At 45.7% G+C, this 144,179-nt stretch overlaps 1 protein-coding gene across 1 annotated transcript; it reads right to left on the bottom strand.

Annotated features, from left to right (window-relative positions):
* Positions 1 to 1,400: 1,400 nt before the first annotated feature.
* Positions 1,401 to 79,454, bottom strand: robo4 (roundabout, axon guidance receptor, homolog 4 (Drosophila); the record flags this gene model as incomplete). The annotated part of the gene is made up of 14 exons (XM_080182263.1): positions 79,103 to 79,454; positions 61,425 to 61,751; positions 39,714 to 39,871; positions 37,358 to 37,478; positions 35,971 to 36,109; positions 34,637 to 34,764; positions 28,425 to 28,546; positions 26,568 to 26,793; positions 23,919 to 24,040; positions 17,486 to 17,657; positions 7,364 to 7,555; positions 4,005 to 4,047; positions 3,785 to 3,915; positions 1,401 to 1,715 (listed from the first exon to the last, which is right to left on the bottom strand). Coding segments are annotated over exons 1-14 (2,266 nt in total), but the record flags the coding sequence as incomplete, so codon positions are not given.
* Positions 79,455 to 144,179: the final 64,725 nt, after the last annotated feature.

Consider the following 144,179-nt stretch of genomic DNA (forward strand, 5'->3'; position numbering starts at 1 on the left):
AGAGAGAGAGAGAGAAAGGGGGAGAGAGAGAGAGAAAGGGGGAGAGAGAGGGAGAGAGAAAGGGGAGAGAGAGAGAGAAAGGGGGAGAGAGAGAGAGAGAGAGAGAGAAAAAGGGGGAGAGAGAGAGAGAGAAAAAGGGGGAGAGAGAGAGAGAGAAAGGGGGAGAGAGAGAGAGAGAGAAGGGGAGAGAGAGAGAAAGGGGGAGAGAGAGAGAGAGAAAGGGGAGAGAGAGAGAGAGAGAGAGAAAGGGGGAGAGAGAGAGAGAGAAAGGGGGAGAGAGAGAGAGAGAGAGAAAGGGGGAGAGAGAGAGAGAGAGAAAGGGGGAGAGAGAGAGAGAGAGAAAGGGGGAGAGAGAGAGAAAGGGGAGAGAGAGAGAGAGAGAAAGGGGGAGAGAGAGAGAGAGAGAGAAAGGGGGAGGAGAGAGAGAAAGGGGGAGAGAGAGAGAGAGAGAAAAAGGGGGAGAGAGAGAGAGAAAGGGGAGAGAGAGAGAGAGAGAGAGAGAAAGGGGGAGAGAGAGAGAGAGAAAGGGGGAGAGAGAGAGAGAAAGGGGGAAGAGAGAGAGAGAGAAAAAGGGGGAGAGAGAGAGAGAAAGGGGGAGAGAGAGAGAGAGAGAGAGAGAAAGGGGGAGAGAGAGAGAGAAAGGGGGAGAGAGAGAGAGAGAGAAAGGGGAGAGAGAGAGAGAAAGGGGGAGAGAGAGAGAGAGAAAGGGGGAGAGAGAGAGAGAGAAAGGGGAGAGAGAGAGAAGGGAAGGGGGGGAGAGAGAGAGAGAGAAAGGGGGAGAGAGAGGGTAGACAAGGGGGGAAGAGAGAGGATAGACAAGGGGGGGAGAGAGAGAGGGAGACAAGGGGGCGAGAGAGAGGGAGACAAGGGGGGAGAGAGGGAGACAAGGGGGGGAGAGAGGGAGACAACGAGGTAGACAACTAGAATGTGGCCATGAGGAGATTTTCACAGTAACTCCTTTGCAGTGTTAGTGTAAGCCCGCTGGTGACTAATAAATAAACTCTTATTTTAATCAGAGGAGAGAAGAAGATGACAGCATGGGGAAAATGGGGAGGGAGAGAGGACGATGCAGGGGGTTGGGGGAGGAGAGTGCAGAGGGTGTCAAGGGTGAGGAAGGGAGAAGAGGGGGGAGGCAGAAATCAGCCAAATTTCCTGCTTTGCATCTGTAAATTAACCTTTGCGATTGCTGAGAGGCTGGAGGAAAATGTGAGGTCTCCCTGAGTTGAACAACCTGCTGACAAACGCCAGCAAGACTCAAAACATGTGAACTGGGTAAAGTACCAGAAGACAAATGATCACACATGGAACAATTGCACTGTGACGGTGCCAACACTATCAAACAAAGGAAGCATTCTTGAGATTTCTCTAAAAAAGAGCTAATGGGTGATTCAAATTCTCACCATTATTGCAGTTTTTGTCCCACAAGTCTGGGTTTGGCTGTAGGTAGGGTGTTGGTTTCCATGGTAACTTTACAACCTGACCAAGGCTGTTGATGTTGTTTTTATTCATGTTATTTTTCAGCAGTGGCAGCGGACTTTGGTCTGGAGTCAGCTGAACGTTGTAGTTGGAGATGGCAGACCTCTGCGAGAGCGGGGTACTAAACGTCTTCAAGTCTTTTCCTTTAATGTCAACGCTGAATGTCCCATACAGGCTGTTATCGGGCACTATGAAGGGGTTTTGGTGTTTCAAAGCCTGGACCTTCTCAATCGATGGACCTACAAAGGAAAAAGGAAGGTTCAGAGGGGCCTAGACTTCTTGTTCAGAGAGGCAATGGCTTAGTGGCATTATCATTAGACTATTAATCCAGAAACTCGGGGGTCCTGGGTTCAAATCCCACCATAGCAGATGGATACTTGAAATCAATTTTAAAAATCTGGAATTAAGAGTCTACTGATAATGTGAATGAAAACCATTGTCGATTGTTGGAAAAATCTATCTGGTTCACTAATGTCTTTTAGGGAAGGAAATCTGCCATCCTTACCTGGTGTGGCCTATTTGTGACTCCAGATCCACAGCAATGTGGTTGACTCAGTTCAAGGGCAACTAGGGGTGGGCAATAAATGTTGGCCAGCCAATGACACCCATGTCCCATCAATGAATAAAGCAAAAAAGAAAAATCATCAAAGTGGTATAAGTGAGAGGAATTTGACAATTTTGGGCCAATATGATGATGATAGCTTGGTGACGCTGTTTTTGATGGAATTAAAACTAACGGTGCGCTGTCGAATCGTGAGTAAAATCAATGTCAAAGGCTACTGCCTCTACTTCATCTGGAAGATTTTTACTGTCTAATCAATGAGGAAATAATCTAATTGGAGCTAAAATATAGAGAGCTCTGATGAATCATTGCAGCATCCTTCATGAAGAGCTTAATTTCACATCTTAAATAAATCTGTTCAGGCCTCTATCAAGAAATGAAATAATTACACATTTGTGAGTTATGTTGGTTTGTTGTGTGATTCTGAGATTTACTGAATGCTTAGGAAGATAATAAAAGGAGTAGGCCATTCAGCCCATCGAACCTGCTCTTCCATTCAATTAGATCACGACTGATTATCTATCTGAAAGCCACTTTCCCACGCTCTTGCCACATCCCTTGATGTTATTCATCTCTAGAAATATATTATTTCTGTCTTGAATGTCGTTTTCAACATCCGGGAAAGATCTGTGGAATTCATTGCCACAGAAGGCATGGAGGCCAGGTCATTAAGTGTATTTAAGACTGAGATAGATAGGTTCTTGATTGGTAAGGGGATCAAAGGTTATGGGGAAAAGGCAGGAGAACAGGGTTGAAAACATGTCAGCCATAATTGAATGGCAGAGCAGACTCGAGGGGCTGAGTGATCTAATTCTGTTCCCATATCTTCTGGTCTTCACAAGTCCAATTGACACGGGGTACACCAGATAGAGTTCACCATTGATTTTTTATTTGGTTGAGAGATCAACCTGTAACTAATTCAAAGCTCGGAGATGAGAGATGAGTGGGACCACCATCTAAAACATGAACTCTAACTCTTCGATATGGTCTGGATTCCACCAACTCCATTGTGGGAACTTCATCACCACAGGGACACAAATGGTGCATAGAATCACCAGTAGAGGAAGAGGCCATTCAGTCCATCACACAGGTACAATCTCTTTGAGAAAGCTATCCAGTCAGCCTCACCTCCTTATTCTTTCCCTGTGGCACTCCAGGTATTTTTATTTAAGTCCAAAGCCTCCTTACATATCGAATCTGCTTCCACCAGCCCTTCAGTCTCTGGATCATGATAACTTGCGATGCCAAAAAATATCCTATTGCCCATAATAGCATAAGACAATAGGAGCAGAAGCAGATCATTCAGCTCTGAGTCTACTCTGCCATTCGATGAGATGACCACTCTGCTCTTTTTACTAATCAAGCTAAGTCTGTGCGCACCAGTTACTGACCCTCCCACTGGTGGAAACAGTTGCCAGGATTCTCTGGCACCCCCACGGCATTTTGGTCGCACTGCTGTCAAAGGTATTTCCCATTGATTCCATCCATGCCACCGGGAAACACACGGCAAGCTGCCTCATTGGTGAGAGCAGAAGGTCCCACTGGAGTGAAGAGACAAAACGTTGCGTCCATTTTCTCCCTAATCCAGTCTATCAAAACCCTTCATTATTATGGACACATCCATCAAATTTTCCCCTCTCTTCTGTAAGGAAAACAAGAGAAAACCCAATCCCAACACCTCTTAGTCAACCAAATAATAAACGCAGCCTTGTTTGTCAGTCATGAGCTCTGTCATTCCCACTTCACCTGTTTTCCAGTATGTCATTCCGTCCTGGCCATGGAGCCAGAGGGGCTGCCCATTCCCGGGGTTAAAGCTCTTGGAGCAGCTGCTGGATTTCCAGGAATTTGAGAGCCAGGGAGAATCGGTCAGGTTCATCCTGGAACAGAGCACAAAAAAAAAGGTCGTCAGCCCCGTTGCCCTGTGAAGAACCAGGGCAAACGCTCACTCCATCGCACCTCAGCTTACCTGTGCTTGATAATGACATCTTCGTTGGCCAGTCTGTACAAGCCTGCAGTACGTAAAATAACATGAATTAATGAGACAGAACTGAGGACTCAGCGCTCTGAAGTGTCTCAGGCACTCGCGTGATTTATGTGGCTCGGTCATGTTGGCACATGTTTCAGCTGAAGATACGGTGAATTGTAGATATGACAAGAAAAGGTCAGAAGAATTGCACAGCGATCCATTCCGGATGCAAAGCCTCGCAAGTGTGGGTAGAAATCAGCCAGTTGCGGAAAGAATTTGGGAATCGGAGTTCCCAGCATTTCACAGCTGCATACCAGGAGCAGGAAAATCTAAATTTACCTTGTTGCCCCACCTTGGATCGGTAGAGCAATTCTTTTGCTTCTGATGTATAAAATACAGGTGAAACATGGTGCGTGGCTGAAAAGCAAAAGCTACATCCTCCTACTAAAGCCAACATTCTTGATTCCTTATTTCATGTAAACATGACTAATATTGCTCCCCATGGGCCAACTAATATGTAGAACAGATTCCTAACAAAGGCACTTAATGCTGGGATAATTAATCCCTTTAAAAGCAGTTTGATGCCTATCTGGTTAGGATCAGTAATGAGGCTCATAGGGCTAGACATGATTCAGTGGGTCTCAGAGATTCTTGGGTCAAATCTCGCAAAAATTCATTCAGCTTCTTCTGCTCCATTAGCGATGGTGTTCAGAAAATTCAATTCTCTTCACCTCTCTTCCTTTCCCCATCTTTCAATTCTGCCCATCTCCCTCACCTTCAGTAAGAATGTACAAACAGCTAGACTATTGCATATAGTCCTGGCCCCTGTATTGTGGGAAAGACGTGAGTCACATTGGAGATGCTACAAGGTGAGATATACATGGATGTTTCTGGGAATGGGGAATTCTAATAATGGAAAAAGATTGGAGGGGCTGGGGTTGCTTTCTTTGAAAAAGAGATTTAATTGAAATGTGTAAAATTATGTCAGATACGTAGGACCTATTTCCTTTAGCACAGAGTCCTCACCATGGTACAGTGGTTAGTGTTGCTGCCTCACAGCACCAGGCACCCGAGTTCAATTCCCAGCTTGGGTCACTGCCTGTGCGAACTTTGCATGTTCTCCCTGTGTCTGCGTGGGCTTTCTCTGGGTGATCCTGTTTTCTCCAACAGTCTGAAAGATGTGCTGGTCAGGTGCATTGGCCATGCTAAATTCTCCCTCAGTGTACCTGAAAGGGCACCGGAGCGTGGCAACTAGGGGATTTTTCACTTCATTGCAGTGTTAATGTAAGCCTACTTGTGACACTAATAAATAAGTAAACTTAAAAAAAAACACAGGATATAGATTTAAAATAACTGGCGGAAGGAATTAGAATCTTGTGGAGGAGGTCAAAGAAAACCTTTGGTGGGGATCTGTAACTCGCTGATTTAAGCCTGGTAGAGGCAGAAAATCATCATATTTAAAACTAATTTGGCTAAGCACTTGGCCATGGATTTAAGAGTGGCAGTAAACTGTTTAGACAGTAGGGGGCGAGTCCTCATCTGCTTGTCCAGGAAGCCACGACTATTTAACGTGGTTCAGGCAATTAGTTGCCTGGGGTCGTGGCTTCTGCTCCCACTCCTCACTGACGTATGATTTCCCACTTCCAAGAGCTGCCAGCAGTGGCACTGGGAGCAGTGGTCACTTTTGGGACTGCAACAAAAGCATCGCTGGAGGCCTGGAAGAGAGGGCAGTGAGGCAACTCCCAGTGATTGGGGGGTGTTGCTATTTTATAATAACGTAAATGCACCAATCACTCTTAAAGGATCAGATAAATACATGTTGTTTAAAACTAGGCGTGAAAGGACAGATATACACGGAGAGAAAGATTGAAGATATCAGCAGCAGGGCTGTGTGTGTCTGTTCTGCTCAAAAGCAAAGATGAAAACCAAAACATGACGACTTCCCTTCTGGTGATGTCATGCGGCTATACCTTAAAGGCATATTATACTGGTTGAGGGGAGGGGGTAGGGAGTTGGTGGGTATTTGAAAGGCCTGGGTGGCCTTGAAGCAGGAGCTGTTCTTGCCACTTGGCAGGTTCTCCATGGGTTACAGGATATCCAATAAGGAAAGATGCCCTTCCCCCAAGCCAGGCTGCCAGAGTATACTAGCAGTTTCAGTATTTGGTACACCTCTTATAGCCCCACTCCACCCCCACCGATAACATTTTCATGGTGGCATGATGAAGCCCTTAAGTTGGGGGAATGGGGTAATGGTCTAGCCTTGAAGAACCCTAGACTAAGCTGGATTCAGCTGGATAGCCATTTTTCAGCTGCACCGACAGGATGGGCTGAAGGGCCTCATTGTGTGCAATGTGTTTTTCAAGCTTCCAGTACTATCTCCCTCCCTTGCCTTCTATTCCTACCTTGTTCTGTTCTGCTGCTCCCTCACCTCCATTACTATCTCTCTCTCCTTCCTCCACTATTCCATTTGTCGTCCACTTCCTTCAGTTTAATCTCTCCCCCAAACTATTGCGTACCCTGTCCTACTTTTCAGTTCGTACTGCCGTGTGACCAATGGAAAATGAGAGTAAGTGATTATGTAATTCCCAACACTGGCCTTTCTTTGCAGCCATTCAGGTGGTTTGCGAGGAAAGGTTGGAGAGGTTGGGCTAGTCTCTGCTGAGCTCGGAGGAACAAGGGGCAACTTGACTGAAATGTAAAAGATCCTGAGGGGTCTTGTCGGGGTGGATGTGTAAAGGATGTTTTCTCCTGTGGGAGAATCAGTGCTCGGGACCACTAGGGGTCACCCTTTTAAGATGAAGAGAATTTTTTTTTTCTCTCAAAGGGTTGGAGCTCACTTCATTAAAAGGTGCTGGGAGCAAAACCTTTGAATATCTTTAAGGCAGAGCTAGATAAATTTTTGATTAACAAGGAGGTGAAAGGTTATCGGGGATAGAATGCAGAGTTGGAGTTACAATGAGATCAACCATTACCTTATTGAATGGTGGAACAGAGTCGAAGAACATAAATAATAATTTGTATGCATGTCCTCAACCAAGGATTCTTTATGGGCAGATTTTGTGCCCCATGAACACTTGGAATGTCATAACATTTAAAGCTATGGGCTGCTCAATGGGATTAGGTGCAAGGTCAGCTGTTTCCTGCATGTCGGTGCAGATCCAATGGGCCTCTTCTGCACTGTATGATTCTATGATCTACTTAAATAGGGCATGTGCCAAACATGGGGTCCCCTTCAAAAAGTGGCCCCCTGAGTGTGAATCAACATACTTGCCCTCACCTCCCTGTTACAACTTTGGCAAGATTCCAACCCTCTTAAAGGGCCCTGTGCTTTTGATAACTTGCCAACAGGTCTCTCTCACCTTTGCTGAGTCTGTGTTTCTTTTGAATATTACAGCGCTTTGTACGACGGCGACAATACAAACACACGCTGAGCACCATGAGGATGGCCCAGATCAAACTCCCAGCGCTCGCAATGAAAATTGGCTGCCTCACAAACTCCAGCACCAGTCCGAGGATTGAGGATTCCGTTGACTCCTCTTGAGCAGAAGGATCTGAAATTTAAAGGTTCACAGCAAATAAATACATAACACCTCAAACAGTTCAAATACAAGTCCCGGTATGGAGCAGAGACCCCAGCTTGTCACTTAAAGAAACAACACGTAAACAGATGAAAATGATGGGCCGGAAAAGGTTTATGGATCCATCCAGTTTTACAGTCGGTACAGCACAGAAGGAGCCCACCCAGGGAATGTCAGTTCACTTGTACATCATTCCCACCCACTAGAGCCATGGATTTACCAGATGAGGGCGAAAAATGGGTTCCTCATTAAGAATCAATCCACAGAAGCTGTTGCTGAACCTGATGGCGAGATTTTCAGGCAAGTGACTTACTGGTCACTGAGTAATAGGAGCCTGTTCAACCATTCGTATATTGATCCCGTTTGATTCAGTGAGAGAGTGAAAAGTGAGAGGGGTGAGGTTGGGGGGGGGTGGTGAGAGAGAGTGTGAAAGTGAGGGGTATGTGTGTGTGTGTGTGTGTGTGTGTGTGTGTGTGTGTGTGTGTGTGTGTGTGTGTGTGAGGGTGGAGGCAACTAGTGTTGGAAATCAGGTGTAAAAAGTTACAGGAAAACTGAAGAGGATAGGGCCATTAAAAGGTGTAAGTGGCTACATCTGTTGGGGTTAAAATGCTCATAACAGTGCAAAAAATGACTATTATTTTCACCACGTATTTCAACTTCTGCAAAGTTTCTCTGGGTATCAAGGATCATCAGATCCCAATGGTGCTTCTGATAAATGCAGAGAGCAGCACTTTAGTTTCCTTGGTGCAAATGGCTCAGAGCAAGGTAACATGAAGTGTGTCTGTACGATCCTGAACAGAAAGCAGTGCAGCATTCCCAGAGAGCGAGAGAGAGGACTTGAGGTCACAGGAGATGGTTACCGGCAGTTCGAGCATTTTGCTGCTTTTTTAGTGCCAGATATTCTTCAAGCAGATGGTACAGTTCTGTAACCGAGCCTGAGGATGTCTGGCTAGTTTTATGCTGGTACTGGACAGGTACGTATATATCAGAGTTTAGCTCAGTTGGCTGCACAGCTGGTTCATGACACAGAACGATGGCAACAGCGCAGGTTCAATTCCCATACTGGCTAAGGTTATTCATGAAGGCTCAACTTTGCCCCTCACCTGAACTGTGGTGATCCTCAGGTTAAATCACCACCAGTCAGTGTTTGGCCATCTGGGACTATGCCAGAGTGTGTTCCCGATGATGCCACTTTCCAAAGTTGTGCTTCTAATATAGAGGTTTACAGCCTGGAAACAGGCCCTTTGGCCCAACTTGTCCATGCCACCCTTTTTTTAAACACCTAAGCTATTCCCAATTGCCCACATTTGGCCCATATCCCTTGATACCCATCTTACCCATGTAACTGTCTAAATGTTTTTTAAAAGACAAAATTGTACCCACCTCTACTATTACCTCTGGCAGTTTGTTCCAGATACTCACCATCCTCTGTGTGAAAAAATTGCCATCTGGACACTTCTATATCTCTCCCCACGCACCTTAAACTTTTCCCCTCTGGTTTTAGACTCCCCTACCTTTGGGAAAAGATATTGGCTATCTAGCTAATCTATGACCCTCATTATCTTATAGATGTCTATAAGATAATCCCTCAGCCTTCTACGCCCCAGAGAAAAAAATCCCAGTCTATCAAGTCTCTCCTTATAACTCAAACCATCAAGTCCCGGTAGAATCCTCGTAAATCTCTTCTGCACTCTTTCTAGTTTAATATGTGCACCTTCTTCCTAAACTGTGGTTTCACACCTATAGTCATTGACAGGGCCCTCAACGACATGCAGTCCATCTCCCGTGCCATGGCCCTCACCCACTCCCCTCCTCCCACTACAAGGATAGAGGCCGCCTTGTTCTCACATTTTACCCTGCCAGCCTCCACTTGCGAAGCATAGTCCTCTGCCATTTTTGCCAACTCCAGCTTAATGCCACCACTAAACACATCTTCTCCTCACTCCCTCTGGCAGCACTCTGCAAAGACTATTCCTTCTAGGATAACCTAGTCCACTCCTCCACTATATCTCTCCCATGCCCATGTCACCTTCCCTTGCAATCGCAAAAGGTGTAACATCTATCCCTTTATCTCTTCCATGCTCACCATCCAAGGTCAAAAACATTCATTCCAGGTTAAGCAGTGTTTAACTTGCACCTCTTTCAATTTGGTCTATTGAATTTGCTGCTCCCAATGTGGTCTCCTCTATATCGGAGAGACCAAGCGTAGACTGGGTGATCACTTTGCTGAGTACCTTTGGTCTGTGCACAGTCAGGACCCTGGCCTTCCGGTTGCTTGCCATTTTAACACACGATCCTGCTCCCACGCCCACATGCCTGTCCTTGGCTTGCTGCAATGTTCCAGTGAAGCTCAACACTAACTGGAGAAAAAGCATCTCATCTTCCGGCTAAGGCATGTTACAGCCTTCCAGTCTCAGTAAGGGAAACCCTTAGTCATCTTACAAGTACAGTAAGGGTAAAAGGATAAATGGTGAAAGAGTAGGGTCCAATAAGAACCTCAGTGGTAATGTGTGTGTGGAGCCAGAGGATGTAGGTAGGCTTCTAAATGAATACTTTATGTCGGTTTTCATTAGTGAGAGAGATGACGTGGGTATAGAACAAAGAACAAAGAACAGTACAGCACAGGAAACAGGCCCTTCGGCCCTCCAAGCCTGTGCCACGCATTGGTCCAACTAGACCATTCGTTTGTATCCCTCCATTCCCAGGCTGCTCATGTGACTATGCAGGTAATTCTTAAACGATGCCAGCGTGTCTGCCTCCACCACCCTACTTGGCAGTGCAATCCAGGCCCCCACCACCCCCTACGTAAAAAACATCCCTCTGATGTCGGAGTTATACCTCGCCCCTCTCACCCTGAGCCTGTGACCCCTCATGATTGTCACCTCCGACCTGGGAATAAGCTTCCCACTGTTCACCCTATCTACACCCTTCATAATTTTGTACACCTCTATTAGGTCTCTCCTCATTCTCTGTCTTTCCAGGGAGAACAACCCCAGTCTACCCAATCTCTCCTCATAGCTAAGACATATAGACGGAGGACAGTGATACAATTAAAGAAATAAACGCAGACAGACTGGAGGTTGTGAGTGGTCAGGCAGGCTTTAAAGTAGATAAACCTCCAGAGCCGGATGGAATGTATCCCAGGCTGCTGAGTGAGGCAAGGAGAAAATAGCAGAGGCACTGACAATTCCTCTCTGGCCACAGGAGAGTTGGTTAGGGGCTAGACAGCAGCCAATGTGGTATTATTATTCAGGAAGGGAAGAAAGGATAGACCAGGAATCTACAGGCCAGTCAGCCTCAGTGGTGGAGAAACTATTAGAAGCAATTCTGAGAAACAGAATTCGAAAGGCAGGGATTAATCAAGAACAGTCAGTGTGGGTTTGTTAAGGGGAGGTCATGTCTGACCAACTTGATTGAATTTTTCGAAGAGCTGTGTAGGTGAGGGCAGTCTACTTGGACTTCAGCAAGGATTTCAATAAGATCCCACATGAGATCCCCATAAGAGACCATGGGATCCAAGAACATTTATCAAATTGGATCCAGAGTGGCAGGAAGCAGAGGGTGATGGTTTAGACATGACCATAGGAAGGATGATCAGTAAGTTCATGGAAATTAGTGGGGTGGGAAATAATGAGGAGGATAGCCTTAGATTATAGGAGGATATAGATGAGCTGGTCGGATGGGCTGATCAGTGGCAAATGGATTTCAATCTGGATAGGTGTGAGGTGATGCACAGGATAAAGGCGGCAGGACAAAGGCGGCAAAGGAATGCATGATGAGTGGCAGGACCCTGAGAAGCATCGAGGATCAGAGGGACCTTGGTGTGCATGTATACCGGTCCCCCTGATCCACAATAAAATTTAAACTCTATGCCTTGGCTATATGCATTAAGAGCAGGAGGTTACGCTGGAATTGTGTAAACTGCTGGATAGGTCTCAACTAGAATATTGTGTTGCAGTTCTGAGCTCCACATTACAGAAGGGATGTGACAGAATCGGAAAGGTGCAGAGGAGATGTACCAGGATGTAGCTGGGCTGGAGAGTTTTAGTTATGAAGAGAGATTGAATAGACTGGGGTTGATTTCCTTGGAGCAGAGGAGGAACATAATTGAGATGTATAAAATTATGGCGGGGTTAAACAGGAAGAATTTTCCCCCTGTGGGAGAGGTCAATAACCAGGGGGCATTGATACAAGTTCAGGGGCAGGAGTATTAGAGGGGATGAGGGGAAAAAACTTCTTCACCCAAAAGGTCATGGGAGTCTGGAGCTCACTGTCTGAAAGGGTGGTGGAGGAGGCAGAGACCCTCATAACATTTAAGAAGTATTTATATATGCACTTGCGATGCCAAGGCATACAAGGGTCAAGTACTGGATATTGGCACTGGAATTGTGAGGTGGTTTGTTTTTGACTGGGACAGACTTGTTGGGCTAAAGGGTCCTTTTCTGTGCTGTATACCCCATGACTCAATGACTCTGACTTATAGAATAGTGAAGCAGGCTTGAGACGCTTACTCCTGCTCCTAGCTTGTATGCTTGTATTACTGTTTGTGGAAGTTTACTGTGTGAAAATTGGATGCTTGTTTCCTACAATTACAACAGTACTTCAAAAGTATTTAATTGGGTGTAAACTGCCTTGAGATGTCTGGAGGTTGAAATAGGTGCCTTAACCTTGCAATATTTTTTTGAAGCAGCCCAGACTTTAACTGGAAAAGCGATTTGGCACTCTGCTAAAGTACCATATATTTTTTCCCTGACCGGTTTCATGAAATGATTTTATTGCTCTCAACTCTATAAAAATCTCCCATCTCTGAAATTAATCTGTCCTTCTGTTGTTTTGTTTTTACTGTGGCATGTTTGTAACTGGGCTGTGTGTGTCAAAGGGGGGGGGGGGGGGTCGGAGTCTAGCGGCCTGTGATCCGGGGGTGATTGATGCGGATGAATGTGGGAGCTGAGCGTGTAATGTACGCAATTCCTGTTTCCCCGTTTCCAATCAAGTACCCGACATGATGTGAAATAACTCTGTCCCAATTCTGCAGCACAGGGCGAATGATAGATGATTGTTTTCTGTTCAACTCATTACAACACCAGCACAGAAAGAATCCACAATGGATAAATGAATAGATTTTTCATTATTAAAAAAAAATGAGATTGTTGTATTTCATAATCACCCAAGATGACCTTTGGGTGACTCGCACAGGGCTACAATCTATCCTACACGAGATCAAAATTACTTACTTAGGATGTTTCAAGCCTGTTGTGCAGATAGTGTCTAATGCCCAGGGCAAGAAACAGATCTGATATCAAGAAAGGCTACAGCATCTTGCTGAATATCTTCACAACGCCTCCAGGTATTTTACGTGCAATGAATTGCTTTGCTGTTACGTAGGCAAGGATGGCATCTGTTCCAGTACACAACAAGACCCCAAAAATAGTCATCAGTGAGCAATTCTTTGGTTTCTGTGCTATTTGCCCAGGGAAGGAGTGTTGGTTGAGAGCGGGATTGTGGAATGAGGGAGGAGGCGGTTATGGTTGAATGGGGTTTAAGCAAGTCCAGGGGCTAGGCTAAAGGAGATGGGTGCACTGGCCACTGGAGAGAGGAGGGGGAATGGGCCGAGGGGGCATGGGCCAAGGGAGGAGGATGCAGTTGTTGTTTCGAACATTCAGATAATGGACTGTTGATCTTCCACTACTGCCATGGAATCTGTAGCACCTACATAGGTCACTGAAACAGGTGGGCAGGACCTAGAGAGCAGCATCCTAGTATTCAGTCAAAACATTAGCCTGGTCTATATTCTCAAGCTCCTGGTTTGGGGCTTTACTTCACAACTCTCTGATTGACCTCTGAAAAGGGACCCAACAGAGACAAGTGGGGAACAATTCAGGCAACTGAATAATTAGAATGCCAAAGGAAATGAAAAGTCGCACACAAAACCTCAGCCAATTGGTCTCTTTCTGGAGCTTACCTCTGTGTATTCCAATTCTGACACAGCATTGGGTTCATGAGCAGGCATTTTTCTCTCCTCAGTTTTCCTTTCGTCATTCTTCCCCTTTTATCTTTGGCAGCAAGGCCATTCAACCAAAGAAGGTTGGCAAGCTGTAACTAGTAGAGTACCACAAGGGCCAGTGCTCCACAAGTTGCAATCTATATTAATGATACTTGGATAAAGGGACCAGACGAATGGTAACCAGATTTGCTGAAGACTCAAATATATCTCACTTACAGGACAGTAAGTTGCAGGAGGACAGAGTCTACAGAAGGATTTAGGTAAATTAAGCGCATGGGCAAAAATTTAGCAGATGGAATATAATGTGGGAAAATATAATTTATCCATGTTGGCGTGAAAAGGAGAAAAACAGTATATTGTTTAAATGGAGAGAGACTGCAGTTAGCTGCGGTCGTTTTGTCGTCATTCATGGGCATCGCTGGCTGGCCAGCATTTATTGCCCATCCCTAGTTGCCCCTTGAGAAAGCAGTGGTGAACTGCCTTCTTGAAAAGCTGCAATACATATGCTGTAGGTTGACCCACAATGCCGTTAGGGAGGGAAAAGTACAGAAGGATTGTAAAAGCAATCAAGCATAAAAGTAGGGAGGTGTTGCTACAGTTGTATAGGGCAGCACAGTGGCACAGAGATTGGCACTGCAGTGTCATAGCATCAGGCATCAGGATTCAATTCCGGCCTTGGATCTCTGTCTGTGTGGAGTTTGCATGTTCTTCCGGTGTCTGCATGGGCTTCCTCCGGGTGCTCCGCTTTCCTCCCACAGTCCAAAGATATGCAGGTTCGGTTGGTTGGTCGTGCTAAATTGCCCACGAGTATCCTGGGATGCGTACATTCACAGGATTAGCGGGTTGAATATGTGGGATAATGGGGAAAGGGCCTGGGTGGGATTGTTGTCGGTGCAGACTCCATCGGCCGAATGGCCTCCTTCTGCACTGTAGGGATTCTATGAACCATGATATTGTACAATGGGGGAGCAGGCTTGAGGGGCTGAGTGGCCTACGCTTGCTCCTAGTTCTTGTGTTCTTCTGTTTTTATCGTCACTGAACCTGATCCTGTCCTTACCCAATGTAAGCACTCCCCAGGACTGATCACAGGATAACAACCAGCCTTAGGAACGCTGGTTAATTCATTCCTCCTCACTTTCCTAGCGCTGGACCCCAACCAGAACCAGCCAACCCAGCAAAACCTGCCCTGCATTTCTCCACTGTGTGCTCCTTAGGCAACATCATCATTCAGAAAATGTACTAGGGTAAGGGGGGGTGGGGGGGCTTTGGCCCTGTTACTTTACAACATTGGAAAGATTGGTAATGTTATATAATAGTAACCCAACGAGTAATTCCGTCGCCCAAGTCCAGGGAGTTGATCACACAACCAAAACTAATTCCAGTGCAGTGCAGTACTGAAGGAGTGTCGTATTGTCAGAGGTAGAATCTTCGAGACGAAATGCTAAACGGAGACCCTTCTACCAGACAAGGTATCAAAGAAACACATTTGTTTGTCCATTCTAAATGTCTCCTTTAACAGCTGATTCAATATCTTACACATTCAGCACAATCGTGCCAATGGATAAACCATCACCTTGTTCTCGAGGGCTCATTGCTTCACTAAAATCACCCTCCTCCTTCACAGAATTGGCAAATGGAGAAAACACAGCAGGGACAATTGACATTCAAGTTCAATTCCAGTCTTGGGTGACCATCTGTGTGGAGTTTGCATGTTCTGCCCATGTCTGCGTGGGTTTCCTCCAAGTGGTTTGGTTTCCTCCCACCCTCCAAAGAAATGCAGGTTAGGTGAATTGGCCATGCTAAATTGCTCATTAGTGTCCTAAGACGTGTATGTTAGATGGATTAGCTATGGGATAGGGTGGAGTGGTGTGCCTGGGTATAATACTCTGTCAGAGAGTCAGTGCAGATTCAAAGGGCCAAACAACCTCCTTCTGTAAATAGGGATTCGATGAAAAGGATTCTATTCTATTCTCACTTTGTGAAGTGTGGAGCAGATTCTATATATTACCAATCTCTTTCAGGAAGCAGAGGAACTGAAAGCCATCACAAGGGCCTTTATTATCTCAATTACAGACTGTTCAACATCAATACCATATGGGCCTGGCTGGGAGAAGTTACAGACCTCCAGATAACCATTCATGGAGATGCAGTGGCTGAGTTTCCACTGAGCAATACTTTAATGCACTTACATATTCCAGGTTCGCTGTTTTAATGAGGTCATTAATCTGTTAACTTTCATTTAAACAGCGCAGGGAGGAAATTGTAGACAAAACCATTAACCACAACAATAAAGGTGGCAATTGGTAGAATTTTAACCACAGACTGTTGGCTGGGAGGAGTTACTGAGTTTACAGTGTGAGGGAGCTGGATTAACATCACAGAATCATAGAGGTTTACAGCATGGAAACAGGTCCTTTGGCCCAAACTGTCCATGACGCTCTTTTTTTAAACCCGAAGCTGGTCCCAATTGCCCACGTTTATAGAGTTATAGAGGTTTACAGTAGAGATACAGTCAGTGACGTGCGGGAATTTTCACCTTCATTGGGGGTGGACAGATGTGAAAGTTTACACCGGGGCGTGGGGTGGGGTGGTGGTGCTGCTGATATGCTAGTTTCCATCCCACCCCCGAGCCAGGTTCCTTGAGGCAGAGCTACCTGCCCACATAGTGGCTGGTAGTCAACCAAGCAGGATAAACGGTTTATCCAAGGCCTACATCCCAAGGCCAACTGGAATTTTCTAGTTAGCCAGTGGGCCCCTTAAGGCAATGGAAGACTAGGTTGGCAGACTGAAGACATCTCCCGGTGCAAGACCAGGAGGCCAGCGCTCCAGGCAGGCTAAGAGGCCTATCCCGGTTTCCTCTTCAGCTGTGGTCATAGGCCTCAAAATGGAGGTGCCATACCTCTGCATTACTGGAACTGCAGGTTCATGCCTTTCTGAGCACCACTCAGCTTTGGGAGCCTACACATCATCATCATCTTTAATTGGATGGCCCTCTGGTCACTAATTGGCCAATTCAAGGAAACTCACTGCCAGGCGATGGTTGCCCACAAGGTGCAGGGTTGTGACTCTCATTTGACCCCAATGTCGGGGATCCTGACCCAAACCCAAAATCCTGCAGGGGGTGGGGTGTGGGCTGGGAGGGCTTACTGAGACTAAGGGTAGGATTTACTGGCTCTGCTCGCCCCAAAGCTGAAAATCCTGCCCAAGGTCAACAGTCCTTAGCATGGTCCGCCCTCTGCCTGCTACGATTCCTGCGGTGAGCGGGACCAGAATATTCCAGACTCAAGGTGGGGAGGAACTGGATTAGCAGCAGAAATACAGCTTGTGGTAAGGGTGGATTTTCTGTGGGTCTGTAACTCCCCCACCCCCCTCCCCCGCCCCCACTCCCCATGGCTCGCTGACACACCTCGGTCTGACCTAAACTTGACTTAGCAGGATTGAGGGTTATAGGTAAGCCTAGTCGGGTGGAGATATGATCGGCGCAACTTGTGGGCCGAAGGGCCTGTTTGTGCTGTAGTTTTTCCACGTTCTAAACAAGTCTCAACACTGAAGAGGTTTCTGAGAATCCACAGAAAATGGGAAATAGAATTGGGTGCAGCACAAACATGCAAATTAGCAGCAGGAGTCAGCCCCTGGCCACTCGAGCCCAGTCCCCCATTAAATGGGATCACGGCAAAATCGATGATCGTTCCACCAATAGCTGGGACGAGCTTTCAATTTCATATCTTTTAAAAAGGGAATTAAAAGCCACCAGCTGCCGTGGTGAGATTTGAACCCATGCTCCCAGAACTTTAGCCTAGGCCTCTGGATTCCAAACTCAGCGACATTACAATTACACCTCAATCATCCCACAGCCTGCGGTCTTCCCTTTCCCTCAGTTCTGAAGTCTCCTTACTGACCTAGATAGATGGACTGTGGTTTGGTGTGTACCCCTACTCCAGCACCATTGATTGCGGCAATCTGTACACGGTATTCGATGCCGGAGTTCAGTGCGGGTATCTCCAGCTGATGTGTGCTCCCATCCACTGTCCAGTTTCTGTGATGTTGTGTCTCATTTCCGTAACACCAAACCTGTCATTTCAAAAAAGGAGACAAAACACTCTGTCATTTTAATGTGTATAGTGACCCAGAAGGGGGCCAATAATGTGACATCACTAGACAGACAGTCACTGCGTTGTTGGCTACTGAGGTCTGCAACTAGATCGAGGCAGGGATCTTATCTGCTCAAGGGTTGCTTCTGATTGTCTCCACTAGTTTCCCCTTATTCTCTGTAACCCCCAACCTCAATTGCTTTTACCTCTTACCAGAAAGCCTACAAGTTGCTCCAAGGGGTCGTGGTGGTATTGGTATTGTCACTGGACAAGTAATCTGGGGACCTGGGTTCAAGTCCCATCATGGTAGATGGTGAAAATAAAATTAAGTAAAAAAAGAACTGGAATTAAAACTCTAATGATTGTTGTAAAAACCCATCTGATTCACTAATGTCCTCAAAGGGCTGCACAGCAGTTAGCACCATTGTCTCACAGTGCCAGGAACCCAGATTTGGTTCTGGCCTTGGATCACTGTCTGTGTGGAGTTTGCACATTCTCCCTGTATTTGCATCAGCTTCCTCCAGATGTTCCAGTTTCCTCCCACACTCCAAAGATGTGCAGATTAGGTTGACTGGTTGTGATAAATTGTCCCTTAGTGTCATGGAGATTAGCAGGGTAAATATCTGGAGTTGTAGGGATAGATCATAGAGATTTACTGCCTGGAAACAGGCTCTTCAGCCCAACTTGTCCATGCTGCCCATTTTTTTAAATTACTAAGCTTGTCCCAATTGCCCAAAGATAACAATCCCACCCAGACCCTATTCCCGTAACCCCACATATTTACCCTGCTAAGCCTGCTGACACTAGGCTCAATGTAGCTTGGCCAATCAACCTGGCCAGCATGCCTTTCGGGTGGAAACCCGGAGGAAACCCACACAGAGAATGTGTAAACTCCATACAGACAGTCAGCTGAGGCTGGAATTGAACCCGGGAGCCTGGCGCTGTGAGGCAGCAGTGCCCACCACCGTGCCACCTCATGAAGCACATGTTGGGAATGAAGATAGCCAATCAGAGAATGAGCCAATTAGCTTATGAAGAGAGATTGAATAGACTGGGTCTGTACTCGTTGGAGTTTAGAAGGATGAGGGGGGATCTTATAGAGATGTATAAGATAATGAAGGGGATGGATAGGATAGAGGCAGAGAGATTCTTCCCGCTCAGAAAGGACAGCAGGACTAGAGGGCACAGCCTCAAGATAAGGGGCAGGGTGGGGTGGGGGAGGGGGGGGGTGGAAGCGGGGCAGTTTAGAACGGAGTTGAGGAGGAACTTCTTCACTCAAAGGGTGGAGAATCTCTGGAATTCTCTGCCCGTTGAAGTGGTGGAGGCTGCCTCGCTGAATATATTTAAGTCACGGGTAGATAGGTTTCTGATAGACAACGGAATTAAGGGTTATGGGGAGAAAGCGGGAAAGTGGAACTGATCCACTTCAGATCAGCCATGATCTTATTGAATGGCGGGGCAGGCTCGAGGGGCAAGATGGCCTACTCCTGCTCCTATTTCTTATGCTCTTATGTAGACCTAGCCACAATTTTACCACGGTTGTACCTGGATGGAATGTGGCTGAGCTTGTGAAAAGCACGGCTGGACGATAGGATTCCTTGCCCAAACAAACGGCTCACAGGCCAGGAGTCGGACAGACTCCCTGATCTGCAACCATAACTTTACCCAAAGTAAGAAGTCTCACAACACCAGGTTAAAGTCCAACAGGTTTATTTGGTAGCACGAGCTTTCGGAGCGCGGCTCCTTCATCAGGTGAGTGAAGGAGCGGTGCTCCAAAAGCTCGTGCTACCAAATAGACCTGTTGGACATTAACCTGGTGTTGACTGTGACTGTGTCCATCCCAGTCCAGCACCAGCAACTTCACATCATGTTTACTCAAAGTGAGACACAAGGCTTTAGTTCTTTGCCTAAATTCCCGGGGGCAGTGGGAACTTGGACATTGTGCCCCAGTCAGGGCATGCCCCTGGATTGTGTGAAGGCTCCTCCCATTCCATCTCCACACCCCCCCTAACCGATGTGCGTTGGGGGAGGGAAGGGTTACAGGCGGGGGGGGGGCTGATTAAATCTATAAAGGGCCTATTAAGGCCCACTGGGATTGTCTGCACCCCTCTGGGTTCCTGGAGATGGCAGTGGCTGCCTGGAAGTGGCTTCCCAATCGCAAACCGGGGACTTCAAACCTCCTGGCAGACTTAGGCCATCTCCGCCTGACTGGGGGGGCAGGAGGAGACTTGGGCTGTCCTGTAGAATGGTTCCCCTCACCCCCACCATCCTAGCACTGGTAGTCCTGCTGCTGAATAATTCTTTATTTAACTTGTGAAAAGGTTGGAGAGAGTGGGCGCCCCTCCCCCTCACTGACCCGACATGATAATCCTGCCATTGCTTCCAAGCAGGGAGAGCCCTGATTGGCCTTTCAACTTTACAAGCCAAACCGTTGTGTTTATTGAACCGTGAGCTGATATTTGAGTGACCGTTCCCCACACAGCGAGGGTTTCTGATCACTTCCCTCAGTTCAGTTAATTTAGTTTAATTGTTGGACTCAGAGTGTGGGTTTCTGATCATCATTGCACCCTGATAGTAAAACCTATGGGGAAAATCCAGCCCTGTATCTCCCACTGCCCTGTCAGTGAGCAGACAATATTGCCCCTAACGGGTGAGTACTCAGATGCTGGGGGCCTTAAATTGTGACTGAAGAAGGAATAAATTTCTAGGTTTTACTATTGATGGAGCTGACCGTATGGATCGGAGCTCCAAGCCCATGAGTCTCTATTCAATGAGTGGACAGAAGTCCAGGGACTCTGTGCCCATAAACAGGCAACTGGCAAAGGAAATTGCCCCAATGAGTTCCTTCACATTGGTGAAATTACTGCCTAAAAACACAAAAGCTGAGATCTGAAATTGAAGCACAAACTACAATGAGCTCAGGCAACCTGGGAGAAGGTGGCATCAGCTTTAAGAGGAGCCCATGATCATTGACTTTAATGAAGACCTTAGAGAGGTTGGCCTGTCTCTTTCTCTCCCTCTCTCTGACTTGTTGCAGTGGCTTTGAGTCAGTTCATCCAATGATTTAGGTTTTTTATTCATTCATGGGGGTGTAGGGGTCACCAGCTGGGCCAGCATTTATTGCCCATCCCTAACTGCCCTTGTGAAATTCAGCGGTGGAAACTGTCAGACGATCGGAAAGTCCCAGTCTGTGCTGGGTAGGAAAGTGGAGCTACAATTGGACTTGGTACACCTCGAAAATCAGACAGGGTTCCTGATGACTGTACAGTAATGCTCGAACCAATGCTGGGCCCCCATCTTTTTCACTGCTGACAAGTGGCACAGTGGTTAGCACTGCTGCCTCACAGCGCCAGGGACCCAGGTTTGATTCCCGGATCACTGTCTGTGCAGAGTTTGCACATTCTCCCAGTGTCTGTATGGGTTTCCTTTGGGTGCTCCGGTTTCTTCCCACAGTCTGAAAGACGCGCTGGTTAGGTGCATTGGCCCAAACAGGTGCCAAATTAGAGAGTAGTGACTAGGGGATTTTCACAGTAACTTCATTGCAGTGTTAATGTAAGCCTACTTGTGACACTAATAAATAAACTTTAACTATTGAACCAGACTGTGATTCCAGTATTTTCTATTAACTCAAATACCAATATTCAGTTCTTAACATCATTGTGTATTCAGCTGCTGAGGTATATCCCAAGAACTAACTCCACGGGCACATCTCACTCGTTCCACTCTCCAACTCCTACTGTCTCCCAGGGAGATCCCCAGCAGATACAAAGATATCCAGAGTCACATGACCCAGCCCCTTAAAGGGGCTATGCCCAACATTCATAACAAACCTCTTGGGCGTGATCTTATAAAAAAAATGCTAAGTCCAGAACCAGCTTGAAAATGGGAGAATTTCTGATCCAATTCTTGGGTGAATCAAAATCTGCGATCTAGTGCATGAAAAAAAACATCAAAAACTGTTTCTCACCTATAGGGAGGGGGGTAGGGATTAAATCACCCAATTGCTGTCTGAGAGCAGCAGAGGGCACCATTGCACATGCGCATGTCCCTCTGTTCTGAGAGACAATAATATCCCAACTCACTAATCACTTGGAAATTAAATGTTAACTTAGTTTAAATAACACCAGAAATGGGCGCGAGGCTGACCTTGCCGGATATCCGGTACTGGTAAGATTGCGAGAGGCAAGAAATCGGGCGCACTCCTGATTTCTCGGCTCCCACCGAATCTTACTGGCAGCCCCAACAAACAGCCAGCGGGGTACGATGGTCAGATCGTGCACCCCCTCCCCCCACAATGTACAAATTAAAATATGTACTGTATCAATCTCCCTCACTCCCCGACCCCAAACCCCAATGAGTTCTGGAAAAGTTTATCAAAAATTAAATCATTGAAAGATCTGCATATTAGGCATGATGGCATATTACCACAACTACCTGGCATGGAACCAGTTTGGGATTGGCAGACGCTTGCTATGGAAGACAGTTCTGTTCACTGTCAATCACTATTCCACCCCTGTGCTGAAATCAAGATTCATGGCAATAGGTTTTATTCCACTTCATTTATTCACAGGATCTTGGGACATTGGATTAATTAACACATCTCCCTTTCTTCCTGCACTGACTGGATTTCACTCATTTCTCATTAATCACATTACTGCATCTTCTTCATTCTGTTTTTCAGTCTCAGGGTAGTTTTGAAAGGCCTTAGCCCTCAGTTATATTATTGGCCCACATAATTATGTTATTGTTCTCATTTTGGTTTCCTGGAATGTTGGCTTCCAAGGATAGCTGCCAACATTCAATGAGGTTCGCAACAAGACATCAACCATGCTGTTCCTACAGCTCTGACAGCATTGCCACAGATACTGAACAGAGTTTAAATGAGGTGGCAAATGTTCAGCATTGCGGCGTGCTCAAGTTCAAAGATGATAACATTCCAGCACTTGGGACCATATGGGAATCTTTCACAAACAACTTATACTTCATATGTTACTGGTGAGGTGGGGTGGATTTTGGATGTGATGCGCATTGCGTGCGATAGGCTAGAGGGGCCAATCTGCTACTCTCATGACCATATGTTGACTCTACATATCATTTTGCTCCTGATAATAAAATCAAAATGTTGAGAGTGCTGGAATCTGAAAAAAAAACCCTGGAAAATCTCAGCAGGTCCTGGCAGCATATTTGGAGACAGGAACAGAGTTAATATTTCATAGAATCCTACAGTGCAAAGGGAGGCCATTCGGCCCATCGGGTCTGCACCAACCACAATCCCACCCAGGGCCCTATACCCATAACCCCACGCATTTACACTAATTAGTTCTTCCTAACATTAAGAGGCAATTTAACATGGCCAATCCACCTAACCAGTGCAGCTGTGGACTGTGGGAGGAAACCCACGCAGACACAGGGAGAATGTGCAAACTCCATGCAAACAGTGACCCAAGCTAGGAATCAAACCGGGTGCTGTGAGGCAGCAGTGCCAACCAGTGTGCCACCGTGCTGCCCCAGAGTCATCCAGACTCAAAACGTTGGCTCTATTCTCTCTCCATTGATGCTGTCAGACCTGCTGAGATATTTCAGCATTTTTGAACAGGAAGGCAGTTGTTTGGGAGAAATTATACTCAATAAATTTATAACTCCAATGGTGCCCCAAAGTCTGAATTCAAGGCTGTTTTTGCTTTGAAAGAATAGTTAACAATATTGAACTTAGGAATCTTATGCTTAAAGAAAAACGTGCATTGTTTTAATTGATTTATTCCAGAGAAATCCTTTATTCTCTTCTATTAAAATAGGAAATGATCTTACCTCTTTATTTTACTAGATTTGGGTAACATATGTTGACAAGACAATGTGACTTTTTATATGACTGTTCGTTATGAAAAGGAAAGGTACAAGTTGTGTTTAATAGAACGTAAACGTCTGGGATCTGAGGACGTAACTGGTAGGGACACGTCTCAGTTTCTAACCCATAAAGCAGGGGTGACAGAAGTGGAGTGACCAGAGATGATTTGCATCCTATAACCAATGGAAGAGGTGGATTTAAACCATTCCCAAAAAGGGAAGGGCTGAATGGTTGTCCTTGTTGGCACAGTCATGTCTCCAGATCAATACTCAAGGTTTTTGGATTACTGGCCCAGTTATGTAGCCATTGTGGTACCGTACCTTATTGGAGTTGCATTCCCAGGTTTCCATGACCATTCACTACACACATTTCATTCTTATCTGTTAGTAGTCGTACCTTGTAACCTTTAATGATGCCATTGTGGGACTCGGGAGGAGGGGGTTCCCAGCTGATTACAATGCTGTCATTCCTACTTTCTCTCCTTGCAACCATCACACTGTGAGGGGCTGCGTTCGGCACTAAACAAGAAGGCATAAAAGAGGGCAGATTAAGAGCAGACACCAAGCACTCACATCAAAGCTATTCTGCATGAAAATTCTCACAACCTTCATGTCCACAAAATCTCATAACCTTTAAGGAAAGGAAGTCCATTTGATAACATTCCAGTCCAGGACTTCTAAACATAAGCTGGAGTGTTGAAGAATCTTCCCGAGGACACAGCTGGTCAAGAAATGCCCACCACGCCAGAAAATTATTTCTAAAAATGCAATGCACCTGGCTCTCTCCTAGGAAGATTCCAGACCCCAATGTTGAGTGGGTGCCAGTGCCCACAGTTCACCACACGCTGAGCTCCTAATACCAGTTACTGAGCAAGTGCCAACAACCCACCCAGAGAAAAAGGTGACAAACCATCTCAAACCGACATTAAAAAATTCTTTCAGAGGCAAGATCAGCATTTGCTGCTCATCCCTAATGACCCTCGAGAATGTGCTACTGAGCCGCCCTTCTTGAACTAATGCGGTGTTAGTGCTGTTTGGAAGGGAGTTCCCAGGATTTTGACCCAGCAACAGTGAAGGAACGGTGATCTAGTTTTAAGTCGAGATGGTGTGTGGCTTGGAGGGTAACTTGGAGTTGGTAAGCGTTCCCATGAATATGCTGCCTTGTCCTCTGTGTAGCGGTCATAGATTTGGAAGGTGCTGTCGAAAGAAGCTCGCAGAGTTGCATCTTGTACATGCTGCTACTGTGCATCAGTGATGGAGGAAGTGAATGTTGAAAATGGTGGATGGGTTACAAATCCAGTGAGCTGTTTTATTCTGCACAGTGTCGAGCTACTCGAACGTTGTTGGAGCTGCACCTATCCAGGCAAGTAGGGAGTATTCTATCACATTCCTGACTTGTGAATGGTGGGAGGCAGGAGGTAAGTTACTCACTGCAGATTTCCCAGTCTTTACCTACTTAAGTTATAAATCCTATACCTTCGATCTTCATCATTGAATCCAACACTGCAGAAGGAGGCCATTCGGCCCATCGAGGCTGCACTTACCACAGGTCCTCACCCCACGCATTTCTCCTAGCTAGTCTCCCTGACACTAGGTGGCAATTTAGCATGGCCAATCCACCTAACGCTCACATCTTTGGACTGTAGGAAGAAACCCACGCAGACAGGGGGAAAATGTACAAACTCCACACAGACAGTGACCCAAGCCGAGAATCGAACCCAGATCCCTGGCGCTGTGAGGCAGCAGTGCGAACCACTGTGCCGCCCCTTCATTTATTCTCTAGATATTTATACAACACCCCCCTCTCGAACAGAACTCTTTCATTTTCTCTCATGAGATTGAGAGGGTGGTAACATGAGCTGCGGTGAATGATAATCCTAGTGACGTCCCATAAAAATGGAGGGAAAACCAGACAGACGGAGAGAAAGAATTTACAGCAATTCACAAAGAGAAAATTCAAGTGTGATGTGACGATGATCAGATCATCTGTTCTTGTGCAGTCAGTTGAGGGAGAATTATTACATTTTACTTTGCATACTGCAAAGGGTTCTTTTAAAAGTAAGTGGCCAGGTTGATAACGCAGTTGACCCACAGGTATGGACCGGAATGTTCCGGTCATTTTGTGTCAGGAGGATCTTCTGGTCCCGCTGCAGTGATTGGAGATTTGGCTGAGCGCCAAATTCTCCGTCCCCGCTTGCAGCGTCGGCAGGGCGGGGAATGCCGGAAAATTCCAGCCTTGGGTTTGGTCCCACTCTAGGTCTTAGGCTTAAAACTAGGCAAACACTCTTGTGCAGCGCCGAGGGAGTGCTGCATTGCAAGAGGTGCTGTCTTTCCGCTGAGGCATTAAACCAAAGCCCCAGTGGTCCGCCTTTTAAAAATCCTGTCGCGGGACGTGGGCATCGCCGGTAAGGGCAGCATTTATTCTACCCATCCCTATTTGCCCTCAAGAAGATGGTGGTGAACTTGGATGAATGTACCAGGCCCCATGGTGCTGTCTGGGAGAAAAGCAGATGGGTTCGTCCAGTGTCTCGGTCAATATCTATCCCTATCACAAACACAAAACCCACAGAACGTCCGTTACAATCACATTGCTGATGGTGGGGTTTGGGGAATGCAAATTACATTACAATGGAGCCCAAAAAGTGCTTCATGGGCCATAAAATGCTTTGAGATGTCCAATGCTCGTGAAAAGCTAACTCCAAGACTTTTTCTCTTGAAGTCGACCCAAGATGGGTAACACGGCAACAGTTCAACTTCTCGTCTGAAAAAGGCGCCTCTGACAGTGCAGTACTCCCACACTGCTGCTTTGAAGAGTTAGTCTAAAGTATCGGGAGACGGGATTTGAATACATCACCTTCTGACTCAGAGCCAAGATTGGCACCAATCGAGCAACCTTAAAGCAGCAGAATCTATAAAGGACAACACAAAATCATCTTGGCCTATATCACAAGTACCACTGTTCTAGCCCTGACCCGGCCTAGTCGATCCCTCCCTTTCCAACAGGTGAAACCCTTCCAGGGCGCAATCTACTGTCTCCATCTCTCACCTTCCTCGGGAACCCTTCCATGCTTTGTGTTGCTGTCCGGACTGTAGAACTCTCCACTGTACGCCTGAACTTTGAACTCATACTTGTAGCCCCTTCTCAGCGTGGTCAGCACTGTGTTCCGCTCGAGGGGGTGTGTAACCTGCTGCTTCCTCCACACTGCACTCGGGGGCAGCAAGGAACGAAAGAAGACGTGATATCCCTCAATGTATGGAGTCGGCGGAGTAACCTGCAGAGGCCGAGGGGGAGAGGAAACTGAATGAGTTGTGTGTGGATGAGTGAGCTCCACTTTGACCACTGGCTTATTATTTCAAATGGGAAAATTCAATGGAATGACTGGGATTAGCAAAACTGAGTTGACCTTGCTAAAGGCAGCATGGTAAAGCCTGCTATAGTTCTCCTCAATATCCTACAATTTCCAAGAACTAATCCTGCCACTCCTTTCATGTATGAATGTCTTCTGATGTTAGAGTCGAGATAGTCTAATGGAATTGAATGTTACACCGTGGTCAGTCTAAGCAAATTCAAGCCTCAGTATTATAGAATCATAAAATCCTACCGTGCAGGAGGAGGTCATTTGGCCCATCGAGTCTGCACTGACCACAATCCCACCCAGTCCCTATTCCCATAGCTCCACGTATTTCACCCACTTGTCCCTTTAACCTATGCATCCCAGGACGCTAAGGGGCAATTTAGCATGGCCAATCAACCTGACCCGCACATCTTTGGATTGTGGGAGGAAACCAGAGCACTTGGAGGAAACCCACGTAGACACAGGGAAAATGTGCAAACTTTACACAGACCCAATGCCAAAATTGAACTCAGGTCCCTGGCGCTATGAGGCAGTAGTGCTAACCACTGTGCCACCATGCCACCCACAAAAAAAAGTATTTGAAGCTGCTTGAGAGGGATGTGGCTGTTCTGAGTGACTGTCAGCAGAACACAGGAACTTTCAAAAGATCATGCAACTTATTCTCAGGGCAGTGGCTGCTGTTATTGGGCATCAGTTTCTTGCCTGTTGGCATTGAGGGGTGACTATTACAAATGGGCTCCTGGTGCAGATGGCAGTTTCTTGACTTCGAATATTAAGAATTTGTGAACCCGTCTCCAGGCACAGAAACACGGTGACACTGTAGTTAGCACTGCTGTCTCGAAGCACCAGGGACCTGGGTTTGATTCCTGCCTCGGGTGTGTGTGTGAAGTTTGCACATTTTCCCTGTGTCTGTGTGGGTTTCCTCCAGGTGCTCCAGTTTCCTCCTACACTCTGAAGATTAGGTTGGTTAACCATGCTAATTTGTCCCTTAGTGTCAAGTAAATCACTGGCATTCCAGGGATAGGGCTTTGGTGGGATTGTTGTCAGTCCAGGATCAATGGGCTGAGTGGCCTCCTTCTGCACTGTAGAGATTCTATCATTCTTTGCAATCCCAAGCACAATGTGAGATTCCATGCTGGATATATAATTAATAATGTCAATGTTGAACATCAAGTTTGATTAAATACGCTCCTAAATTAACTACAGTATGAACTAAATATAGGGTTAAGGTCAGATACGCTGTCATAATGACTTGCCTTATAATTAAAAATAGAATAATCTCTCTTTTATCAATTCCCCCAAACACTCACCACGTTTATCTTACGCTGTCATTGAATCATTCTCATTTATCTAACGTCTTGAGGGAGTTGATGAACTATAGATATAATCTTCTCATTTAGAAAAAAAATGTTCAACAATTTCCAAATAATTAAGGATTCATTTCAAGAAATCAGCAGAGCATTATACAAAGCAAGTACATGGTGGCAATCATGTCTACAGTAAATTAGTAATTGCTTGAAAGTTATGGAAAAAGTGCAAAGAACTACCTTCCAGTGGAGGTAAACGTGTGACGATGATGGAAGGACAGTAACGTTATCGAGGTAAACCCTGACATCCAACAGTTCCTGGTGAGTGTCCTGCCCGTCTCCTTGGCCAGTGTAAAGAGCATCTGATGGTAATAAAAATAAATCAAGTAAAACAGTGGCATCCATTGCAGACACAATTCTCCATCTGTATTTTATATACAAACGTATGACCATAATAGGAATTGAAGGTGGCCATTTGGCCCCTTGAACCTGCCCCACCTTTTAATAAGATCATGGCTCATCTGTTTGCGTCGAGTTCTCCATTCCCATCTACCCCAGATAACCTTTTGAATCCCTTGCTCACTAAGAATCTATCTACCCATGCCTTAAAAATATTCAGTCACACAATCCTCCAGGAAAGAATGTTGAAGAGTGAGGGGTGACATGGGGGAAGTATATAAGATCCTGAATAGTATTGACCATGTGGATGTGAAAAGGATGTTTACTCTCTCAGAGATAAAGATCTCCTCTGTCTGTCCTTATAGGACAGCACATAATTTTAAAACAGTTCTGGACTCACCCACCAGGAGAAACATTCTCTTCATGTTCACCTTGTCAGAACCATTCCTGACCTTAGATTCTTCAATCAGTTACCCCTTGCTCTCCTAAACTCCAACAGAAACAACCCATCTTTCAAACATATTCTTATAAGACAACCAGCTCATTCCAGGTATCAGTCTAGTAAACTTCCCGTGAACTGTCTGAACATTTATATCCTTCTTTAAACAAGGAGACCAAACTGTACACAGTGCTCACGACTCTGAATGTGTAATATCTTTACTTTTATGTTCAATTCTTCTTGTAATAATGGACAGCATTCCATTAGCCTTCTTGTTTACATGCTGTACCTGCATTGTGATTCATGCACAAGGGCACATAAGTCCCTCCACACCTCTACACTGCCCAATTATTTCCACTTAAGTAATACTCTCCTTTTTTATTCTTCCTGCCAAACTTAACAATTTCACATTCTCCCACATTATACTCCATCTGCCTGATTTTTGCCCACTCCCTCAACCCATCTATATCCATCTACAAACTCCACAGGTTGGATTTTATGGCCACGATCACTTAAGCCCAGAAAATGCCATCCAAGGTCAATAGATCCTTGTGTGGTCCATGTCCCGCCCACTACAATTCCCATAACAGACGGGACGGGAGAATTCCATCCCATATGTCGTCTTTATGACATACTTTCTAATTATTTTTGTGAAATTTTAGCTGCTATGCCTTCGCTCCCCATGCAGATCAGTGCATCCTGCTAATCAGACAAAGACCCATTTATGCATACTCTGTTTTCTGCCAACCAGCCAATCTTCAATCCAGGCGAATATGTTACCCCCTACACAAAAAGCATTTATTTTTTGCAATAACTTTTTGTAATGACCTCAACCAGAACCATGAGGTTGGCCACTTGGAGTACGAGCTCCCTGATTGAGGTAATAATTACCTGCCTAATCGGTGATTCTCACCTGTGTATGAAATGAGGAATGTCAGGTTTACGGGCACTCCAAATTCTGACTGTACCTGAAGCACTCTTAAGAGCGGAGATAAGTTTGTAAATAAAGGGAATCCACTGAAGGAGCACCAGCCTCTGAGGAGCCTTTGATATGGCACTTTATCAAATGATTTCTGGAAATTCAAGGACAGTGCATCTACAGGCTCCCCTCTATCTATAGCACATGTTACACGAAATGCAGACCAAATATAGTTATCTCTGTTTCACATTCCTTTACTACCCATTGGATGAGGGGTCATCCATTTTAAACAGTCAAAATGGAAGACAAGAAAATACTAATTGTTCCATCAAGGCTGTCTCATTATGCCACAGTACCATTAGCAACTATAGATGGGTATTAAATGCTGATGTAGCCAGCGGCATCCATATCCCATAAATTAATTTTTTAAACGTTCACTTGGTTTTTCTCTCTCTGCAGATGATGCTGGACCTACAGAGTTTTTCCAGCACTCTCTCTTTTTATTTCAGATTTCCAAAAGCTGCTGAGATGCTGCAGCAGGTCCACAACAGACGCCATCTTGCTGGCCCTGCACTCAACCCTGGAACAGCTAGACAACAAAGACACCTGTGTCAGACTCCTGTTTATTGACTACAGCTCAACCTCCAACACTGTTATTCCTCTGAAACTCATCTCCAAACTCTTCCCTCTGCGATTGGACCCTGAACTTCCTAACCCCACAATCAGTAAGGATAGGCAACAACACCTCCTCCACGATCATCCTCAACACCGGTGCCCCACAAGGCTGTGCTCTCAGCCCCCGACTACACTCCTTATACACCAATGATTGTAGGTCCGATTTTACCATTTTGATTCTAAGTGCTGAATCTGAGAGTGTTTCAGATCTGACTTTTAGCCCTGTTCTCAGGCGCCCCCATATACACACTGCCTGAAAAATAAAAGCAGTGATTCGGAATCTCGCTGCAGAAGCCTGTGGGTAGGGTTATCACATCTGAAACTCTGCACTTCTGACTGAAGCCTCTAACTGCACATGCGCAGTTTAAAAAAAATAGAAATCATTCCCCTGCCACATCACTTCCGGACTGGATAATGCCTCCCCCCGAACCCCACAGACATTGCCCCACCCTCACAACATTACTGACCCCCTTATCCCCCCATTACCCAGTCCAGTCATTGCCGCCTGCCTGCCATCTCCCCCCCCCACCGGTTGCATGCAGCATAGCAGCAGACCCCCTTCCCCCACCCATCCCCCCACCGATTAAATACAGAGTGGCAGCGGATCCCTCACCAGAGAACCATCTGATTCGCCTCCCTCTTCCCCACCAGAGTGTCGTCTGAGCTGTCTCCCTCCCCCATCACCAGACAGCTATCAGAGCCACTGCCTTCCCCTCCCCACCCGTCTCCCCCACCACTGATCTGCATTAGAGAGCCGTTGGAAGCTCTGAACTTACTCCTCAGAAGCTGGAGCGCCCAAATCAGACCATGTCTGTTTCATGCCAAATCTGGATGGGCAAATATGGTGGTAAAGGGGGGAAATGCCAGTAAGATTGGGCATCCAGCCAATTAAGTCAATTTAAATGCACGCAAATACGCTGTTTCAGGCCCCGGGTAAAGGGAGAACAGGCGTGGAGACGGTCGCAGATCACGCTACTCACCTCAGACCCAACTTTACCAAGTTTTCACGCCTGAAAATTGGTGCAACTTGATGGTAAAATTGGACTCTGTGTGGCCAAATTCCCCTCCAACTCGATTTTCAAGTTTGCTGACGACGCCACTGCAGTGGGTCGGATCTCAAACAATGACGAGACAGAGTACAGGAATGACAGTAATCTCTCCCTCAATGTCAGCAAAATGAAGGAGATTCTCATCGACTTCAGGAAGCATGAACGAAAATATGCCCCTGTCTACATCAGCAGGGGCAAAGTAGAAATGGTCAAAAGCTTCAGGTTTTTAGATGTCCAGATCACCAACCAACCTGCCCTGGTCCTCCCATGCTGACACTATTGTTAAGAAAGCTCACCAACACCTCTACTTTCTCAGAAGACTAAGGAAATTTGGCATGTCAGCTACGACTCTCATCAACTTTTACAGCTGCACCATAGAAAGCATTCTTTCTGGTTGTATCACAGGTTGGAATGGCTCCTGCTCTGCCCAAGACTATAAGAAACTACAAAAGGTTGTGAACGTAGCCCAATCCATCATGCAAAGCAGCCTCCTCCCATCCACTGAGTGTCTATACTTGCTGCTGCCTCGGCAAAGCAGCCAGCACAATTAAGGATCCCATGCACCCCAGACATTCTCTCTTCCACCCTCTTCCACCGGGAAACAGATACAAGAGTCTGGGGTCACATACCAACTGACTCAAGGAAACTTCTTCCCTTCCCAGACTTTTGTTTGGACCTATCTCACATTAAGTTGATCTTTCTCTACACCTTAGTTATGACTGTAACACTACAGTCTGCACTCTCTCTTTTCCTTCTCTATGAACAGGATGTATTGTATAGCGTGCAAGAAAGAATACTTTTCACTGTACACTAATAAATGTGACAATAATAAATCAAATCAGAATGTTAAATAGGCCCTAGCCTGCTTTCTAAAGTGGATGTAAAAGATCCTATGACACTACTTTGAAGAAGCTGGTTAACCTCTATGGTTTTATTTGTTTGCTTCGCATCTGTGCAATGTTTTAGCTCAATAAAATCAATTCTATATTTGAGGAACATAGGGTAAAAACATGCTACCACTGGCTCTTGGAAGCCATTCAATGCACACTTAAGTGTTGATTGGCAGTGGGCAAGATGCCAACCTTGCACAGCTATCAACCAATCAAATTTGTTGTCAGCTCTCCAGTGTCCAGGAACACTGCTGCAGTGGTCAGAAGAGGTACTGCAGTTCTCTGCCTGGAACTAAGTCTTGAGACTATTCTCAAGGTAAGTTCCGATGGTCCCGAGGTGGAAGGGTAGTTGAAGTCCTGGGGCAGGGTGGGGTGGGGCGGAGGGGGGGGTTGCTCGTGAGAGAGGTGATTGCAGCATTGCGGGTGGGATGGGGGATAGATTATACCATGGTGGGAGGAAGAGCCTGAGCTCCAAGGTCCCAAAGGCAGGGAACACCAAATCTGAAGGGGTCTTCAGGTTGAAGGGATCCCCTCTCCTTCCCTCCTGCCCGAGATGGAGAAAAACATTTTTCTCTGTTTTCCACCCTATTCACTCACTTGCTCCCATCAAGCTGGGCAGGATAAGGTCCTTAAGTGGCTACTAAATAGGTGAAAGGGCAGTTTCCCCACCTGAGGCCCTGCTCACCCGACTATGAAATTATGCCTGGGTCGGGACAGCTGAAATCCTGGAGGGAATTCTTTCCTTGCAATTTTACACTCCCTCCCCACGTCTGCCCAGAGAAGCAGGAGTGCCACTCAGCCATCCAAACCTGCTCCACCATTCAAAGAAAAAAAACAACAGTACAGCACAGGAATAGATCATTCAGCCCACCAAGCCTATGCTGACACATGGTATCTTCCTAAGCCATTTGCCTCTACGCAGTCCATATCCCTCTATCCCCTGACTATTCACGTGTCTGTCAAGATGCCTCTTAAACATTGCTACTGTATCAGCTTCTACCACCTCCATCCCAGGCACTCTCCACCCTGTGAAAAACCTGCCTCTCATATCTCCTCTAAACTTTCCTCTTTTTATCTTAAATCTGTCTCCCCAAGTAATAAGCATTTCTATCCTGGGAATTCAATAAGATCATGGCTAATTTGGCTGTGGTATCTGCTCTACTTTCCTGCTTTGCCCCTCGATAACCCTCGACTCCCTTCCCTAAGCTTGAATAGTATGATTAGACAGCATGGTTAAGTTAGCACCTTGCAAAGCAAACAGGAGAACGTGATGGATATGCTACATAATCTCCAGTGCATCGTTACTGAGATAGAAGGATCATCATTTTTCTAGAGTAGGATACCCCATTCGTATCGTGTAACAGAAAGCAAGCTTCCGTTAATAGATATCGTAGAATCCCTAAAGAAGGAGGCCATTTGGTCCATCAAATCTGCGCCAACCAAAATTCCACCCTGTAACCCCACATACTTATCTTGTTAATCCCCTGACACTAGGGTCAATTTAGCATGGCCAATCAACCTAACCTGCACATCCTTGGACTGTGGGAGGAAACCAGAGCACCAAGAGAAAACTCATGCAGGCACGGGGAGAATGTGCAAATCAGTCTTGTTATATGTTTGTAATTGTAAATACACCTCTAATTCTATCTTTTACTTGTGTTCTATGCTTTTCTATGGCCGTAACACTACATTCTGCACCCTCTCCTTTCCTTCTCTACGTATGATATGCTGTGCCTGTATAACGCACAAGAAACAATACTTTTCATTGTATACTAATAGATGTGGCAATAATAAATCAAATCAAAAATCAAGATCAAAGATCCAGAAATTACTGTCACCAATGCAACGCAAAGCACCAAATCTCTCTCTACTGCTATCTTAATAAATATCACCAACATCCACTTTCACCCTCATTAGTTAGATCATTATTTTTTAGTATTTTGAACCTATAAATGATTTATGCCACCTTTCCATCACTATCTCTGGTTGAATGTGGTTTCAGGTAACCCAACTCTTGGATTTTTCCATTTAACCGAACGTTCCTGTTGTCCTGAACCAAATACTTCAAACTCGAAACTAACCTCGTACAATGAGGGAGACAGAGGCAGCGATCGAACCCACCAAGTTCTCTGCCAGGCAGGTGTAGCGGCCTGCGTCACTGGGCGTTGCGTAGTGAATCATTATCGTGTTATCAGAGTTCACCTCGTACCTGTTGAATCGAAGCAATGGTCAGAGAACAAAAAGAGCAAGTTCAATTTTCATCCCCTTCTGACTGATCAGCAACAATTCATGCCTGACCTTGGAACCCAGTTTGTGAAATAAAATAGAATTTATCAGATAAATGAAGGAATCCATATACTTGAAAGTCCGATATTAAGAGTAATGTTTTCTATTTCAGTGTAGCTACTGAGGGAGGGCTACATTAAGTCCCATCTACCTTCCCAAGGGAGCATAAACTATTCCATGGATGGTTTGGAAAAGGAGCAGGGAAGTTCTTCCTGGTGTCATGAACAATATTAATCCCTTGGTAATTTGACCTGCATTGTTTCCAACATTGCAACTGTGACCAGACTTCAAAAATACTTCATTCATTAGCTGTACCCCAGCTGAGACAGCACATTGGTCAGCACTGCTGCCTCACACTGCCAGGGACCCAGGTTCGATTCCCGGCTTGGCTCACTGTTTGTGCGGAGTCTGCACTTCCTCCCCGTGTCTGTGAGAGTTTCCTCCAGGTGCTCCGGTTTCCTCCCAAAGTCTGAAAGATGTGCTGGTTAGAGTGCATCGGCCATGCTAAATTCTCCCTCATTGTACCCGAACAGGCACCGGTGTGTGGTGGCTAGGGGATTTTCACAGTAACTTCATTGCAGTGTAAATTTAAGCCTACCTGGGACACTGATAAATAAACTTAAAAAATTATTAAATTTAAACAACATTTTGGGGTGTCCAGAGGATGGGAAAGATGATATGGTGTGGCACAGTAGTTAGCATTGCTCTCTCACAGCGCCAGGGACCCGGGTTCGATTCCTGGATTGGGTCACTGTCTGTGTGGAGCTTGCACATTCTCCCCATGTCTACATGGGTTTCCTCCAGGTGCTCCAATTTCCTCCCACAGTCCAAAGATGGAAGGGTTAGGTGGATTGGCCATGATAAATTGCCCTTTAGTGTCAGGGAGACCGATGGGTTAATGCATGGGGTTATGGGAATGGGGCCTGTGAGGAATTATAGGTGGTACAGACTCGATGGGCAGAATGGCCTCTTTCTGCACTGTGGGATTCTATGATCCATAAGTGCCACTTACTTCCTTGTTTCTTTTCAAAATACTTCCTCGGGAGGAACAGAGAGAATGTTTTAGTTCTAGGATAATGTTGCAGCTGGTGAATTGCATGGATTATTCAGCTGTCGTCTTCTTACTCACCGGCCTGTGGGAAGGTCTCCGTTTTCCTTTCTCCAGTGCACGCGTGGCATTGGATCACCATGGACCTCACAGGAAAGCTTCACCGTCTCCCCGGCTGTTACCGTTGTATCGCTCGGCCCCCGGACAAAGGTCGGCTTTTCTGGAATAAGACAGAAGCAGCTGGAGCCACATCATCGCCAGAAGAGCCGGTTCACACTCTATGGGCTGAATGGCCTCCTTTTACACTGCAGGGATTGTGTGTGGATTCGAAGAAGGAAGCGTATCCACGTTGGGAGTGGCACCATGTGACATTCCCCCGTTTCATGACCCCAGACTGAACGAAAGATGGCTGACCAGGGGTGTAGTTCAAATTTCAGAAGGCTGAGCTATGGCAGGACTGATGTGCCAATAACACGTTCAGACACTCCATGAATTGGAAGGTGCACAGAAATCTTACCTACATTCATGAGAGCAGGACATGGGTTTGGCTGATTTGTTTGCAGTGCACCACTCAAAGGATAGTAACGAGGCAATGTCACATTGCTCAAATGGATATTTATAGAATCATGGAGATTTACAGCATGGAACAGACACTTTGGCCCAACTTGTCCATGCTGTCCCTTTTACTTCTAAACCACTAACCTAATCCCATTTGCCCACATTCGGCCCATTTCCCTCTATACACATGTAGCTGCCTAAGTGCTTTTCAAAGGCCAGTATTCTACCCACCTCTACTACCACCACCGGCAGCTTGTTCCAGACACTCACCACCCTAAGTGTGAAACAATTGCCCCTCTGGACCCTTTTGTATCTCTCCCCTCTCACCTTAAACCTATGCCCTCTAGTTTTAGACTCTCCTACCTTTGGGAAAAGATGTTGAATACTAGCTGATCTGTGCCCCTTGTTATTTTAACGGAGTATTTTTGCAGAATTGTTACAATACAATTCTCCTGACTTCTCCCCACCCTTGTGCCTTGTCATGTTTTAAATAATCATTTGAAAAAATACAATGGATCTCGCCGCATTACTGAAACTTGAGCACGGAATTCCCCTGGCCAACACTCCATCGAGCCATCAAAAAAAAAACAGACTAACTAGTCATCCGCCTCACTTTTCATGGAATATACGATCAACACAGGATGGAATTTTCCATCCCCCACGATGTGTTTTGTAGCAGTGGAGGTGGTCTGCCCTGGGCTGGTGGTGGAATCTATTGGTCTCACAGCTGTTAATGGGATTCCTATTGCTCGTGACCTTTGCCGCAGGGAACACACAGTAGGGGGAAGAACCCGCTGGCAGGACCAGCCAGAATACCCCACCCACGGACTCTACACGTTCTTGTAATCTCCAATTCTGTTCTCAGTCTTTAGTGAGGGAGGTTTAGGAATAATAGTAAGGTTTCTCTCACCCAGTATAGACATACGGGCAGCCTTGCTCTCTCGCCGACCCACTTTATTCTCTGCCACACAGATGTACACGCCCGAGTCACTCCAGTGAGTGTGGGAAATGATGAGTTTGCCAACAGTGATCTGCAGGAATAGAGAAGACACGGTTCTGAAACAAAATCCGCATGGACAAAGGCTTTGTCAATTATGTTCCCTTGTTAAACAGATGGAGTGCAAGATGTGTTAAAATATAGACAGTGTTTCATTATATAACACTTACACAATAGTGGAACAGCAATCCAAGGCACTTTTGCTGGGACTCCCAGAACGCGATACAGGATGTCACATTTCATTGCTTGAAGCCTACTTGTCTACTTGGTATTTTTGAAGAGATGAAGTTTGCAGTAGGGAACTTTGTAATACTTTGAGAATGGTAAAAAAGCATTGTACAACTTGTTTTCATCTATCTCAGTTAGATGCAAGATTTGTTTTTGTGTGCCCCAGACAGGGAGACTGCAGCTGTCCCTGCTGTTGTACACAGGTTTATGATAGTCCATTCAGAAATGTATCTGACTGTGCCTGCACAGATGCCCACTTGGCTGAGGCCTGGAAACAGCCGCAATCCGATTTGTGCCTGAAACGGGTGCAACGGCGATTTAAATGCATTTGCATGCATTTAAATTGAATTAATGAACAGCCCGCCCAGCTTTACCAGTGCTTTCCCCTTTACCATCGCGTTCGCGCATCCAGATTCGGCACAAAACAGACATCCTCGGCAAATGGTTGCTCCAGCTTCTAAAGAGATAACTTCAGAGCTTCCAACAGCTCTCTGACTCAGATCGGGCAGGCGTGGGGGCAGTGGGGTGGGAGGAAGGGAAGGCGGGTCAGATCATTCTCTGGTGAGGAGTGGGGGGGTGGAGGAGGAGACGGGTCAGATGTAGCTCTGGTGGAAGAGGGAGGACAGATCGCTCTCTGGTGGGGTTTGGAGGGCAGAGGGAGGCCAGATTGACATCTGAGGGGGCGGGGGGGGTGGGTTAGATCATTCTCTGGTGGCGGGGAGGGTGGGGCAGGAGAATGGAGACCCGATCATTTTCTGGTGGTGGGGAAGGAGGATCAGATGTATCTCTGGTTCAGGGGGCAGTGGGGAGGCCAGATTGTTGCCTGGTGGAGGGGGAGGAGGGAGGAGGGAGACCAGATTGTCGTCTGGCGCAGGAGAGGGAGGAGGAGGAGGTGGGTCAGATGTATCTCTGGTGGACGGGTGGGGGAGAGGAGAAACGAGGCCCGATCATTCTCTAGTGGGGGCCGAGACCAGATGGATCTCTGGTGAGTGAGGGGTGGGGTGGTGGAGGGTGGAGGGCAGGGAGGGACCCCTGTCACTCTGCGGGCAATTGCTGGGAGGGACAGGGGGCAGAGGGTCACAATCGGTCTGGGTAGGGATGGGGGCGGAGGGTTGAATAAGAGGGAAAGTTATGTTGTCGGGGTGGAGTGGTGTTTTGGGGGGCATTGCTCCCGGGCCACTTTATCCACTTTTTGCCCAGGGGCGATGTGACAGCGGCGCAATTTTCAATTTTTTCTTCCTCACTGCGCATACGCAGTTCCATCTCCGATCATTTCGGATGCGCTAAGCCCCACCCACAGCACGACTCAGATCCACATTATTTTCAGGCTAAGTGCTCATGGGGATGCCTGACAGCAGATTTCCAAGTCGGATCTGAACTGTGCCCAGATTCAGCACTTAGAATGAAAATGGTAAAATCGTTGTTTTGAGTCCTGCAAGCACAGGCTGTTTGTTGGGGTCTGTGCTCTGTAAATTCCTCTGGTTTAGATAAGAATGCCATTCCATGCAGAGAGTTGCACCCCATCTCAGTCAAAGGAAACTCTCTCAACTGGCCTCATCAGTCCGTTAGTTTGGAAAATCTTAAGCATCATAATGAATTCCCAAACATGTCAGGTGACCAATTAACCAGTAATTCTTATCAGAAAGGCAGTGGCGCAATGGTGCAATGGTGTTGTCACTGGGTAATCCAGAGAGGATCTCGGGACCTGGGTTCGAATCCCACCATGGCAGAAGGTGAAATTTGAATGCAAGAAAAATAATTTGGAATTAAAAGTCTAACGATGACCATGAAACCAACTGTTGTAAAAACTCATCTGGTTTTTCCTATTAGAGAAAGAAATCTGCCATCCTTACCTGGTTTGGCCTACATGTGATTCCAGATCGATAGTAATGTGGTTGACTCTCAAATGCCTCCCAAAATGGAAGGCAGTTAGGGACAGGCAATAAATGTTAGACCCAGCCAGCAACACCCACATCCCATCAAAACCTAACAGTTGCTGCCAGCTGGAATGGGTCAGGTATGAAACAAGTGGTGGACTCACTCTGTAACGCTCGTCCTTTTCATTTAGTGGAGCCCCATTCTTCTTCCACGTGACAGTCGGCTCCGGATAGCCTCGAGGTGGCAAGCATTCCATTTCTGCCTGTTCTCCCAATGCCACCACCACATTGCTCGGATGCTGTCTGAACTCCTCCCTCAGGGCTGGAAGGAAACAAGATCATGAGCGTAATCGACTTAAATCTCCAGGCGCACCTGGTGAAATGCTTCTGAGGAGTGAGACAACGCACAACACAGGCTAAACAATGATACCTAGCGACCGTCAGCTTTCTAATGACAGAAGGTCAGGGAGGTACAGTGGCAAGCATTGCTGCCTCACAGTGCCAGGGACTCAACTCCGGCCTTGGGTGACTGTCTGTTGTGGAGTTTGCACATTTTCCTCCAGGTGCTCCGGTCTCCTCCCACAGTCCAAAGCTGTGCTGGATAGGATGACCAGCCATGCTAAATTGCCTCTTAGTTTCCCAAGACGTGTAGGTTAGGGGGATTAGCAGGGTAAATATGTGGGGTCACAAGGATAGGGGCTGAGTGGGATTGTTGTCGGTGCTGGCTCAAAGAGCCAAATGGCCTCCTTCTGCACTGTCGGGATTCTATGATCTGAACTAACCATTCGAATATTTGCTTAGGTCACAGCCAGGACGAGACCAGTTACATTTTTCAGTGCTTGCTCAGCACAGCACATTCATGGAGGTATAACTGCAATCAACGCGCCCCACTCACTGAGACTCTGCCACAGGCTTCATCCCCCCCCCACTGCTCCTTAACCAATCCCCCACTCACCACAAAACAACTGTGGGTGACTCCCCACATCCACCACTCTCTGATTTTCAACTCTCATTCACCCAGAGAATCATGATTCAGGTGGAAGTTAACATCCTGACACGTAAGTAAGGCCCAAAGGCCTTTAAAAGGCCAGGCCACAGACTGAATTATGCACAGGGGAATTCCCACCCTCCCTGTACAGCCTGGATGAGACCTGGCTTAAAATTGGAGCTCTAAAACTTCCCTCCAGGAGAGTATGTGCAGCCTACATGGGCCAAATGGCCTTTTTCTGTACTATAGGGATTCTATGATTTGGGCTTGAGATCAAGATTGCCTCTCCAAGGCTGTATGGGAAGGGTGGTTGTCGAAGATCCCAAACTACTATTTCGAAGAAGTGCTGAACCATGGATAGGGGACTGCCATGTGTCATCACTAGAAGAACTCCCATTGACCCTGTAGCCCATCCACCATCCTTAACTGGATAGCAAGTGTCCCCTCAGGCCATTAATTGATCAATCGTACAAAGATCGTTTGCGGGGAACAATTCCCAATGTCTTCGGGACGGCACGGCGACACAGTGGTTAGCACTGCTGCCTCACAGTGCCAGGGGCCCCGGGTTCAATTCCAGCCTCGGGTCACCGTCTGTGTGGAGTTTGCATGTTCTCCCTGTGTGTGCGTGGGTTTCCTCCAGGTGTTCCGGTTTTCTCCCACACTCCAAAGGTGTGCAGGTTAGATGGATTGGCCATACTAAATGGCCCTTTAATGTCTCAGTATGATAAGTTAGGAGGATTAGCGGAGTAAATACGTGGAGTTATAGGATAGGGTCTGGGTAAGATGGTCTAACGGAGAGCGTCAATGCAGACCCGATGGCCTGCATCTGCACTATGAAGACAGAGCTGTAATCTGCTTTTGATCCCGACATCAGGTTCCTGACCCCAAACAATAAATCCTGCTCAGAGTCAAGATTTCACCAACATTCGAGCGATATTTATTCTGGAACCTTCCTGAGGACTTCACCTTACAAAAAAAAAGTAACAGCGGTGTTACTCTAATCTCCAGGAGCCAAAAGGAGAAAGATCGCTTGATCATGAGCACCTTGCTGGGTGTCCCCTAGGGTCTGGATGAAGGATGGTGGGCGCGGAGGGCTGTAGGTCGATTCAGGCCAGGCAGGGCAGTAACAGCGGGTGGGAGGAACAGAAAGACAAGGCAACAGCTACAGGACACAGCTCCTCCCCAGGGTCTGCTGTAACGCAGTGAGAAGATCTGCCCCCTCTCTCTTCAATGCCTGAGCCATCCTGCAATGGGCCGCTCCATGCCAGTCAGAGCTTCAGTGGAAATGGGTGCAAAGATCAATGAAAATAGCACCTAATCAGCCTCGTTGCTAAAAGCTATGGGTTTCTGATTCAGTACCTTCAGGCAAAATCAAATACTTTTCACTGTATACTGATACATTGAATCCTTACAGTGCAGAAGGAGGCCATTCAGCCCATCGAGCCTGCACCGACTACAATCCCACCCATACTTATCCCCAAAACCCCATGCATTTAACCCGGGCTAGTCTCCCTGACACTAAGGGGCAATTTAGCATGGCCAATCCGCCTAACTTGCGCAGCTTTGGACTGTGGGAGGAAACCCACACAGACACAGGGAGAACATGCAGACTCCACACAGACCATGACCCAAGCTGGGAATCGAACCCGGGTCCCTGGTGCTATGAGGCAGCAGTGCTAACCGACCACTGTGCTACTGTGCTGCCCCAATGTAACACGTGACAATAATAAAATCTAATCAAATTATGGCCATCAGCAATTAGGAGCAAAAATGTGCTCAATCCAGTCTTTAAAAAATGACAGTATATTCTTATTTTCACACTTCAGCCAAAATAAACGCCTTTTCCTTCCCTTTCTGAGTTAAGGTGCAATGAGTACCAGGAGCCAGCAGAGGGATTCTCAGTCCTGATAAATGGTGACAAATCCTAAGACTTGAAAACCCATTTCAATCGCTAACTTCCCCAGAACAGATGATATCTCACAGGCAGTTTTGATGCAAGGTAAATACTTCCACTGCAACTGACCGGAAATTGTGTCCCTATTTATCTTTTCAAACAGCAAGTCACTTTGTGATATGATCCAGGGTTTCCAGGGTCCGTACAGTAGGTCAGGTTTGAAGGTTGTAACTAATCGGTAAACAACTGCAGTGTAAGGCCAATGGCAGCCCGCGGTGAGATGTGAAAAAAAGCACGGTTATTTCCGTGTGCCCTCAGCCAGCAGTCCTCCCTCAACCAACCCCATCGCTTACTGAGATTAAAGCAAAATGCCACAGATACTGGAACCTGAAACAAAAACAGTAACAAAGGCTGGAAAACCTCAGCAGCTCTTCTCCACAGACGCCGTCAGACCTGCAGAGATTTTCCAGCACCTTCTGCTTTTGTCCCACCATTTACTGTCTGTGGGGCCTCACTCTGTCCAAATTGACCACGGGTTCCTGTCCAGAACAGTTGACCGAGTCTCCCCTTTCCCTCTCCACCACACCCCACAACTGCTGGAATCGCAGAGGAGGGGACCGGAAATTTGGTGGGACCGTTTAAAAATCCATTCAGCTTGGGTGAGAATTTCCAGTCTTGGGGCACACACACACACACACAAACGCGCACACACACACACACACACACACACACACACACACACACACACACACACACACACACACAAACGCGCACACACACAACCAGATAACCCCACCCTGCCTTTCAAAAGTAACTCACTGGGTGGAACTGAAGGCCCTCTCCTGTGGCGGAGTGATGGCAGAGATCCATTTAATCAGGTGGGGTTGGGGGAGAGGGGTCAATACAGGGTGGGGGCTCCTCCACCTTCCCATTTCTACCCTGATTAAGTCCCTGGCTGGAAGGTTGTTGGACAATTTCTGCCCCTCCACCAGTTCATTCATTCAACTTTTAACGTATCAAGGAGTTGCACATTTGGCTTAGCCTGAAGCCCACATCCCAGTTACTTGCCCACAGTCCCATTCATATTTGGATTCAATAAACTTGAATATTACTTAAATGGAGAAAGACTGCAGAAAGCTGCAGCACAGTGGGTGGGAGGGGTCATAGAACATAGAATCCCTACAGTGCAGGAGGAGGCCATTCAGCCCATTGAGTCTGCACCGACCACAATCCCACTCAGGCCCTATTCCCGTAACCCCACATATTTACCTTGCCAACCCCCTGACACTAGAGCCAATTTAGCATGGCCATCAGCCTGACCTGCACATCTTTGGACTGTGGGAGGAAACTGGAGCACCCGGAGGAAACCCACGCAGACATGAGAAGAATGTGCAAACTCCACATAGACACTGACCCGAGGCCAGAATTGAACCTGGGTCCATGACGCTGTGAGATAACACTGCTTACCACAATGCCACCGTGCTTCCCTAATCAGTTGATCTGGGATAGGGAGGGATATTCTTACGAGGAGAGGTTGAGTAGATTGGGCCCGTACTCATTGGAGTTTAGGAGAATGAGAGGTGACCTTGTTGAGCCATTTAAGATTCTCAGGGGGCTTGACAGGGTAGAAGCTGAGAGGCAGGGAAGCAGAGTTGAGGATTTTCCGATCAGATCAGTCATGATCTCATTGAATGGCAGAGTAGGCTAGATGAGCCAAATGGCCTACTTCTGCTCTGAAGTCTTATGGTCCTATAGTCTGCCTTATCTGCAGCCACAAGGAGAGAGGAGGCTCAGGTAGTGAAAACAATCTCTATTAACAACAAGGTTGGTGATCAAATAAATAGAACCATGAGACAGAGGGAGAGAAAGTTTCAACAAATGTATCAGTGCTATTGCTTCTTCAACCATGCTGAATCAAATTTTATCAGTGTCACAAGTAGGCTTACATTAACACTGCAATTAAGTTACTGTGAAATTCCCCTGGTTGCCACATTCTGGTGCCCATTCAGTTACACTGAGGGAGAATTTAGCGCAGCCAATGTACCTAACCAGCATGTCTTTCGGGCTGTGGTAGGAAACCACAGCACCTGAAGAAAACCCACTCAGACATGGGGAAAATGTGCAAACTCCACACAGACAATGACCCAAAGCTGGAATCAAATCCGGATTGCCCGACATTGTGAGGAAGCAGTGCTAACCACTGTGCCACCCCCAGTAACTGGGGCAAGGCTGGAATGGGCACAAATGATGCCAACATGACCAAGCACTCCTGTGACAGTTTCACAGGCTGACCATGTAGTTACAGAGTGAGCTGGCCAGTAGTGGGTCCCTTTCTGGATTCTGCTGCCAGGAGGTGAACCATCTCAGTCTCACTAGTCTGAGTGTACAGCAAGCAAAATGTGCAAGGCCTGGCTGGTAGCCTAAGTGATTGATGTGCATAGAATCCCTACTGAGCAGAGTAGGCCATCCAGCCCATCATATTTTTAATAACACTCCAGCAGAGCAGCATAACCAGGCCCAGCCCCTGCCTTATCCCCATAAATCCACACGTTGTACCACCAATTCCCCGAACCTACACATCTTGCCAGACTACACTGCTGGCACCTCCAAATCAATCCAGTCGCAACATGCCAATGTGACCTCGGTGGTGGATGCTGGATGTTATAACTGTGCTCAAATGATGCTCTTTAATACTGTGTATGGCAGAATGGAACAGTGGTTGGCATTGCTGCCTCAGAGCATCAGGGGCCTGGGTTCAATTTGGGCCTTGGGTCACTGTCTGTGTGGAGTTTTCACATTCTCTCTATGTCTGTGTGGGTTTCCTCCGAATGCTCCGATTTCCTCCCACATTCCAAAAATGTGCAAACTTGGTGAATTAGAGGCTAACTTGCTAGAGTGTCCCAAGACGTGTAAGTTAGTGGGATTAACGGGGTGAATATATGGGGATACGATCTGGGTAGAATTCTCTGTTGGAGGTTCGGTGGACTCGTAATGGGTCAAAGGCTTCCTCCTGCACTGTAGGGATTCTATGATTCATCGCAAATTGTTTAACAGCCTCCACATGCATTTGCTCTCTTGACAAACACAGATAGGTAAACCCCTGTCTAAGGATGCGGGCGTGGGTGTACCAGGGGTTGTAGCGTGCCTGGTATCTGCATTTTCTACCAAGCTGCGAGGGTAGAAGAGCAGCAACCCAAAGTGATTCTACTGGAAGTGGGCAGCACGGTGGCACAGTTGTCGGCACTGCAGGACTGGAGCCTGGGTGGAATTGTGATCGGTTCAGATTCAATGGGCCAAATGGCCTCTTTCTGTTCTGTAGGGATTCTATGATTCAATGTAAAAGCTTTCTAAAAGCGCAGTGAAAAAAAAGAAAAGAATCCAACAAAAATAGAATTACTTACAAAGTAATCATCTTTTTACTGAGCTCTTTAGACTTAATCCTGTACACATTGCAGCATATAGCAACACTGAAAGCCCAGTTTATATAATTAAGAATTGAAAGGGGATTTGCATTGCTAAGCCAGAAATTACGGTGAGCATATTACATTAGTGCACACTGTTAGCTTTATTTGCATGCATCCACCCAAAAACTCAGACGTGTGATAGACTTGGCTCAAAGTGGGTACAGGTCCCACCCAATTGCATTCAAAGTTATCAAACTTATACCTATACTCAGTCTACCCTGCTGCATATTAGGATCTATTAGCATGGGCCACCGGTTGTGAGATGTCCCTGGAGTCAAGTGAGGGCAGGAGATGGGGAAGGGACAAGATACACGGACTAACAGAGAGGAGAAAATTTTGTAATGAAAAACACTAGTTGAGCAGTTTTCTCAGTACAGATTTGGATCCCTGCGGATGTGCACTCTGCTGATCCAACTCCCATTCCGTTGTGTCCAGGTAATTTAGTATATCTAAATGGACAATCTCCCTCATAGACTTCCACTGGTCTAAGCTAGCTCATCACCATCTTATTTTACAAGAATACAACTGAAACTGTAAAGGTTTCTGCATGTCCACTTAAGCCATTGACGTTCATAACCCCCTCCATCTTCACTGAGATCTCCCACCATGTGTAATTGTTTTAAAATTATTTGAATTGCTCCCTGGTGCAACATTACATAGAATTCAGAGCACAGAAGCATCTCACTCAGCTGGTGTTTGAGCTCATTCCACTCTATTTACTTCACTGCAGCATTCTGGTCCATCCTTTCATTCCTTTCTTCCTCGTGTATTTATCTAGTTTCCCCTGAAAAACATCTGCGCTGTTCACCTCAAACAATCTATGGTAGCCATCTCCACATATTCAACCTCATATCCTGACTAAGTTTATCAGTGATGTGGCGATGCCAGCATTTGACTTGGGTGGGCACAGTAAGAAGCCTCACCACACCAGGTTAAAATCCAACAGGTTTATTTGGAATCATGAGCTTTCGGAGAGCTGCTCCTTCACCAGGTGAATTTATCAGTGACTATCTTAGATTTATTGGCTTTAATTTTGAACCCCCGAAAAGTAAACACACCTTCTTTAGAATTTAGAAATCCTCCAGTGCAGGAGGCCATTTGGCCCATTGACTCTGCACCAACTGCAATCCCACCCAGTCCCTATCCCTGTAACCCCATGCATTTACCCCAGCAGGTCCCCATGACACAAAGGGTTAATTTAGCATGGCCAATCCACCTAACCCGCAGATCTTTTGGACAGTGGGAGGAAACCGGAGCACCTGGAGGAAACCCACGCGGACACTGGGAGAACGTGCAAACTCCACATAGAAAGTGACCCAAGCCGGGAATCGAACCCGTGTCTGTGGTGCTGAGAGGCATGATATGGAGATGCTGGCGTTGGACTGGGGTAAACACAGTACAAAGTCTCACAACACCAGGTTAAAGTCATGTGACGAAGGGGCGGACCCTGAAAGCTAGTGGGTTTACTATCAAATAAACTTGTCGGACTTTAACCTGGTGTTGCGGGAGTTCTTACTGTGCTATGTGGCAGCAGTGCTAATTGCTGTGCCATCGACCCGTCTATTCTCTATGTCAACCCTAATGAACCCCTTCACAATTATGAACAGAAAGGACCCAGAGCTATTCAATCTTTGAACAGTTGCAGATCAGTGAATATTTAAAGGTAAACTTTTTTCCAGGTGCAGTTTAACCTCTCCAAAGACAGCCAGATTGAAGTATGAAGTGCCTGATTCGCAGTCCAATACCTTGGATGGTGTCTGTCAGTTCAGGCCTTTGCAGTGACTCTCACCTCCCAGCCTCTCAGTGGGATGGCAGCAGCTCCTCCGTATTTAATTAAAGTCCTGACTGATTGTTGCACCTTCCAGGACTCCTGTCCCGCACTCTCAAATGTCACCGTGGTACGATTTGCCGCCCCAGTTAACAGAGAGGGCCTCTCGCTGTCCCACAATTCTTCAGGACAATCGGCCTGACACACTAAATGACTAACAAGGCCTCTGGGAAGCTGTAATGTTAATGAGGGCCTTGTAACCTCTTCAGAGCTGCGATCGCTAACATATTGTTCATTTGAAGGCCTGTTCATGCATACCGGATGCTATTTAATTGCAACACAGTTTAAGTGTAAATTATTTTTCTTAATGAGCACTGTTGGCAGCAACACTCTGTCACCCTGTACCTCAGGGAAACGAAAATGCGAGCACAGAGTGTCCTGAAGATGGTGAGCAGACAATACCAGTCGGGCAGTAAATTTTCAGTGCTAAGGACACTTGAAAAGCAGCTAAATTAGGGCCTTGAAAGAAACATGGCTATAAATATCACTAACATCATCCTCACTCTCCAGAGTTGTACTGCTCTTGGCAAATATGGTTTTTCCAGGATATTGCTCTATGTAAACCTGAAGAAGAATCATCGAGATGTTTTAAAAAAAAAGGCACTTTTTATTTTGTCATTTTCCTTTAGCAGATATAAACATTTTGAAAATGGCAGAAAAAAAGTGGGTTGGGCCAGTAGTCAAGCGTCATCCAATTGGGTAACAAGCTTTTGTTTTCTAATTGGCGTAGGGAGGGAGTATATCACGAGGATAGATGTGTTTCCAGACTAATGGCTGAAGTGTGGAGGCAAGTCGTGTGCTGAAACCTCCAGGAATAGATTTAATCACGGTTGGCAACCCCACGGTGGTCACTGTGGTCCATGAACCCCATAAGGTTCTCACTTCATACAAGTGCACAACTCTTTGGTAATTTAAGAATTGAACCTCAGAAAGGGGCCTTTGGGATGATAAACACTGGTGGTGATATACTTCTGCTGTCCGTAGTATTTCAGTAAAAGTTCATGGAAGTGGCTATCCCAGGACACTGCGCTGCTTCGGAATACTCAAATGGAGGCTGTGTAACGGGCCTGCCGTTGGGCGCCATGGCCACCGTGAGTCTGGGGAAGCCGGGTTTCTGGCGTTGTCAGGTCCGTGCCAGAAATCGGCGTAGAGCTGCACAAGTTATTTAATCGAACGTTTAAATACAATTCAAATATCGTCAGCAAGCTTGGGGGTGCAACGTCTGGGCTCACTAGCCTCCCCCCTCCACTCCAGCAGGGTTTATAGTAGCTCCCCACTTGCGGTGGTGACCTGATCCCGCTGGAGTGAAGGGGAGGCCACTGAGGCCCCCCAGAAGGTCCAGGGTTGATTTGAAGGTGCCCCCAGATGTTGCCACCTTGGCAGGCCCCAAGGGGCAAGGTGCCAATGTCCAGGGGCACATTGGCACTGCCCACCCGGCATCGGGCAGTATCAAAGCGGCTGGGCCTAAAGGGTCAGGGATTCTGGGGGAGATCGGTGAGGGTGGGTAAGTGGGGGGGGGGGGGTGGGATCCTGCTGGCACAAGCAGAGGGAGGGAGGCAAACAATCAGGGCTTGCCATCGGGGTGAGAGGTGAGGGGGATCGGCCTGGTTTTTGTTTGGGAGGGGGGGACATTGAGGCTGGGCCAGAATTGTAAGGGGGGGTCAGTGATCGAGGGCCAGCAGTGCAGGACTACTGCACATGCACCAATTTCAACTATGCTGCCAGCTTCTCCTGCGGGAAAAGGCTCCAATCACTAATTTTTCGTGAGATTTACACGACTGCACACTGCAGTGCCCAGAGTGTAGGAGATTCATTTTGAAAATCCCGCTGAAAATCCAGTGTAATTTACTCCAGTTTTTACGCAAATTCAACATCTAAATTTTTGTGGGGGGAGAATCACCACCCCCTCCCTCATGTTTGGTACAATTTTTTTCTACTGTGTCCATTGAAACTGTGGCAAACACTAACGGCACAGTTAGACATTTCTCCTGCAGAGTAATCATCTCCGTGGGGAGCTTTCTAAACAATTAGTCAAAAGGTGAATTATTTTCATCTGTAATGTGGGTGAGTTGACCTGATGAACTCAGCCCTTATCCCCATGGCACGTTTCTCCATTGTGGATGCGGCAAACCATTGGCCACCAGCGGGACCTTCTGGTCTGCCAAAGTCTACAAGTTTTTGCATGGATTGCTATTAAAGTTTTTTTTAAATCGTGTCACAAATAGGCTTACATTAACACTGCAGTGAAGTTGCTGTGAAAATCCCCTAGTCGCCACACTCTGGGGTTCACTGAGGGAGAATTTAGCTTGGCCGATGCATCTAACCAGCATGTCTTTCAGACACCATGCCACCCTTTACTCAGTTCTTCTTAACTTGGCCAAAACAGTGGTCAAAAGCACCAACGTGGCTGCATTGTGGCTCTGGTACTTTTCAAGTAGTTCTTCCCAACCAGGAAGAAGATAGGAGCTGCAGGACTAAGGTCCAAAGCACAGATAAGAGCGGCACAGCACTCCCCGTGTCTGTGTGGGTTTCCTCTGGCTGCTCCGGTGTCCTCCCACTGTCAGAAAGACGTGCTGGTTAGGTGCACTGGCCATGCCAAATTCTCCCTCAGTGTACCCGAACAGGGGCCGGAGTGTGGCGGCTAGGGGATTTGCACAGCAACTTCATTGCACTGTTAATATAAACCTACTTGTGACTGATAAATAACTCTTGTGGGAGGAAACCGGAGCACCCGGAGGAAACCCACGCAGACATGGGGAAAACGTGCAAACTCCACACAGACAGTGACCCGAGGCCGGAATCGAACCTGGGACCCTGGCACTGTCCTGTCGTAGCTGCTCCGAGAATGGAGGGAGGGTCTCGGGGAGTCAAAACGCTTCACTGGCAAACGTGAAAACGGAAAATAAAAAGCACAGCCTGGGCCGCAGACAAAGTACGCAGGCGGCCAAGGGAAAGTCGATTTCATTCTAGAACATTCCACCGAGGGTGCCGCGCACACAGGATTGTGGGATCGAATCAGTCAGCATGACCTGCATGAACCAGCAGTTGCTTGGCAGAGATTAATGGGCACTACCTGGACACTCCGTGAAAGGACAATGATTTGCTTCATCAGGAAACCCTAAACAATGAAACACGAAAGAGATTAGAATCGAATCCGGAAAGGCGGGGGGGCGGGTGGAGAGAAGAAAATCTTTTGATGTGATTAATCAAGCGCTTAACACACGGAGAACAAACATTGGGCCCGTGTAAAAACTAAAGCAGATCAAAAGATTTATTAACTGCTTCCAGCTGCCGCTGATCAGATTTCCTGACAGCTTGCGTTGTCGTTTGTGAATTTTAATCAAACGCTGGTCCGCGCTTTGATTTTCTTTCACTAAATGAGAAATCCCGGCAGTTTTGAGCTGGTGGGATATTTGCGATCGGGCACCTGGACAGCCTGTATCCATCAATTCCGTGATGTGGAGATGCCGGCGTTGGACTGGGGTAAACACAGTAAGAAGTCTCACAACACCAGGTTAAAGTCCAACAGGTTTATTTGGTAGCAAACGCCACTAGCTTTCGGGGCTCTGCCCCTTCGTCAGGTGAGTGGAGAGTTCATCAGGTGAGTAGAGAACTCACCTGATGAAGGGGCAGAGCCCCAAAAGCGAGTGGCGTTTGCTACCAAATAAACCTGTTGGACTTTAACCTGGTGTTGTGAGACTTTTTACTCCATCAATTCCAATCAGATCCTAATTGACAGCACAAGGCAGGCCATTCTGCCCCTCACTGTGTTTAAGCTCCACACCAGCCTATTCACAAGATATTTGACAAGTGACTCGGAGGAATTAGCTATTATCTTTACTAAATGGGGCTAACAATTTGTCTTGTTTCCCCCGGGTGCTGAGGTGGGCTTTGTGGTTGGAAAATGTTCGCTCGCTTTATCATAGAATCTCTATGGAGCAGAAAGAGGCCATTCTGCCCATCGAGCCTGTACCAACAACAATCCCACCCATGCCCTATATCTGTAACCTCATATATTCACCTGCTAATCCCCCTGACACTGAAGGGCAATTTAGCACGGCCCATCAGCCTGACCTGCACATCTTTGGAGTGTGGAAGGAAACCAGAGCACCTGGAGGAAACCCATGCAGACATGGGGAGAATGGACAAACTCCACACAGACAGTCACCCAAGCCAGGAATTGAACTCGGGTCCCTGGTGCTTTGAGGCAGCAGTGCTAACCATTGTACCACTGTGTCACCCAAATGCAACAATGCACATAGTGTGACTTCAGAAATGTGTGTGTGAGGGTACTTTAAAAATCCAAATGCAAAGCAGAATGCAAATGTGCATCAGCAACAGTTACTATACGTGCTGGTAGCCACCACCCAAATTCAAGACAGTGCAAGGCAGAGCCTCAACACTTTTAAGTATTGTTACAATTACGAGGTTTATAAGATTATTATTTTTTGGCACTGTGTCTTTAATTTAAGGGAAAATTAAAGAGGGTCAACTGATTTGTTCTGGAGCCCAACAGCAAGCCAAGGTTGATTTGATTGTTCGAGATTAAAGGGGGCCCAGGTTGTTTTATTGAGAAGAAGGTGCAAGGTATTTACAACAAAAACAGAAAATCTCAGCACGTTTGACAGCATCTGTGGGAAGACAACAGAGCTCACATTCAGCATGTGGAAAGCAGAGGTATAATCAGACAGAGTCAGCATGGATTTACATGGGAAAATCAAGCTTGATGAATCTATTGGAATTTTTTTGAGGATGTAATTAGTAGAGTTGATCGAGGAGAACCAGTGGATGTGGCTTATTTTAACTTTCAAAAGGCTTTCACCAAGGTCTCATATAACAGACTATTATGTAAAGTTAAAGCACATGGGATTGTAGGTAATGTCTTGAGATGGATAGAAAGCTGGTTAGCAGATAGCAAGCAAAGAGTCAGCACAAATGGGTCTTTTTTGGATTAGCAGCCAGTGACGAGTGGGGTTCCACAGGGAATTGTGCTTGGTCTTGAACTGTTCACATTATACATTAATGATTTGGAAGCGGGAACTGAATGTATTATCTCCAAATTTGCTGATGATACAAAGTTGGGTGGGAGGGTGAGCTGTGAGGAGGATGCAGAGATGCTTCCTTGGACAGGCTGAGTGTGTGGGCATATGCATGGCAGATGCAGTATAATGAGGATAAATGTGTGGTAATCCACTCTGGTAGCAATAATAGGAAGACAGATTATTACTTGAGCGGGTGTAAATTGAGAGAGGTGGATATTCAGCGTGACCTTGGTATCTGCATGTATCAGACACTGAAAATAAGTACGCAAGTACAGCAGGCAGCATGGAAGGCAAATGGTATGTTGGCCTTCATAGTGAGAGGATTTGAGTATAGGGATAGGGATGTTTTGCTGCAATTTTATAGGGTGTTGGTGAGGCCACATCTGGAATATAATGCGCAGTTTTGGTGTCCTTGTCTGACAAAGGATGTCCCTGCTATAGAGGGTGTGCAGCGAAGGTTTACCAGACTGATTCTTGGGATGGCAGGTCTGTCATAAAAGAAGAGACTACATCGGTAAGGATTATATTCACTGGAGTTTAGGAGAGCGAGGGGGATCACATGGAAACTTATAAAATTCTAACAGGGTTAGACAGGGCGGATTCAGAAAGAATGTTCCCGATGATGGGGGAGTACAGAACTAGGGGTCATAGTTTGAGGATAAGGAGTAAACCTTTTAGAACTGAAGTGATGAGAAATTTCTTCACCCAGAAGGTGGTGAATGTGTGGAATTCACGACCACAGAAATTAGTTGAAACATCTGATTTCAAGATGAAATTAGATATAACTCTTGGGGCTAAAGGAGTACAAAAGAAGGGGGAATCAGGGTATCAAATTTGATGATCAGCCATTATCAAAATGAATGGTGGAGCAAGCTCAAAGGGCCGAATGGACTATTCCTGCTTCTAATTTCTCTGTTTTTATGTTTCAAGTCTGGATGACTCTTCGACAGAGCTGAAGACACCAGAAAATAGGATGAGATTTATACTGTTGTGATGATGGTGGAGGTGGCCAGGTGAGAAAGCTGTAGAGCTGGATAGAGAGTGGTTGGTGGAGATGGGAGAGATTGACAAGGATGTCACAGACAAAAAAACAAAGGAAATGCAAATGATAGTGATCATGGCAAGGAAGGGTGCTGATCGCGGCCATTGAGATCAGGATGTGTAAATGGCACACAGATAACAAATGATCCTAGTGGGATGGGGATGGGAGAGAGACAGTGGTAAATGGCAGAAATGAAAATAAATTTAATAAAAAAATTAAAATAAAAAAGAACAGATTGATGGCGATGGGGTGAAGGCGGAGGAGAGAGTTTGTGGTCTAAAGATGCTGAACTCAATGATAAGTCCCGAAGGTTATTAAATGCCTAATCAGAAAGTGTTGTTCCTCCAGTTTGGCTTCACTGGAACATTGCAACAGACCCGCAGACAGACATGTGGACATGACAGCAGGATGGTGTGTTAAAATGGCAAGTGACAGGAAGATTTGGGTCATGCTTCCTGACAAACCAAAAGTTCTCTGCAAAACAGTCACTCAACCTGCATTTAGTCTCTCCAATGTAGAGTAGACCACATTGGGAGCAGTGAATGGCAATCGATCAAATCAAAGAAGGCCACGTGAAGCATTTACTGTGGAGGATATATTTCCACTTATGGGGTACCTAAAGCTAGGGTCAGCATAAAATAGCTATTACTAAATAGGCTAGAACTATTCAAGCAGCAGCTCACCACCGTCTTCTCAAGGGCAATTCGGAATGGGCAATAAATGCTGGCGTAGTCAGTGACGCCATACTTTCTAAACAATTTTTAAAAAGTAGGGAATTCAACAGAAACTTGTTTATCCAGTGTCTGGTTACAATGTGGAGCTCACTATCACAAAAATTAGTTGAGGTGGATAGGATTTCAACTCAGGGAAGCTAGATACACAGGTTAATGGAGTGTTACCTCTTATAACTAGATGGATAGGAATATTAAGGAGTAAGTTTTGCCACAGCTGTCTTGGTTAGACCACAGCTGGAGTATTGTATACCATTCTGGGCATCACAACTTAGAAAGGATATGGGTTTGGAAGAGATTCCCCAAAATGTTACCAATATTCTAATGGTCTGATTGGAAGGAGAAATTATATAAACTCAGTTTGGGCTCCCTGGAAAGTAGAGATTAGGGGTGGGGGAATGGTGAGTTGATGGAGTTTATTTCGAATTATGAAGGAATTGATAAGCTTGAGAGGAACTTTGTTAGCTGGTCAACGAATCCAGAAGAAGCCCTCAAAACGGAGTGTGGCCATTCAGAAGAGTTAAGGAATTGTGGAATCACTCCCAACATGTTTTTAATCATTTCACCAAATGGGAATGTCATTGGCCAGGCCAACATTTATCCCTATCCCTTACTGACTTTGGAAAGGTGGTGGTGAGCTATCTTCTGGAACTGCTGCAGTCCATGAGGTGTAGGTACACCCACTGTGCTGTTAGGATGGGAACTCCAGGATTTTGACCCAGCGACAGTGAAGGAACGGTGATATATTTCCACGTCAGGATGGTGAGTGGCTTGGAGGGGAACTTCCAGGTGGTGGTGGTCCCAGTATCTGCTGCCCTTGTGTTTCTAGGTAGAAGTGGTTTGGAAAGTGCTACCTAAGGAATCTTGGTGACTTCCTGCATGTGGCAGTTTGTGTCAGCTCAGTTAATAAATCCGAGATTAACAGATGTTGATTGATGAAGAATATTACAGGATATTGAGTCAAGGTAGGTAGTTGGAATTAATTACAGATCAGCCATGATTTCATTGATTGGTTAAATAGGTTCAAGGGTCCAGTAAATGCAATGATTGGCAAGCACCAGTTAGCTAAAAAACAATGACAAGTTTATTCCTATTTACAGTTATGTTCAGGGTGCTGCAGTCAATGCTCTCATTCCAAGCTCTCGGATCAGTCTAACTGCAAAAACCCACGCTTTGCCCCGAGATCCCCACTTTCCCCATTGGCCATTCAGGTCACATGACCCTTCTGATGCACACCCCTTCAAAGGGCCAAAGGAGGCGAATGGCCTTCTCTTGTTCCTGTATTGCGGGCCATCAGGAGTAGCTGAATTGTACTCAACCACAATTTGTAACCTCACGCCTGGCATATCCCCCACTCTACCATTACCATCAAGCCAGGGGTCAACTTTGGTTCAGTCAGCAATGCTCCAACCTTATCTTTTGCACTGATGTGCTGGGCTCCCCCATCACTGAGGATGGGGATATTTGTGGATCCTCCTCCTCCAATGAGTCATTGAATTATCCATCACCATTCATGACTGAATGTGGCAGAACTGCAGAGCTTAGATCTGATCCATTGGCTGTGGAATCGCTTAGCCCTGTCTATCACTTGACATGATGTGGAGATGCTGGCATTGGACATGTAGTGTGGCATGAACCTAAGATCCTGGTTGAGGCTGTCCTCATGCTTGTGGAACTTGGCTTTCAGTTTCTGATCTCTGGGTAAGCATCCTCCAAGGCGGCCTCCAAGACACACGACAACACAGAATCACCGAGCAGAAACTGATAGCCAAGTTTCATCCACATGAGGGCATCTTCAACTGGCATATCCGCCACTCTACCATTACCATCAAGCCAGGGGTCAACTTTTGTTCAGTCAGCAACGCGGGAAGACTTGCCAGTCGCAGCACTAAGCGTACCTAAAGATGAGGTGTGAATCTACAATACGGGATTAGTTATGTGCCAAACAGCATAAATGGTAAGTGATTCAGTAAGAAGTATCACAATACCAGGTTAATGTCCAACAGATTTATTTGGAATCATGAGCTTTTGGAGCGCTGCTCCTTCATCAGGTGAGTGGAGAGGTAGGTTTCACAAACACGGCATATATAGACAAAGATACAATTGCAAGATAATGGTTGGAATGAGAATCAGGTAATCAAGTCTTTACAGGTACAGACAGTGTGAGTGGAGAGAGGTTACAGAGGTGCGAATCGTCTCAAGCCAGAACAGTTAGTAGGATTTTTGCAAGTCCAGGCCAAACAGTGAAGGTTACAGATAATGTGACATGAACCCAAGACCCCAGTTGAAGCCATCCGCATATGGGTGGAACTTGGCTGTCAGTCTCTGCTCGGCGATTCTGTGTTGTCGTGTGTCTTGAAGGCCGCCTTGGAGGACATTTACCCAAAGATCGGAAACTGAAAGCCAAGTTCCACAAGCATGAGGACAGCCTCAACCAGGATCTTAGGTTCATGCCACACTATATGTCCAATGCCAGCATCTCCACATCATGCCAAGTGATAGACAGGGCTAAGCGATTCCACAGCCAATGGATCAGATCTAAGCTCTACAATCCTGCCACAATCAATCGTGAACAGTGGTGAATAATTCAATGACTCACTGGAAGAAGCAGCTCCACAAATATCCCCATCATCAGTGATGGGGGAGCCTAACACATCAGTGCAAAAGGTAAGGCTGGAGCATTCACAACAATCTTCAGCCACAAGTGCTGAGCAGGTGATTCATCTGGGATTCTCCAATGCTTCCCAGCGTCACATATGACAATCTTCAACTAATTTGATTCACGTTACATGATATCAAGAAATGGCTGAAGGCACCCCTGAGGTGCCTTCAGCCATGAACCCTGACAATATTCCAGTCAGGGACTTGTACTCCAGAACCTGTTGTGGCCCCAGCCAAGCTGTTCCAGGGCAGCTACAACACTAGCGTCTATCTGGCAACATGGAAAATGCCCAGGTTTATCCTGTATACACAAAACAGGACAAATCCAACCTAGCCAATTACTGATCCAATGGTGACATGATGGAAGGGGTGATCGACAGTGCTATCAAGTGGCAGGGTGCTTACAATTCTTTCATAGAATGTGGGCTTCACTGGATGGGCCAGCATTTGATGCCCAAATCTGTTAATCACCTTTAACAGACTGGCTAGCTAGGCCATTTCAAAGGGCATTTAGGTGTCAACCATAATGCTGTCACATGACTGGATAAGGGCAGCAGATATTCTTCCCTAAAAGACATTGGTGAATTGCATGGGTTTTTATGATAATCAACATTAACATTTTAATTCCAGGTATTTATTGGATTCAAATTCCACTATCAGCCAATGGTAGGATTTGAATGCAGGTTCTCAGGAATTAGCCTGGGTCTTTCAATTACTAGTCCAGTGATAATACTTGACCAATGAGACCAGGTAATAAAAAGGCCAGAGCAAGTTCCTGAGCTTTGTCTGATTGGAGATGGTCACTAATTGCACACATTCCCTTTCTCTGGAATGTGCTCTCTCACACTCTCCAGTAGAAGCTATTGAACAACATTGTGCATAGTAGCCCTGGCTTTTTTTTTAACCATTCCTGCCCTGGATAGTGAGTGTATCCCATCCCATTGCTGCATCAGTAGACTCAGTATAAGCTAATGCTTCAGGCTGGAACTTCCCTGGCCTCTGTTTTAAGCACCTTGCAGAACAGAAGGTGACCATTCAGCCCATCATAATAATGTTGCTGCTTTGCAAGTATTATCCAATTGATTCCACTCATATGCTTCTTCCTGATAGTCTGCCAATATTTTCCTTTTCATAAGAACATAAGAAATAGGAGCAGGAGTAGGCCATCTCGCCCTTCGAGCCTGCCCCACCATTCAATAAGATCATGGCTGATCTGTCGTGGCTCAGTTCCACATTCCCGCCCTCTCCCCATAACCCTTAATCCCCTCGCTTATCAAAAACCCATCAACCCGCATCTTAAAAATATTTAGCGAGGCAGCCTCCACCACCTCAACGGGCAGAGAATTCCAGAGATTCACCACCCTCTGAGTGAAGAAGTTCCTCCTCAACTCTGTTCTAAACCGCCCCCCCCTTTATCTTGAGGCTGTGCCCCCTAGTCCTACTGTCCTTTCTGAGCGGGAAGAGTCTCTCCACCTCTATCCTATCCATCCCATTCATCATCTTATACGTCTCAATGAGATCTCCCCTCAGTCTTCTAAACTCTAACAAGTACAAGCCTAGTTTATTCAGCCTCTCCTCATAGCTCAACCCCCTCAACTCCGGTATCAGCCTAGTAAACCTCCTCTGCACTCCCTCCAAGGTCAAAATATCCTTGCGTAAGTGCGGCGACCAAAACTGCACACAGTACTCCAGCTGCGGCCTCACCAATGCCCTATACAGCCGCAGCAAGACCTCCCTACTTTTATATTCAGTCCCCCTCACTATGAAGGCCAGCATCCCATTAGCCTTCCTGACCACCTGCTGCACCTGAAGGCTGGGTTTTTGCGACTTATGCACAAGGACCCCGAGGTCCCTCTGCACCGTCGCCTGCTGCAGTTTTTCGCCACGTAAGTAATAGTCCTTCCTACCATTATTCCTACCAAAGTGGACCACCTCGCACTTGCCAACATTAAATTCCATTTGCCATTTCCTGGCCCATTCGCCCAGCCTATCTAGATCCTTCTGCAGACTCTCCACACCCTCCGCGCAATTTGCCGTTCCACCAATCTTGGCGTCATCAGCAAATTTCGACACCGTACACTCGGTTCCCTCCTCCAGATCATCTATATAAATGGTAAATAGCTGAGGCCCCAGCACCAACCCCTGGGGCACTCCACTAGTCACCAACCGCCAATCCGAATAGTACCCATTAACCCCCATTCTCTGCCTCCTATTTGACAACGAATCCTCTATCCACGCTAACACCCTACCCCCAACTCCATGCCCCCTTACCTTCTGCAATAACTTCTTGTGAGGTACCTTGTCAAACACCTTCTGAAAATCAAGAAACACCACATCCACCGGCTCTCCTCTATCCACCGCCCGAGACACATCCTCATAGAATTCCAATAAATTCGTCAGACACGACTTCCCAAGATGAAGGTTATCTAAGACTACAACAGGATTTTGATCAACTGGGCCAGTGGGCCGAGGTATGACAGATAGAGTTTAATTCAGATAAACGTGAGGAGTTACACCTTGGTAAGACAAATGAGGGCAGGATATATACAGTTAATGGTAGGACCCTGGGGAGTGTTGTCGAACACAGAGACTGAGAGGTGCAGGTATATAGTTCCTTGAAAGTGTCATCACAGGCAAACAGGGTGCTGTACAAAGCATTTGGCACACTTGCCTTACTTGGTCAGAGTATTGAGTACAGGAGTTGGGACATTGTGTTACAACTGTACAGGAAATTGGTACGGTCACATTTAGAGTGCTACATACAATTTTGATCACCCTGCTATAGGAAGGATGTTATTAAACTGGAAAAGGTGCAAAAAAGATTTACAAGGATGTTACTGGGACCAGAAAATTTGAGTTATAAGGAAAGGCTGGATAGGCTGCGGCTTTTTTCCCTGGAGCGCAGGAGGATGAGGAGTGACCTTATAGAGGTTTATAAAATCATAAGGGGCATAGATAAGGGAAATAGCCGAGGTCTTATCTTCCAGGTGGGGGAGTCCAAAACCGGAGGATATAGGTTTAATGTGAGAGGGGAAGATTTAAAAGGGACTTGAGGGCAACTTTTCCACACAGAGGGTGGTGCGTATGTGGAATGGGCTGCCTGAGGTGGTGCTAGAGGTGGGTACAATTACAATATTTTAATGTTCAGCTGGATAGATACATGGATGGGAAAGGTTTAGAGGGATATGGGCCAAATGCAGGCAAATGGGACTAGTTCAATCGAGGAAACCTTGTCAGCACGGAGAGGTTGGGGTGAAGGGCCTGTTTCCATGCTGCATATCCCTCTGACTCAAAGGGGCGAATTCTAGCGTTCTGCGCACCCCGGGAATCGGAGCGGGTGAGGAGCGGACCATGGAAAGGTCCGCTGACCTCGGGTGGGATTTTCCGGTTACAGGGTGAACACGGCCAGAAAATCCCACCCTCCGACTCTATGGCCGGAATCTTATCACCAATCTATTCGCCAGCCAGCAGGATTTTCCCATCCCGCTGCAGTGAATGGAGATTTGGCTGGCTGGCTGCCAAATTCTCTGACCTCAGTGTAGCGGGACTGTGGCATGAATGGCCGGTGAGATTGTGCCCTTTGACTCTATTAATCCAAATTACTTTTGAACATTACTAATCAATCTGCTCCTACTACCCTATCTGACAGAGCGTTTCATGCCATACTATCTTACTGTATAAAAGGCTTTCCTCCTACCACAAAAATGATTAATGTGATACATGAATATCAGAGCCAGTGTGATGCCAAGTATGTAGGCCACGCACCTGGTTGTTCACAGAGTGGTGGGTACCTGGGGGAGGTGATGGAAGTAGACACATTAGCAACATCTAAATGGATACAAGAATAGGGAAGGAATAGAGAGATATGGACTGAGTAAGGGCAGAAGGTTTTTTTATTTAGTTAGGGCATCATAAACCAGCACGGGCTTGGAGGGCTGAAGGGCCTGTTCCTGTTCCCTGCCCCAGCCACCTGACGAAGGGACAGGCTGTCCCGAAAGCTTGCGGCGTTTGCTACAAATAAACCTGTTTGGGCTTTAAAACTGGTGTTGTGGGATTTCTTTGTGTTTTGCCCTGCTTTGATTCACAGATTTATGGGTGGGAACTGCTAGCTTTCACTGTTCCCATTTAAAAACGTACCGTTTACTCCACCTTCCTCAGTATCGCAGTGGGAACGACTTCTACCAACGGAGAATCGTAAAGTGGTCAGAAGGAGCAGATTACTCACATGCCACATAAAGCGATGCGTTCCTGCTTACGACGTAGCCCAGGTGGTTACGTGCCACACACGTGTATACACCCTCGTCGGACTTCCCTTTGCGCCCCTGGTTCAGATGGTAGAAGAACAGCGAGCCATGTGGCAGAAGCGTGCGCTGGGACTGAGGATCATCCTTGCTGGTCTCCACGCGCTCACCATTCCTGTACCACTCGATGACCGGCGGGGGCTTCCCCTCCGCTCGACAATTCAGGGTAGCCGGTTCTCCCCTGCACACAGCCAGGTCCGTCGGATGTTCCACTATCAAAGGGGGGGATTCGTCCAACCGTGGCCTGGAGCCTGAATAATAAATTATAAGGGCAAATTATTAAAAACCAACAGCACGGCTGAGATATAATCACCTCAAACCCAAGTTATTTTCATCAACTGAATTTTAAAATTGCAGAAGAGCTAAGAACCATAGAATCCCTACAGTGCAGGAGGTCTTTCAGCCCATCATGCCTTCACTGACTCTCCAACGGAGCATCTTATCCAGCCACACTCCCCTATCCCCATAACCCTGTGCATTTACCATGGCCAACCTACCTAACTTGCACATCTTAGGAGGCTAAGGGGCAATTAAACCTGGTCCAATCCACCTAACCTATATATCTTAGGACACTAAAGGGCAATTTAACATGGCCAATCCATCTAACCTGCACATCTCTGGAGTGTGGGAGGAAACCGGAGCACCCGGAGGAAACCCACGCGGACACGAGGAGAACGTGCAGACTCCGCTCAGACAGTCACCCAAGGCCGGAATTGAACCCACGTCTCTGGAGCAGCGAGGCAGCAGTGCTAACTATTGTGCACCCAGGTTTGGTGGTGTAATGGTTGTTACTGGACTGATAGTAATCTGGATGTTCAAATTCCACCTGTCAGTTTCAAGAAATCAAAAAATTTGAACTCAATTTCTAAAAATCTCTGGAAATAAAATGCTGGTGTCAGTTCAAGTGCCCACAAAGCTGTGGGGGAAACTCAACTGGTTTATTAATGTTCTTCAGGGAAGGAAATTTAGCCTAGTAGCTACTACAGCCTCTCACCAAATGGGTTCACTGCAAATGGCCCAGCGTCTAGAGGAGGATAGTCGATACGAGCTCTCTGAGCAAGAGTTCCACAAATTCTTTAAGAAACCTGTTGTCATTCAATTTAAGAGCCTCTCGATTCTCCAGTGGTGCAACCAATCAATGCTTCAGTTTCACTTCTGCTAAGGTGTCAAAAATGCCATTCCCTTTCTTTGATTTTGTTAAGAAATAATTGCTTTTGTCCCTAATTTGCATCGAACTTGCACTCTACTCGACAGAGATTAACCTGATGTAACAATGAAAGGAAGTTTCCTTTTCCACTTACCTGTGCCACACCTGTTTTGGAGAGCCGAATAGTGATTGACTTCATTTGCATTTGATTAGAAGTATGTATGAATTAGTTGTCAAAAGCATAACGCATTGCACTTATTGTTGTCCCTTATCTAAATAAGCAGAAAATTTCACGCTTTTTTTTTAATTCATTCATGAGACATGAGCCTCACTGGCTGACCAGCGTTTATTGCCCATCCTCATTCACCCTTGGGGGGCAGTTGAGAGACAACCACATTGCTGTGGCTCTGGAGTCTCATGTAGGCCAGACCAGGTAAGGGCAGGAGATTTCCTGAACCATCATCAGCTACAGACAGGCTGAAAGTGGCCATGGAGAGGTTTGGGAAATCTGGATATCTGGGAGATCAGAATTGAATTCCTTATCCCGATCTCCAAATCCTTCCACGGCCACTGTCGGCCTGCCCGCAGTCGATGATGGTCCAAATGCAGAAACGAAACGGCTTTGGGAAAATGGCTAATTGGCTGTTGCCTCGTGCCCTCTGAGCACACAAGTGAGTATGATCCGTAAGCGTGTGAGTGTGACCATGAGCTGGCAAATGAAAGTGTGTGGCCTCTTGAGCATTGAGTGAGTGTGGGGGATGTGAGAGTGTGTGGCCTGTGAGCAGGTAAGTGTGGCTGTGAGTACGTGAGTAAGCGGAGCGCGGGCGTGCCAGCGAGCGTGGGCGTGCCAGCGAGCGCAGAGCGCGGGCGTGCCAGCGAGCGCAGAGCGCGGGCGTGCCAGAGAGAACGCGGAGCGCGGGCGTGCCAGAGAGAACGCGGAGCGCGGGCGTGCCAGAGAGAACGCGGAGCGCGGGCGTGCCAGAGAGAACGCGGAGCGCGGGCGTGCCAGAGAGAACGCGGAGCGCGGGCGTGCCAGAGAGAACGCGGAGCGCGGGCGTGCCAGAGAGAACGCGGAGCGCGGGCGTGCCAGAGAGAACGCGGAGCGCGGGCGTGCCAGAGAGAACGCGGAGCGCGGGCGTGCCAGAGAGAACGCGGAGCGCGGGCATGCCAGAGAGAACGCGGAGCGCGGGCGTGCCAGAGAGAACGCGGAGCGCGGGCATGCCAGAGAGAACGCGGAGCGTGGGCGTGCCAGAGAGAGCGCGGGCATGCCAGAGAGAACGCGGAGCGTGGGCGTGCCAGAGAGAGCGCGGGCGTGCCAAAGAGAGTGCAGTGTGTATGTGAGTGAGTGCACGAGTGAGCGCGCTGGTTCAGGCACTGAGCTGTTTCATAACAAGTTTCCTGTGTAAGGCTGCGCTCAGACAGAAAGGATGAGAAACATCCCAACTGCTTCCCTCGCAGAGCTAACAAAACAGGAAACCTTTTCAAAAAGTACATCTCATACACACAAAACATGTTGTGCCAATCACCTTTGGCCCAAACACAGACATTGTGCTAGATGGTGCAGAGTTCTATTGTATGACTCACTATAATGCCATGCAGGAAAGGAAGTTTTTGTAGTCTTGATATCAATAAATGTTTTAATACTTTGTTCTACAGGAGGAGTTTATTTTAAACTGGGAGATAAGAACTGATGCCAAGTTTCGATATCATCCATCAGTTTTGCACCAGTTTGAAAGGAAATCAGATGATTCGAGGAAGTGTTGATTCCTCAGCCAGGGTAGTTAATTGTCAACGTCTTAGAATTTGTATAGTTAACTGTGAAAGCTGCGATATAATCACCAGTACTGTCTTCATAGGTGACGCTTCTCAATGCCCCGTTGAGAGTGGTGCCTGGGTAATCAAGCTACAGAATGTGTACACCACACTTAACATATGGTTCAGATGGAACCTGCCACTTTCAAAACACACTCAGGCACAACACTATGAGGGCAACACCGTGTGGACGAGACCTCAAAAACACAGTGACACATAAGAAAGTTAACCTGAATCTCACCTTTCACCTCAGGACATCACAAAAGAGTTTAGATTTTTAAACTGTGTTGTCCCAGGGCACTACTGCAATATCCACACTTGGGCTGACAAGTGGCAAGTAACATTCACGCCACACAAGTGCCAGGCATCTCCAACAAGGGAGATTCCCATTGACCAGAATCTGAATTGGACTAGCCATATAAATACTACAAATAGAAAAGCAAGTCAGAGGCTAGGGGTCCAAAAGCAAAAAGGCTGGAAAATCTCAGCAGGTCTGGCAGCATCTGTAAGGAGAGAAAAGAGCTGCCATTTCGAGTCCGGATAGAGATGTTGTGGTAACTCATCTCTGGACTCCCCAAAACCAGTCCACAACGTGTAAGACTTAAGTCAGGAGAGCAATGGAATACAAGAAGCTCAACACCATCCAGAACAAAGCAACCCCTCTTGATTGGCATCCCTTCCACATACATTCATTCACTCACCCACCCACCCACCAACACACAGGGGCAGCAGTGTGTACCATCTACAGGAAGAACTGTAGGAATTCACCAAAGATCCATAGACAGCACCTTCCAAACCCAATTACTACCAACCAGAAGGACAAGGACAGCAGTTGCATGGGAATACTGCACCTGCAGGTTCCCCTCCACTTCACACACCATCCTGACTTGGAATCATATCAATGTTCCTTCACTATCACTGGATCAAAATCCTGGAATTCCCTCCCTAACAGAACTATGGTCATATCTATACCATACGGACCACAACAGTTCAAGAAGGCAAGACACTGCCAATCTTCTCAAAGGCAAGCATGGATGGGTAATAAACGATGGCCTAGACAGAGGCACCAACATCCTTTGAATGGTTTTTTAAAATTTGTGCTGTGTGACTGATTATCAGAGTGGGGTATCTGTCAGTTCACAGTTTGACAGCTCCTAATGATTATGAAGACCTTGATATGGGGCTATGAATACAATATTTGTTTTTATAAGAGATTAAGCACTTGCATGAAACATTTGTTTTTATAAGGGATTACCTCTTGAAGAAATGTAAATGTAGCGAATGTGCTTTATGAATGAAAATATTTTTATAAAGAATAAAGTCTGTTGTTGACTTAATTTCAGTATGGATCCTGAGGTCTGCCCATGGTGGATAGAGTGGGACGGAGGATATAAGGGCAAAGGCCGGTGAGTGGGGAGGTGGTATGGCATGCCATAAATTGGCAAAAGGGCTATAAATGGCCATGGGGTGGGTAGAGGGGCATAGATTGGTACAGAGGATGGGGGGCATGGGTTGGGGGCAGCATGGAGAGTGTGTAGAAAGGAGAGAATTGCAAAGCTATCTTTTTTTTTTAAACAGCTGAAATAAAGTTCAGAAGAATTGAGGCAGGCTTTACACACAGCCTGCCTCTGCACCTGGCAACTCCTATCTTTGCACTGTTTCTGGGGACAGTGGGTCCAACATCTCCCTGCTCCCTCCCGCATTGCCCGAAAACAAAAACCTGACTGTTCAGGGTGCTCTCTCCTGAGCCAGCTTTGTGGAACTGGAAACTTTTCCATCTGTGCTTTGGGAACGGAAATACAGGCCTAAATCTTTCTTGGGCTGTGAGATTGAGCGTCTCCTATTAGCTTCACCAATGAGAGGCTGCTGACTATCGGGAAATTGAGGAGTGGACAAAACATGTTCCATTCTATTCACTCAGAAATACCAGTTTGGTTGGAATTTCCTGTAGTGACACAATCCCAGCCTCGGACATCCTGCGTAAGGGTATCAGTTCCGCCACTTCCCTTTTCATGAACAATTCCAATTGGAAAGCTGCTTCCATGTTCAGTCGCTGCAGCGCAACGAGGTGGGAAGTCAGTCAATATAAACATGGGGCTATTCCTAACACAGACAGGAAGTCAGAGGGTTCGGCCTTGGAGACAGTGGCTGGCTCTGGAAGCCATGACAGGCCATTCTAAACAACAACTCAGACTTGGTGGCAGGGCGTCTGTCTTTTTATTCTACACGGCCTCTGAAACAGCAATGTTTGTGTGAGGCTATTGTCAATGGTGCTTTTGTGTCTGAGGCTACGAGGATCATTTAATCTGGTTTATTGATGTAAGATTGTGCTTATATGCAGCATCTGGACCTGGAATCTTGGAATCTCCACAGTGCAGAAGTCAGCCATTTGGCCCATTGAGCCTGCATCGTCGACAACCCCATCCAGGCCCTACCCATTAACCCCAGGTATTTACCCTTCTAGTCTCCCTAACACTAAGCAGCAAATTAGCATGGTCAATTAACTTAATGTGCAAATCTTTGTATGGGGGGTGGGGGGGCACCGGATCACCCGGAGGAAACTTATACAGACACAGGGAGAATGTGCAAGCTCCACACAGAGAGTGACCAGAAGCCGGAATTGAACCCAGGTCCCTGGCGATGTGAGGCAGCAATGCTGTCCCACTGTTCTACTATGCTGTCTCACTGTGCCACCCCTTTAGGTGAAGAGATATTTGAAAAATATACTTGCCAGATTATCAAGAAAAGGCCTCATTAGTGAATCAGAATCACTACAGTGCAGAAGGAGGCCATTCAGCCCATCGAGCCTGCACTGGCTCTCTGACAGAGCATCTTACCCAGGCCTCATCCCTATAACTGCACCTATTTACAATGCTAATTCTCCAAACTTATACACTTTTTGGACACTAAGGGACAACCTACAATGTTTAATCCACCCAACCTGCACATCTTTGGAGTGTGGGATGAAACAGGAGTACCCAAAGAAAACGCACGCAGACACGGGGAGAATGTGCATGCACAGTCATCCAAGGCTGGAATCGAACTTGGCACTGAGAGGCAGCAACGCTAATCACTGGGCCACCATGCCAAAGTTGCAGACTAGTGAACAATAGAAAAGTTACAGCACAGCAAGAGGCCATTCAGTCCATCATGTCCGCACTGGCTGAAAAAAGACTAACCACCCATTCGAATGCCAGCTTCCAGCACCCAATCCATAATCTTGCTGGTTTTGTAACCTGTCGCAGTGTCAATATTTCCTTGTGTGTCACATTCTCATGAACAGTGTCAGCAACAAGTGGATTGCTGTTCTTGCTGTTGGAGTGGTGGGCAGTGTTTATTTCCCCTTCCTAGTTGTCCTGACGGAACCAATGGACAGGCCAGGTAGAGGTAGCAGTTTCTTTTCCTTGAAGGGTAATAGTGAACCAGCTGGATTTTCACAACAATCCACAGTAGCTCAACTGGACCGGTTACAATTTCCATTGGAATTGGATCTGTTGATAACTGATCTGTTTTTTCCCCCTGGGGTCACTGCTGCTGGTATTCACCATTCCTGGCACCCATTCATAAGCTACCAGATCAGTGTACTCCGTTCCACAGCTTATGGTGAGATGTGAGTGAGTTGCCATCATTGCCATCCAGCTAGCTCTTCTCCAGTTTGTTTGGTTCAATTAATACAGCCTTTGCGACGAGATGAATTCCTGTCCTGATTAGATGCCCATCCCAACTTTCCAACTTAGCAACATGGATAGCAGGAAAACAATCAAGAGCGGGAATCTTGGCTGGCATTACCCTCCCAACACAGGGCACCAAAATCAACTGGACTGTAGGCACCTTGGCTGGGATCAGACATCACAGCTCAGACTAAGTAGCTTTAGTTGGATTAAATTGTGTTTCTCTGGTCGCTCATACACACACTGGTTCCTTTTGTTCGGTTCTATATTCCCGTTTGTTTATTTTTACATATTTTCAATCCCACAAATAGGCCTTAGATTACTTCTTCGCGCTAGCTTTGTTGTCTCATGATGATCAAAGTGGACAAAGAATAAAAGCAAATTACTGCAGAAGCTGGAATCTGAAACCAAGAGAGAAAATGCGGGAAAATCTCAGCAGGTCTGGCAGCATCTGTAAGGAGAGGAAAGAGCTGGCGTTTCGAGGCCAGATGATCCTTTGTCAAAGTGTGAAAATGTCAGCTCTTTTCTCTCCTTACAGATGCTGCCAGACCTGCTAAGAATAAATCCATCCAGCCTCTCGAGCCCATTCAACTTGACTGTGGCTGCACCATCTCCATTTACCCATCTTGGGGAGCAACCTTCAGGACTTCATAAGAAACAAGGAAAGGCTGATTAGAACTCAAAGATTGTACCTTGAAGACATGGAGAGACGGGCGCTATGAAGTTTCATTTGGTCGACTTTAGGTTGTGTTTTTTTTTAAGTAACTTAGTTTCTCATATGGCTCATTTAATTATTCTGATGATGATTGGTGAATGGGGCAGGACTCTGGGGATTAAGGCAAAAGCCAATGTGGATTGAGGTGCAAAGCATGAGAAGCCAGCTCCAGGACATTGCCATACCCAAATCATTTGTGAATAATTTAACACTCCAATTTAGCAGAGGGTTCCTTCAGCTGCTAAAGCTCCAAGCACTGGCATTCCCACCATAAACCTTTACACCTCTCTTTCCCTTTTTACGATGCTTTGGGAAATCTACCTTATTTGATCACCTAACGCAATATACACAGTAGCTCAGTATCAATTTTTTTCATAATGCTCCCGTAATGTGCCTTTTTATTCATTTACAGGATGCAGGCGCCACTGGCTGGCCAGCATTTATTGCCCATCCCTAATTGCCCTCGAGAAGACGGTGGTGAGCTGCCTTCTTGAACCGCTGCAATCCCTGAGGTGTAGGTATACCCACTGTGCTGTTAGGGAGGCAGTTCCAGGAATTTAGCCCAGCGACAGCGAATAATTTTCCAAGTCAGGATGGTGAGTCGTTTGGAGGGGAACTTGCAGGCGGTGGTATTTCCATGCATCTGCTGCCCTTGTCCTTCTCTGTGGCAGCAGAATGTGTTTGGAAGGTTCTGCTTAAGGAGTCTTGGAGAGTTGCTGCAGTGCACCTTGTAGATGGTACACCATGCTGGCACTGGTCTTTGGTCACGGAGGGAGTGAATGTTTGCAGAAGGAGTGCCAATCATGCAGCTGCTTTGTCCTGGATGGCGCCAGCATTCTTGAGTGTTGTTGGAGCTGCACCCATCCAGGCAAGTGGAGAGTATTCCATCACACTCCTGATGATGAACAAACCTTGGGGAGTCAGGAGGTGAGTAACATGCCACAGAATTCCTAGCTTCTGACCAGCTCTTAAATTCAAATTATTGTTAAGAGTAGCAGAGGCCCCAGTGAACGAAAGTAGCAGCAGAGGGGAACAGGCCACAATTCCAGCAACAAGGCCACAACTTTACCGTAAATTACTTTGTCAAAGCTACTGCTTCCCAATTCGTGAGCATGGATTGCAATTATGTGTTGACCAAGTTTAATTGTGTGTATTCCAGTGGACATCACTGACTTAGCCTATCAGCCAAGGTTGAAGTCCGAACGAATTCTTGTCTTTCTAGTGCGCCCAAGTCACCAAAGCCATTGATTGGCTGTCCAAGTAACCACGTGCCAAGGGGAAACAAGAATTTGTCCATAAGAACCGTTGGGACTCCAGTATCACATGGGGGTGATGATCAGGTTTGGTCGCCCTCGATGATGGAGGGCAAGTATCCTTTATCCATGCATCTGAGAACTGAACAGATCCCTATGTTCATCCAAAAAGAACTCTTCAAATGTAGACAGTAAAAATATAACAAAAATCTTACTCCAACTTATAAATCAAAGAAAAGGTTTAATAAAGGAACTTCATTACTCCAAACTTGAGGCCTTGCCCTGGGCCACTCCAAACTCCCCTCAGTTCCCAACACGTTCTAATTTATACTGAGTCAGCTGATCATCACATCATTGATTCCATGGCTTACTGAATGCTGAGCCTTACTGCTTGTTACCATTACAACAGATCCAATGTTATCACCGGTTACATTCTAACACCAAAAACCAAACAGTGTGTGTCGGAAGTCCTGAGCCAACAAGAACCACACCAACCAGACCCAGCCTTCAGCATGGGAAGTCTAGTTACTTGCCTTCCCTTGAGCCCAGTTGCTGTGAGAATCTTTTGTTTCTGACTCGAACCCTATCTAAGTTTGATCAAAAAAATGGCAAATAATGATATCTGATCCAAATGGAGTCAGCAAGACTTTGGAAACAGAAGTATGAGTGCCAAATCCCGTCTGCTAGCAGCTGATTTCCCTTCTTTCACAAACTGTTTAACATCCCACTGAGAAACTCAAAACCTTTTCTCCGACCTTTCATTACTGGCTCCCACAAGTCAATTTTTACTTGCTCCAACTGTACCCAATATTGGAGGCACATCACAACTGAAAAACCAAAAACTTCCGAATGCCGAAATGCCAACAGCCCCGGGGGGGTCGGCTAAGGATACAAAACCTGGAATTTAATTTCCTTTTCTTCCAAGGCCAGACATTCCCTCACCAAGCTGTGCTGCTGGGTCCAATGGCTGAAACTATCTCAGGGACAGGACCCAAACCTGGCACTTCCCTGGACTATACCACTTGACCACACACCAGCTCATCATATATTTAGATTTTTTAAAAATGTTATCTGTCGGCACGGCGGTTAGCGTTGTTGCCTCATAGCAACAATGTAGCAACCCCAGGGACACAGGTTCAACATTTGCACATTCTCTCCGTATCTGCCTGGGTTTTCTCCAGGTGCTCCAGTTTCCTCCCACAGTCCAAAGATGTTCCGGTTAGGTTGACTGGCCATGCTAAATTGCCCCTTGTTGTCAGGGGGATTAGTGGAGTAAATAAGTGGGGTTATGGTGATAAGGCCTGGGTGGGATTGTTGTCAGTGCAGGCTTGATGGTCCAAATGGCCTACTTCTGCACTGTAGGGAATTCCATCTTGGGCATACAAAGAACCAGCTTCTTGGAAATGAGAGGGTACAATTCCTGAACCGTGTCACAATTGTACCCTTACCGTTGGGGCAGCACGGTGACACAGTGGTTAGCACTGCTGCCTCACAGCGCCAGGGACTCGGGTTCGATTCCCAGTTTGGGACTGTCTGTGCGGAGTCTGCACATTCTCCCCGCGTCTGCGTGGGTTTTCTCCAGGTGCTCCGGTTTCCTCCCACAGTCTGAAAGACGTGCTGGATAGGTGCATTGGCCGTGCTAAATTCTCCCTCAGGGTACCCCAAACAGGCACAGGAATGTGGCGACTAGGGGATTTTCATAGTAACTTCATTGCAGTGTTAATGTAAACCTATTTGTGACACTAATAAATAGACTTTAAATCCTTCCCCGTTGGCACTGCAGGATGAGTGATGTTCCTCAGTGATGCCATTGTGCCAGTCGTCATAAAACACAGGGCTGAGTAATGCATAAAACCTCCGGTGCTGAATGATAGGGGACTCAGTGGTGCCAAAGCATTTGTTCCCGCAAGATCGCACTGGCACCTATAAGCAGGTGGGCACTCAGCGGAAAGTAAACTTTATAGTGGTGCTAAGCTGAGCAAAACTGACCTTACTTCAGGCGGGGGACTTATTAACATGACTATTGCACTCGTGACTCACGCACTGCATCCAATGCAGGGAAGGAAGTTCAATTCTTCCCATAGGACAGCTAAAGTAATCACTGTGTAAAATGCCTGAGACCATTAAAACCGGTTTTGTTTTAACAACATCCAGGGTGTAAATTTAGCTCCTGGCTCTGGGTCCCATGGGACGGGCGTGCTGGTCAGAGCATCTGTAATGATACTGGAGGCCTACCTCTTCATTTCAAGTTTCCGACTCAGCGCTGTGCCCGGAAAAATGATATGCGTAACCTTGGATCCGTGGCTAATATGTAAATTTCCCAAATATTTGCCAGAACAATGTGACAGCTGTAAACACAAGCACCATTTTCAGGAGGAGAAAAAGCAGAGATTCTGCAGGGATTTTGGCAGGGCCAAGAACCGGCTCACTTGATTTAATAATGGCATCCTGTTCCGCACTTCACTTCACTCACATAACCTCACCATTTTTCTACTCATTCCATTTTCTCAACCCTTGCTGACAATTCATACCAAGATACAGTTCACCTGTGGCTCAGTCTTGCCTCTGAGTTCGAAGGTCAGGATTGAAATCCCCCGCCAAAGTCTTTGGAACAAGCTAATCTTTCAGTGCAGCACTGGAGAGGTCTCCAAATAGATGAGTCTGAAGCCCTGATTCTTCTGTCAGGTGGACGTGATGCACTCCACGCCACTATTCGGAAGACCATTAGAGGAATGGCACTAAGCCATTTGGAGAACCAGTTCAATCGTGATGGGCCAAATAGCCATTTTCTGCACCGCAACAATTCTGAGATCTCAGAAGCCGAGATTCTCCAACCATTCACACCCCGCCAGGAAGGATGGAGAATCTGGCGCCCAGCCAAATCTCCATTCACTGCAGCGGGAACAGAGAATCTCGTAGAATCCAGGAGGTAGTCATTCAGCCCATTGAGTCTGCACTGACCACAATCCCACCCAGGCTCTATCCCCATAACCCCATGCATTTACTCTAGCTAGTCCCCCTGACACTAAGGGGCAACTTAACATGGCCAATCCACCGTTCATCTTTTGGAGTGTGGAAGGGAGCCAAAGCACCCAGAGGAAACCCATGCAGACACGGGGAGAATGTACAAACTCCACACAGTGACCACCCGCCCCCCCAGCCAGGAATTGGATGTGGGTGCCTGGCACTGAGAGGCAGCAGGGCACTGTGCCACCCAGAGCCAATATTTATCACACCAACCAACACTAAATCGCAGATTAACTGGTCATCATCACATTGCTCTTTATGGGAGCTTGCCTTGCACACATTGGCTACCATGTTTCCTGCATTGCAACTGAGACTGTTACCATTGGTCAGCTCTGATGAAGGGTCATCCTGACTCGAAACATTGGCTCTATTCTCTCCCCACAGATACCGTCAGATCTGCTGAGATTCAGATTCCAGCATCCACGGTATTTAGCCTTTATTGGCTGTGAAGTCCTTTGGTACATCCTGAAAGGTGGCAGCATGAAAACTCTTTAGAACATAGAACATTACAGCGCAGTACAGGCCCTTCGGCCCTCGATGTTGTGCCAACCAGTGGAACCAATCTAATGACCCTCTGACCCAAACTATTCCAATATTATCCATACGCCTATCCACTGATCATTTGAATGCCCTTAAAGTTGGCAAGTCCACAACTGCTGCAGGCAGGGCATTCCACGTCCTTACGACCCTCTGAGTACAGAACCTACCTCTGACATCCATCCTATAATAATCACCCCTCAATTTAAAGCTATGTCCCTTCTTCCACCTTTCTTCAACCTTCAGCACTCCACCCAAACACGAGGCCCAGACAGCAACCATCACTGGGGCTGTTTGAGTGGTTCGAGTGTCACAACCGTGGTCACTCAGTAGCAATTATGGGCAGGCCCCTTTCCATCCACTCTGATATCAGCCAACAAAGCACAGCCCCAGAGGCTGAGCTGGGGATCTCCCTCTGCCTCCATTCCCCACGTGGCGGCGCATTTATCCACCAAGCTATCAGGGGTTGCTTTTTCATCTTAGCTCGATTCTTTGCCTGGCTCGCTCAGTAATAACTGTTTACTGGCTCCGGAGACAGATTGCTCCCCAGCTATATACAGGATCGCTGCATTCCAAAACAGAACAGAATGCACAAGACAGTATTAAAATAACAATTACGATCAAACTGAGAGGGATGCAATCACAGTAAATGTTTGATAGCAATTCTGGAACGTGTGGTTAATATTGGATCTTGGAGGGGAGAAGTGGGTATAAGGAGATAGATTTGAGAGACTGAAATCTCACATCAGAACAGCATTAAAAGCATGTCAGGCTCTATATTGGGTTCATGACCGTCTCCTGGATGACTACGCAAGATGGAGATTTGCCTACTTGAATATATCATGAAAAGGGTTAATATGGATTTTAGGATTTTGGTTTCTGATGAATGCAGCTGACGTATTGCTAGGGTGGCACAGTGGTTAGCATCGCTGCCTCAGAATGCAAGAGACCCAGGTCCAAATCCTGGCTTGGGTCACTGTCTGTGCAGAGTCAGCACATTCTCCCCGTGTCTGCACGGGTTTCCTCCAAGTGCTCCCACAGTGCAACAGACGTGCTGGTTAGATGCTTTGGCCCTCACTGTACTCAAACAGATGCCAGACTGTGGCGACTTGGGGGTTTCACAGTAACTTCATTGCAGTGTTAACATAAGCCTACTTCTGACACTAATAAATAAACTCAACTAATTACTTAAAATGGAAGCTTGCCCCTTGGATATACTATGAAGGGGGTTGATGTAGACTTTAGGATTTTGGTTTCTGACGAATGCAGCTGGCATCGCGCTGCAATTGGATAAGCCAATGTCTCTGCTGCCTAATCAATCGTCCTTAAATTATAGTCAGAATTGTTCTCAGTTTGGAAAATCTTGTCTAGACTGAAACGTTCAGAAAAGGAATTCCTTTTTGAACTACACTCTGTACACTATCTGTGTGTGCACATCCTGTTCTCTGAACTGTTGCTTTACAACATCCCTTCATTATCATCTACTGGAATATTTGAGCATCAGGGTCTATCTTTCAAGTCTGAACACTTGGTAAACAGATGATTAGCCGGCTCTTTGCTGCTTGTGGTGTCAATGAGGTGTTAATTAATCCTTGCTGGCAGCCGTTCCATGACTCCGTGAGAAAAATACTTTTCCAAATTCCCATCTCCATACAGATTCCTACCTTTACATTTGCACCTCTAGTTCTGCAATCACACAGCTCATTTGATGCGCAATATGAGTACCAGGACCGCACTCCTTCAGTGACTCCGTTGTTCAGAGCAATATAGGCCCAAAGGCTTAAGGCCCCCAGTCCGGACTGAGTCTCAGCCCAAGTTGCAGCAACTGCCAATGTGAGTTCCAGTACCATTAGTACCACAGACTATGGGACAGGGTACAAAATGAACTAAGTGTCCCATACTTGATTATTACTCATTGATCCCTCCATTCAGTATACATATCAAGCATGGATAGCTATTCCTGAGTAAGAAGTCTCACAACACCAGGTTAAAGTCCAACAGGTTTATTTGGTAGGAAACTACTAGTTTTCAGAGTGCTGCTCCTTCATCAGCTGAGCGGTGAGAACTCCCCACTCAAAAGAACTTAAGAAATAGGAGCAGGAGTAGGCCATCTAGCCCTTCGAGCCTGCCCCGCCATTCAATAAGATCATGGTTGATCGGTCATGGCTCAGTTCCACTTTCCTGCTTTCTCCCCATAATCCTTAATCCCCTTGCCTACCAAAAATCTATCTGCCCGTGACTTAAATATATTTAGCGAGGTAGCCTCCACCACTTCAACAGGCAGAGAATTCCAGAGATTCACCACCCTTTGAGTGAAGAAGTTCCTCCTCAACTCCGTTCTAAACTGTGCCCCCCTTATCTTGAGGCTGTGCCCTCTAGTCCTGTTGTCCTTTCTGAGCGGGAAGAATCTCTCTACCTCTACCCTATCCATCCCCTTCATTATCTTATACGTCTCTATAAGATCCCCCCTCATCCTTCTAAACTCCAACGAGCACAGACCCAGTCTATTTAGTCTCTCTTCATAGTCCAACCCCCTCATCTCCGGTATCAGCCTAGTGAACCTCCTCTGCACTCCCTCCAAGGCCAAAATATCCTTGCGCAAATGCGGCGACCAAAACTGCACACAGTACTCCAGCTGCGGCCTCACCAGTGCCCTGTGCAGTTGCAGCAAGACCTCCCTGCTTTTATATTCTATCAGGAAGGTCTTGCTGCAACTGTAGAGGGTGTCTCTCACCTGATGAAGGAGCAGCGCTCTGAAAGCTAGTGACGTTTGCTACCAAATAAACCCTTTGGACTTTAACCTGGTGTTGTGAGACTCCTTACTGTGTTTACCCCGGTCCAACACCGGCATCTCACAGCATAGCTATTCCTGAGGCAGCCATTACCAATTCTAGCCCATGGCTTGCATCAGCAATCAAATAAGTAATGACACTCTAACAAGAAGCAAGACCATTCTCTGATGAAAAAATTATTTTTCTGAAATATGTCAGGGATCACTACACCCATGGTGTGATTAATAACCTCTGCAAAGCATCTACAGTCCCTTCTCTCTCCTTCCCCTTTGTTTCTTTCTCTCCTTATTATAACGTGCTCAGAGCTGTCCTTCTGCAGGCGAGAATTGCAAATTATTATTCCCTCTCTGAATGAAGCCCACCCCCCCTCCCCCCGCGAGTGCACGTGACCCACGGCCCACTCCACATTCCCTACTTTTCATTGTTCCACCATTGGCAGCCATGTTGTCAACTCCCAAGGTCCATAGGCTCTGGAATTCTCTTTCTTTTGATTACACCTTCCTTAAAAAGTTACCTCTTTGACCAAGTTATTCTTAATACTAATATCTCCTTCCGTAACTCACTGTCAACATTTGACTGAAGGCAATCATAGCATCCTTACAGTGCAGAAAGAAGCCATTTGGCTCGTTGAGTGTGCACTAACGATAATCCCACACAGGCCCTATCTCTGTAACCCCCTGTACTTATGCTGTTAATCCCTCTGACACTAAGGGGCAATTTAGCATGGCCAATCCACCTAACTTTCGGACTGTGGGAGGAAACCAGAGCACCCAGAGGAAATCCATGCAGACATGGAAAATTTACAAACTCCCTACAGACGGGCACCCAAGGTTGGAATTGAACCCAGGTCCCTGGCGCTGTGAGGCAGCAGTGCTAATCACTGTGCCACCATGCTGCCTGACATGCCGCCAATCCTATGAAGGATGCTTTACTGTGTCACAGGGCGCCATATAAATGCAAGTCTTGCTATTCAGCATAGGAGCAGCAGTGCCCCTGAGCATCATAGAATCCGACAGTGCAGAAGGAGGCCATTCAGTCCATCGAGTCTGCACCAACCACAATCCCACTCATGCCCTATTCCCATACATTTACCATAGAATCATAGAACTCTACAGTGCAGAAAGAGGCCCTTCGGCCCATCGAGTCTGCACCGAACACAATCCCACCCAGGCCCCCTACCCCCATATCTCTACATATTTTACCCACTAATCCCTCTAACCTATGCATCTCAGGACACTAAGGGACAACTTAGCATGGCCAATCCACCGAACCCACACATCTTTGGAGTGTGGGAGGAAACCAGAGCACACCCAGCGAAAATTCATGCAAACACAGGGAGAATGTGCAAACTCCAGACGGACAGTGACCCAAGCCGGGAATTGGACCCGGGTCCCTGGCGCTGTGAAGCAGCAGTGCTAACCAATGTGCCACCCTAGCAGAACCCAACAAGAGTGGGGAACCTGGCTGATCTCTCCTCCTTCCAGTGGGCACTGTGGCTAATTCTAGCCACCCACTACCAACTTCATCAGAGATCAGCACACACTGAGGACCGGACCCTGAAGCCCCTCTGCGTTTATACACTGGACCACTGGAAGCGGGTAACTACAAAGCACCAATATTAAAATACATTACACAGACCAGAGGGGAAATCAACATGCTGCCAAGAAATAGCATTGGGAGGATAAAGAAGGGACTGTAATTAAATTCTGACGAAATGTGTAACTTGTTTCCATAAAGTGCAAAGGCAATCAAACAAAATAACATGTTGCTTTTAAAATGTAAATTGATTTAATTACAGGTCTGTTTGGGCTCCTGAGGGAGCCGGTATTTGTGCGGAATTTTGTTGTGTCGGGGTGGGCACGCTCAACAGGAGGCATTTCAACCGGTCCTGTTGTAGTTGGCCATGCCTTTTTTTTTATATAAAGAAGTTCTGTGGCTAGACGCTATTATAATTTACGAATCAAAGCCACACAATACCTGCTTCTTAAACTATCCCACCCTCATCACAAAGATGTGCAGCTTTGAACCAAAGAACACACAGAGAAGGTTCAACCCAGCGGCATCAAAGCAATGTTTACGGAACCGGAGATTTGTTGACACCAGTTCGGAGGTTCTCTTTTGTTGCCTTTCAACACAGCCCACCAACAAACTATTAAAAAGAGGCTGCGAAGCCGGAGTCGGGATGTACAGCAGGCATCAGATTATTTACAGGATAGATTCTTCTATGAACAAATGCAGTCAGTTAGCTTCGTAAATCCATACATTGAGACTAAAGAACTTCATTTTTTCCCCCTATTCCCAGCAAAACGGGGGGGGAATTTGGAACACGAAATTAATAATTAAACTAACATTAAAATAACACAAACCTGACCCGGAGAGAGGGCGAATTTCTACAATCCCTTTAATAAACTATACTTTGTGAATAATTAAATTCATCTGATAATTGACCCAAACAGCAAGTTAGATTCTAAAATGCAGAGTCCTAAAATCAATTTTTTTCTATATAATTTAAATATCAATGTTTTTTCCCCCAGAAATTATGTATTCTTTAACTGCACTTAAAGTTTTAAACAGGTCTGAAATAGTAACAGACATGGCACTTGGGAGAAACAAAACTTTAGACTAAAGTTTTCAAACTTTCTGCTTACCTTCCAAGGATTGGAAAAGATTCCAAAGAATCAGGACTCTGAACAACAGCAGCTCTGCTCTGGGTTCCATTGGGTTTTTTCATTAAGAGTCCGAGAGAGAGAAAGGAAAGCCCCTTCGCTTGTCCCGCTTTCAGCAAAGGAAAAGCCCCAAGAAATTTTCGCAAACTCCCAGGAAACTTTTCTAAGCTCTCGGTAAACTTTTGCAAACGCTCAGCAAAATTGTCAGTGCAGTTTCCACTCTTGCAGTCTCCAGTATCCTCGAAGAGTCAGCCCGTGTAAATGCCGGTTCCTGCTTTGCTGTGGTTTATTTGAAGTTTTGGTTCAGCCCTGTGCTCTTGCCTTTCCACCTCCCCCTTTTTTTTGTTTGGAGAATTACATTTCTTTGAACCGCCTGTTGCCATTTCACCCCGGCCGCAGGTGCTGGGACCCGCATCCACAGACCCCTATCACACTACTGCCTCACCTCCATCGCCCCCAACCCCTTGGCACTTAACCCTTTCAAGGCAGAACTTGTCTACTGCAACATGTCTATCCCATGGATGCAGTCAGCACTTCCACAGTGAGGGAGTCTAGGTTCCAGTGCTGAATAAATATGGTCAGTAAAGAGGAAGAATGGAAAAAAACTGTTTAAAGTTTATTCATTTCTGCTACAAGTAACACTGCAATGAAGGTAATGTGGAAAAACCCCTGGTTACCACACTCTGGCACCTATCCGGGTACACTGGGGGAAAATTTAGCATGGCCATGCACCTAACCAGCATGTCTCTCAAACTGTGGGACAAAACCAGAGCACCTGGAGAAAACCCACACAGACATGGGGAGAATGTGCAAACGCCACACAGATAGTGATCCAATTCAGGAGTTGAATCCATGTCCTTGGCGCTGAGAGGCAACAATGCCAACCACTGTGCCATCGTGCTTCCATGTGTAACTGGCAGCTAACATGGAAAAGAATCTAAACTCTTCTCTAGCCAAAGGTATCAAATGAACCTTTGGGCTTAACCTCAAGTCCAAGATCAGGTGTAATGACTGTTTCTGTCAGTTTGAATCTAGAATGTTTCTTTTGTGAGGACCGTGAATTGGATTCAATTGAAATTTGAATTGGTTTTTGGAGCAAGCAAGGAGATGGGTTGCACTGGCTTTGTAACTCTGAGCTAGGAATAATTTTTTTAATTAAATGGATATTTAAAATCTGACAGGACAAAGTATCCCACTTGATTGGCACTACATCCACAAACATTCAATCCCTCCTCCACCGATGCTCAGTAGCAGCAGTGTGTACTATCTACAAGATTCACTGCAACATTTCAAAGATCCTTAGACAGCACCTTTCAAACCCATGACCACTTCCAGCTAGAAGAACGAGGGCAGCAGATACACGCGAATAACACCACCTGCAAGTTCCCCTCCAAGCCACTCACCGTCCTGACTTGGAAATGTATCACCGTTTCTTCATAGTCGCTGGGTCAAAATCCTGGAATTCCCTCCCTAACAGCATTGTGGGTCAATCTACAGAACATGGACTGCAGCGATTCATGAAGGCAGCTCACCACCACCTTCTCAAGGGCAACTAGGGATGGGCAATAAATGCTGGCCTAGCCAGTGACACCCATGTCTCACGAATGAATATAAAAAAGATAAGGCCAGTAACTACAGCCGAGTCAGTTTAACTATAATGATGAGGGAGGTTCTGGGAGCAATAGTTCAAGACAAAATTAATAGCCATGTGGACAAATACAAGTTAATTAAGGCAAGTCAGAATGGACTTGCTAAGAAAAAAATTGTGTTTAGCTAACTTGCTGGAGCTTTTTTGAAGAGGTAACTGACAGGGTTGATGCGGATAATGTTGTTGGTGTGGTGTACATGGACTTCCAAACATCATTTGGTAGAGTGCTGCTGAACACTCGTGCGAGCAAAATGATAGTTCATGGAATAGGAACACAGTAACAACACAGATATGAAATTGACTGACAGGAGAAAGACAGAAAAAGCGGTTAATGAATGATTCTTGGCTAGAGGAAGGTTTGTAGTGAAGTTCCACAAGGGTCAGTGTTGGGACCCTTGCACAACCTGATTATATTCATTTATAACCTAAGCCTTTGTGTACAGTGCACAATTTGTGCACAATATTCAGAATTTGGAAGCATAGTGAGCTGTGAAGACAAGTTGGCGGAATGGGAGGACAAGTGGCAGACGAAGTTCAGTGCAGAGAAATGTGAAGCAATTTATTTTGGTGGGAAGGACAGGGAGAGATGAAGGGCTGGATTTTCCAGGCAACCCACCACAAGGTAGAGATGGCTGCCATTGGCTGGCAGTGGGATCCTCTGGTCAAGCTGTTATTAACAGGGTTTCCTGTTGAAAGAACCCCTCACCACCATGAAATCCATGGTAAGGGTGTGCCATTGATGGGGCCAGAAGATTCCACTGGCACAAATGCCGGAAAACTCAGGACAATATAAAATAAAGATGAATTTTCCAATCCCACCCATTGTGGGAACCATCGCGCGTGGGATGTACACATCAACAGATCATTAAAAGGTCTGTTGACCTCAGATGGGAATCCCAACCAGGTGGTTGGGATCATAAAATCCCACCCAAAGGGTACAACTCTAAAGAGGGATCTGAGTGTGTAGGTGCATTAATTATTGAAGGTGGCAAGACAGGTTCAGAATGTTGTTTATAAAGTATACAGTATCACAGGCTTTACTGATAGAAGCATTGAGAAAAACAGCAAGGAGATTTTGTTGAAGTCACAACTTTAGTTTCAACTGGAGTATTGCGTCTAATTCACTTTAGCATGGACGTAAAGACATTGGAGAGATGAAAAGATTCATAAGTGTGGGTGCAGGGAAAAGGAACTTCAGTGAGATGGATTGGAGAAGTTAGGACTTTTCCACGTGATGCCACCATCCCCGGTGTTCACACTCCTCACCATCTGAGATTGGCATTTCACACAAGAAGCTGGAAAATCCATAGAGACCGGTGTGTAAGAGGCGGGTACAGGATACAGAGGTCACTCAAGCCAGCAGGGTCAATTTCAGGAGGCTCCTGTCCTCTTTACAGTTGGCCCCACCCAGCTGCACTCTGTTGCTGCAACATTGTTAGAAAACATATATCTTACCTTCAGTCATCCAGCTAAGCATGGCATCATAAAGGAGGAAGATGTAAGCCAGGTCATATTGGGAAAGATGCATTCATATATTAACTCCCGCCATCCGAGCCCCTTATCCCCACTTATTACCATTGGCTGATTCATGAAACGTACATAGAATGAGATCAAGCTGACACTTAGGACCATGAAATAAAAACAGCAAATGCTGGAAAATCTCAGCAGGTCTGACAGCACCTTTGGCAAGAGAATAGAGTAAGAAGTCTGACAACACCAGGTTTAAGTCCAACCGATTTATTTGATAGTAAACTCACAAGCTTTCGGGGTTTGCCCCTTCGTCAGGCGAATGGAGAGTTCTGGCCTCAGATGCTCCTCAACGACCTCATACACCAGCTTTACAGCAAACGCCACACCCTGGAAACTAAAATAGAATACATATTCTCAACTTGCGCTCAAGAGAATGGAGCCAACGTTTCATGTCTGGATGACCCTTTGTCAGAGCTAAAGAGAACAGAACTAAATGAAGAGTCATCCAGACATGAAACATTGGTTCTGTTTTCTCTCCACAGTTGCTGTCAGACCTGCTGAGATTTTCCAGCATTTGCTGTTTTGTTTCAGATTCCAGTATCCACAATTATACAGCACATCCTGACAGATGCCACACAGTGGCATGGGTGGCACAGTGGTTAGCACTGCTGCCTCACAGCACCAGGGACCTGGGTTTGATTCCCAGCTTAGATCACTGTCTGTGCGGAGTCTGCATTTTCTCCCCATGCCTGTGTGGATTTCCTCTGGTTTCCTCCCACAATCAGAAAGATGTGCTGGTTAGGTACACTGGCCATGTTAAATTCTCCCTCGGTGTAACCCGAACAGACGCCAGAGTGTGGCGACTGGGGGATTTTCACAGTAACTTCACTGCAGTGTTAATGTAAACCTACTTGTGACAATAAATAAATAATTTGCTTTTAACTTAAGAGTATGACACGGGTTAATGAGGCCTGTCCTCCCAGCACTTTATTATCTGGTTATGAATAACTATCAAGAAAGAAAGCTCAACAACTTTGTTGTTTGCAGCACATTCTGGACGCCTGAGGGAAGGACAAAATCTCAAACGCAGCAGCGTTCTAACCCTAGTGGCAAAGCTCCCAAGTGTATTGGCTCTTATTGAGCAGAGGTGATTCTGATGATACGAGCCCCTTCACAGAATGGTCACAGAGCCAAGAACTTTCAAGATGGAGAGATAGCCAAAGCTAGACAATCAGTAGGACGCCCAAAGCTCTGGTTTAAGGCTGCTTGCAAGTGTGACGTGAAGGCCCGAAACCCCAAATTCGCATCTGGGTGACACTAGCTGACAACAGAGAAGAATTGATGACAGAGCCTGTGGGCTGGCATTCGCCACCATAACGACCAGTGGCCTTGCAATAGGCAACAGCTTCAAAAAGAACATCCCGCAATGATATCTGACAACCAATTCACACGCAACACTTGTGACAGGAGCTGCCTGCCAAAGATTTGTCTCTTCAGTAGCATTGCACCCCACAAGAAAGGAATTTGAGTTGCTCCATGTCCATCATGGGATGTAAATGGAAGGATGCTGATGTTGAGGATTGTTGCTCAGGGTATTTCTTGACTATGTTGGCCCGAATTTGGCGGCTGGAGATACCAAAACCCATTTGAAGAGGTGTTTTACCCCAGAGCCCCGGGAGGTAGCCTCACCACAACAGCATCGTAGACAATTCCAGTCTCGGGAATATTTTCTGCTTCCTCAGCAGCCAGCCTCTGCGGGCATTCCCTGGGTGGAATTTTTCTCAGGTATCATTGGAATGCCAGACGCAAGTGATATAATTAACTTTTCAACCAACCATGCAGGCTGAAACTTTGTCTGGCCAAGCATTTTGTCTGTGGTAGTGGCACCATGGTATCTGTTCAACAATGGAGACACATTCATAGCACTGGGAACAAGGCCAAATTAACCATTCAAGGCTAAGAGGAAACTCGCTCAGAATAAAACAGAACTAGTTCAAAGATCAAGGTTGAGACTATTTTTAAACAGGGGAACCAGTTCGCGCCGAACAGATAAACAGATCAAGGTGTAAAATTCCCCAACCACATATACCTTAGGAGGATTTTGAAAGAGAGAATAACAGGAACAGAAAGATTATAGAAGCTCAGGAAGAGGAAATTCGGAACCTGGAAGATGGGATTGATGACTGATAAGCAGCAATGCTTTATAGAATCATAGAATCCCTACAGCGCAGAGGGAGGCCCAATGGATCTGTACCCAGGCCCTAACCCTACGCATTTACCCTGCTAATGCCCTCAATTATGTTTGTTGAGGAGAATTTAAAGTCTCTGTAAAAAGTGGCCTTCACTGAACCAAGAGCAAAAGAAGGTAATTAGTGGTTTTGCACCAAACAAATTAGCTTGGTAGAAAGTCCTTTGTTAATGACACAAACAATAAAAACAGACTTGGGAAGAGAAAGAAATGGAAAGTCCGCAGTGAATATTAAAGACGATCGTGAGATAACAGGAAATACAAGCTTTCTTTTCATGTACTTTAAATGCACCATCTCTTTAAATATGTATTTTTTAGTGTTCCACAGAGTGAACTATGGTTTAACCCTTTGTAGTCTGGTTGTTAAGTTATTGGTGGCAAACAGGCAAAGTCACCATAGTCCCAGATGACCATAGGCAATGAGTGGTGGTGATTTAACCTGAGGATCACCACACCTCAGGTAAGGAGCAAGGATGAGAAGGTATGGCCTTCATGGATAACTGCAGCAGATATTGGGAATTGAACCCACGCTGTTGACCTCGCCCTGCATTACAAACCAGCCATCCAAGCAACTGAGCCAACCAACAGTATAGGGCTGATTTGATTTATTATGGGCATATGTATTAGTACACAGTGAAAAATATTGTCTCTTGCGCATTTGAAGAAAAGAGTGCAGAATATAGTGTTACAGTCAATGAACCGGAACAGCTGACAGAGAGATCCGCAGTGCAGCAACCAAAGAGGAAAGAATCCAATTGGACTCGTCCGGAAGGCCGCTACCTTCGACTTGACGTGTATGCCCAAGGCATCAGTAGGTGCGTCAACACCAGATTCATCAACCGCACTCACAAGACAGCACCGAACATCGCCCAAGCACAACACAACACCATCCACGCTCTCAAGACCAACCATAACATTGCCATCAAACCAGTAAACCATTGCCATCGTCATACTGAACAAAGAAGCGTACCAACAACTGAAGAACGAGGAGCACTACAGATAGTTACCCGCAGATCTGACCAAAGAACACACTCGTCAACTCGACACTCTGATCAAGACCTTTGATCCGAACCTTCACAGCATTTTCCGTGCTCTCATCCCACGCACTCCCTGCGTTCGAGATATGGCGCTCGACTCATCAATCAACAGTTCCGACATGCCACATTGAAAAACCGCACCGGCCTCTTCAGAAGACAAACACAGAACACAGCGGACAGAGTACACTTCGTCATCTAGTACTTCTCCGGAGCGGAGAGGCTACGACACCTTCTCCGCAGTCTTCAACGTATCATTGACGAAGATGAACATCTCACCAAGGCAATCCCGATATCCCCACTTGTTGCCTTCAAACAATCGCACAACCTCAAACAGACCATTGTCCGCAGCAAACTACCCAGCCTTCAGGGGAACAGTGGCCACAACACCACTCAATCCTGCCACAGCAATCTCTGCAAGACATGCCGGATCATCGACACGGAGGCCATCATCTCGTGAGAACACCATCCACCAGGTACACGGCACATACCCTTGCAAATGGGCCAACGTTGTCTAGCTGATACGTTGCAGGAAAGGATGTCCCGAGGCATGACTGGGGAGACCATGCAGACGCTACGACAATGGATGAATGAACACCATTTGACAATCGTCAGGCAAGACTGTTCTCTTCCTGTTGGCGAACACTTCAATGGTCATGGGCATTTGGCCTCTAGCTTCGGGTAAGCGTTCTCCAAGGCGGCCTTCACGGCATACGGCAGCGCCAAGTCGCTGAGCAGAAACTGATAGCCAAGTTCTGCACATGTGAGGACAGCCTCAACTGGGATCTTGGGTTCATGTCGCACTATTTGTAACCCCCATGACTTGCCTGGGCTTGCAACATCTCACTCACTGTCCTGTCTGGAGGCAATACACATATTTTAAACCTATGCTTAATGCTATCTCCATTCACATTGTCTGCAATTGTCTTTAAGACTTGAGTAGCTGTAAAGACTCGCATTCTAATCAGTATTCTGTAAACCAAGTATGTGCCTTTATATGCCCTGTTTGTTATCAGAACTCCCTACTCACCTGACGAAGGGGAAAAGCCCCGAAAGCTAGTCGTGTTTGCTACCAAATAAACCTGTTGGACTTTAACCTGGTGTTGTGAGACTTCTTATTGTGTTTACCCCAGTCCAACATCCGCATCTCCACATCTTGATTTATTATAGTCATATGTCTTAGCACACAGTGAAAAATATTGTTTCTCGTGCATTTGCAGGAGAGAGTGCAGAATGTAGTGTTACAGTCATAGCTACTGTGTAGAAAAAGATCAAATTAATATGAGGTAGATCCATTCAAAAGTTTGATGGCAGCAGGGAAGAAGCTGTTCTTGAGTCGGTTGCTGTGTCCTCAGACTTTTGTATCTCTTTCCTGTTGGAAGAAGATGGAAGAGAGTATGTCTGGGGTGCATGGGGTCCTCAATTACGCTGGCTGTTTCTCCAAGGCAGTAGACAGTGTCAATGGCTGGGAGGCTGGTTTGAGTGATGGACTGGGCTTCGTTCACGACACTTTGTAGCTTTTTGTGGTCTAGGACAGAGCAGGAGCCAGACCAAGCTGTGATACAACCAGAAAGAATGCTTTCTCTGGTGCATCTGTAAAAGTTGGCAAGAATCATACTGGACATGCCAAATTTCCTTAGTCTTCTTTTTACGAGGACTAACTTCTGTTAGTTAATTGTTTTCTCTCATATACGGACACAAATATGATGTTTTTGTACCATTGAGAGCTTCTGATTTTAGGTTTGAAATCTTAAAGTAATAGTCCAAGTGATCAACCAGTCAAATCATGAATGCTGATTTTTATGGGATGTCTATTATGGATAGCTCGTCAATTAAACTACATTGGTATTACTTATTCATACAAGATGGGATTGTTGCATTAAATTTTTGCACTTTTGGGCTAATCAATCCATCACAAGAAATCAATATATTGAGGCAGATGAGAACAACAAAGGCTTTAACCATGAAGAATCATTGAGGTACCAGAAACATTTTCATTTTAGATTTTGCCCCCAAATAAATGGGAGATTTAAGGAGGCATTTGTGTTTTGGTAAGAAGCGTTTGGATATTTGTATTAAAGTCGTGAGGTATGGATTTCTTTTGATTGTAACTTATATCATAACGTCGAATCCTACACTGCAGGAAGCCATTCGACCCATCGAGTCTGCACCAACCACAATCCCACCCAGGCCCTCTCCCCATAACCCCAAGCAATTACCCTAGCTACTTCCCCTGACATGAAGGGTCAATTTAGCATGGCCTATCCACCTAACCAGCACTTCTTCCGGATTTTGGAAGGAAACTGGGGCACCCAGAGGAAACCCACACAGAAATGGGAAGAAAGTGCAGACTCCGCACAGGCAGTGACCCAAACCAGGAATCGAACCTGGGTCCACGGCACTGTGAGGCAGCAGTGCTAACCACAACACATCACTGCCCAAATGAACAGAGTTCTTTTCTGGACAAAGTAAAAGCTGGTGAATTACAAAGTTATAGTTTGAACTGAAGTTTTTTTGCAGTTCATTTGTAAACTTGCCTGAAACAACCATTGTGCTGAATGACTCCTCAATTCAATGTATATTTTGATATAGTGAAGGAGTTATTCACCCCTTATTGTTGTTTTCCAAATTACACTGCCGAATGAAAGACACTACTTCTCGGATAAGTGTCGGCTTCAAGTGATACCAGCGTGCAACAGTACATTGGTGCAAGTTCTTTACAGAGGGTGAGAGCAGGGTGATTGCTAGCTAGCATAAAGCATCATCTGTCGACTCAATTATGAAAGAAGTGTGAATTGAGTAGAATGATTACAACTTGTGAAGAAAATGATCAGTGAGCCTAGTTAGATCAATATATTAAACTACCTTGAATATTGATAGCTGCAGAGGAATTGTGCTTCAAAGAACTCATGTTGTTTGAATTTTAAAGCCATAACAATTCATGAAAAGCCATCTCTGAAATACCTCTGTGCTGCCACAGTGACTGAGATAGACTAAGAGAGGGCAGCATAGTGGTTAGCACAGCTGCCTCACAGCACCAAGGCACTGGGTTTGATTCCCAGCTTAGGTCATTGCCTGCGCAAACTCTACACATTCTCCCCATGACTGCATGGGTTTCCTCCGGGTGCTCCGGTTTCCCCTCTCAGTCTGAAAGATGGGTTGGTTAGGTGCATTGGCAATGTTAAGTTCTCCCTCAGTGTACCCAAACAGGCACCAGCGTGTGGCGACTAGGGGATTTTCACAGTACCTTAATTGCAGTGTTAATGAAAGGCTACTTGTGACTAATAATAAATAAACTTTAAAATATGTCTCTAACTGATGGAAATAGATGGTTCACAATGGATTGATATTTACTCATAGGAATGAACCACCCAACACTTTACATTTTTCAACAACAACATCAAAGGGGAGGCACGGTGGCACAGTAGCTAGCGCCTGGGATCTGTGTTCAATTCTCGGCTTGGGTCACTGTCTGTGCAGTTTGCACCTTCCCCCCATGTCTGTGTGGGTTTCCTCCAGATGCTCTGGTTTCCACCCACAGTCCAAAGAAGTACAGGGTAGGTTGATTGGCCATGCTAACTTGCCCCTTAGCATCCCAGGATGCATAGGTTAGAAGGATTAGTGGGATAAATATGTGGAGTGATGGGAGTGGGGCCTGGGTGGAGATTGATGTCGGTGTCGACTCAAATGGCCTCCTTCTGCACAGTAGGGTTTCTATGATTCTATGAAAGCAAGTAAGTTAACATTTATCGATAGTTCTAACAATTTGAACTGCGGTCCCATGTTAAAAGACAAAGATAACTAAACTAAATAGGATCAGGTTGAATCAATCAATCAAATGTATGAGTAAAGGAGGATCAAACATGGCAATATCGAGTTTTCTCTTACTTTTAACTTTTACTTTTGAACGTATTTATTTTCCGATGTATTTCATCCTATTGATGGGAAATGCTGCTAAAAGGAATGCTGCGTAATTTTAGTAAGAACAATTTGAGAAGAAAATCTGGTGAAAAAACATAAAGGAATGTTGGCAACAGATAAATCAATGTGCAAATAATTAAAGGGATTGTTTGAAAGGACAGCTAGGTAGGGTTGTTATATCAAAACAAACACTTTCAAAACACTGATCTCAAGTCAATTATATATGAAAGATTTTCCACTTCAAAAAGCGGTTAAGATCAGATTAGAATCAATTCTATTTGCAGATGAATCAATGGAAATCTGAGAATCAGATGGGAATATGAATTGGTCGGGGATTGGAGAGTTTGAATTGGTGTGTTATGTTAAGAAGACTTACAAGAAGCCAAGTGATGTGATCATTCCTGTGGTAATGGCAATATATTAAGAGAAGCAGAGAGATAGAGAAGAGGAGATAGGATGAGAAAGAGAGAGAAAGACAGTGACACAGAAAAATAAAGAGATTATCTCGTGGAGTAGGAAGATAGAAAGGATAGAGAGATGATGTGGAGCAACTTAGCAAACTAGTTCAAGACCAATTGTGAAGATAAGTTCAAACTCAAGTTATGAAATTGAAGAAGAATCTAAATATTACTGTGACACAGTGGCCGGATTTTTATCGTCCCGTCCACTACGGGATTTGGAGCAGGCGAGGGGCGAACCATGGAAAATTCTGTTGACCTCTGGGGGATTTTATGGGACGAGCGAGGCCATAAAATCTCATCCAATGACTTAGAGTAACTATGGGTCTCTCCATACGGCTTGAAATCAAGTACCACATAATCTAATAAAATGGAAATGCTGGAACAGCACTCGGGAATTTACATCTTATTTGAGATCTGCTCCCATTGTCTGGGTTTGGGACTAGAGGACACAGCCTCAAGATAAGGGGGGGGGGCAGTTTAGATCAGAGTTGAGAAGGAACTTCTTCACTCAAAGGATGGTGAATCTCTGGAATTCTCTGCCCGTTGAAGTGGTGGACGCTACCTCGCTAAATATATTTAAGTCACGGATAGATAGGTTTCTGATAGACAAGGGAATTAAAGGTTATGGGGGGAAGCGGAAAAGTGGAACTGATCCACTTCAGATCAGCCATGATCTTATTGAATGGCGGGGCAGGCTCGAAGGGCTAGATGGCCTATTCCTGCTCCTATTTCTTATGTTCTTATGTTTGGGTGTGTAAAATGGCATCCTACGATAGTTTCTGTAATTTTATGATTCTTTCCACAACTGGTGGGTGCTACAGGGGGCTAAGGTGCATCACCACCACTGGAATGACATTTTAATTTTATCAGTTAAGTTTCCTTTTGGCAATATTTAGTTACCACATTCCACGGGGAATGTCAACCCTATCATTTTTGTTTATAGAATCTACAGTGCAGGAGGCGGCCAGTGGGCAAATCAAGTCTGCACTGACAATAATACCACACTGGTCCTATCCCCGTAACCCCACATATTTACCCTCCTAATCCCCCTGATACTAAGTGGTAATTTAACATGGCCAATCAACCTAACCCACACATTTTTGGACTGTGGGAGAAAACCGGAGCACCCGGAAAAAATCCACACAGACACGGGGAGAATGTGCAAACTCCATAGACAGTCACCTTAGGCTGGAATTGAACCCGGGTCCCTGGCACTATGAGGCAGCAGTGCTAACCACTGTGCCACCGTGCTACCTAATTAATCTATTGATTATTGGTTTTATTAAAAAAGTATAGGGGAGGTTTGTGGGATTGGCAAAGAAAGGAAGAGGAATGGCCATGAATGGAATTTTGAAGTCAAAACATTGTTTGACCAGGAGCCAGTATAGGTCAGCGAGGACAGGGATGATAGGGTAACTGGTCTTGCTACAAGTTAAGAATGGTCATCAGAAGTTTGAATATCGAACCAGCTGATGGATGAAATCATTCAAACTTCAGTATCAAAAGTGAAAAGAAGATTGCACAACATCACTTAGCTAATATTAGAAAAAGTAATCAGCACTTTGACATATATTGGAAATTCCCCATCTGAATAATACTCTGCTTGTTAGCTGTCATCAGGACATCTGTTGACTCGACATTGCTCAGCGCAAACACAGTTTCAAGTTACTACTGAACTTTAGCCCCATTGCGAGTTAGAGAAAGGCAATAATAGAATCCTTACAGTGCAGAAAGAGGCCATTCAGCCCATCGAATCCGCACCGACAATTCCGCTCAGGCTGTATCTCTGTAATCCCTCACATTTACCCTACCAATGTCCCTGACACTAAGGAGCAATTTAGCACAGCCAATCAACCGAACCTGCACATCTTCGGAGTGTGGGAGGAAACCGGAGCACCTGGAGGAAACCCACACAGACACAGGGAGAATGTGCAAACTCCACACAGACAGTGGCCCAAGCTGGGAATCGAACCCTGAGCCCGGCGCTGTGAGGCAGCATAGCTAACCAGCATGTCACCGTGCCACGCCAACCTATAAATCTCATGCATGTCATCACCTGAAAGACTCCAGCGTCTTTCCATACTTCAAAATGATTTATTACAAAAGGAACAAGTTCCAGCACCTCTCTACCATTTCTGATCCAGTAGCCCAGACAAATCACAACCTAGAGTCTGATTAGCTACAACAACAATTTATATCTATGAAGCACCTTTAACTTAGACAAAGGTTTCAAGGTGCTTTGCAGGAGCAGTGCAAAACTACTGTGTGGCCAAATTCCCTTCCAACTTGATTTTCAGTTTGCTGATGACACCACCAAAGTGGGTCAGATCTCAAACAATGATGAGATGAAATACAGGAAAAAGATAAAGAATCTGGTGAACTGGTGCAACAACAATAATCCCTCCCTCACTGTCAACAAAACAAAGGAGATACTCATCGATTTCAGGAAGCATAGTGGAGGGCATGCCCCTGTTTACATCAATGGGAATGAAATGGAAATGGTTGAGAGTTTCAAATTTCCAGGTGTCCAGATCAGCAACAACCTGTCCTGGTCACTCTAGGCCATTATCATTGTTAACAAAGCCCACCAAAGCCTCTACTTTCTCCAAAGGCTAAAGAAATTTGGCATGTCCATTACAACTCTCACCAATGTTTACGGATGCGCAATGGAATGCGTTCTTTCCAGTTTTCTCAAAGCTTGGTATGGCTCCTGCTCTGTCTAATACTGCAAGAAACTACAATGGGTCATGAACAAAGCCCAGTCCATCGTGCAACCAGCCTCCCACCCATTGACATTGTTTACACTTTCCGCTGTCTTGGGAAAGCAGCCAGTCATAATCAAGAACCCTACGCACCCGAGACATGCAGTCTTCCACCTTTTCTATTCTTGGGGAAAATGGGATCAAAGGTTATGGGGAAAAAGCAGGATTAGGCTATTGAGGTGGGTGATCAGCCATGATCATAATGAATGGCTGAGCAGGCTGAAAGGGCCAAATGGCCTCCTCCTACCCCTATCTTCTATGTTTATGTTTCTGTGTTTCTGAAACAGATACAAAAGTCTGAGGTCACGTACCAAGCGACTCAAGAACAGCTTCTTCCCTGCTGCCATCAGACTTTTGAATGGACCTACTTTTGTTAAGTTGATCTTTCTCTACGTCCTAGCAGTGACTCTAACATTACATTCTGCAGTCTCTCCTTTCCTTCTCTGTGAACACTATGTTTTGTTTGTATAGCGCGCAAGAAACAATACTTCTAACTTCATGTTAATACATGTGACAATAATAAATCAAATCGAAAATCAAAAAATACGACACCGATCCACAAAAGAGCCAGAATTCTTTTGGTTTTTCTGCGATGGGGCCAATGGTGGGATATCTGTTCACATCAGTGGGACTGGAAGATGATGGAACCACAATTGCAAAGTCACTGTTCTTCCTGAGCCTGCTGCAATGAAGAAGTCTGGGGAAAATTGGAGCAGACAGGATTATTATAGCTCTAGCTGAAGGGTTTTTTTTATCAGAAACAAAGAAGATTCCCTTGGGATCCTCAGATGGGAGGCTGGTAGAACACAGAGAGAAACAGGATGGCTCAAAATGGCTCATACCATTCTCCTTATATTTGACCAATCCAACGCAAACATTTGTTTATTCACGAGCTGGGATGAAGGCTCAGGGTTCGCACTGAAGGACATCATCAAGGTTAAACTGAGCTGCAGGGAAGAAGACGAGTTGCTGGTAAAGTAATCGCGAGGCTCTAAGGGGAAAGGAAGCCTGAGAGAGGAAAGCAGCTTAAGGAGCAGGTTTTCCTGTTCTTGCACCTGGAATTGTCAAGAATGCAGCAAATTCAGGAAGCTGATGGATTGGAATGGAGATCCCATAGTTTTCCACAATCCTCTTTTCCCAGAAGCCCCAAAGCCCCAGGCACAGGGACAGGAAAATCTATCTTTGGAGACTCTACAATACCAGGGAAGAAATAACCAGGCCTCAAGAGAGTAATATTGATCAATGGAACATCCATGAGTGTATAAGTTAAGACCACAGGATAACTACATTTACACAACTGTACAGGTTCATGATCTATGACTCACTGATCATTGATATATTAAAATATACAATGTATATTAAAACCCAGGAATCACTGGCAGCTTTCATAATCAGGCAGGAATGAATCAATTAATGGCGCTTCAGTAAATGGTTTTCCTCCAAAGTAATGTAGCAATATCATTGACTTGGAACTGTTTCTGGTGGCTCAGCGCACCCATTGCTGTAGTTGCAATGATTCATACAAACAATGATTTGATTTTATTTATTGTTGTCACATGTATGGGATACAGTGAAAAGTATTGCTTCTTGCGGGCTATACAGATAAAGCATACCGTTCATAGAAAAGGAAAGGAGAGAATGCAGAAGTAGTGTTACAGTCATAGCTAGAGTGCAGAGAAAGATCAACTGAATGCAAGGCAAGTCCATTCAAAAGTCTGATGGCAGCAGAGAAGAAGCTACTCGAGTAGGTTGGGTAAGGGTCCTCAGACTATTGTATCCTTTTCCTGACAGAGAAAGGTGGAAGAGAGAATGTCCAGGGCACGTGGGGTCCTCGATGATGCATTCACAAAAAGGCTGTGCAGTCATCAGTATTGTTGGCGTACCTTGATCCTACCAAGCCATTGGTTGTTTCCTGTGATGCTTCAACGTATGGAGTGAGAGCAGTTTTGTCCCACAAGGCGCCTGATGGAGTAGAAAGGCCAAATGCTTTTGCATCGAGAACATTATCAGTGCAGAGAAAAGGTATTCTCAGATAGATAAAGAAAGTTTGGCGGTAAGTTATGCAGTCAAAAAATGTCATCAGTATATGTACAAGTGACATTTCACAATAGTATTGCATCACAAACCATTGTTAGGGTTATTCAGAGAAGATAAGCCAGTAACATCAATTGCCTCTGCAAGTGTATAGAGATAAGCTCTATTGTTGGCACCGCACAGGGTACATTTTATAGGGTGGCATGGTGGCAAAGTGCCAGGGACAACGGATTCCATTTCCAGCGTGCACCACTGTCTGTCCAGAGTCAGCACATTCTCCCTGTGTCTGCATGGGTTTCCTCCAGTACTCCAATTTACTCCCACAGTCTGAAAGACATGCTAGTTAGGTGCATTGGCCATGCTAAATTCTCTCTCAGTATACCCGAACAGGAGTGTGGTGACTAGGAGATTTTCACAGTAACTTCCTGGGCAGTGTTAATGTAAGCCTACTTATGACACTAACAAATAAACTTTACAGTTATATTTTCCAAGCATCGCCCAGGGACATAAATATTGAATACGGATGCACTCAGCTGGTTGCCCTCGCTGCAGACACTTGTCGCAGGCAGTAGCATCGCCACTAGCCCCACAAGTGATAGTGCTGCCACTGCACACGATGCAGACTTTGCCAGTTTCTGCTTAGCCTATAAAGACGTGAATCAAAAGAGACTCGATGTTATCAAAAGTTAGGAAGGTGGGTGGTGCAACGATAAACCCAGAGCTGCTTAAACTTTACCAACAAAGAACAGAAATAATGATTGAAGACAGTGTTATTGTTGTGGGGGCGGGGGGGGCTTGTGTGGTCATCCCATCACTGGGGAGATGACATTTATTACAGGAATTGCACTTCTCACATCTGGGACAAAGCAGGATGAAAGCATTCACCTGAAGTTCTGTTTGATGGCCAGGCATCGATAAGGAAATTGAATGTATGGTCAGCCACTGCCTAGGTGGCACAGTGGTTAGCACTGCTGCTTCACAGCGCCAGTGACCTGGGTTCAATTCCCCAGTTTGGGACACTGTTTTGGCAGTCTGCCCATGTCTGCATGGGTTTCCTCCAGGCACTCTGATTTCCTCCCACAGTCTGAAAGACGTGCTGGTTAGGTGTTAAATTCTCCCTCAGTGTGGCTGAACAGATAAGGGACTTTCACAGTAACTTTGTTGCAGTGTTAATGTAAGCCTATTTGTGGCACTAATGAATATATATAATAGGCATTGCCGCTACCAGCAAACATGTATCCTTGGGAGTGGCCAGGCAGGCCCTGGGCAAGATTACATATAGATGCACCATAGAAAGTATTCTGTCTGGTTGTATCATAGTTTGACATGGCTCCTGCTCTGCCCAAGACCACAAGGAACTACAAAAGGTCATGAATGTAGCCCAATCCATTACACAAACTAGCCTCCCATCCATTGACTCTGTTTACGTTTCTCGCTGCCTTGGCAAAGCAGCTGGCATAATTTAGGGTTCCACACATCCTGAACATTCTCTCTTCCACCTTCTTCTGTCAGGAAAAAGATACAAAAGTCTGAGGTCATGTACCAACCGACTCAAAAACAGCTTCTTCCCTGCTGTCATCAGACTTTCGAATGGACTTACCTTGCAATAAGTGGATCTTTCTCTGCACCCTAGCTATGACTGTAACACTACATTCTGCGCTATCCCCTTTCCTTCTCTATGAACGGTACGCTTTGTGTGCATAACATGCAAGAAACAATACTTTTCACTGTATACTAATACATATGACAATAATAAACCAGATCAAATTATCTTAGATGTACATTCAAAATGATTGATAACATCCACAATGGCACTGCTAACACTGGCCAATTGAGGAAAATCTTTTGCCATCTGTGGCATCCCAGAGACCTTAGTGTCAGACAACGGCACATCATTCACAAGGGAGGAATTTCACAAATTTGTCAAATAAAATGGTATTTGACATGTTCAGTCAGCAGCTTTCCAGCCAGCCTCCAATGGGTGAGCAGGACACACTGCACAAATGTTCAAATCATCGGTGAAAAACAAGGCCCCTCCCTCTCGAGTCAGTTTCTTGTTGGCATACAATACCACCAAATGTGACCACGGTGGACAGGCCAGCTGAGCTGCAAAAGGGACAACGCGTACGGACACAGTTGGGTATTATATTCCCAGATTTGATGGGAGGGTGGAGGCTAGACAAGCCTACCAGAAGGAAAATCACCACTTAAGAACCAGAAAATCCTACCCAGAATTTACCTAGTCGATGATTAACCTCTGGTCAGAAATTTTGCAGCAGGACTGGCATGTGTGGCTGGAAAGTTTGTGAAAAGAATGGCAGCAGTCTCCCATATCGCAGAGATACAAGGTTGTCCTGTCAAGAAACACGTGGACCATCCGAGGAGAGCAAGGCTTGATACTGCAACACCTGCTATCGATCCGGGTTGACCAGAACTGGTTCCAGTGATCCCGATTGTAAATGTGGAACCAGAACAACCAGCAGTTTCTGTAACTGAGGACGCAGCGGCTGCAGAGGGGGATCGTGACACCAAGTTGATGAATTCACCTTTTGACACTGCTTGACCAAATTCTTCATTACCAGGAGAACACAACATAGAATTATAATGTTCTCCCAGGCTCTGGAAGTCCCCAGGATGAGATTTCCTGGAATATTCCTCATGTCCTTTGTAAATTCGCACCATATAAATGCCAGGCAATGACTATCACCAATAAGAGACATTTTAACCACCGCCCCTTGACATTCAATGGTGTTTCCATCACTGAATCCCCCCACCACTGTCAACATCCTTACCATTGACCAGGAACGCAACTGGACTCACCACATAAACACAGTGGCTACAAGAGCAAGTCAGAGGTTCGGAATACTGCTGCCAGTAACTCACCTTCTGACTCCCCAAAGCCTATCCACTATTTACGAGGCACAAGTCAGGAGTGTGATGGAACACTCCCCACTTGCCTGGATCGATGCAGCTCCAACAAGCCATCCAGGACAAAGCAGTCCACTTGATTGGCAGCACATTCATAAACATCCACTCCCTCCACCACTGACGTTCAGTAGCTGCAGTGTGTACTATCTACAAGATGCCCTGCATTAGTTCACCAAAGATCCTTAGACAGCACCTTCCAAACCCATGACCTCTTCCATCTAGAAGGTCAAGGGCAGCAGGTACATGAGAACACCACCACCTGCAAGTTCCCCTCCAAGTCACTTGTCATCCTGACTTGGAAATATATCGGCTGTTCCTCCACAGTTTCTGATCAAAACCCTGGAATTTCCTCCCTAATGGCATTGTGGGTCAACCCACAGAACATGGGCTGCAATGATTCAGCTCACCGCTACCTTCTCAAGGGCAACTAGGGACGGGCAACAAATGCTGGCCAGCCAGCGACGCTTATGTCACACAAATGAATAAAAACAAAACAATTGCTTGCCTGTGTTAGTGTCTATGTTTTGTTTTCATCCATAGGTCATTTCAGGAGTTAGGATGGGAAGTAGTGTGTGACAGTATGGCCCCCAAGGTCAGGGGGGTGGACACTATAGAGTGTCGAGGAATCTGAGCTAACTGGGAGCTAAGGACCATGTCCCAGGTCGGGGATAATCCTCAGTTGACGCCAGGGAGGGGTGGAGAATAGTCTCATTGTTTCTTCTTTCAGACCCTTTGTTGGAGATAATTATTTATTGTTGCCAAGAAACCCTCTAAGCCACATCGAGTCGCCCTTGATGTATTACAGGATGGATTCTTGATCCCAAGCTGAGAGGTGGCCCTTATCTAAAAGACTTTTGTCCAAAAGTCCCTCTTTGGGACTTGTCGCCTCAATGCTGCACCAGCGTCAGATACTGGCTCAAGTGTCTGGAGTGGGGCCTTTAATGCGCAGGAGGTGAGATTGTTGTAAGTGAGGTAGGGCTGGCATCTGGAGGTGGGCCAATATCTGAGTGCCTCTGAATGCTGCAAACTCATTTTCTGTAGAACAGCTTCACACTGCACCCTTCCGCAAACAATATCCTTCCAGCTTGTTTGTCAAGCGGAATTAAACTTTTTTTTATAGATAAAAGGAAATAATGAATTCAATTAATTTTAAGGCCTGGAGCCATTGAGTGGTTAATTAGCCAATTAAGGGAAATGAGGGGCTGATTGATGAATAATAATTGTTTGGACTGAAAGGAATGACTGCACTTGGTTGAATGCACAGGTTGCCATTTGTACTTTACGGAAATATCAACGGATTATGGTAAGATACAGATATTTTTCACCTCATTTTACTTTGATTAATTTCGTCCTCACGTTGAGCAAAAGGAGGGGCAATTTGTTCACATGCTCTGGCAATCCCTGTGGGAGAGAGGCCTGCATTTTGACTCATTATCCCTCTTTTCATCCTCGCACTCAATACACCAAGGGCGTGAATGTTTATAGGTGGGGACCTGTAACAATGCACGTTCACGGACTTCGTCAGGAACACAAAAGGTATTTATTAATTAGGAAAACTGTACGGAGGCCAGGAACCCCCCTCAACCTCCCTGGAATAGACCACCGGCTGCCCTAGTCCTGCAGGTCTTCAGCCTGCCGTCTAGATGCTTTCTGCCCGAGAGAGGACCCCACACCCTGGGGTGATCACCCACTCTCGGTCCCTATTAGTGCCTCAAGCCAGGTGACCCTCTTCTGCTCATGTTGCCCTTAAAGGGACATGCACCACAAGACCACAGTGGTCAATGCAGCCGGTGCGTAGGCATCAACCAAGGTAGGCAGCAACTGTGATATATTTAAAGTAGTATGAGATGGCAGACTGGTAGCTGCAGTAGGTTTGGTGCATCTGAGGAGAATCTATGAATTTAATAGATGGAAACTTGGGGTTTTGCCATGTGGCCCACAGAATACGCTGTTTGTTGGAATTCCAGAATCAGCCCAAAGTCCTTTCATTATGAGTTTGACATGATAGAGCGGAGAAAATCTTTTCTCCCTCCCCGAGCTGTTGGGGCCTTGTGTGAAATGTGTTTCATGCAGCTTCAACTCAGAGCGCAAAATCCCCGCACAAAACTATTTATCCATCACCGTCAGCACTGATAACCTCACTAGAGACCACCAGAAAGGCAGAACTGAGAAATTATTCTAAGTTTAGGGTTAAAGTATTTTTTTCTAGACAGAGTAGAAGAAACTTATTTTAAATTGGCCAGGGGAGTTTGGACTTGATGGGCCAAATGGCCTCCTTCTCTATCACCACAGAATCATAGAATCCCACAGCGTAGAAGGAGGCCATTTGGCCCATCAACTCTGCACTGACAACAATCCCTCCTATCTCTGTAACCCCTCATATTTACCCTAGCTAATCCCCCTAACACTAAGGGACAATTTAGCATGGCTAATCCACCTAACCCCCACACCTTTGGATTGTGGGAAGAAACCAGAGCACCCAGAGGAAACCCACACGGACATGGGGAGAATGTGCACACAATCACCCAAGACTGGAAATTGAACCCAGGTCCCTGGCGCTATGGGGCAGCAGTGCTAACCATTGTGCCACCATGCTGCTATCATTACAAACATACAAACAAGGAGCCAGGAGTAGCCTAGTCAGCCTGTCAAGTCTGCTCCACCATTTAATAAGGTCATGACTGCTCTGATAACAACGTCAAATCTACATCCTGCCTACTCTTTGACCCCCGATAACCTTTCACCCCCTTGTTGACCAAGAATCTATCCACTTCTGCCTTAAAAACATTGGAAAATTCTGCTTCCATCATCCTTTCAGTAAGAGAGTTCCAGAGACGCACGAACCTCAAAGAAAAAAATTCCACCTCACCTGTATTTTAAATAACCCGTTAAGGTCAACACAGCAGAAGAGTATTACCTCACTTGAGGGATCAACTGGGACTGAGACTGAGTGGAATCCTCTCTCAGGCAGAGGACATCTAGAAGGATATCTGTGTTTTAAATGGGTGACCTCTTATTTTTAACCCCAGTTCTAGATTATAGGATCTTTTAAAATTGGATTCAAGGAATCTTGGGTGGAATTTTCCCAAGATTTGTCTGAGTGTCAGTATCCCACTGATGTGTTTATCTCCAGAAACATGGCCAAGTTTTCAGATTAGATTTTCTGGTACTGACTGCACAGTGAATCTGGAGACGAGGTTGACGTCACTCTGGCAGGGCAGGGCAGGCCGTGGTAGAGCCAGTAAAGCTGCCTTCACAGAGATCAGGGCACCATCTCTAAAGGGCTTCCCGACCTGCATTCAAAGTATCGTTCCCAATACCCCCACTACCCCCACAGACATGGAGCACCGCCATCCCACAAGCATCAGGGTGACCCCCCCCCACAACCCTTCTGCCCCTACCACAGAGGTATCACTGGCACTCCTGCCTACCTTCCCCTACTGCCACACAAGTATCAGAGACCAGTCTACAGCCCCCACCCAACCCCCACCACCGTGGCACTATCGTGGACACTCTCCCCCTTTACAGCCATGCCTTACCCCCCTCACAGGCACTGATGTTCTCCTCCCTCCCCACCCCCACCAATGGAGGAGGGTTATCCCCCCTGCCAGAGCACCCTTGACACTGCCCCTTCATGTGCCCCCTTGGCATGGCCAGAGGGCATTGCCAGAGGCACAGCAATGGTTCCGGGGGCAATGCTGAACTCCCGGTGCCTTCAGGGACATCAGCACCTCCAGCGTGGTCAACACGATGGGTTTTAATTTTTGAAAACCAGTCACCATTTGCGCCGGTGTGACATCACGGTGCCGAGGTGGGGAGGATACATTGTGAGTGGAAGCCAAGGCGCAGAAAGCCCTTAAATGTTATTGAAGTGTATGTAAATTCATGGAAATCGGTTCTGTGCCCATCCTGCACATTAACTTAACCATATCACCAACGGGAAGTGCAGGAGATCTCAAACTGAGATCATGCCAGAGCAAATCTTGGTTTTGGTCACTGTCGTGAGCAGCTAGTGCAGAATTTGTCCCCACAGGACCAATAAATCATGTTCACGCATTTCCTACTGGTTTCTGTGCTGTTACATCTGGATTCTAAAACCACTTTTAGAGTCAACTAAATGCCAAGCTCCTAGATCCTGACTTAAAGCACTGACGTAAAAGACGTCTAACTGAGCCATAACCAGCTAGGAAGCTTCTGCTGCTGATATCCATGTACTGGGTTAGAAAATTTGAGTGTTAACATTCCTTACCTTGAGGAGCAGAAAATGAAATAAAGAGGCACACTTTCAATGAGCTACCACCAGCTGAGTATTTACTGCCTATAAATAAGAGCCCGCTAGAATCAAGATTGATGTTTGTCATTTTCTTCTCTGTTTTGCTTCAAAATTTAAACTTTGATCCTTGAACTCTGTGTTCTCCATTGCCTCACCCATGTTACCCCTGTAACCTCCTCCAGTGCTATAACCCTCTAGGTGCTCCATACTCCCCAAGCTCCAGCAGGTGTTGACGTGATGTGATTTCTGCCGTGCTCTGAATGTCAAAGTGAAGAAATTCAATGAAGCGCGGGTAAGTGGCGGGAGTAACTATGACTCTCTTAGACGAGCGACATAAAGACCCAAAATTAACACTCATTGAGAGCGTGTTAAAATAGCCAAATGCCATTTCAGTCACCCATTATTGATGGCTGTTTCTTCAACTGTCAAGGCCCCAAGTTCTGGGACTCCCTCCCTGAACTTGTATATAGATGCATACAGCACAGAAACAGGCCCTTCGGCCCAACTCACCATGCCGACCAGGTTTCCTAAACTGAGCTAGTCCCATTTGCCTGTGTTTGGCCCACATCCCTCCAAACCTGTCCAAATATCTTTTAGGTGTTGTAATTGTACCCGCCTCTACCCCCCCCACTGCCCCACCACCCACCCCCCCCCAACACCCGCCGGCAGCTCTCAACTTCTCTCCTTCCATAAGACATTCCTTAAAATCAAACTCTTTGTCTGAATTTTTGGTGACTTGTCCTAATTTCTTCTTTCCTTCCTCTTTCTTTCCCTGCCACTCGATGGTAATCCGTTTATCTCTTGGCAATCTACGGTAATCAATAGTAATCCATCATCTGTTCTGAAATGCCTCTTTGAGCATGAAGTGCTCTCCAAAAAATATGCATAGCTGTACACATTAACACTGGTAGCATATCAGGGACAAATAGAAATCTCCTGTAATTCAAAATACACAGCATGGTTTTGACAAACAGCATCTGTAATTCCCAAACTCCTGTCTCCTTATCCTGTGCTAGTTGTTGCTTATTACAGCATCCTTCATCATCACAAACAGTTCTAATGAATGTTCAGCTCTCCAATACAGTTGACTCCTGAGAATTTAGGTTCATTTCATGTGCGAAAAATAATTCTGAACAATGCAACTATCTGAAAAAGGCAGCTTTGAAATAGGAAGCATATAAATTGTATACGATAATAGGGACAGATTTATTTTCCCACATTAAAGCGTGTGGAATGATTCTTGAACTGCAGCATCTATTACTTTATGTTGTTTCACGATAGTCAGTCAGAGAGTAATAAGCCTAAGATGTATCACAAAAGAATTGAAATCTCTTCAGACCCACCAGTAAAGTACTAAGCCTTTCACTGAGATAATGCTACAAAAGAGTCACGCACATCCATCAGTCAACATAATTCACTTGCTTGCATCTCTCTCTCTGGTAGCATGCTGGTGACTCCTTTATGTGTTATTTTAACGCAATTGGTAACCTTGTTTATTAATGAATTAACAATCGTGTTAAAATGTAATGGAAATGTACAAGGATGCATTAACAAGTGATCTAGCAGATGACTTATTTTACAACTCATTCCTGGGAATGTGCTCACTGCCGGCAAGCACAACATTTATCATTCATCCTTATTTGCCTTGTTGCTTACAACTAATTTGTTAATGAGACAAGCTACAGATGGGCGGTACGTTGCACGGTGGTTAGCACAGCTGCCTCACAGTGCCAGGGACCCGGGTTCAATTCCCGGCTTGGATCACCACTATCTGTGCAGAGCTGTACATTCTCCCCGAGTTCATGTGGGTTTCCTCAGGGTGCTCCCACAGTCTGAAAGACGTTCCACTTTGGTGGATTGGCCATTCTAAATTGCCCCTTAGTGTCAGAGGCCCAAGCTGGTTAGGTGCATTTGCCGTGTTAAATCCTCCCTCAGTGTCCCCGAACAGGCGCACAATGTGGCCTGTCAGGGATTTTCACACTAACTTCATTGACATGTTAATGTCAGCCAACTTTTGACGCCAATAATAAACTTAAACTTTAAAAAAAGTTAAGACTCAACCACCAAGGTGTGGGACTGGAGTCACCTGAGGGCTGGGCTGGATGGCAATTTTCCATCCTGAAATGTTAATTAATTAAAAACCCTAAATTGCTGCTCTGATGAATAACCGTTCTGGAATCCAGCACAAGTTATACTTAGAACAAGCACAATCTAATGGTGGGATTTAACACAAGACAAATCCAGTGGAAGTTTGACATGAAACAAAAATAACCCAGTGGGAGTACCCCGTGAAATGACCTAGTCCCAGTGGGAATTTAATACAATCAAATAGAACTGGCATGAAGCAAGCAGTGCTCAATGTTAAAACAATTTCAGGAATTAACAGACAAAATTAACATTGAAAGACAATTTTAAATCCAGCTGAGACAGGGCTCCACACAAATAGATAAATGACTTTAGGAATGAGAAGTCATTCTGTTCATTAACCAAGGGAATCTTTAACTATTTGTTAACCCGTGACCACAATCCTTGCTAGAGGTAGTTATACTTAGTGTTTCATTTTCTTTAAAAAAAATCTTTCAACTAAAACTGCCTGCAAAAACAACCGAAGTAAAATAAATCGGCAAGTTAAGGAGTGTTTTTGTTCTGCATCTCCCTGGTGCAGTGCAGTTGGTTAGTCAAAGTGTACAGCACAGCCCAAGATTTCAGGAGACAAGTTTCTGAAGGCAAACTCACTTTCTGATGGTGGGATTTGTAACTCTCTCGCAGTAATTTGAGGAGCTGAGCACAAAAGTGTTATTTTCAGACAGCCGATTTGATGGTGGGATGGTGTTTGACTGTACTTGCCCGCAGGAAGTAAACAGCATCAGAAACCGGTCTTTTTTATGATTATTATGGAAACATTCATTCGGTTCTGGAGCCCCAGCCTGAACAGGAAACCCAGACTCTGATGTGGACCATTGTCCTTTTAACTTTTCATACTTCCTTCAATTATTCCCATACTTTTAGAGAGGGAATACTGATGTATTGGCGTATTCATGCACACCTTTGGGTAAATACACCATACGTGCGCACACTCATGTTTAATAGGAACGCATGTATATGCGCACACAGCCATACATGTATATTTCTTAAACTTTGCTCTATGTTTTGTGCGCCTTGTCCCCTCGTATTTGTTAAAATATAAACTAACTGTGATAAGAGGGACATTCAGAAATGTTAACATGAAACTTAGAGATCATAAACTTTCCCCAAACAGTAAAAAATATTCTCTATCTGGCCGACGCCGCTTTTGAAGCTTAAGTTTATTTATTAGTGCCACAAATAGGCTTACATCAACACTGCTTGTTAATATTTATGTTCTTCTTAAAACACGATTATTGTAATTTATTCCAACTCCACTGTAAAGCTCATTTCGCCCTCGGGTTATGCAAAATTATTAAAACCGGCGTCTGGTTGTCAAAACAAATAAAAAGTTTTAAGTTGCGCAGTGCAGTAGGAGTTTGCTGGATTATTGAAACGAAAGACAAGTCAAACCTGTCCCGGGGAAATCTGGCCAGTTTCTGATTGTGTGGAAATAGATGGCAAAAGGCTCCGACATTTTTTCAAAAGTTTCACCATGTCCCTTACGCTCGCAAACAATTTTAAAAACAGAACAGGGGAAAAGATCTCTCATTTTAGAGAACGAAATGTGTTGAGATCTAAAATATTATTTGGTTTGATGGGAGGTATTGTGTTAACTTCAAATTGAGGCGTCCGATGAACCATATATATTTTAAAAAGTACCCACACATTCTCTCAAAATGTGGTTTTCAGATATTAAATTCACTAGTAATAATGTCCAATTAATAAAGGTTACATTAGTTTAAATGAAACTCAATTGGAATTCTGCTTGTTTTCTTGCTCTCAGACACCGCAGTCTGGGATTTGACCCGGGTTTGTATTCAATGGTAAATAAATAAAGGACTTACCCCAAGAGCTATCTCTATGCAGGATGCTCCAATGGGGTCGACAAAGAGTCACTTAACTAGTTTTACATATTTATTTTAACGGGGCAAAGAAGAGGCGCTGTTAACTCAAGTCAAGGGAGAGAAGGCGGAATCATACATCAAAAAAGGTCATTAAAATTTGTAATCAGTCGCATTGTATCGAAGTTAAAGTGTTTATTTGAGAAGAGGGAGAAGGATGCTTGGTGTTTGCCTCTTGTTATCCCAATCTTGATGGTTACAGAAATGCAATTTTTTTTTAAAAAGGGAGAGGGAGGGATATTTGAAGAAGATTTTGGTACTTACTTCGAGATCTGTAGCTGGGCTTGAAGGAGTGCAGATGTCTTGACCCTCTCATAGGCTTGTCCAGTGGACAGGTACATTGACACTGGCAGATTTTAGAAGTCTTTGCCCCCGCACAAAGGACAAGGTAAAGCAACAGAGAAGCAAGGGCAGGCATCATACAGGAAATGATTCTGGGAGCAAAGCTTCTCCCGTGGCTGGTAACAACGCCAACATCAGCAGCAACCCATTTAGGTCTGTGTGCCTGCCTGATTCCGGCTCCTTGGTAAATTATTGGAATTTGTTATCATGCATCTTTGCAACTGCTTTTGTGCTTTTCCTCGTCTTTTTCTAAGTTGTTGAACAATAGGGGAGAAAAGCTTGATGGCACCATGCTGAGACCAGGGCTGAGCAGGGGACCAGAGCTGACTGCAACATCTGTGACATCCAGAGAGGGGGAAATAGAGGGGGGGAAAAAGGCGGATTTTCTAACATATCTTTAAACAACACTGCCAGGGTAGAAACATTCCCAACACAAGGACATCCTCTGCATTTTGTTTCTACTTGTGGATTTTGCAGGAGTAAACAGGTTTTGTGCCCAAATTAATGTTTTCTCCCCCCTCTCAGGGATCAGGGAGGTGTAAGTTTGCCATCCTTGAAAGATTGTCACATAAAGGATGTCAACCCTTTAGAAATGCTGTTTTCAAACAGTATTGACTATCCTGTGATAGATTTTACCGCCTGTCTATGCTGCCTTTGTGAGGCTGCTGCCCAGATTCAGGGAACTGAGAAGCAAAAGTGAAACATTTTCTGTTTGTTGACAATGGCAAAAACAAATGGAAAAGAGTAAGACCCATCGCAATGATTGCCAGAATCAGCTGGACAAGTTCAGGCTTCCAATAAAGTTTTTTCATCTTTTTTTCAAGTTGCATTAATTTCCAAGAATTGCTCCTGCGAACCAGTTTGAACTCATATCAATCTGAATCAACTGCAGGTTCCACAATTACTGCAAAACCCTTGCAATGAGACCAGATTGGATTCAAAGTGTGTTCAGTATTAATTTTGAGCGCAATTCAGTTGAAATTAATAGAGTAGAATCCCTACAGTGCAAAAGGAGGCCATTCAGTCCATCGACGACAATCCAACCCAGGCCCTATCCCCATAACCCCACACATTTACCCTACTAATCCCCCTGACACTAAGGTCAACTTAGCTTGACCAGTCAACCTAACCCACACATCTGTGGGGGGAAACTGGAGCACCCGGAGGAATCCCATGCAGACACAGGGAGAATGTGCAAGCTCCACACAGACAGTGACCTGCGGCAGGAATTGAACCTGGTACCCTGAGGCAGCACAATGCTAACCACTGTGCCACCATTCCACTCCATAATCTTGGTTGTTATTGTTAAACCAATTATCTTGAGTTGTCAAATAATGCTCAAGTGAAGTCAACAATGTTAACAGAGCCTGGATTTCAGATGGGGAATATAACAGACAATTCATCGGATAAAGCCCAGGGTGAATTCCTGTCCAATATTTTGGATGCCATGTATAATTAGCACTGGCATTTTCAAGCTCGGTGAGACACATGCTATGTGAAAACTTCCATAGGGCAGCATGGTGGCACAATGGTTAGCACTGCTGCTTCAAAACGTCAAGGACCCAGGTTCAATTCTGGCCACGGGTCACTGCCTGTGTGGAGTTTGCACATTCTCCTCATGTCTGCATGGGTTTCCTCTGAGTGCTCCGATTTCCTCCCACAGTCCAAAGATATGCACGTTATGTTGATTGGACATGGGATTAACAAGGTCATCTATGTGCAGAGACGTAAGAGATGGGCGAGATTCTAAATGACTATTTCTTGTCAATATTTACTATTGAGAAAGGCATGGATGATAGGGAACTTGGGGAAATAAATAGTGGTGTCCTGAGGAGAATACGTATTACTGAAAAGGAGGTGCTGGAAGTCTTAAGGCATATCAAGGTAGCTAAATCCCTGGGACCTGATGAAATGTATCCCAGGACATTGTGGGAGCCTAGGGAGGATATTGCGGGTCCCGTAGCAGAGATATTTCAATCATCGACACCACAGGTGAGGTGCCTGAAGATTGGAAGATAGCAAATTTTGTGCTTTTGTTTAAGAAGGGTTGCAAGGAAAAGTCTGGGAACGATAGACTGGTGAGCCTAATGTCTGTGGTGAGTCAGTTGTTGAAGGCATTCTGACAAACAGGATCTACAGGCATTCGGAGAGGCAAGAACTGAGAAGGGAAAATCAGCATGGCTTTGTGACTGGAAAATCATGTCTCACAAATTTGATTGAGTTTTTTGAAGGGGTAACCAAGAAGGTAGATGAGGGCAGTGCAGTCGATGCTGTCTCCATGGATTTTAGCAAGGCCTTCAACAAGGTACTGCATGGTAGGTTGTTGCATAAGGTTAAATGACATGGGATCCAGAGTGAGGTAGCCAATCAGATATAAAATGGGCTTGATAACAGAAGACAGAGGGTGGCTGTAGAGGGTTGTTTTTCAAACTGGCCAGTGGTGTGCCTCAGGGATCGGTGTTGGGTCCACTGTTACTTGTCATTTATAATAGTGATTTGGATGTGAATATAGGGGGCACAGTTGGTTGGTAAATTTCTGAAGACACAAGGATCGATGGCATAGTGGACAGTGAAGAAGGTTATCTAGGATTTCAATGAGATCTTGATCAATTGGGCCAGTGGGCTAGTGGCAGATGGAGTTTAATTTAGATAAATGTGAGACGATGCACTTTGGTCGATCAGTTCGAGGCAGGACCTACTCAGTTAATGGTAGGGTGTTGGGGAGAGATCTAGAACAAAGTGATCCAGGGGCACATGTTCGTAGCTGCTTGAAAATTGAGTCACAGGTGAACAGAATGGTGAAGAAGGCATTCAGAATGCTTGTCTTCATTGGTCAGAACATTGAATACAGGAGTGGGACGTCTTGTTGAAGTTGTACAAGACAGTGGTAAGGCCACAATTGGAATACTTTGTACAGTTCTAGTCACCCTATTATAAAAAGGATACAATAATAAATAGGAACATTATTAGTAAACTAGAAAGTGTGCAGAAAAGATTTACTAGGATGCTACTGGAACTTGATGGTTTGCATTCTCAGGAGAAGCTGAATAGACTGGGACTTTATTTCCTGGAGCGTAGGAGGCTTAGGGGTGGTCTTATAGAGGTCTATAAAATAATGAGGGACATAGATGAGGTAAATAGTCAACTTCTTTTCCTAAGGTAGGGAAATCTAAAACCAGAGGGCATAGGTTTAAGGTGAGAGGGGAGAGATACAAAAGTGTTCAGATGGGCAATTTTTTCACACAGAGGGTGGTGAGTGTCTGGAACAAGCTGCCAGAGATAGTAGTAGAGGCGGGTACAATTTTGTCTTTTAAAAAGCATTTAGAGAGTTACATGGGTAAAATGGGCAAAAAGGGATGTGGGCCAAGTGCAGGTAATTGAGAATAGCTTAGTGGTAAAAACTAGGAGACACGGACAAGTTGGGCTGAAGGGCCTGTTTCCTTGCTGTAAACCTCTATGATTCTAAGGGTCCTATTTTACCATTTGGATTCTAAGTGCTGGGTGGACTTGAAAAAGGGAGTGTTCCAGATCTGACTTTTAGACCCACTCTCAGATACCCCGATACGCACTCTATCAGCGATTCTGAATTGCGCTGCAGAAGGCTGAGGGTGGGGCTTAACGCATTCGAAACCCTGCAGTTCCAATCGAAGCCTTCAACTGCACGTGCACAGTAAAAAAAAATGAAAAATGCTCCCCTACCACTTCATTCCCAGGCTGGATAATGGCTCCCCCAGCCCCCACATATGTTGCCTTATCCTCACAACATAACTGACCCTCTTCTCCTCCAACCCCCCGCTACCCAGACCGATCGCAGTCCCCTGCCCCCCCCCCAACCAATCACGCGCAGAGTGGCAGCAGACACCCCTCCCTTCCCCCCCACTGATCCCATGCAGAGTGGCAATGGAGCCTCTCTGTCCCTGCCTCTCCCCACACCCCATCACCCCCCTAACCAGAGAGCCATCTAACCTGCCACCCTATCCCTCCAACTGGGGAGCCATCTGACCACTCCCTCACTCCCCTCCCCACCCCAACCTCCACCCCCCGCAACCCCCCACCACCATCACCGATCTGAGTCAGAGAGCTGCCGGAAGCTCTGAACTTACCTCCTCAGGAGTTGGGCCTTTGTGGATCAGGTTTGTTCCGTGCCAGATCTGGACGAGCAAACGAGGTGGGAAATGCCGGTAAGTTTGGGCATGCAGGCCATTAAGTAAATTTAAATGCGTGCAAATGTATTTAAATTAATAGCGCCCGTTTCTGGCATAGTCCCAATGGCGGCTATTTTCAGCCATTGGTAAAGGGGGAACGGATACGGAGGCGGGCACAGGTCACCCTACTAGCTTCACGCCCGGCTTTACCGAGTTTTCACCTGGTAAAAACAGGCGCAATGTGATGATAAAATTGGGCCCTATGACTTTATGGCCAGGATTTTACGACTTTGCTTGGGCGAGGTGATAAAATTCCGGCATATGAATCTAAATTGCTCCTTTGTGTCAGGGAGACTAGCAGGGTAAATGCGCTGGGGACTGGATGGGGTAATTGTCGGTGCAGACTCAATGGGCCAAATGGCCTCCTTCCGCATTGTAGGGATTCAATGATTCTACGTGGTGAAAATTTTCCATGAAGATCATTACTTGTGCTGCCTGGACTTCCTGATTGCTACCCAATGACTCCTTTATGGGTGGCACGGTGGCACACAGTGTCAGGGACCTGGGTTCGATTCCCAGCTTAGTCACCGTCTGTGTGGAGTCTGCACGTTCTCCCCGTGTCTGCATGGATTTCCTTTGGGTGCTCTGGTTCCTTTCCACAGTCCAAAAGACATGCTGGTTAGGTGCATTGGCCATGTTAAATTCTCCCTCAGCGTACCCGAACAGGCGCCAGAGCGTGGCAGTGAGAAGATTTTCACTGTAAGTTCATTGCAGTGTTAATGTAAGCCTACTTGTGACACTGATAAATAAATAAACTTTAAGGTTTTAACTTACACTTGTTGAATGTTTGTTTGTGTGATCGGTTGGCATGTCCAGTCTGAACCCAGTTTGATGTCTGTCACAACACTTTTCTAGAATTTAGGATCAGATTCAGCAAGCGTAGAGGGAGGTTCCTAGAGCAACACCTCATTGGACGACAGTGTGCTATCTGGGAAGGGCATGAGTGGAATATCTCGACTATTGCAGTAACGCTATGCTTGAGCTCACACCTAATGAAAAACCAAAAAAAAGTCAGCAAAGATAAAGTAAACTTTGAACATAAGAAATAGGAGCAGGAGTAGGCCATCTAGCCCCTCGAGCCTGCCCCGCCATTCAATAAGATCATGGCTGATCTGAAGTGGCTCAGTTCCACTTTCCCGCCTTCTCCCCATAACCCTTAATTCCCTTGTCTACCAAAAACCTATTTACCCGCGTCTTAAATATATTTAGTGAGGTAGCCTCCACCACTTCAACTGGCAGAGAATTCCAGAGATTCACCACCCTTTGAGTGAAGACGTTCCTCCTCAACTCCATTCTAAACTGCCCCCCCCTTATCTTGAGGCTGTGCCCGCTAGTCCTGCTATCCTTTCTGAGCAGGAAGAACCTCTCCACCTCTACCCTATCCATCCCCTTCATCATCTTATATGTCTCAATAAGATCCCCCCTCATCCTTCTAAACTCCAACGAGTACAATCCCAGTCTATTCAGCCTCTCTTCATAGTCCAACCCCCTCAACTTCGGTATCAGCTTAGTGAACCTCCTCTGCACTCCCTCCAAGGCTAAAATATCCTTGTGCAAGTGCAGCAACCAAAACTGCACACAGTACTCCAGCTGTGGCCTCACCAGTGCCCTGTACAGTTGCAGCAAGACCTCCCTACTTTTATATTCAATCCCCCTCGCTATGAAAGCCAGCATCCCATTTGCCTTCCTGACCACCTGCTGCACCTGTAGGCTGGGTTTTTGCGACTCATGCACAAGGACCCCCAGGTCCCTCTGCACCGTAGCATGCTGCAGCTTTTCGCCCTGTAAGTAATAGTCCCTCCTACTATTATTCCTGCTAAAGTGGATAACCTCACACTTGCCAACGTTGTATTCCATCTGCCAGGTCCTCGCCCACTCGCTCAGCCTATCTAGATCCCTCTGCAGACTTTCTACACCCTCTGCACAATTTACTTTTCCACTTATCTTTGTGTCATCAGCAAATTTTGACACCCTACACTCAGCCCCCTCCTCCAGATCATCTATATAAATGATAAATAGCTGAGGCCCCAGCACTGATCCCTGGGGCACTCCACTAGTCATCAACCGCCAATCCGAATAGCACCCATTGACACCTACTCTCTGCCTCCTATTAGACAGCCAATCCCCTATCCACTCTAACACCCTACCCCCAACTCCATGCCCCCTAACCTTCTGTAACAACTTTTTGTGCGGCACCTTATCAAACGCCTTCTGAAAATCGAGAAACACCACATCCACCAGTTCCCCTCCGTCCACCGCACTAGACACATCCTCATAGAATTCCAATAAATTTGTCAGACACAACTTCCCCTTAATGAATCCATGCTGCGTCTGCTCTATCAAACAATTCTTCTCAAGATGCCTTGCTATTTCTTCTTTGATGACGGATTCAAGCATTTTTCCTACAATAGACGTTAAACTAACCGGCCTATAATTCCCTGCCTTTTGCCTGCTACCCTTTTTAAACAGCGGCGTAACATTAGCCGTTTTCCAATCTTCCGGCACTTCCCCGGAATCCAGCGAGGTTTGGAAAATAATCACTAAGGCATCCACTATCACCTCCGCCATTTCCTTCAGAACCCTGGGATGCATTCAATCCGGTCCTGGGGACTTGTCCACCATCAGTCCCACTCGTCTGTCGAGCACTACCTCTCTAGTGACAGTGATCTCATTTAGGCCCTCAACTCCTACCATCCTTCTATCGTTAATACCCGGCAAACTATTCGCGTGCTCCTCCGTGAAGACCGAAGCAAAAAACTTATTTAAGGCCTCAGCCATTTCCTCATCCCCCACCACTAAATCCCCCCTCTCATTCTCTAAGGGTCCAACATTCACCCTAGCCAGCCTCCTCCTCTTTATATATTTATAAAAACTCTTACTATCCTTCTTTATATTTAGCACTAGTTTTGCTTCACAGTCTATCCTTCCTTTCTTTATCAACTTCTTCGTCCTTTTTTGTTGATTTTTAAACCTCTCGCAATCCTCTACTCACCCACTACTTTTAGCCACTCTAAACGCATCAGCTTTTAATTTAATACTCTCCTTTAACTCCTTCGTTAACCATGGCTGATTATCCCTTCTCCTACGATCCTTCTTTACCACTGGAAAATTCCTTGCCTCCCTTCAAGTGACCATCTTAACCATTGTTGTATGAATCCCGACAGCAAGTGACAATATGTCACAAGAGGACACAGGTTTAGGGTGTTGGGGACTAGGTACAGAGGTGATGTCAGGGGTAAGTTTTTCACTCAGAGGGTGGTGAGTGCGTTGTATCGGCTGCCGGGGTGGTGGTGGAGGCGGATTTGATAGAGTATTTTAAGAGACTTCTGGATGAGTACATGGGACTTAGTAAGATAGAGGGCTATAGGTAAGCCTAGTAGGTAGAGGCATGTTCAGCGCAACTTGTGGGCCGAAGGGCCTGTTTGTGCTGTAGTTTTTCTATGTTCTACGTTATTCAATCAAAAGGGATGCACAGCTGGGTCTGCTCCTGTCTTCACAGAATCTTGGCAGTGCAGAAGGAGACCATTTGGCTCATCAAGTCTGTACTAGTTCTCTGAAAGAACATTCTACCCACACCCAGCTTCATCCCCCTAACGTTGCACATTGTTTCTTTTCATAAAGCAACCCAGTTCTCTTTTCAATATGTCCCTTGGACCTGCTCCACCGCCTCAGGAAGCTTGTTCCAGACTTCAACCATAGAATCCCTACAGGAGGAGGTCATTCAGTAAGCGTGGATGGAGGCTCTTACAGCAACCCCTCATTGGACGGCAATGTGCTATCAGTGAAGGGCATGAGAGGAATATCTGGACGATCGCTGTAACACTATGCTTGAGCTCACACCTAATGAAAAACCAACAAAGGGTGTGAAAACCTGGTGAAGTTGGGTGTGAGGCGAGTCGCACAATCCGTGACTGCCTCCGCACCTGTTCCCTCTTTACCAAGGGCTGAAAATGGCTGCCATTGGGATCGCACCCGAAATGAGTGCAACAAGAATTTAAATGGGTGTGCATTTAAATTGACTTAATGGGCTGCATGCACGCCCAACCTTATTGGCATTTCCCCCTTTACCACTGCATTCGCCTATCCAGATTCGGCGTGGAACAGACATGGTTCACAAAGGTCCAATTTGGGCGCTCTAGCTTCTGAGGAGGTAAGTTCAGAGCTTCCAGTGGCTCACTCTGAGAACAATGACACGCAGGCCCTGGACACATAACCCACCGCCCCCCCCCTCCCCACTCCCCCATATTTACCCTGGCCAATCCCCCTAACCTACACATCTCGGGATACTAAGGAGCAATTTATCATGTCTAATCCACCTAACCTACACATCTTTGGAGTGTGGGGGAGGAAACCGGAGCACCCAGAGGAAACCCACGCAGACACAGGTAGAACATTCAAATTCTACACAGGCAATCACCCAAGGCCAGAATTGAACCCAGGTCCCTGGCACTGTGATGCAGTCGCGCTAACCCACTGTGTTACTGTGCCACCTCAAGTGCATTTTCTTTTTAAGCAAGAATCCTTGGATAGTGAATATGAGTTAAAATCTTGGCTAAGTTTTCTCATTCCTATTCCATGAATACAACCCTAGCACTGCACTCGCTAAAATTAGCTAGCTCCTCTGAGAGTTGAACTTGTGACCATGCTGACTGCTATGCTTTAATTCTGTAGCGCTGCCCTTTGGTGGAGTCCCGAGATCACAGCTGTGTGTGGGAATAGTGGAGACAGTGGCAGTGGTAATGTCACTGGACTAGTAAGGCAGAAGACAGGCTATTGTCCTGAGGTTACAGGTTCAAGTTCTATCACAGTGGCTAATGGGATTAAAATTCAATTGATTAATAATTAAAAGCTAGTCCCAGTAATGGTGGGCCATGAAAACCCACCTGGTTCACTAATGCTCTTTATGGAAGGAAATCTGTCATCCTTAGCTGGTCTGGCCTACGTGTCACTGAACCCATAGCAATGTAGTTGATTCATAACTGCCTTCAGAAGTGGTCTAGCAAGGCTCTTAATTCAAGGGCAATTAGGAATGGACAAATAATGCTGACCTTGTGATGCCCAAACCCCATAAAATAATAAACAAAATACAGTATAGACCTGGTTGAACATATATCACTCATTCCATTATCTTTAATGGTTCAAAGTTCTAGAATTCCCTACCTAACAGCCCATGAGAGTATCTTTAACACACAGACCGCAGTAGTTCAAGAAGGTGGGTCATCACCAGCAACAGGACATAAATAATAAATATTGGCCTTGCAAGCAGCACTCACATCCCAAGAGTGAATAAAAACAAAAACAAAAACAGAAAATGCTGGAAAATCTCAGCAGGTCTGACAGCATCTGCGGAGAGCCAGCATTTTGAATCTGGATCACCTTTTTGTTTCAGATTCCAGCATCCGCAGTAACTTACTTTCATCTTAATGAATAAAAATCAGCTAGTAGCTTCTCATTTGATATTTAACTGAATAGAAATATTCATTAATCAAGGCATCATTCTGTATACTCATGATATGGGACTGTATAAATTGCTGATGCAGATTCTTTAAGAATTAATTGTGATGCTCAGGTCAATATCCAAAATGTTGGTTCCAATTGCCTGGGATTTCAAATGGTTCCAGTTATCTCTTTGGCAGCAACGTATGGGGAAGACTTTGTAATCCATATGATATCTACACCAAAAGAGTTCAAATGATGTCAAATTTCAGGGCCCATTTGAATAATTTGCCGGATGTTAGAGATGGAAAGGTGGTAGGACTGGAGGGTCTCGATGACATTACTGTTACTAGAGAGGTGGTGCTCGACAGACTGGAGGGGGCTGATTGTGGACAAGTCCCCAGGACCGGATGGAATGCATCCGAGGGTCCTGAAAGAAATGGCGGAGGTGATAGTGGATGCCTTGGTGGTTATTTTCCAGACGTCGCTGGATTCCGGGGAAGTGCCGGAAGACTGGAAAACGGCTAATGTTACGCCGTTGTTTAAGAAGGGTGCCAGGCAAAAGGTGGGGAATTATAGGCCTGTTAGTTTAACGTCTGTTGTAGGTAAAATGTTAGAATCCGTCATCAAGGAGGAAATAGCGAGGCATCTTGAGGGGAACTGCTTGATAGAGCAGACGCAGCACGGTTTCCTTAAAGGGAAGTCGTGTCTGACAAATTTACTGGAGTTCTATGAGGATGTGTCTAGGGCGGTGGATAGAGGAGAGCCGGTGGATGTGGTCTTTCTGGATTTTCAGAAGGCGTTTGACAAGGTACTTCACAAGAGGTTATTGCAGAAGGTAAGGGGGCATGGAGTTGGGGGTAGGGTGTTAGCGTGGATAGAGGATTGGTTGTCAAATAGGAGGCAGAGAGTGGGGGTCAATGGGTGCTATTCGGATTGGCGGATGGTGACTAGTGGAGTGCCCCAGGGTTCGGTGCTGGGGCCTCAGCTATTTACCATTTATATAGATGATCTGGAGGAGGGAACCAAGTGTAGGGTGTCGAAATTTGCTGATGACACCAAAATTGGTGGAAAGGCAAATTGTGCGGAGGATGGGGAGAGTCTACAGAAGGATCTAGATAGGCTGGGCGAATGGGCCAGGAAATGGCAAATGGAATTTAATGTTGGCAAGTGCGAGGTGGTCCACTTTGGTAGGAATAATGGTAGGAAGGATTATTACTTACGTGGAGAAAAACTGCATCAGGCGACGGTGCAGAGGGACCTCGGGGTCCTTGTGCATGAGTTGCAAAAACCCAGCTTGCAGGTGCAGCAGGTGGTCAGGAAGGCAAATGGGATGCTGGCCTTCATAGCGAGGGGGATTGAATATAAAAGTAGGGAGGTCTTGCTGCGGCTGTATAGGGCATTGGTGAGGCCGCAGCTGGAGTACTGTGTGCAGTTTTGGGCGCCGTACTTACGCAAGGACATTTTGGCCTTGGAGGGAGTGCAGAGGAGGTTTACTAGGCTGATGCCGGAGTTGAGGGGGTTGAGCTATGAGGAGAGGCTGAATAAATTAGGCTTGTACTCGTTAGAGTTTAGAAGAATGAGGGGAGATCTCATTGAGACGTATAAGATGATGAATGGGATGGATAGGATAGAGGTGGAGAGACTCTTCCCACTCAGAAAGGATAGTAGGACTAGGGGGCACAGCCTCAAGATAAAGGGGGGGCGGTTTAGAACGGAGTTGAGGAGGAACTTCTTCACTCAAAGGGTGGTGAATCTCTGGAATTCTCTGCCCGTTGAAGTGGTGGAGACTACCTCGCTAAATATTTTTAAGACGCGGGTTGATAGGTTTTTGGCAGACAAGGGAATTAAGGGTTATGGGGAGAGGGCGGGAATGTGGAGCTGAGCCAAGACAGATCAACCATGATCTTATTGAATGGCGGGGCAGGCTCGAAGGGCTAGTTGGCCTACTCCTGCTCCTATTTCTTATGTTCTTATGTTCTATGTTCATGCTCTGAAAAAGAAACAGGAAAATTTGCAGGATTCTGGGAAATTGGCAGAAGAATGGGATTATTCAATAGCTCTTTCAGGGAACCAATATTAGGGAGACAATGGCCTAGTGGTATTATCACCGGACTGCTAATGCAGAACTCTGCTAATGCTCCAGGGACCTGGGTTTGAACCCTGCCACGGCTGATGGTGGAATTTGAATTCAATAAAAATTATCTGGAATTAAAATTCCAATGATTCAATTGTCAGAAAAACCCATCTGCTTCAATAATGCCCTTTAGGGAAGGAAATCTGCCATCCTTACCCGGTCTGGCCTACATGTGACTCTAGAGCCACAGCAATGTGGTTGACTCTCAACTGCCCTCTGAAATGGCCCAGCAAGCCATTCAATTCTATCAATCCAAGGGCAACTAGGGATGGACAATAAATGGTGGCCAGCCAGCGATGCCCATGTCCCACAAATGTATAAAAACAATGCACTATGATGGTCTGAATGGCCTCCTTCAGAGCTTTATGAATCTTTGAATCGATATCCTGATTGGCAAGGTCACAACATGCAAGACTGCAGTAGTGTCATCCTCATCCTTATCCTTAAGATGCTGTCTTAAACATTCAATGAAATTTCTTGAGACTTGTGGATCACAGTTATATGTGGGCAAGATCAGGCTGGATGTCAGAAAATTGTTCTTTTCTCAGGGAAGAGTGTATCTATGGAGGAAGTTACCAGTTTCATGCACTGAATTCCTTCAAGCGGCAGCTGGACCTGCTTCTGCTTGGGATGGAGGTCACCTAGATATTCCTTGATGTAAATTGGAGCCAATTTGACTTCCCCGCTCAGCAAGCTGGAGAGGAACTTTCTAGCTTTCTTTCATCAGTTTTTTCACCACTCTCAGGAGGCTCCAGGTGGGTGGAAAGTGTATAAGAGTACAAGACTCTGTGGGACTGGCAGGATGGAAAAGTAGCCCTTTTGCATCATCTTTATGTGTTCCTGGCTAGTGTCCAAAGCCAAGACAAACATACTCACGATGCTGGCTTTTGTTTGTCTTCAACTTATTTTGAAAGCTTAAATTATACTTTGGGGACTGTATTTCAGTTCAGTTCAGTTATTTCCATTCTTTCCATATATCTAGGGAGTTGGTCAACATCTGAACTCAAATCAAAGCCTGGTTTCATTCCAGACTGAAGCAAGGACACATTTTTCTGTCTACAGGAAGTTGGGGATTGTATCCAACTCAATCCCAGATCAATCCAGTTCACTGAGTCATGATGAACCTGCTAATGTATCCTGTACTGAATCTGGAAGGAAGTGCCACAACTCTACCATCGATCACTGGTTCATTCTGGTACAGTTTATATGCACTGTGGCAGGCATGTTGCCCTGTAAACTGGCAGTCTAGAATTCCATCGACCATTGTCGATCGTAAGTGAAATACTTACTTGGAATTTCCATTCAAAGTCCCCAGAAAAGCACCCCCCAGGATTATGATAATCCCAGACTGAGATTTAGGTTATATCTGACAAAAGTGAATGCCTGACTGGCGACAGGACCGAGATGGTACTTGAATATACTGTGAAATAGAGTCTGGGTTACTTGAGCTGTGGGAACATCTTGATGTGTGACACAACAGACCCATCAGCACAGATCATTCCAAGGATGACATCTCACTGCTGCATAGCCACTCATATTATCACAGATTGATTTTAGTATCCTGACATTTTGTGTGTCAATCAAGATGAACTGAGAATTTGTGACAGCCAGTTATGATGCATTTTGCCAGGAGAGACAGTATAAAATAAGAGACAAAGTTCTTAAGGGGTCACAGGAGCAGAAGGACCATGGTGTACATGTGCATAGATCATTGAAAGTGGCAGGACGCGTGGAGAGGGCACTTAATAAAGCAAACAGTATTCTGGGCTTTGTTAATAGGCATATAGAGTAACAGAGCATGGAGGTTATGCTGAACTTATACAAGACTCCAGTTACACCTCAGCTGGAATGTTGTGTACTGTCCTGAGGGAAGATATGAATGTATTGGAGAGAGTGCAGAACAGGTTTACAAGAATGGTTCTGGGGATGAGAAATTTCAGTGATGAGGATAGATTGGAGAAGTTGGGACCATTCTCCTTGGAGGGAAGAAGGCTGAGAGGAGATTTAAGAGAGATGTTTAATATCATGAGGGTCTAGATACAGAGTAGATAGGGAGAAACTGTTCCTCCTTGTAAAAGGATCAAAAAACAAAAGGGGACAGATTTAAAATGATTTGCAAAATAAGCAAATGTGATGTAAGAAACAACTTCATACGAATGATTGGAGTCCAGAATGCATTGCCTTGAAGTATGGTAGAGGCAGGTTCAGTTGAGGCACTCAAGAGGACATTAGATGATTACTTGAATAGAAACAATGCGCAGGGGTACAGGGAAAAGACAGGAGAATGGCACTGTGTCATAGCTTGGCATTGTACCATCCCATCCACCACGGAAATTGGAGCAGGCGATGGGTAGATCATGGAAAAGGTCCGTTGATCTCAGGTGGAACTTTACATTGTTTCTACTCAAGTAAACATGTAATGTCCTCTTGAATGTTTTGATTGAGCCACACTTCCAGGCAGTGCATTCTGGACTCCAATCACTTGTTTCAGGATGAGCAAGGCAATAAAATCCCATGCCTAATGTTCGTTTGGAGTGCTGGTGCAGACACAGTGGGCCAAAGGCTTCCTTCCGTGCTACAACAATTCTGTGATTCTGTGGGGTTTTTTTTTTAGGGCTTAAAGCAGCCCCCAAAGCCTCAGTAAATGTAGCCACATTCCCCATCTATTCTGTTTCGCTGCACCTTTCCAAGTATAACATATTCCACGGGACAAAAGGCCTGAAGCAGGATCGAAGGTTGGGAAGATATTCTGGAGTTTTAGTTGATCGCATGTTGGGAACAAGAAATAGATTTGCAAACATTTTCTCAATACATTAAAATTCATTAATTCCCTAATGAAAACAGGTTACTGAAAAGAAATGGTCGAATGGGCCTGCTTCTTATACGCTGGAATTTTAGGGCCTCGCCCACCCAAGACTTGTAAGATCCTACCCAACACCAACAGAGAAAGCCTTGTCCATCCTGATTCCGGGGCTGGCATATCAGTAAAATTCCAGTCCTGGTGTCCATTATTTGTTCTCCTTTTGTATGTTGATATCTGTACTCTACTCTATGACCATATATGTCCTCATGCTAAGTTGCCCCTTAGTGTAGGTTAGGTGGATAGCCATGGTAAATTTGTAGGGTTATGGGGGTAGGGTGGAAGGGAGAGCCTGGTGGAGTGCTCTTTCAGAGAGTAGGTGTGGACTCGGTGGAGTGAGTGACCTTATTCTGCACTATAGAGATTCTATGGTTCTATAGTTACTTCCTTTGTATGAAAAGAGGATAAAGTAGGGCCATTTACTTTACCAGACCCATCCTGTAGTGACATCTGTAGGCAGTGTATCCTCAACACATCCCTGAAGATGTCAAACTTATCTGCTAACTCATGGGATTTCCTGGCTTCTAACAGACCAAAATGGAGAAGGTTCATTCAGGAAGACACCGAACACATTGCAAGGCTTTGTCAGGAACATGCAAAGGGAAGTCGAGGTGTCAGAGGGAGCACACCAACCTAACCTTTCAACCATCTTCTGTCCCACATGTGGCAGAGTCTGCAGATTGGAGCATTGGACTTACCAGTCACCTCAGAACCATCGAACCAGAGGAGAAACAAGTCGCTCTTGATCCCAAGGAACTGCCTAAGAAGGAGAAGATAGTAAGAAAGAATTGTCACAGGCACTGCTGGTTACAGTGGGCAAGTCAGTGAGAAGTGTTAATGCATAAGAAGTGGCCAAGGCAATAACTCTTGGTTATTAGCGCAATCTCTCACTTCTGTGTGGGAGGAGAGGTGCTCAGGCCCGTCATCTATCTGCCTTGGTGTGCACCAACCTTGCAATTGGTGATTTATTTTGTCAACATCCCTGTGACACATGCATTAACAGTTTTTCTGATGTTACTTGGGTTACGTAGAATCAAAGAATCCCTACAGTGCTGGAGGAGGCCATTTGGCCCAGGGAGCCTGCACCAACCACAATCCCACACAGGCCCTATCCTCAAAACCTCAGGTATTTATCTTGATAATCCCCCTGACACTAAGGGTCAATTTAGCAAGGCCAATCTACCTAACCAGCACACCTTTGGGTGAACTATATTAAGTAGTTCACTTTTGATGATTCAAAGCATAGATCATTCTTGAACCATAAGATGGGTTCCCCTGGCATCAGAAGACTGAGCAGTGAAGGAAGACTGGGGGTGGGGGGAGGGGATCTTAAAGTGTGCAGCCAAGAAAGAGGGCAAGCTTAATCAAACCCCATGGAAAGATATATAATAAAAAATGATATGGAAAAATTAAATATCTTCAAACTAAACCATGATAAGGGATCATAGGCACAAACTAACTAACTGCGAATTATGAGTATTTTCAATGTAGGAAATCTTAATATGAACCTTTCACAGCCGCAAAATGGAAAGAAAGTTGATAGTCAGGTGGGTGAACAAACGTGAACTTAACGAAATGGGTTTTAGGGGTAGTGTTAAAGGAGAAGAGGGAGGGAAGGAACTTTAGCGTTGGCAGCTGACATGTATGAAGGGTCATAAATGAAGAGTGATTTGAATTTATATGGTGTTTTTTTACAACCATCGTGTGTCTCGAAGCATTTCACAGCCAATGAAATTCACTTTGAGGTCCAGTCACTGCCGCAATGTAGGATAACAGCAATGTGATAATGACCAGACAACCTATTTTCATGATGTTGATTGAGTTATAAATATTGCCCATGACACCGGGGATAACCCCCCTCTGTTGTTCTTCAAGATAGTACCACCCAAGTAAGCAGATAACAGACAACAGAAAATGCTGGAAAATCTCAGCGGGTCTGATAGCATCTGGGATGAGAATTGAGCCAATGTTTCGAATCTGGATGACACATTAGCAATCCGCTGTAATTTATTTTTATCCAAGCAGATGGGGCTTCAGCTTAATATTTCACCTGAAAGATAACACTACCTGGTGGTCATAAAACCAGACAGTATAAAACAGGCCCTTCAGCCCATCGAGCCTACACTGACAAAACTACAGTAAACCTACATTAATCCCACTTTCCAACATTTCAACTATAGTCTTGAAGGTTGTGACATTTTCTGCCTCTACTACCTTCCTAAGCAATGACTGCCACCACCCTTTGGGCGAAAAATATTTTCCTCAGATTCCTTCTAAATCTCCTGCCCCTCACCTTAAAATTATGTCCCCTTGTTATTGACCCTTCAACTAAAGGGAACAGCTACTTCCTCTCCACCCTGTCCATAATCTCTCATAATCTTATACATCTCAATCAGGTTCCCCTCAGCCTTCTCTGCTCTAAAGAAAATAACTCCAGCCTATTCAGTCTCTCCTCACAGCTCAAATGCTTGGTGAATCCCCTGCAGCCTCTCCAGTGCAATCATTTTATTTCTATAGTGAGGCAAACAGAATTGCTCACTGTACTCCAGCTGCAGCCTAAACAGAGTTTCGTACAGCTCCAACATGACTATCAATGCCACGACTGATAAAGGTAAGTATCCTGTATGCCTTCTTCGCTACCCTAATAACCTGCCCTGCCGTATTCAAGAATCTGTGGACAGGTCCCCCCCACCCCCCGCCCCATTCCCAATCCACCTGTTCCTCTGAGCTTCCTACTATTTTGCCATTTAGTGAGTCTTGTTGCTCCTTCCAAACTGCATCACCTCACACTTCTCAGGGTTAAATTCCATCTGCTACTGGTCTGCCCATCTAACCAACCCATCGATATCTTCCTGCAACCTAAGTCCTTCTTCCTCACTATCAGCTACCTTGTCAATCGTTGTACCATCCACAAACTTACTTATAAAATCATGGAATCTTACACTGCACAAGGAGGTCATTTAGTTCATCGAGTCTGCACCAGCAACAATCCCACCCTATCCCTGTAACCCCATGTATTTACCCTGCTAGTCCCCTGACACTAAGGGACAATTTAGTATGGCCAATCCACCTAACCCGCACATTTTTGGACTGTGGGAGGAAACTGGAGACCCGGAGGAAACCCATGCAGACACGGAGATAATGTGCAAACTCCACAGTGAGCTGGGGCCAGAATTGAACCCGGGTTCCCGGCACTGTAAGGCAGCAGTGCTAACCACTGTGTCACTCACATCACCCAACATTCTCATCTATATAGTTTATGTCAATCCTGAGGCTGCAGCTCCAAGGAACAGGTTCTTCAATGGCCAGGCACCCCTGAGGACAGGTAAATCAGCTTGGACAGACAGGTTAGGTCAGCGCCAGGGACTTGGGTTCAATTCCGGCCTTGGGTCACTAGCTGTGTGGAGTTTGAGCATTCTCCTTGTGTCTGCGTGGATTTCCTCTGGGTGCTCCAGTTTCCTCCCGCAGTCCAAAGATGTGCGGGTTAGGTGGATTGGCCATGCTAAATGGCCCCTTAGTATCAGGGGATTAGCTGGGTAAATATGTGGCATTGCAGGGATAGGGTGGGATTGTTGCTGGTGCAAACTCATTGGTCCAAATGGCCTCCTTCTGCAGTGTGGGATTCTATGATTCTATGAGTAAGGTCAGGGTAGCTAATATTGAGGAAGGAGGACTTAGGTTGCAGGAAGATATCAGTGGGTTGGTTAGATGGGCAGACCAGTGGCAGATGGAATTTAACCCTGAAAAGTGTGGAAGGAGTTTGGAAGGAGTAACAAGACAAGGAGTATTCAATAAATGGCAGAACAGTGGGAAGCTCAGAGGAACAGGGGGACCTGGGGGTAACTGTCAGGTGGCGGGGGAGAGGGTGGGGTGATTGGGTGCTGCTGCGCAGTGGCCACAATGACAATCATTGCTAGGAGGAGAATGAGAAGGGTCCTCCAGGGGCTGCGGTGTGCTCTGGAATGGAGGACCTGGCAGGTTCCAGGAAGGTCTGGAAAATTCTATCTGATCTCTCTCCTGAACTCTGTCTCTTTCTGTCCGTGCTCGCTATCTCAATTCCTCTCTCTCACGTCTCTCTCACCCTCTCTTCTTGTTTGTCTCTCTAGGTGTTCCCAGAGATTCACTAGCTTTCCCTCCAGCACTCTCCCTTGATGGTCTACCCTCACACAGCGCTCTCTTCCCTGCTGTCTCTCGCTCATTCCCAGGCTCTCATATTAACTTGCCAAATTGCCCTCCTGTATATGTTCAGCACCTCCCCCTTTCCTTGATCCAAGTAGAATAAACACCTAATTATTAATGATCGTTATGCTCAGCAGATGAAATATTGTCAGTTCAGCAATTGTCAGTCATTTTCCACAGAGTGTCAGCAGTGTTTAATTCTGAGGCAGCTTCAGGCAATGATAGAAAGAACTGAGTGATTAACATTACAAATTTTTCATTTATATCTTATTTATAAGCAGTCACTTAAAAAAAATCTGAGTCAAGCACAAATGCTGGAGTTTGTTATTAAAATTCAGCTATGCAGCAAGTATTCTAATAAACACGGGGAGCTGTTTATATTCCAATTGCTTATGAGATAGGAGGCACAATCAGCAATTTGTTACCAGTTTCCTTCCTTCCCAACTCTCCCCTTTGTGCATCGAGTGTCACTGCAGAAAGGCCCCGCATTTATATAATACCTTTCACAACCTACACAGTGCGGCATGTTGACATAGTAGTTAATACCATCACTTCATAGTGCTAGGGACCCAGGTTTAAACTTGGCCTTGGGTCACTGTCTGCGTGGAGTTTGCACATTCTCCTTGTGTCTGTGTGTATTTCCTCCGGGTGTCCGAGTTTCCTCCCACAGTCCAAAGATGTGTGCATTAGGTTGATTGGCCATGCTAAATTGACCCTAATATCAGGGGGATTAGCGGGGTAAATATGTGGGGCTTACAGGAATAGGGCCTGGGTGGGATTGTGGTCGGTGCAAACTTGATGGGCTGAATGGTCTCCTTCTGCACTGAAGGGATTCTATGAACCTTTAAGGATATCTTAAATTGGCTGGAAGTCAATGAATTGTGTGTCATGTGTACCTTAATTGCAAACCGAGCATACCCAAAAGCCACGCATTTTTGGAACCTCATCGATCTTTAGCTCGGGAAGCCTAGATGTTTATCTGAGCTGTCTATCTCGGCTAATGTTCTGGGGACCAAGGTTCGAATCCCGCCATGGCTGATGGTGGAATATGAATTCAATAAACAATATCTGGAATTATGAATCTACCGATGACCATGAAGCCATTGTCAATTGTTGGAAAAACCCATCTGGTTCACTAATGTCCTTTAGGGAAGGAAATCTGCCACCCTTACTTGTTCTGGCCTACGTGTGACTCCAGAGCTACAACAATGTGATTGATTTCAATGACCCTCCAAGGGTAACGAGGGATGGACAATAAATGCTCGGCAGCACCTATGTCCCATCAATGAAGAAAAAAAAGAATTTTGTGGTGAAGGTGTCAAAAAGAAACTGATTACAGCTGCCTTGTATTTATTATTTAGTGCTGCAACTCACTTTTCTAGCCATTTTATTTCTATAGCTAATTTAGTTTTCAGCTATTGTAATGTAATTTATACGCAGTATCCGAAATGTTCTAAAAATCCCAAACACAAATCGGTCACGAGGATTTTAGATAAAGGATACGCAACCTGTACTTATTGAAATGTGGTCCAAGGTGTAAGGGTGGAAATGTAGTGGATAACACAGAAATGTCACACTAGCGAGGTAAAAATGTAATCTGATGTGATGATGTTGCTTGAAGGGTAAATATTGGCCTGGTCAGAACTCCAAGGAGAACACCCTTTCTCTTCTGCACAATAATGTCATAGATCTTTCTACCACTTGAGAGAACAGGGCCTCGGCCTAATGCCTCATCTCTACAGTTCTGTACTCTCTCAGAACTGCACTAGAGTGTTAGACAGGATTATGTATTTAAATGAGTGGCATGATGGCACAGTGGTTAGCACTGCTACCTCACAGCACCAGGGAACTGGCTTCGGTTCCAGCCTTGGTCACTGCGTGTGTGGCTTTTGGATGTGCAAAAGGAGGCCATTTGGCCCATCAAGCCTGCACCATCAACATTCAAATCCAGGCCCTATCCCTGCAATCCATGTATTAACCCTGGTAATCTTCCTGACACTAAGAGCAATTTAGCATGGCCAATCCATCCAACCCACACATCTTTGGACTGTGGGAGGGAACCAGAGCACCTGGAAGAAACCCACACAGATATGGGCAAGTGTGCAAACTCCACACAGTCCCCCAAAGCCGGAAACAATTCAGGAACCCTGGCACTATGAGGCAGCAGTGCTAACCACTGTGCCAGCATGCCACCCATTCAAACACTTAACTAATTGAGAGAGAAACCCGAAGGCTGACCACTATTACCAGAGATGAGAAAAACTGGAGAAGCTTAGGATTTTTTGGAAGTGATTTTACTGAGTTAATTGTTCCAAGCCTTCAGCTGCCAGGATCTACTTTTAGAATTCCCATTCTAAAATTATATCTCTCTCTCTCTTAAAACCCACTTCTATGACCAAGCTTTTTGTCATCCCTCCTAGTTTGGCTCCTATTAGCAAAAGGTCCCCCTCTTTCAGATCATGCTGAGGTTAGTAGAGTAGATACAATGTGCGGTGAGTAATATTCATGCTGTACAAGGACCAGGCAATGGACAACTTCAACAAAAAAACCCAATCCACACAACCCTGACATTCAGTGGTATTACCGACTTAATTACCCACCAAAAGCATTCTGGGTGTCATCTTTGACCCAACTCGACCAGTCACACAAACACTGTGGCTACAAGAGCAGATCAGGCTGCTCTTAACCCTACCCCTAACCCCAATACCTTTCAACCATCTAAAGGACACAAATCAAGAGCGTGATTGGATGTTCTTTGCCAACCTGGATGAGCGGAACTGTCACAATACTCAGGAAGTACTCATGTAGAACAAAGCGTTCTGTTTTATTGGCAACCCAGCTATCACCTTAAACATTTATCTATCCTTCACCTTACAGAACCTTTACAGCACCACTGCTAAAATAAGAGATGTGTCGAAACTTTTCATCTTGCACCCATCAGAACTTTGCAATATTATATATGTATGAGAAGAGAGAGCTGATCGATTAGCAAGTGGTACTGATTGGTAATGTTGATTGCCATCCAATCAGCACACTCTTGTCATACAATACAACACTGTTGTTCTCCCTGACATTTGTATTCTTGCAATTGTCCTGATGAGTGCAAGATGAAAAGCTTCGACATAATGTCTTTTCTCAGCGGTACTCAAGTTCCGTGCTGCCAAACAAGTATTTGTACAACACAATTATTCAAAGACAAGAACGGCAGGGGGAAGAGATCACCAGCACTTCCAAGTTCTCCACCAAGTCACACCCAATCCTGATTTGGATTTATCACTCGGTCAAAATCCTGCAGGTCCCCACTAAACAGTATCTGCATAACATGCACTGCAGGGGTCTTAGATGAAGGCTCACTGCCAACTTTTCAAGGGTAACTAGGAATGGGGAACTAATCTGACCTTCCCATATCCCAGGACTGACTTTAAAAATCCTGTGGAACACATAGACATTCCAATTCTGCTCTGCCTCATTGACTAGAAATTCAACGGGACCAGCCAGTCAAACACTATGGGTGGGATTTTCCAAACCTCACTCGGCGAGATTTTACAATCTCACCCCAGACCAACAGAGGTTTCTGTTCTGCGAGCCTCTCCCTCCCCGGAATCGGGGCGGGCGAGGTGGTAAAATTCCAGCCTCTGTCTACGAAAGCAGGTCACCTCATTGTAATTTTTGAGTTCCCAGCAACATCAGTGAGCACATGAACCCCAGGTGAAGCCACAGGTAACTGAGTAGATACTCTGAGGACTTAAGCTCTAAGGAAATGGGCTGTGCCATGGGGCTCAGTTCCAAAACAGCCTGCGCAGACAGAAACTCAGCAAAGGCAGCACTTAAACTCAAGGCCCATAACATTTGATGTTGTTGAAGTGGACATGCCTGGTTTTCTCAATAGACGTCTAGTGTGAGCCATGCAGACAACAAGGAAGCCAGGCTCAGTCCCCGATGAGTGCTGAATTAGCTTTAATTACATGCCTGAAGGAAATTTTGGGGCTCTTCCTGTTCATTATCACGATGAGAAATTTGGAGCTTCAAGGCCCACTCCAAGGGCTTGAGGGCGTGTAGCACCCACAGAAGTATGGTCCCACATTGATTAAACCAGGGCCCCATTAGCCCTCTTGGGTGGCTGTAAAAGATGCCCCAGCACCATTTTTTAAGAAGATCAAGGATGTTCTCCCTAGTGTCCTGATCATCCCTCAACAAGCTAAAAGCAGATTAGCCATCTATTATTCTCCCCGTGTCTGTGTGGGTTTTCTCCGGGTGCTCCAGTTTCCTCCCTCAGTCCAAGGATGTGCAGGTTAGGTGGAGTGGCTATGATAAATTGCCCCTAGTGTCAGGGGGATTAGCTGGGGTAAATACATGGGTTATGGGGGAGGGCCTGGGTAGGATTGTGGTCGGTGCAGACCTGATGGGCTGAATGTCCTCCTTCTGCATTGTAGGATTCTATATTCTATGTCCATGTGCTCAGCGATGGTTATGGGATCTTAGTGTGTGGAAAATTGGCTGCCAGATTTCCAACAGTGACTACATATCATAAAAGTATTTTAATTGGCCACAAAGTGCTTTGGGTCATAAAAGGTGCTATGCAAATGCAATTCTCGCTTCTGACCGTTCACCAATAAAAGTGGATTGAAGTCTCTGGCAGGTCTCAGGATTCAGCCCCACAGGCAGAGGATTAGGATGACGTATGTGAAGCTCACAGATGACTGCGGAATGAATATAAATACTTCCTGAAGGAAGTTGGCGTCTCAGCTATAGTGAACTGTTTCAGACTGGGAGACAGGGATTGCAGGCGGCCTATTGTATGGGCTGATCCTTCACCTGCAGGCCTGTGCGCAGTAGGGGCAGCATTGACACGTTCTGGTCTGTCTGTCAGGTAGTTCAGGAGCAGGCCCGAGCCGCGGGGGTCCATTTTCTCGCGATTTGACCTTTAAATTAGACCCTAATCATCCCCGTAGGGGAACAGCACTTTGTAATCCCCCCTGCTTATGGGCTGCCATTTTCCTGAACCGCGGGACTCCGCCAATCCAACATGGAGCCTGACAGGCCTGGCGCTGACAATGTGTGAAATGGAGTGAGTCAGGGGGCCCCAGTGGAAAACCTTTATGCTGCCTCTCGGCAGGTGAGCGTTCAGAGTGCCGGACCACACGCAACCCTCCCTTACAAATCCGAGGTACAGGCATCCTTCCCCCCTTAGACCTCTCCGGTTTTATTTTTCTCTCTCCCCGGCTGAATCGAGGATGGAGTCCCTGGATGTTTTTGCAAGTTAGTTAATTTCAGAGTGCATCCCACTCCGGCGAGCCGCAAAGAAAAGGAGGCACATTGGAAATGTGAGACCCTGAAAGTGTTTTTTGTGCTGGGACAAAGAGCTGCTGGGCTATGATGGACTTCTGCCTGACTGGAGCTCAATGGAAGTGGCCCCCAGCCCTGGGTTGCACTCTCATTGAGACAGGGTCCAGCTGGCTGTCCACAAAGAGGCCACTCTGGATTGGAAATGACATGTCGCTGAAGCCCGGCTTTGTTTCAATTATTTTCCCACTATGGGAGAAAGTGGCTGCTCAGAAGGAAGGGAAGCCTTGATTAGGCGAGATCCCTCAGAAGCGTGTGATGCTCAAAAAAAAAGAGAGAGGGGAAAAAAAAACAGGGGGTTGTTTCATTCTGAGCATGCGCCAGTTCCAATAGCTGCAGCACTGGCGCCTGGCCTGATGGACAGTCTCCCTTTCATGCTCCAACACAGGAATCGTCTCGGCAAATTAGCACAAGTCACTGCCACTTAAACAAATCCCTAATGAAATATTACTGCAACTGGAACAAACTGAACCGAAACATTCCTCTCCCCTGCCAATTCAGAGTCAGTCTCACTCATTAGAAAAACGTTAGCTGTCCATTCTAGCTGAAGCCTTTCTTTTTTATAAGCCTGGACACATGCCATCGCACAATTCAACGCTTCGCTGCAATCTGTCCGAGGAAAGTCTCGTAAAACGCTGTCGGGTTCATTAAAATAAAATTCAATATGATTTACGGCGAAGAATAAACAAACTTATTCTCTAATATTAACTCCCCATTTTCACTCTCTGGGGGCCCAGCACTCACTTTACTTACTTCTTTCCTTCTTTAAATACCCGTAGAAACTCTTGCTGCCATTTTTTTACATTTCCACTTAGTACTATTTCATTAGCGATAAAGTGCTTTGGGACATCCCGAGCTCTGAAATGAAAATATCCTCTTACTTCCTGGAAGTGTGCAAAATTGGCTCTGATGCTATGATTGGGACGGATATTTAGTGCCCCTCAACTAATTGGCCTTGAGAAGGTGGTGGTTTGAACTATTGCAGTCCATGTGGTGTGGGTACACCTATATCGCTGTTAGGGATAAATTTCCAGGATTTCTGACCCAGTGACAGTCAAGGAATGGTGATTTATTTCCAACTCAGGATGGTGAGTAGCTTGGACGGTAATTTCCAGGTAGAGGTGTTCCCATGTGTCAGCCTATCCTGTTCTCCTAGATAGTAACGGTTGTGGGTTTGGAAGGTGCTGTCTAAAGAGCTTTGGTGAGTTGTTGCTGTGCATCTTGTAGATAGTACACATTGCGGCATGGTGTCACAGTGGTCAACACTGCTGCCTCACGGCACCCAGGACTTGGGTACGACTCCCGGCTTGGGTCACTGTCTTTGTGGATCTTGTACGTTTTCCCCGTATCTGTGTGGGTTTCTTCTGGGTGCTCCGGTTTCCTCCCACAGTCTGAAGATGTGCGGGTTAGATTGATTGATCATGAGGGATTTACCCTTAGTATCAGAGGGATTAGGAGAATAAATACATGGGATTACAGGGATAGGGCCTGGGTCGGATTGTTGTTAGTGCAAGCTCGACGGCCCGAATGGCCTTCCTCTGTTCTATAAGGATTCTATGAAACTGCCACTGTGTGGTAGTGATGGAGGAAGTGAATTTTGTGGAAGGGGTGCCAGCCAAATGGACTGCTTTGTCCTAGAGGGACTATGACTAAATAAATATGTCACCAGTAAAGGGTATAAAGTTTATTTGTTAGTATCACAAGTAGGCTTACATTATGAAGTTACTGTGAAAATCCCCTAGACGCCACACTCCAGCACCTGTTCGGGTACACTGAGGGAGAATTTAGCACAGCCAATGCACCTAACTGCACATCTAATGCACGCCTTTCCCTCTGTGGAAGGAAGCCTAAAGGTGAACGTGCAAACTCTACACAGACAGTGACCCAAGCCAGGAATCGACCCCGGGTCCCTGGTGCTGTAAGGCAGCAGTGCTAACCACTGTGCCACCATGCTGTCCCATTGTGGGCATGTGCATATGGGCCTAGGACACTATCCTAATGCACTCAATGCAACCACTCTCTAAGCTTACACATGGGTGAGATAAGAGGGCCACACAACACCAAAGTCCCATATTTCAATGCAATCAGCATACTCAAAACAAGAATCGGAAGAACATCAGTGGATGGATAAGGGCTGAAAAGAACACAACTTATCAACCAAAGAAAGAGCAACAAAAAAAAATTTGATTTAGTATTCACTCCATCCACCCTGAAAATATTGATATAGTGTAGCAAATGCATTAGAGTAGCAAATTTAGATTGCAGCCAATCAGTGCCAGACTAGGGTTGCTAACTGTGGTTAGACATCTTCCTGGAGGTGTAATCACATGATCACCTGCCAAGTGCTTCGCCTCTACACTTTCACCATTGGTTGGCTGACACATCCATCCTCAGTGCACAGGCTGTCTACGCCAATCAGAAAGTGAAGTTCCCTGATTAGATGATTTTTTGATTACCAATCTAACATTTTTTTCCATTTCCAAAATTTTCATGACTAATAAACATCATTCACAGCATCTCTTTCAATACACATACGATATTTCTCACAGCAGTGTGCTGGAGATTCTTTAGGCTTGTGAGCTACAGTAAAGCCCACGGGATGAAAGGGACAATGGAAGCATAAGAACAACATTGTCTATTTGAAGGAAATCTGCCACCCTTACCTGGTCTGGCCTATGTGTGATTCCAGAGCCACAACAATGTGGTTAAGTCTCAACTGCCCTCGGGCAACTAGGGATGGGCAATAAATGCTGGCCAGTCAGTGATGCCCATGTCTCTCAAATATAAAAGTCTAAGGGGTAGAAAGCAGAGAGTAGCAGTAAGAATTGTTATTTTGGAAAGGAGTGAAGGAGACAATGGTGTTCCCCAGGGATTGATGTTGGGACCACTCCTATATATTAGTGACATGGGCTTGGGTCCAGAAGGCCTAATTTTAAAGTATGCAGTTGACATGAAACTCAGAAATGTAATAAAGAGCTGGAAGAATAATGACAGACTTCAGACGGACATAGACAGACTGGTGAAATAGGAAGATACACTGAGCAGAGGTGTCTGAAATACTGGGCGAGATTTTCCGGCCACGCTCATCCCAAGATGGGAAAATCCCGCCCGAGGTCAACCAACCTTTGCATGATCCAAATCCCGCTATGATTCCCGTGGCGGGTGGGATGGGAAAACTCCACCCTAAGTATTTAGGTGGGAAATTGAGGAAGGGCAACGTGAACTAAATGGAACAATTTTATAGAGGAAATGCACACAAATCTTTAAGGGTGGCAGCATGAGTTGATAAAGCTGTTAAAAGCATATGGGGTCATTAACTTTATAAATCAGGTAGGAAAGCAAGGAAGTTTTTAAATCACCTTTCAGTTCTGGGTCCCACATTTTAGGAAGGATATCAAAATCTAGGAGAGGCTGCAGAAGTGATTTTGTAGAATTGCACCAGGGATGAGGAACCTAATTATTTGGAAAACCTGAAGAAGCTGGGATTGTTCTCCTTAGAGTAGAGAATCATCGAGTTCCTGCAGTGCAGAAGGAGCACATCTGACCCATTGAGACTGCACTGGTTCTCTGAAAGAATATCTTACCCAGGCCCTATCCCTGTAACCCCATTCACCTACTCCACTAATCCCCCCCAACCCACACACCTTTGGATCTAAGGGGCAATTTAGCATGGCCAATCCACCTAACCTGCACATCTTTGGACTGTGGGAGGAAACTGGAGCATCTAAAGGAATCCCACACAGACATGGGGAGAATGTGCAAACTCCACATATACAGTGACTCGAGCCGGGAATCAAACCCGAGTCCATGGTGCATTGAGGCAGCGGTGGTTAAGGGGAGATTTGATAGGGGTGTTCATTCCCTCCAATTCTACCTATCCTCTTGAAGGCACATATATCGCAGATGAGTGATTCCATTGGCCGTGGTCAGTCCCTGTTACCTTATTCAAATTGCCATTCTGCATATATTCTGCATATACAGCCCTAGGCATGAGGGAGGCAAATTTAACTTCACCCATCTGACAAAACAGGCGGAGGGAGCAGGTAAAATGGAACAGGGAAGGTCCTTCCATTACTTGTGACAGCTTAGTGGTAACACGCACGCTTGTCAGCCAAAGTTTTCTCGGTTCAAACCCCTGTAGGGAGCACAAAGTCCAACCAAAACTTCAGTTCAGGACTGAGGAAGGTGCTTTCCTTCAGCCGAGATTAACTAAGGCCCTGTCCCCTCTCTCAGCCAGATATCAAAGACCCCATGGCATGATTCCAAAGGAAAGCAGGGTGATGTCCAAAATGTCCTGGTCAATCTTTAACCAACCCATTGTTGTGCGTAGGATCTTTCTGAAAGCGATTGCATTTCCTGCAGAACAGCTGTAACTATACTGTAAAAAATGTTTCATTGGCTGTGAAGTGCTTTGGGATATCTGAGGTCCTAAAACTTATGTAAATTAAAATGTAAATAAGAATGGTGGCACAATGGTTAGCACTGCTGCTTCACAATGCCAGGGACTCGGGTTCAATTCCAGGTGACTGTGCGGAGTCTGCATGGGTTTCCCTGGGTGCTCCGGTTTCCTCCCACAGTCCAAAGACGTGCAGGCTGGATAAATTGACCCCCAAGGTGTGTTGGTAAGGTGGATTAGCGGGATAAATGTGTAGGTTCACAGCCATAGGGCAGGGGGTGTGCCAGAGTAATATTTTCTGTCAGAGAGACAGTGCAGACCCGATGGGCCGAATGGCCTCTTTCTGCACTTTAGGAATTCTATGAAACTATCTCCCTGTCCCTTTGAAGTGTGCAGTGATGAAATGAATGGGACTCATCTGCAACTTCAACATGAGATCCTTCCATTCACAGAGAGCTGTACAAATGAGAATGCCTGTTAAAATCAGCCCAGTCTCCCTGCTGCTGTCTATAGCTGGGAAATATATGCGTCCCACCTGGGAGTGTTAGTTGACCCCTAAAATTCAGCCAACAATCCATTCAGAGCTGAGTCAGGCCTGATACATTTTTGCATCTACAGCTCCCATCACGACCCATGGAGAAGCAGTGGGGACTTCTGGCTGAAATATATTCCTTCAGTACTCCAGAGTTGTTGTAATGCTGGCTAACCCACTGCACATCACAGAACCTAGGACTCGAAAGCGGATCAAGAGATAGACAGGTTCTTGATCAAGAGTGATGGAGAGAAGGCAGGAGAATGGAGATGAGAATCATAACAGCCATGATTGGGTCTGCTCCGCCATTCAGTGGGTAGATTGGCCTAATTCTGCTCCCATTTCCTATAGTCTTATGGTCTTTGCTGAACTGTAGCTGTTTTTTGCAAGCTATTGCTTGTGTCATACTTTCTTTCACACTGTCTGTTACTATAGTTGAATAATGAATTTTTCTCAAGTGCTTCAAGAGGTTTGAATTTATAAATATTTTATATTGTGAATGCTTACTTTACTTTCATGGAAATTCAGTTTTCAAGGAGCCTCTGACAGATTGCAGAATCAATTATAATTACTGAGTCAACCCCCAAAGTCAACCCTCCAGCTTTCTATATTTGCTGATTTACCAGCACATCATACCTGCCATATATATAAAAAATAAATTTTGCAGTGATGACCTTTAGTTAACCAACACCTGCTCTGAGAAACTAGGACTGAGAATCTTCAGAATTGTTTCAATATTTACAGGATCCCAATAATTCATAGAATCCTATAATGCAGAAGGAGACCATTCAGCCCATCGAGCCTGCACCAAAAACAATCCCACCCAGGCCCAATCCCCTAAACCCCACACATTTACCTTGTCCCTCTGACACAAAGCAGCAATTTAGCATGGTCAATACACCTAACCCACACATCTCCGTATGAGTTAGGTGGATTGTTCATTCTAAATTGTCCCGGGATATGTAGGTTAGAGGGATTAGGGAGGTAAACATGTGGGATTACGGGGAATAGGGCCCAAGTAGGATTGTTGTTGATGCAAACTTGATGGGCTGAATGGCTTCCTTCTACACTGTAGGGTTTCTATAATTCAATGATTCCATCTTTGGAGTGTGGGAGGAAAGTGGAGCACCCAGAGGAAACCCACACAGACACGGGGAGAACGTGTAAACTCCACTCAATCACCCAAGCCTAGAATGGAACCCAGCTCCCCAGTGCTGTGGGGCGGCAGTGCTAACCACGGTGCCCCTGTATGCCAGAATGCTACCCTGATTGGCAAAGGGTGAGAAAGAAGATCTGCAATAAGAAAGGTTTGGATAGCACTTTTCATAAAGATGCCCTGTGAAGAGGAGGATGTTTAAGTTTTTTTTGAGTTTATTTTATTTCTGTCACAAGTAGGCTTACATTAACACTGCAAAAATCCCCTAGTCGCCACAGTCTGGCACCTGTTCAGGTACACGGAGGGAGAATTTAGCACGGCCGATGCATCTGACCAGCATGTCTTTCGGACTGTGGGAGGAAACTGGAGCACCCAGACACGGGAGACTATGTCAACTCCACACAGACAGTGACCCAAGCTGGGAATCAGACACTTGTCCTTGATGCTGTGAGGCAGCAGTGCTAACCACTGTGCCACCATGCCACCCAGTGTGCCATAGTGACTGGAGCCAAGAGGATTCCATAGAAAATGCGTAACCACACATCATGGCCTTTTAACTAAACTAATGACTGACAAAAGCCCGTCGACGTAGAACATTAGCTCTGTTTCATTCCACAGATGCTGCCAGACCTGTTAAATATTTCCAACACTTACTCTGCTTCGATTTCTGATAAAGGGCAGCTTTTCTGTTTTGCGTCTCCAATAAATTTGCTGCCGCTTTACCTCTGTCCTGCAATGCTATTGGCCTCATTCCAGACCATGGGCTCTTTCGCCGTTTGTCTTTTATGTCCCAAAAGTTTTATTAACGTTCATCAAATGCTCCCCATTTGCACCAGCAAATTTATCGGAGACGCAAAATAGGAAAGCCGTTCATCAAATGCCCCCCAGTGCTCAATGATTTCTCTCCATCTAATTCTTTTTGTGCCACTTCTTCAGTATAACATGGGGAGGGTGGGGGAGGGAGCCTAGGACAAGAGAAGGCAAGTGTTCGGTTGTGAGGCCTGATGTTAACAAGCAAGTTATAGAACAACCCGCTAGCGGACGGAAGCTTGGCATTGATGGACCATGCCCTAGAAATATCTTCAAAAATGCCAGAAAGTCAGCAAAAGCAGGCGACAAATTTGGGGCCTATATCTTTCAACAGACAAGTGTGAGGGTATAGCTAACTCCAGCATTTCATAGACAGAAATGATTTTATTCCAAGTGCAGTTCAGATGATTACCTCATGGAGAATAGTATGTGAAACTGGGACTGCATGGGACCCAAGTTCACAGCCACACGGTGGCACAGTGGTTAGCACTGCTGCCTCACAGCGCCACGGACCCGGGTTCGATTCCTGGCTTGGGTGACTGACTTTGTGTGGAGTTTGCACGTTCTCCCCATGTCTGCTTGGGTTTCCTCCAGGTGCTCCGGTTTTCTCCCACACTCCAAAGCTGTGCAGGTTAGGTGGATTGACCATGCAAAAATTGACCCTAGCCTCAGGGAGATTAGCTAGAGTTAAATGTATGGGGTTATGGCCTGGATGGGATTGTGGTCAGTGCAGACTTGATGGGCCGAATGGCCTCCTTCTGCACTGTTAATAAAAGAGTTCAGCAGATCTCCCTCAGTTGCCCACCAATCAGGTAACTTATCTATTCAAATTCAGGCAATAGTGGTTGACCCTCACCCACCCACCCCCCCAACGGCATTGGTGCGTAGACATTGGTTTGTTAAGCTCCAAGCTCTGAAATTCCTTCCCTAAATCTCTCTGCCCCTCAATGAATGTCTGTACATTCACCCCGTGTCTGTGTGGGTTTGCTCTTGGTGCTCCAGTTTCCTTCCACAGTCTGAAAGACGTGCTGGTTAGGTGCATTCGCTATGCTAAATTCTCCCTTAGTGTACCTGTACAGGCGCCGGAGCGTGGCAACTAGGGGATTTTCACAGTCATTTCATTGCTGTGTTAATGTAAGCCTAGTTGTGACATGAATAAATAAACAGTAACAAAATGTGTTTACAATTCATTTTGTTGTACAGAAAAGCTCTTCTGCTAATCTGCTTTAAACAAAGTAAGCTGTGGCTAAATTTGTTGTCTATCTCTGCCCCTTCATGTCACAGTGACTGCCTGAATCTCTTTCAGATTATAATAGAGGCAATATTATGCTTGTTCATGAACATAGCTGGATTTCAAAAGAGAAAGAAAAATAAGCCACTGTTTTTAAAGCTTGATTACAATTAATACTCTTCTGTAGATACTTATAAAGACGTCTAGCTTGATTGTGGAGTTGCCAGTTTTTGTAATGCTTCATTGAGCTTAATATTCCAAGGCCAGGTCAGTTGGGGTGCTAGTTAGTAGAGTGTCTGCAGTTGTGAATCTCAAACATTGTTACTGCAGCTACAGAAACAGCAATTCAATGTGTTGAGACTCCAGTGTCTAATCAACACAACAGTACGGTTGACCTTCTGCAGTGAGTGACAATCTTCTGAACGTACTCTGTTGTCAACAGTCTCCGCTTTGCAAGTGATGTGAAAATCTGTCACAATGTTTACAATAAACAGCACTCTTGTGAGGTGTCAGCGATGAGAATCTCTCTAGAAGAGGTTGGCACGTTTTAAACTGCTCAAAAAAAAAGCCTGAATAGAGTTACAACAAGGCTCCTATTTCTTATTTCCTTGGGATCTCCTGGGATCACCACAGTGGGCACGCTTTTTTTTTATATCTCTCTTTTGCCTTCTCTCTGAACTCTATCCAGTGCCTCAATACACCATTAGAGGCAGAGTTTGGAAACCAACCACAACTTTGTTAACATTCACACAGTGAAGCTTGTCCACACATCAACAGCAACTGCACGTTTGTTCTATACAAAGACATTTGAGGTGTTTCTGAGACTTGTGAGAAATGCAAATCCTAAAACTGGGAGTTGTTCAAAGCATTTCGCAGGAACAAAGGAATGAGCAGTGAGAGTGGGCAATTCAACCCTTCAAGCCTGCTCCGGCATTCTATATGATCATTCATCTCATCCTAACTCCACTTCCCTGTCTTTGCCACATAGCTCTTTATCCCACTTTTGGTTAACTATTTATCTATCCTTTTCTTGAATCTATTGATTGATTCTGCATTCACTGTACTCTGGGGCACAGAGAAGTGAGAAGTAGCTTCTCCTTGTCTCTGTCTTGAATGTCCCTTTTCTCACTCTAGGACCTCTTGTCCTAGACTGTTCTGGAAAGGGGAACATTTACTTTATCAATTCCATTGAGTATTTTACATATTTCACATCTTGATGTTATTTTCCATTGTCTCCTGATTCTGTGGGAGATAGTCCCCCTTGGTTTGTTTAAGGCACATTACTAAGGCACTTGGGAGGGATGGGATAGAATAGGGAATTGTACTTTTTGTGCTGCAGCCTTGCAGAAGTAGACCAAATAGATGAAAGTCTTCCTTCATTAATGACTGTTAAGAGTCCAAGCACAGAATGAAATGATTTCCAATACAGGCTTCGGGAGGCACAATTGTAGAAAACTGGACACAATTCGGCACAGATGGAATTGGCATCAAATTGGCAGTGCATCAAACTCCAAAATGATTAGGTTGTGATTGTTGGCCATGTATTCACACAATAGCTGCATCAAAAAGTGAGTTTATCTGGACGGTGGATTTGCTGAACGTTGGAAATTCTCGAGGCTGACTGATATCCATGCTTCAGGAGTGCAAAATGACAACATACATTAGCCATCGATATAAAAATAAGCATGAAACTGTCAACAGGCTGGATCTATCCAAAAAGATAAACCTTCAGGAGACTTGAAATCAATGGAATAGGCCAATTTGAATGATTGGTTTGAAGTTCAGTGAGATAGTGGGAGGAAGGTGAGAAAGAGGATGATTGATTGATTTATTGTCACATATACTGGGATACAGTAAAAGGGATTGTTTCTTCACGCTATACAGACAAAAAAAATTTCATAGAGTACATAGGGGAAAAGGAAAAGGATAGTGTGCAGAATATAATATTGCAGATACAGGTGTGGTGTAAAGAAAAGTCAGCTTAATATATGGTAGGACCATTCAAACGTCTGACGGCAGCATGGAAAAAGTTGCTCTTGAGTCTGTTGATACGCAACCTCAGACTTTTGTATCTTTTTCACCATGGAAGAAGATGGAAGTGAGTATATCCAGGATGCATGGGGTCGTTGCTTATGCTGGCTGCTTTCTCAAGGCAGCAGCAAGTGTAGATGGATGGGAGGCTGGTTTGCGTGACGGACTGGGCTACATTCACAACCCTCTATAGTTTAGCGGCAGTTGCTGAGGTAGAAGTAGTGAGAGAAAGAGAAGGAAGTCTTGCAGAGAGAAAGTTAGGCAAAGTGGAAAGAACTAAAAATAAAAGTCTAACTGAGGATCAGGGGACTGAATCTCCAAGGGATTATGTCCTCATATCCACTGCCACAGAACAGTTGCTTACACATGGAATGGAATTGTGGCAAGAACATATCTATTGTCCTCTTCATGGTAAGAGCATGAGGAATAGGAACAGTAACCCATATAACACATCTAACCTGATCCCTCATTCAATGGCTTATCTTTGAATTCAGATCCACTTTTCTGTCCACTCCCTATATCCTTTGTTTCCACGAGAGACCAAATATCAGTCAACACCAGCCATAAATATGTTCAACGATGGAGCACCCACAATACTCCTGAGCTTGAGAATTCCAAAGATGTGACTTGCAGCCTTTTTTGAGAGGAAGCCCTACCTTAGGCAGCTGACAGCTGATCACATGGCCTGACGCTCTTTAAAAAGTTTATTTATTAATGTCACAAGTAGGCTCACATTAACACTGCAATGGCGTTACTGTGAAAATCCCCTAGTCGCCACACTCTGACATCTGTTCGGGTACATTGACGGAGAACTTAGCATGGCCAATGCACCTAACCTGCATGTCTTTCGGACTGTGGGAGGAAACCGGAGCGCCCGGAAGAAACTCACACAGACACGGGGAGAATATGTAGACTCCACACAGACAGTGACCCAAACTGGGAGTTGAACCGGGTCCCTGGCTTTGTGAGGGAGCATTGCGAACCACTGTACCATCACTTAGTCCCAATATCACCAGACTGGAGTGGAGGCTCCTGCTGGAATTACAGACCTAACGTGCCAAGGAGGCCAAATAAGTCCAGGGTTGGCGTCTCAGCAAGGGAGGGTGCATAGGGGTCCGAGCTCAAGAGGCACTGGGGGATGGATAAGGGAATGGTGACCTTGAACTTCCAATGGGCTCAGGGGATCAGCAAATGAGATGACCCCATCACCTTTGCTCAACATTAGCCTGAGCAGTGTTTCTGGGTGTCCCACATCGTGGGAGATCCCTCCACCACAGGTAAGTAACAGCGGGGGCTGAATGAAGTCCTTAATTGTCCATTGATGAGCCACTTAAGAACATCAAAAGACCCAGGGTCAGTCACCCAAACCCTCCCCTGCAACCTGTAAAATTTCAGACAGTCAGGGGTGGGGGATGTGGATGGCAAGAAGATTATCTGTTGAATTTTATGTACGCCTGCAAAATAAAAATTCACCACTTCAAGCAATGAGCAAGTGTACAATCACGACACTACTGCATTCCTAACTAATCCTGACTATTAACTAAAATCAAATGAACTGGAACAAACAAAGAAATCAAACCTGTTCTGTGCAGATCAACTATTCTTCATATAGAATCACAGAACCCTACAGTGCAGAAAGAGGCCCTTCGGCCCATCGAGTCTGCACTGAACACAATCCCACCCAGGCCCTACCCCCATATCCATACATATTATACCCACTAATCACTCGAACCCAATGCATCCCTGGACACTAAGGGGCAATTTCTTAGCATGGCCAATCAACCTAATATAAGCTCAGACATCAGCAAAGCCTACAACATCAGCAAAGCCTGAGACATCAGCAAAGCCTACAACAATCCTACATTTTAATTTGATCATATGAATCAAGGCAGGAGTAGACCACTCGGCCCCTCGAGGTTGCTCTGCCATTCAACAAGATAACAACTGATGCAATATTAAACACAAGTGGACATCAGTGCATTGGGGGCAGTTCAAATAAATGACAAGGATTAATCTGGGACTTACTACTTTATATTATTAAAACTCTTGTCAGATAGCTGAAGCTAGCTTCAGTGGAGGAAATGGTTTAAAGGAGACACTTGGGGGTGGCACAATGGCACAGTGGTTAGCATTGCTGCCTCACAGTGCCTGGGACCTGCGTTTGATTCCTGGTTTGGGTTGTTGCCTGGGTGGAATTTACAGGTTCGCCCGGATGCTCCAGTTTCCTTCCACAATCCAAAGATGTACAGGTTAGATTGATTGGCCATGCTAAATTGACTATTAGTGCCAGGGGGACTAGCTAGGGTAAATATATGGGGTTACAGGGATGGGGCTCAAACTCACTCTCCCTGACATTTTGCTACAAAGTTCCATTGCTTCCATGAATCTTCCTCTTCAATAATGTTTTTGGTCACTGCACTTTAATATTCCACTGTCGCGCAGATTCTGTGATACCCTGGACCATTTTATTCTATTAGAGTTGCTATGTAAACACAAGGTATTGTGGATGTAAGTCACCTGTTTAGTTTGGGCTGCAAGGGGAGAACGTGCATACAATGATGAGAAGAATCTATGCACAACTAGTGGGTGGAATCTGTTTCCATATTGTCATGGGTATCTGGAGCAGGCTAAAATTGATGACTCACCCACTCATACTGGGGTACAGCTGTCTGTATTCTGGTGACCCCCAACATCTCACCAAGCAACTAAAAAAGACTTGCATTTATATAGCACCTTTCACAATTACAGGACATCTCAAAGTACTTTACAATAAAGTGCAGCAACTATTGTAACGTGGGAAATACAGCAGCGAATTTGCGCACATCAAGCTCCCACAGACAGCGGTGTGATAATGACCAGATAATCAGTTAGTGACGTTGAGGGGTAAATAGTGGTCAGGACACCATGGAAAGTTCCCTTCTCTCTCATTGAAAAATATTGTTCTGGGATTAGTGAGTGGGAAGGCAGGACCTTGGGTTAGTGTCTTACATGCCAATGCAGCTCTTCACTGGAGTGGCAGCCTGAACCAACAATGTTTTGATTCTGAGACAGGAGTCTCATCACTTAGCCAAGTGACAAGCTTTGACTGTGGTGGCCGGTTAAGCTCAGATGGTTAGATCGTGGTACTAATAATGCCTAGGCCATGGATTCAATCCCTGTGCCAGCTACGTGGAGTTGCCTATCTCTATGCTGTCCTGGCTGATATATTGGGCAGCACAGCGGTTAACACTGCTGCCTCACAGCACCAGGGACCTGGGTGCATTTGACTCCTGGCTTGGAGTCTGCACGTTCTCCCTGTAGGGGTTTCTTCCGGGTGCTCTGGTTTCCTCCCACAGTCTGAAAGACGTGCTGGTTAGGTGCAGTGGCCATGCTAAATTTACCCTCAGTGTACCCAAACAGGTGCCAGAGCACGTGACTAGGGGATTTTCACAGTAACTTCATTGCACTGTTAATGTAAGCTCACTCGTGACACCAATAATTAAACTTTAAATTTAGATTTTGCAGCCCAATCTTGCATTAACCACAGCTTCTAACCTTTTTGATGCAAAAATACATTTGCCCAGAGAGCGCATCACACCTGTTCACAATCCGAGT

The sequence above is a fragment of the Carcharhinus amblyrhynchos genome, unplaced genomic scaffold (assembly GCF_965287045.1).
Source record: "Carcharhinus amblyrhynchos unplaced genomic scaffold, sCarAmb.v2.hapA scaffold_49, whole genome shotgun sequence".
Classification (NCBI taxonomy): Eukaryota; Metazoa; Chordata; class Chondrichthyes; order Carcharhiniformes; family Carcharhinidae; genus Carcharhinus; species Carcharhinus amblyrhynchos.